Source organism: Scleropages formosus, chromosome 15 (genome assembly GCF_900964775.1).
Source record: "Scleropages formosus chromosome 15, fSclFor1.1, whole genome shotgun sequence".
Taxonomy (NCBI): domain Eukaryota; kingdom Metazoa; phylum Chordata; class Actinopteri; order Osteoglossiformes; family Osteoglossidae; genus Scleropages; species Scleropages formosus.
In genome coordinates, this window is record NC_041820.1 from 18,454,481 (window position 1) to 18,566,298 (window position 111,818).

Sequence of the window (111,818 nt, forward strand, 5' to 3'; positions counted from 1 at the left end):
AGGGTTTGCCCCCAGCATAGCTGGAAAGCTGGCAGAGCTGGGGTGTAACTATGGCAACGGGGTCTACCGTGGGAAGACGTTTGACTCTTTGGAACTAATCCAATGTTGGTATGATTCTACGCATCAATTGGGCCTTGAGTGGACTTACCTGCAGATCACCCTTTCATCGAACCCCGTGAAACAGTAAAAGCCCAGCGCTCTCTCCTGACGCTTCCTCACTTTAAGGAACGTGCATGGAGAAATACACGCACCCCCGCTTGGCGGAATACGATTCCATTTCAGTTCACATCGAGGCCCTAGAGCCCCGGAGAGATTATGCGCTTGCTCCATTGAAACGCACATCTGCCCTGGGTTTAACGGAGTTATTTTAAGAAACAATTCAATTCGATTCCGAGCTAAGTGATCTATTTTCTGACGAAAGCAAGCAAGGAACTGTTCGTTTCCGCTCGAAAAGAATGGCTTCTCGCTAGACGAGCACACGTGCAGACGTGCAGACGTGCACGCGCGCACACGTAATGAAATCATTAACTAGCGCCGGCAGAAAGCCCCGCTTGGAGGAAGTTTTCCCGAAACGTATCAAATATCAGCCATGGTGTTGTAAAACAGGAATAATAAAAAAAAAAAAAAAAACAGCAGACTTGAGCTGGCCACGGACTTACTCTCCCTTTGACCTTGCTCGCGCCCATAGGGAAACAGACAACGCACAACCTATCAACGTGCTTTGGGTACTTTTACTGCATTCACTTGTGCCAAACGCAATAAACGCGAATACAAAAGAAGTTTCTAAATCAATCCTCAAAAAACAAATGGTTTCAAACTAGTAAAAAAAAAAAAAAGGTTAAATCGGGTTACGTAAGGGACCGTATGGCGTGTCCTCAAAACAAGACACTAAGACAGATCATTAGAGCTGCACATCTCCGACATTATGAGAGTATATGATTAAGTCCCTCTATCTTTAAATGCCTGCACACTCCTCGCTTCGCAGCTTCTGGGCATGTCACGCTTAGTTTGTAAACCACAGTACTCCAGCACGCGGCGACTATTTACAGCATTCACCTCAACTCGAGCGTACGGCCGTGTCTAAGAGCGTACGTAAGCCATCATCACCTTGCGTCGTTTTCTAAGCAGACGCCTACAGCGGTTTCTGACCTCCTGCAGATATACTGGGGATACTGAGCGCCAGAGCACATCAGATGTGTCGCAGAAGTTAGAACAACGTGCTCCCAGCCTTAGTGAGGATGTCCCGTTCTCCCGAGGTCAAGCCCTACACCAGGCTCTTGGACGCGAATGTCAGGTATCCAGTGTGGCCAGCCATTTCTCTGGGGGCGATGGCTGTCCTGCAGGTGACTGCCGTATTGGTAGGAACCGAAGGACCCGCACGATCCGGAACGCCAGGGTCGGTCCGGGAAGGGTCATCGGGCCCAAAGTCGGGCAGCGGCAGACTGACGGCGCGCACGTCGTAGAGTCGCAGCAGGACCTCCAGGGTGCAGATTTCCCCGAAGCCGTGCTCCGCTAGCGCCGCACACGTCCTCTGGACCTGCTCGATGCACGGAGAGAAGGAGCACAATCGACCCCCTGCGGAGAGAGATCAGAGTGCGGCAGTGAACAGAGGGCAGGCACCATCTCAAGCCGCAGAGAACATCCTGCACCAAATGCGACAGGACGCTACTCGAGATCCCTGCAAGAACATCCGCAGACATGGCGTCGAACTCTATTTTAAACTCCCGTAAAAATCCAGACGTTTGGGGCCGGCGAAAACAAAACGCTGAAAAACAAGCTAGAAATAATTTGTTGAAGTTACTGAAAATATGTTGATGTTATCATCGTCAAGCATACAAATACCTTTTATTGTGGTGTCTTAATTAATCTTATGTGGCACATTTTTCCGGGAACCAACTTTTCCTGAAGAAACAAGGGTGAAGAGGGTGAATTAACCCCGTTATATGAGGAATGGGTGTACGAGCAGCTCCCTCCTGGGCTTACGTCACAGCCGAACCAAAGCAGAGAGGAGAGAGAAAGATCCTCAAACAACACAGCACTGCTGACTCTCACATGTATTCGTCCGTCTCGAGATGCGCGGTGCCGCAGATGCGCCGTTTGCCGCGTGAGCCCAGGCCGAGCGCACAGACGTTCCATTGACAAATAAGGCCAGCCAGCCACTCCAGACTGCAGGCGTAAACAGTGTTCGCGAGTCGCCAGGCAACCGGAACGGGAGGGTCTAGCCCTCGCAGGATCCGGGGCCTTCCGAACTGTTTTTCCGAATAAGACTCGGCCTCAAGCCAAAAACGCGAGGAATTGGAGAGCGGGGAGGAAAAAAGCGGAAAAGAAGAGAAATCCTCCAGCAGACACTCCTTACGGAGCCATGAGGAGCATGCGGGGGCACACGTGCACGCTCAAGTACGCGCCTACGCGCAAACCTACGATACGTGAATTACTGCGTAGATTCACCGCTCTGTATTTTAGCTCTTTGGCGGGACAAAACGGGGTGCCCTTGCCGAAGGAACAAACGAAGAAACGTTCGGCCGCAAACTGGAGGACGCTTCCTTTCGGTTTTGCTTTTAAGAGCTCAGCGCGGCTTCGCTCCGAACTCGATGGCCCCTTCGAGTGGGATTCGGGGCAGCCCGGCTAACAAGGCGCTTTCACACAGGACCTCTCTACGTCCGACCTCCTCTCTGCCGCGCTGCGATGGGGGGAGGGATCCCGCTGCTCCCTTCCTCCAGCGTTGCCCTTTAAGGCCAAACCGCTGTCTGTGGAAGAACACAGAGGGACGGGACTCTGCGTGTGACCTGGGTGAGGACGGGGAGTGGCCCAGGGAACGTCAGGCTCGCAGATGAAGCGTCGAGCGGAGGTGATCGAGACCTTAGAAGGGAGTGCGACGGACCCCGTTTCAGCCTGACAAGATGAGCGGATGCAGATGCGCTCGCTCACGGAGCGCACGCTCTCCCTCCGTACTTAGCAGGAGAAACGGCATTTTCTTTGCTATTCTTTCCCCCCAGGATGCCCCTTTCCAGCCTGTTCGGAGCACATTCCGAACCGCGCCGAGGGTGCGGATCAGTCCACGTGTCTTGTACCCAGCTATTAGCATCGAGTGCCAAGCAAGCGAGCTCACTTACAGTCTGCAGTCAAGGGTATAGCGGCTGTTAGAAAAAGGCCCTCGTCGCTCAGCGATTCAATTGAGATGCAATCAATCGATGCCCGAAAGACCACACAACAGCAATATGCAAATGGATGGTAATTGGGTACCCGCACAAGTAGCTCCTAATGTACCCCCCCCGCAGCATCACCATTTCCTGTTTCTCAGGGCTCTCCTCCTTTCGAACCGAAGAAAAACTGTGGCTGCAAAGTGTGGCGGAGCTCTGATCTACACGGCCATGCAGCGTGGCTTTTCTTTCCAGGGCGCCAGTTTCCAGGGCTACAGACTCTTGGCAGCTAAGAATGCGAAAGCAGATTAATGTTAAATCTTTCAAACCCTCCCGACTCTTCGAGGGGGACGTCCCAACTTCCTATTAACTGTTCGGGTGCGCGCGCTTCTTGCAAGAATACTTTAAAATCAAGTTTTGCTTCTTAAACATTTCCAAGACTGAAGAACAGCTAACAAAATCCATCTGTTTTAAATTCCAAGATCTGGAAAACCGACTAGAGGCTTCATTCGCTAAAGCACCTAATGTTCAACAAGAAGGATTTTTGGCTTTCGTGTGAACATTTCTAATGAACAGGGTGGTGTGCTTGATGAACTGTTATTCCTCGAGAACACTACCCTCTCCTTTAGAAATTGGTACTTCTGCTCAAGCTGCTCATTTTGGGTCTCTCTGGGATAGCGAAGGTCATCATTTTGAGGACGATTCGCAGCCTTGTTCTCCTCGGTAGAGAACAACAGACTGCGTCACTATGTGGGGTACCAGGAGTTGCATAACATGTTCCAGGGAGATGAATGAGCTCTGTTTTCTCTCCAGATGTCACAGGCTTGCGGACAATTCACTAACTGATTTCAATATCAGGAACTCGGCATGCAGAGTACTGGAAAAAAAAAATATGAAAACCAACAGGAGGACATTTCTTACATTCCTGCTTACAGTACCACACTGCAATAAAGGGTTAAGAATGGAAGTATGTCAAGTTTTATTTTACACATCGTGGTGAAGAGACATTTGTGTGTCAGCTGTTCCGGGGGAGACGATGACTTCCTCCCTGGCGGTTTGGCAGGGAGAGTAAGTTTTACACAAGCCAGATTTGGTCCATATATACGCAGGGCACAGGAGATGTGCCGTGGTGATTATAAGGGGTCGGCAAGGGGGCGAGAGTTCTGTACCGTGCAATATAATGACCCTCTAAACCCCCCACGGGACTGACGTGCCCAGACTTGATCACCGAGGTGCAGGGCATTCTGGTCACCGTGGAAACAAGAGCACCGGCCAAAGAATACCGGGTCTCCAAGAGCACCGGGACAAAACCTTCCAACGTTTCCCTGCTAAGGCCTAACGAAATGCAGAATCTAATACAGCAAGTATTCTGCAAAACTTGAGGAGAAGGAGACAAAGCTTCTGGACAGCAAGAGTCAAGCAAGAGCTAAAACACACCTGCCTAAAACAGTGCAAAGCACCAGTCAAAAAAAAACCGACTACGCCGCTGTCTTCCCAGCTCTTCCGCAGCTATGTCCAGGGAAGTAGGGCACCTGGGAGTTACTTTGTCTACACTCTACTTTATCCCATATCCCAGGAGCACTCATACTTTTGAATCGCATTGCACCTAATCCCACAAAACTTGCAGAGATTATCGCTGCCGGACATTTCCGACACTTTCATTATGTTTTCGCCAAAATTTTTTTTTACCTTGCCTCTTCATGGCACTCTTAGCATGGCCCACAGCTTCCCACGGGGAAGGGATGTCCAGGAAAACAGCATCAGCCACACCAGTCACCCCAAAGCCATCCTTGCAGACGTCCTGGTTGAGCACGGTGACCAGGTGATCCACCTTGTGTTCTCGGAACTCCTCGGTGGCCTTTTCGGCACGCTGTTGGTGAAACTCCACAGTGTACAGGTGTCCCGTGGGCGCGATGGTCCGCAGCATGGCATGCGAGAGCGAGCCGCTGCCCGTGCCTGCCGCGAAAAGAGATGGCGCCGGTTAGAACTCCACTTACAGTCCGTGGACCACTCCACGACATCCCACCGAGCAAAGCTCCGGCAAACACGCACTTCCAAAGCCGGCCCTAGCGCATTCGGGCATGATTTCAGAACTACTTCCCAGTTCAGATGGTATCGAGTGAAACCACTCGGCCGGTCCTTACGCGACACGGCTCGGCAGCAACTGCAAGAAACCAGAAGCAACCCGCACAACCCAAGGCCAAGGTCCTCTCTCAGTGCTTTCTTGTCTCATGTCTTGCAAAACCAACAAAGCCAACAGCTAATAACCTGCATTCAGTCATCAGTCATCCGCTTGATGCGCACATCAGACTGTCAGTCTATGGGTTTTAAAGATACAGAACTATGAAGACAAAACAAAAAGTGACTGCTCACATTACTATATTAATTTGTTCCACTACCGTATGATGAAAATATCATATTGCGAGAGCATTAATGCATTAAATACCGTTAATTCATTCCCAAGCCATTGCAGATGCAGCCGGAGTAAATTTCCCCAGGGGGAAACTAAATTCCTCCCATGCACCTAAGACAGGCAAGTTGTTCATTCTCCGAGGAACCAGAATATCCATTCTTATCGCTGACTGGCTGTCATTACGCCCACGCCGTCACATCGCAGGTTCCAAAGAACACCGTCATATTTGCATCATTTTATAACGGGAAGGGCCATCACGTAGTGAAATAAACGTAGTGCGATGTCATCGTAACGTGTGGGTTTGCTACACGTAAATGTTCACTAAGCACTAAAACCCTTTCGCACACAGTCATAGCTCATCCGTCGGGACTAATCGGTCTTATTCCTACAGCCGTCGACCGACCGAGGATCTAGCGGGGGACAGTTTGCTTCTAAAAAATGTTAAGAAACCAGCAGCATGCTGGGTAACCCACTGGGAAATCACAAGTGTGCTGGCATGTTCACACGGCTGGCGACAACACGCACCGTCGTGCGCATCAAGACCGACAATGTAACTCGCCCATCATTTTAATGAGGCGGAACGGGTCGCTAGGAAGGGCGGGGGGCGAAAAGGGCATGTAGAGGGCTGCGGCCAGGCTCCTGACACGAATTACGTCACTGTTGTCTTTGTTCTCATGGCAACAATGAGGGCAATGTTTACCCAACACTTCGCATTCGCAGGCAAACCCGGCTGGATGACTGAAGCGATGGACGAAAGGCACATGGACATATCTATCATATCACCTGTAGCTCCACCGCAGAGAGATGTCTGCGAAAGCGTAAAGAAGGGCCATGCTTACATTTCACCCTAAACCTCCTGCAGTTTTACCCCTAAGATGCTCGCTTAACCCAAACTGAACCTGTAAACACTAACCTATAAATAATGTGTTAAGCTGCATCACAACTTGGGATTGGGGACCGCCAAACATCTGCAAAACATGTGTCCACAAATCAAACAGTCTAGCGGTGCAACAAATACAGAGAGGTGACTTGGAGGAAGGCAGCAACGGTGAACCCTAGGAGGGCAAAACTCATTTTGGCCGCTTGTATCCGCGATCTTATTCTTTCGGTCATTACCCAAAGTTCACGACCATAGGCGAGGGTAGAGGCGTAGATCGACCGGTAAATGGAGAGCTTTGCCTTATGGCTTTATTTCTGAAGTGTTATCTATTTATAGGGCTTAAGAGTTTAAAATTGTCGGGATAATAACTAGCAGTGAACGAACACGAAGAGTGGGACCAGAAGCAATGTTTGACGATCCTTTTTCAAGATTTTACTTTTAGCTGTGATGCGGAGGGGAGGTTGGGTGGCACGGGGGTTTGAGTCCCTTTTTCCACTATGTGCAACACTAAATGAGACACAAAGTCCGGACTAAAGAGATGTAGCCGAGTGGCTGTTCGGTCTCGTGGGAGTTTTATCCTGCCACACCGATAAAGCTGTGGCTGCATCGCAAAGGCAAATACATTTAGAGCTGACTCTGTAGTGCTGTGAATGTCAAGTGCCCGATGTGTTACACTTATCTACCCGTGACTGATGCCCTCCTAGGGTTCACCGTTGCTGCCTTCCTCCAAGTCACCTCTCTGTATTTGCTGCACCGCTAGACTGTTTGATTTGTGGACACATGTTTTGCAGATGTTTGGCGGTCCCCAATCCCAAGTTGTGATGCAGCTTAACACATTATTTATAGGTTAGTGTTTACAGGTTCAGTTCGGGTTAAGCGAGCATCTTAGGGGTAAAGCTCATGAGACTCAGAAAGAAAGGCAAATTTCTACATTACTCTTTACGCAGCCTTGTCAAGCATGCATCGGGTCAGTGCGCACCGAATTCACTGTTTTGCAGGTTTAAAAAAAAAAAAAGAAAAAGAATCATTTTAAAAACATATTTCACCGGCTTTGCTCTGAATGCGAACGGAAATTCAGAAGGCACAGACAATGCCATGCCACACCATACATTTGTGCGCGTGCATGTTTGTGTGTTCTTCCCTGTCCAGCAGTCAAAAGGGTTCATTCAGCTCCCACTGTTCTGCAAGTTGGCCGGGGAAAGAGAGAGTCATCAAGCAAGCGCCATCTGGGCCCGGCTGGTCATATGACCGCGCTAAACATTGCTGGGATATGAAAAGGGAGGGGAAAAAAAGAGGCTTATGTCACACAATCAGTTCCCTAAATATAAAACCTACACTCTTGGGCCGAAGAGCTCGTAACGCGCAGTCTAAAGGGAGAGAAGGTGGGTAAGTTAATGAGTAGTTTTTAAAATAACTTCTACACACCACAGCTTTATGCTTTTCTGCAGAGCAGTTCTATTTAGGGAAACCAATCCTGTTAAAGCACAAGGCGGGAATGCACACGCTACACCTGCTTATCTACACCTACAAAGCACGTGACTGGCAGCGCCACGGGGCGCCGTGCGGCACCATGGGGCTCCTTCAGCCCCAAAACACTCCACGGCACATATTGAGGAGTAGAGCATTCTCATCCTGGAGGAATGAGAGCTGTTTGCCGCACAGCTGCAGCGCGTTTCAGAATCAGCTGTTCACGAAGGGGCAGCAGGCAGAAGCATTAGTCGGCATCATGGGAATGTGATTCACTCTCTGGTTGGTCAGAGCGCACGCCTTCCTCCGCAGCGTTGACCTGACTGATTGCACGTCGCTGCACAACATAATCTGACTTCCTTCAGCTCCACTAGACCTTAGTCTGACTTGTCCCAGCCAGACAGAAAAGGCCCAAGAAAGTACCTCCCCATGTATGCCACCAGCCCCCGGTTCCTGGGCTCTCTCATTATTCATGACAAAGGAACATCGACCACTAGCCAATGACCCCCTTTCACCATGTTCATTAAGAATGACAAAGACGGTACTATTATCCACAAAGTAATCACTGTCACGAGTGCTTTAAAACCATGGGTCTCTGGGGCTTAGTGACAATGTCGCACGCCTGTTTCCCCCAGCAATACGCTATCAATTTACTTAGCGTACCTTCTTCATAAGTGAATGTTCATAACTTGAACTTCGTCGTCGAGATGGTGGAAGAAATGGGATGAAAAAGTTCTCCAATATGAACACGATGACGTTTGCCGGTTTAATGCACCAAGAAAGCTCTTAAGGGAGCTCACTTGCTGGTCAAGCTGACAGCAGAAATATTGTGGTCATGGCGTACCGGCACTGAAGCTGCATTGCAGGGTTCTCTAGTATGATAGTATAATGACTAACGTGGTCCAGGTGTTCTTGAACTATTTCACTGACTAGCGATTCCTCCTGGAAATCACTGCTCGTGACAAGTCCGTCTCCTTGACAATGCTGGACAACTCTTCGAACATCTGTCTTAAGAAAACTACTGGGCAGCAGGACAGTTTATCAATGAGGCCAAAGGATCTAGTACTGGCCTGAGAGTCATTCATTTAAAAGGATGACATAATCATGGATTTTTAACCTATTTAGCAATTCGTAGTAAATGCGTCAAGGTACGGCATGGTACTTGAAGTTACAAATCCATATCCACAACCGGCATGGTACATGTTGCTTCAGACTGGTCTCTCACATGCCCTCTGTTATCAGTGGCATACCTTGAAATCACATTTACACGTAAAGGAGGGACACTGGATCGAGCAGAATGGCTAACTGGCATTTCTGGCTAGTCCCAACTTCTACTTGCATAAATCTCATTTGCACAGGAGCAGTGTCAATAAAAGCTGTCAAGTCCCTATCAAGATATTTAATCTACCCTTGGATTAGCCCTTGAGTTGGGTTAGCAGACTGGAGAGGAAAATTCTGGAGAGCTTGAAGGTAACAGATGACCTTGGCTGAAACCGAGCTGCAAGGTAATCTCTGCTTTCGTGTCTCTGCCAAACACAAAAGACTATGCTATCCGCCTCGATGAAAATGAACGATAACGTCAATGTTCAGCCCTCAGGAAGGTTTCTTAGAATAGAACACCAAAACCCACACGGCCACCTTACAGCCCTAAAGGCCTGAGATGTTCTGTCAAATGATAAAGACAAAGAGAACAGAACTCAACAACGCCGCTACGACCTGCAACACCTTTTCAGAATGCAGTTTATGATTTTACATTTTGTATCTATTTACACAGCTGAATTATTTCAAAATGAAATAAAAAGAGGCATTTAAATCTGTATTATTTCATTTATAAAGTCCAGTGTACCATCTATGGACCTGCTGCAGTTTTGCAAGCCTTGTCATGATGAAGTCCCTCAGCAGTCTAAACACACCGCCTTGTACCGGAGACCACGGTCCAGTCCAAACCACAAACCATACAGCCCACGGTACCAACAGCCAAAACCAAGTGCCATCACCTGGCCCCATCCAGACACTACAGCATGAGAAACACTTTTAGCAGTGCCAAAATGATTCCTGAAAAGCAGAGCAGTGCAAAAGAAACGCGTTTAATCAAATCCCTCGTGTGAGGAGACAACGAATGCTGTCGGTGACACAACAGGAATGGGTTGATGAGCACCCACGCTATATGGGAAGGGCTGAAAAGAGGGTCATCCAAGAGCAACGGACTGAATAAGACAGTGCGACAACAAGGGTGAAAGAAGAACTGCCAAGGAACCCACCAACACGGAAACAACAGTGACTGACCAGTCGTAAGACGTTTTTAAGGCAGCAAGATCCTTTATATCTCCCTTCTGCACTCGTGATATTTCAGCCTTAAAACATTTTCCCCGAAGTACTTTACAGGTCAGCACTGTATACCTTTATAGGGTTTAACTGCTGGGTGACCTTGCTACAGAATTCAAGCTGCTGCTGCTGCCCATTCAGTCCCCCGAGGCTCACCTGACTCACAGACCACAGAGCCTGGTTTCAGCTCCAGCATCATGGTGATGTTGGCGATGTCAGTGGCATAGAGGATCTGTGTACGATGTGGAAGATTGAGGGTCCACAGCTCTGGGGTGGGGTGCAGCACATACACCCAGCCACCCTTGCTGCATGTGACTTTTGACCCATAGCGTCGACCAATCAGGTCCGTAGAATGGCGGATCACCCCATAGCGTGTTTGGGTTTGTGCCCCCGACTGCACCATGAGTGGGAACATAGAGTCATGGCCCAGGAAGATGATGGCCACATCGCCTTCCTGGATCAACTCTGAATACTCCACAAAACTCATGAGCAATGGGCGGTTGATGCACAACTGACGAGTGGAGGACCAGAAGACCTTCTATCTTCTAGTTCAAAGCAACGCAGCAGACTCTTGCTGTCTGCTACAATGGCAGCTGAAAGACAAGGAGAAAGACACTTTCGTGAATCGTGAGGTTTCCGTAAAAATTTTTCAAATATTTGGAAAAATTTTGCTCGACTCCAATCTAAAACCGATCAAATCCAATTTTTCGTCATATGTTTCTTCAGCTTTTTTTTTTTGCATTAAATGTAAACAAATCTGTCAGTTCTAGCAGTACATGAATGGAGTCTGAGAGATTAAAAAAAAAAAAAAAAAACATGACACTACCATTGTGGTCTCTGTGGTTGTTGCTTCCATGTATATATGCCTGATATTGCTTTCTTACTTTGTGTGTGCTGAACCTATTTAAAAACGTGTATATTAGAATTGTGTGGCAGCTATATATGACACACAACAGTTCCATGCACTGCCCATCATAATTTACATAACAGCAGAAGCCCTTATAAGTTGTTCTTCTCATATCAGTCATTAATGACAGTTGACCATTATCATCTGAGAGTTCCTCAACGATAGAAATTACTTGGACTAAACTCATCCATCCATCCATCCATCCATCCATCCATCCATCCATCTTCTGTCCCACTTGTCCTAGTAGGGTCACAGTGGCAGCAGGGAGAGCAGAGAGGCCCAGCCGCCCCTGTCCCCCGCAACTTCCTCCAGCTCAGCCTGGGGGATCCCCAGCCGTTCCCAGGCCAACTGTGAGATATAATCCCTCCAGCGGGTCCTGGGCCGACCTCTGGGCCTCGTCCCAGTTGGCCGTGCCCGGTATACCTCCAAAGGGAGGCGCCCAGGGGCATCCTTATTAGATACCTGAACCACCTCAACTGGCTCCTCTCAGGAAGGAGTAGCGGCTCTACTCCGAGTTCCTCCCGGATGTCCGAACTCCTCACCCTGTCACGGAGAGTGAGTCCCAGCACCCTGCGGCGAAAACTCATTTCGGCCGCTTGTATCCGCAATCTTATTCTTTCGGTCATCACCCAGAGCTGATGACCATAGGTGAGGGTAGGGACGTAGATCGACCGGTAAATGGAGAGCTGAGCCGTAAGGCTCAGCTCCCTCTTTACCACTACAGTCCGGTACAGCGACCGCATTACTGCTGCCGATCTCACCCCAAGATACTTAAACTCCTCCACCTGGGGCAAAATTCTCCCCCCTTACCTGGACTAAAAGCAATATAAACTAATCTTATAGTGAGTTCATCCAACATGACTTATGGTTTCCTGTCTGGTTGAGTACAATGGAGAAAGTATGAGGAATTTGTTTTTCAAAAAGAACAATGCACATAGTACATATGAAATGATGTCCTGTATGTCCGGAAGAAATGTAATCCCCTGTAAAAAGCTGTGATTTTAACCAAAATATACAGTTATGTCACATTGGAAAATGTCATTTTCTGGGAAAAACCTGAAAAAAAGACTTCTCATAGAGGACACTGACAATCGAGTTGAGCAGTAAGAGAGAGTTGAGTCCAGATTTCAAAAATTGACTTCTTAGAAAAACACTAATTTACCAAAACTAACAAAATTTCCAAGTAAAACAGCAACCATTTAAGCTCAGGAATACAGCTTAATTTTCTTTATTAACAGGAATATGTGGTTTACTTTTAATATACTGTTCATAGGTGACATACTTTGGGGGGAATTGGTCAAACAACAGAGAAACCATTACAAACAAGAACTAGACTTTAGCTTGAGAAAACATCTGAATTTTCCTCACGGTCAGGTCACGTGTGGCTTTTTTTTTTTATTATTATTAATGTGTGACTAACATGTTCCCCCTCAAAGTCCTCAACACGAGAAGAAATTTTGTAAATCTCTGTTTTTATCTTTATAGAGATGGGGGCTCAACATACATTTTTGAGAGAGAGACAAAAACAAACCTTTTTATGAAATATGGCAAAGTATAAACATTTCCATCTTCCGTCAGTTTATGTATTTCATTATTTTAAGAGATTTTTTTTTTTTTGTTTTTACCCTAGGACAGTGCCATTTTAGGCACTCTCTTTAAGTTCTGTCTATTATTAAACTTAAAAATACCCCATAAAATAATAAAGAACATAGATGGTTACAAGATCATCAAAATATTAAAACAACATTTATTTAACTGCTTTTCAGCCGCATTAGTTGACTTATTGGTATGACATTTTGTTCAAATTCTCAAGAATGTCTGATTTACGTTCGTTTCATTTTGCTGTCACTGTTCTCCAAAGGGGGGGGTGTGGTGGCGCAGTGGGTTGGACCACGGTCCTGCTCTCCAGTAGGTCGGGGGTTCGAGTCCCGCTTGGGGTGCCTTGCGACGGGCTGGCATCCCGTCCTGGGTGTGTCCCCTCCCCCTCCAGCCTTACGCCCTGTGTTACCGGGTTGGCTCCGGTTCCCCGCGACCCTGTATGGGACAAGCGGTTCCGAAAACGCGTGTGTGTGTGTGTTCTCCAAAGGGACTAATACGATTGGGACATTTTTACTTGAAGGTACGAAGCCTGCTGAAGGGTGTAGGAGCAGGAAGCGACTGAAGCGCGAGACCTCTGAGTCCAAAGGAAGCTGTTCTAACCACAATGGTACCAGTTCTTCGTAACAGATCTGTTGAAGCGCAACGCGACCCAAACACGAGATGTCGGAGAATCTCGGACATCTGAGAACCATCCATAGAGCGGCACAGCGGCTGGGTGGTGCGAGAGGTCGTGGGTTCGATCCCCACTGGGTCCGTGGGGAGTTTTCATGTTCTCCCCGTGTCTGGGTGGGTGTCCTCTGGGTGCTCTGGTTTCCTCCCACAGTCCAAAGACATGCTGTTCAGGTTCCCCCATAGTGTGTGAGTGACACAGAGAGAGAGAGAGAGAGTGTGTGTGTGTTCCACTGGCAGTGATGTATTGATGAGTGACCCAGTGTACCATGTAGGAGTGTAAGTCACCACGGTGAAGGTGTGTGTGGGCTGATAACAACACTACATAGAGTTCATTGGAAGTCGCTGGAGAAAAAGTGCCTGTAAATGAAGTGACAAACCTGAAACTAAGAGTATTTCTATAGTCCTGGACCTGTTTTTCTATTGCAGTGAGTCAACTCTAAAAATTGACTCAGGAGGCCTAACTCATCGAATGCAACTGCAAACACAATGTAATTTCTACCTGTACAACAATGTTTGAAACATTTGCTTAAAATTATGTAAGGACACCTAAAATCTGTCTATATATCTTCAACTTAACGAATACCTTCTCTAAACAACTATAAGTTGAGCACACGTACCTTCGCGTCGAACTGCTCACTTGTCCGCATGCGCTTATGAAAACGCCGAGGCAACGTGTTGCAGTCTGTCGCGCATTGATGACGTAACACCGAGTCTTAAAGAGACAGGCAACCACGAACGATGCAATGACTCCAAAATCATCAGCAGTCACAGAAAATTATCCAACTGAGACAAAACATAAGATACTCGGCAAACATTAAGTGATACGAAAATCCGACTTCAATAAAATTTTTAAAAGCAGTTTTGACATATTTTAGTGGCAAAAGAAATATTAAAATAACGGCGAAATGATGTTACCAGGAACCAGGACGATGCTTTAGAAATTAGATAAAATAAAAATCCGAGGTCGTGACCAACGCAAGTAATTAAGTCTTTAAAGTTGGCGAAAAATGTAATTACTTAATACTACGTGTTGTTATATAATATATAATAAGGCCGAATATGTGTCACCATTCTCTCGATTTAACGAACGCCAAAAGAAAGGTTATCTAGTCTATTCGCATGATCGGGGGGCTTTTAACCTTCGCATCGGTCATGGAAAGAATAGGAAATACTGGAGAGACGAACGCCCAGCGTGCGCTGGCTTTAATCCTCCAATAAAATGAATGGGTCACTTTTAGCAGCCAATCACATTCCCCCCCTTCTTCCCTATATAATATAAAATCCAAGAGCGGAGTCGCCGGAAAGCGGGATTGTCGTCTGTGAGCGCGCGCAGCGGACGGAACCATAGGGATCTTTGTATCTTCAGCGAAGGAGCAACAGCCTCGGCAGCCGCAGGTAGGAGCGCTGCGCTCTTGTGGAAGCTCCTTTCTGTGCGTTTCAGCGCCTCTTAATGCAAAAGTCAAACGATTAAATATGGCTCGGCTTGTTTCTTTTTTTTTTTTTTTCCCCACCCCATTATACTCGCAGAGATTTTTTGATAAACAGAAAAAACCGAGTTATGACCGAGACAAAGGAAAAAATGTCCGAGCAACAGACAGTCCGACGGTCGGTGGGTGATAAAGCGGGATTATTCAGGGACTGCGACTGGCATGCATTTTTATGGGCATTTCCATGAAAAACTAGTTATTGGAACAGATGGGAGTACTTGAGTCGCGAATAAAAGCGACCGCAGTCTCAGTCTGAGCTGCTCGTCGCTTTGGATTAAGCATCTGCTTTTTTTGTGAGGATCTGGACCGTTATGGCTTTTATAAGAAACTTTACCCCCCTAGTGCATTTCCTTTTATTTCTGTATATCACATTTAAATGGGGGTGGGGAAAAATTTGGCAGGTTGTGGAAATGACTATAAAACTGATCTAGATTTACTCTAAAAAAATAGAATCTGTTGAAAAATCAGGTCTTTCTTTGTATCTCGATCCCTCCACGTTGAGTCCAGATTAAGGAGACCATGCCGTTCGGTAACACCCACAACCAGTTGAAGATGAAGTACTCGGCAGCGCAGGAGTTTCCTGATCTCAGCAAACACAACAACCACATGGCCAAGGTGCTCACCATGGAAATGTACGAGCGCCTGCGCGACAAACAGACCCCCAGTGGCTTCACACTGGACGATGTCATTCAGACTGGGGTTGACAACCCAGGTAAAGGCTTGTTCTGCTCGGCCAGGTCATCTGTCCTGGGTGAAGGGTGATGACAAGGGCATCAAAAGCAACTGGGCACCAGAGATTTAAAATGTCACAGGTTGATTGAAATGCATCAAACTGAACCCTAGTCCTTAAGAGTAAATTCTTTACCATAGCAACACCCAACTATAGTAGCTCACCTGTTTTGCTCAGTTTCATATTGAAGGTATGCATGAAGACCTTACTTTGGTTCTTGACTTGGTTCATTCTTCTTGGCCCATCTTAACCAGGCCACCCTTTCATCATGACTGTGGGCTGCGTGGCTGGGGATGAAGAAACCTATGTGGTCTTCAAGGACCTTCTGGATCCTGTCATTGAGGACAGACATGGAGGATACAAGCCTACAGACAAACACAAGACTGATCTCAACCCAGACCACCTGAAGGTGCTTAAACTCAGCAGTTTACCGGTTTGCCACCCTGAAGTACAAATGCCTGCTTTGCCCACAGAAGGTCTTCTGATAATCCTGGCCATTCATCTGCGCAGGGTGGCGATGATCTGGACCCCAACTATGTCCTGAGTTCCCGAGTGCGCACGGGCCGCAGCATCCGCGGCTTCTGCCTGCCACCACACTGCAGCCGTGGAGAGAGACGCACCATTGAGAAACTCTCTATAGATGGTAAGCAAGCCTCCATTAGTAATGACCTTCTCTTTCGTTGGTAGTCATGTGGAAATGGCTCCCCCTTGTAGTCTAAAGGGGAACTGTAACTTTGTCTTTCCTTTCTTGATTGAAGAATGCTAAGGAGTCAGTTTTGCTACAATTGTTTTTTTTATAAAAATGTCCCTTATTTGCATAATAACCCTTTTTTTAATGGGGGGGGAATAAGAGCAAAATATGTAAAGTGCAGCAATGACCTACAAAACCTTAGCATACATTGCATAAGACAAGGCAAAGCCTGCTGCAAATGAAAATTAGAGTATGCAATTTGACAAAAATGCTTTGAATAAAAGAACAAGGAATAATGCCCAACTTTTTTAGCTTTATAGCTTTTCTTCTAAATTCTCAATCCCTCTTCAGTTTTGTTTTTGGCCAACCATGTTTAACTGCTACAAAGTGGAATGCAGTTGCATTAAATATAAAATATGGTGAGTTGGAATTTCCAGAAATGAGTCATTTCACTTGTAAAAGTTTGCATGAATTCTTTTCCCTTAACTGCATTACATCCTAATTGCATAATTAAAATGCTTTATAGCATAGCTGTCTGTACATTGGGATGTTCTTCAAAAGACCCTTTTAAAACATTCTTTCCCCAAAGCTTTAAGCTCCTTAGGCAGTGATCTGAAAGGGAAATATTATGCGCTGAAGAACATGACGGAGGAAGAGCAGCAGCGGTTGATTGATGACCACTTCCTGTTTGACAAGCCTGTCTCTCCCTTGCTGCTGGCTTCTGGGATGGCTCGTGACTGGCCTGATGCCAGGGGGATCTGGTGAGAAAGCTGACCTTCTTTCCCGGTTAACGGGTTTCAATATAGTCAAACGCTGACAGTTTGCCAACTTCACTCTGAAGAGATGATTCACCAGTAGAAGACTGAGGGAATGTTCAAACTACTGAACTTGGATGCTTTTCTCAAGGTGTCAAAATGTTCCCTAACCTAAAGGTCACTGAATTATTGTGTGAGACTACATGGAAAAGCAAAAAACTTGCTCTGATCGCTATCCCACCTCCTCCTGTTTCACTTAACCAGGCATAATGACAGTAAGACCTTCCTGGTCTGGGTGAATGAGGAAGACCACTTGCGTGTCATCTCCATGCAGAAGGGGGGCAACATGAAGGAGGTTTTCACTCGCTTCTGCACTGGACTCACCAAGGTATCTTGGACATCTTTTGTCCCCATCCCCCTGGATGGACATTTGCGGGTCACGCTGGTAGGACTGTCCTGATCACGATGCCTTCTTCCACAGATTGAGGCCCTGTTCAAGCAGAAGGGTCACGAGTTCATGTGGAATGAACACCTGGGCTACGTGTTAACGTGCCCATCTAACTTGGGCACTGGTCTCCGAGGGGGTGTCCATGTGAAGCTGCCCAACCTCAGCAAGCATGAGAAGTTTGGCGATATCCTCAAGAAGCTGAGGCTTCAGAAACGTGGAACAGGTAGACTTCTCATTCCAACTTTACCTCAATTCAGCAGAGTATATGGAAATTTTTTTTCCCTCTTCAAGTTCTGTGTTGCCCCATTGATCCAAAGTAAATATTTTCCTTTCTTCTTGGGAAGGTGGCTCTCTGTTCTGTACTTGGACTGTCCTGCATCTAACACACTTTCTCTCTCAGGTGGTGTGGACACAGCAGCTGTGGGAGGGGTTTTTGACATCTCCAATGCTGACCGGCTAGGATTCTCAGAAGTTGAGTTGGTTCAGATGGTTGTTGATGGTGTTAAGCTGCTCGTGGAGATGGAGAAGCGGCTGGAGAAAGGCCAATCCATTGATGACCTCATGCCCTCCCAGAAGTGATCTCTCAATATATGAAGCCCCAAACCCAATGTTAACCACTTCAAGGAAAACACTCCTACTGAGTGTTAGGGACATTAAATTTAGACTTGTCGTCCACCTGTATGATTGAACTTTTAAATGTCTTGAAATGCTGAAATGACTCTTCACGTTTCATTTGAAATAAACCTTTAACCCAGAATTTTTCCACATTTCCTTGTTATAAATTTAATGCATTCAACTAATCTAAACCTTTGGCCAAAAATCCTAATATAGGATTGTTTAATTACTCTTAGTCTACCATGTTTTGCTAATGCTATAGCTGTCTGACCCTCCATCAGCAGGATAGAACCTAGCATAGCACACAATAACATTCAAACCTCAATGTGAAGGTGTATAGCTTCAGTTGTTACAGAAAGGACAGGTCCATCTGTTATCCCAGGATCAAAAATCCAGAAAGGTCAGAAAATATTTCTGTAAGTTTTGCACCAAACCTGTAGAGTCATCAGTCTATCTATCCCATCATTCAATTTACCAGCTTAATACATAATACTATTTCTAGTCTTTATTCTGCCCACTTAAGGTGACCATAAGTTTTACTGCAGGATATTAACTGAACAGTTTTCCAAAACAAGTCAGGCTCCAAGGATTTGGATAAAGCATTGTGGACTTGTTTCCTGCATGCCTGGTTCTTTGCCTAGCTGGCTAGATAAATATAGAGAATGACCACTAGCTGATATCAGTATAATTATGTGATAAAATGGGTATCTGTATCACAATGAGAAATGTGTCCCCATAATTTCAGACTTTCAATGAGTGTTGCATGCACCACTTTGACTTTCTGTAATCAATGGGTCTACAGATGTCTATGACTATTAGTTCTATTCCCTGTTGGCAACAGAGATGCTACGAGTGCAGAGCCGGGCTGGCAAACTGGAAGAAAGTTCTGGAACTTCTGGGCAATAATTAAAAAAAAAAAAAAATGCCTACTGCCTTTATCCTACCAGTACTGAATTGGACTGACTTGTAATGGAACAGAAGACAGAGGAATGACCATTAGTCATTCATACGGCTGTGTGACAACAGGAAACGGCAGCCTCCTCCCAGGCCGTGCCGCAAGATTTCCGGAACGATTATGCATGTAAACAGAATGGTATGTGGCTGGAATTACCGAACATCAATTGTCGTATAACACGCCACCCAAAAGAAAATGTAGAATTAATTGAACCTTCTTTAAAAATTCATATGTAGAAAACCCCTTATGAATAAATACGTAAGTACCTTATTTACCTTTCACTAATTCTATGCAGGGGAAATAACTGTTTCCTCATAGGGATGTCAAAAAAGTTTCAAGTGGATGGTAGCAGTGTGTGAATCTGCCAACAGAGCTTCTGTAAGCAGCATAATGGTTCAAAATATACTATTATTAATTGGAATAAAAATATTTCTAAAGTAGAATATTTTAACAAGCTGGGCACAGAGGTTACTAAGCACAAAATTAAATGAAAAATGAAGACAAACTAAGAGCTCGATCAGGGATACACAAGATGATCACAGGAACAAATGCTGAGTTCGCTGTTGGCAGTACTCTGCAAAGACTGATTTACCATATTTTTAAGGCTAAGCAGGTTAGATGATGAGTTGCAGGCAAGAAGAGTGTTTCCAAGCATTCTGCAAAAGGGACTCTTTAGCTTGAATCAGTGTGCAGGATGCCTGGGAATGTGATATTTAATCTGATCTTCAAGATTATTTTTACGTATTATTTATAAAATATTTGTCATTCAATATTATCATTTTTGCAAGCACACATTACATGAGTATCTGCATATGGAACTGATGGAAAGCCCCTAGACTGCTCCATGTCACAGCTGATTTATGATCATTTCAAGTAACAAAAAAACTCCTGGTCCCACTTAAGATCATAAATAGTGGACCCACTCTAGTGTAGTATGTTGCTGAAATGAGCGATTGTTTCTGTCGCTCTGTGGGTGTGTTGGGGGTCTGCAGGCTGGAGGACACTGGAATGTGCCTTTGCAGACACTCACAGTCATGTTTTCTACTTCTGGTGGCCACTGGAGTGCTTTCAAAGATAGAAAACAGCTCAAGTTTAATTTCGATCAAACCTAAACCGCAGAATATAAAATCAGCTAAATTGTAATAACTAATTATAGTAAAACAACATTTAAAGCGTATCATCCCCAGCCATCCTAATAAATGGCATTATTTTATGAGAAATGTCCCTGCGCCAGCAGTGTTGCAGAAAATCAGTCAAGAATAATCTCTGCGTTCACTTAACCGACTTTTCATTGCAACATATAAAATAAAATGAAGTAACCAGTCTCCTCGGTTTATGAATTTCAAAGTGCTTTCCAAGCTATTTCTAAAAAGTATTATGAATATAACACATTCAGCGAGTAATCAGGATTGAACTGGGAAAAAGATCCTCGAGACGTTCTTGAAGACCATACCAAAGTCTTGAATTTGATATGGACAGGTACCAGGAAGTCAGTGAAATAAAACAAGAAGGGGAGATACATGGGACACTTGGGCAGCTCAAACACAACTTTGCCATAACTTTCCGGATCAGCTGAAAAGGTTTGACGGCAGAAGCTGGGAGATGAGACAAGAGGGAGCTGCAGTAGTCCAGGCAAGATACAATTTTATCGCAAGGTTTTGTAAGAAAGGTAATAACTAAATAAACATTCAGTTGAATCCATAAAACCACTGAAATCTGTTGGTCATTTGTCATACATGCATCTATGCTATTTTTGGATGCATTAATATTTTTCAGTACACTATTTTGTTCAGTACAGTACCGGCTATTTGTTCGCAAGCACTGCAGCGAGGCCAATGCGGGACAAATCTGCCGTGCCACTGCGCCCCCCCTCATTACACTTAATAATAATAATAATAATGAGGGGGGCACAGTGGCGCAGCGGGTTCAGTCAGTGCCCATTGTGTGGCACATCTGGAGTTTGAGCCCTGCTTGGGGTGCCTTGTGATGCCTTGCGATGGACTGGCATCCCATCCTGGGTGTGTCCCCTCCCTTCACGGTGCCTCCTTGGCCTTGCGCCCTGTGTTGCCGGGTAAGGCTCTGGCTCACCGCGACCCCCTTGGGATAAGCAGTTGTTGACAATGGACGGATAATAATAAGTACGTATAATTATATATAATTTATAGTAATAATAATAATGTAATCCTTTGTGTTATAATTTCCCATCATTTAAAGCTGTATTCAAGTGCTTACAGATGTTACCAAATAAACCTTCTAGGACCTGATGAAAAAATTCCTTGGGGGGAAAAAAAAAAAAAATCAACAAACTTGATTTAAATCAACGATTTAAAACCAACCATTTTGATTTAAATCATGATTTAAAAATCGTCCAACCATTTTATGTATTTTGATGTATCTCAACTCCTTAGTGGAATGTTTCTGCCTCTTGCGTTGCTGTGACCCAGTGCTCTGCTGCTGCTAGTAAACAAACACATAGGAACATTGGGAGCTATGGCAACTAGAAGTTTGTTTACTGTTACTAGGTGAATGTGTTTAAAGAGGCACAACGTGGCAACCAGATGCAAGTTCAACACTTCCGAACTTCAATTGATCCAATTTCCTTTCCTTCTATTCATATCTTCCATTTTTAAAATGTCTTCTTTCATCAGTAATATCCATCCATCCATCCATTTTCAGTAACTGCTTTACCTGTACAGGGCTACAGGGGTCTAAAGCCTACTCTAGAATCACTGGGCTAAACGTAGAGGAGGGATACACTTTGGGAAGGATGCCAGTCCATTGCAGGGTAACCACAGATGCACACACATCCACCCATTCATAAACTACGAATAATTTAACATTACCAGTTCACCTGAACAGCATGTCTTTCTACTACGGGAGGGAGCCAGAGCGCCCAGAGGAAACTCTCAGAGGCATGGGGAGAGCATGCAAACTCTACGCGGGCTGAGCCGGACTCGAGCCTACACTCGAACAGCCCATCGGTGCGGTGGCAGCGCAACTTGCTGCAGCACTGTACTACTCATCAATAAGCTATGCTATTTATCAATTTTTCCTTCCATCTCCATCATCCCGGGGCACCATTACACCCACTTTTAGCTGTCACATGAATCATCCACGCAACGGGCTCAGCCAGTGCCCGCTGTGTGGCGGGTCTGAGTTTCGAGCCCTGCTCGGGGTGCCTTGCGACAGACCGGCGTCCCGTCCTGGGTGTGTCCCCTCCCCCTTCGGCCTTGCTGCCTCTGTTGCGGGGTAAGACTCCGGCTCACCGCGACCCCACTCGGGACAAACTGTTGTTGACAAAGGATGGATGGATGAATCAATCATCCAGGAGGTCCCTGGTTTCAACTGGACTCTAATGCTTACTGGTTTGCTTGGATCATGGTTTCTGGTTCCTGTGTATGTTGACTCTACTTCTGCTTTGGCCAATGAAACTACACGTCTCAGTAAGAGACACACCCCACAGAGGCCAACTTTATTATACTATAATTGAAGGGTGAGTTGCCACAGGTACTTGAACCCCTGGAGGCTTATTTTTGTCTGAGTCCCTTTTGTCCAAATTCCCAATTCATGGTATTGTTTTGGGTGGATCAGTGGTGCAGCAGGCAATGCTGCTGCCTCACAATACCTGGGCTGTTCAAGCATAGATTCAAATCCAGCTCAGTCTGAACAGAGTTTGTATGTTCTCCCTGTGTCTCCATTGGTTTCCCATGGGTCCACCAGTTTCATCCCAAAGACATGAGTGTTAGCTTAACTGTTCACTCTAAAGAGTGTGTGTGCGCGTGTGTGTCTGGCTTCCCTGCAATGGCCTAGTATTCCATATTGACTATACGCTTCCTAGCCTACGGCCCAGTCATTCCAGGACGAGCTGTGAACCTCCACAACCCTAACAAGCAGTTAACAAAAATGAGCGATTGCTATTTTACCGCAGTCTTGATGAAAATGTAAGAAACGGTACAGCCGCGTACGCTCCACACAACCGACCTACATGTCAAAGCAAGCACTGAAAAAACCCAAGCTTTCAGAAAATCACAGAACACATTACGTTTCCCGGGCGATGAACAAAAGAGTTTAAACGGGGATGGCGCCAGCCACCACAGCAGAACATATTTACACTCTGCTCAGTACCACTGCGATACTTTATTACGTGAAAATGGGGAATAAAAATTCAGACTCTGTCGGGAGTTCTTGAGCGCATTCAACCGTGTGAGGTGACATTTTAATCTAACAGTTTTATGTTAAATGACATGGAAAAAAAAAGACTGCAGTGATGGGGAATGTCAATGCTTGCATAAAAGGAAAAAAATCTTTAAAAGAGTACAAATAACCTGTATATTAAATTATAAGGGCCTTTACGATGCATACATTTAAGAAAAAAAAATACTTTTTAATATAATGTTGGCTCTTTGTTGATCAGTGGTTACTATGGTAGCAAATACACATGCTGTGTTTTATTGCCCTATAAGATGAATGAACCACCTTCAACAGCCAATCACCATCAGCCACCCTTTCCTATATAACACAACATTCAAGAGCCAAGAAAGCAGACACTGGGATCCTCATCAGTGAAGCTACTTCGTTTGCAAATTCACAGGAATCAACTTTGTTTCTTCAGCAAAGGAGCAGCAGCCAAGAAGCAGGTTTTCAGTAAATAAATATATATATATGTATTTGAAAAAACCAAATTTCAGCAATTCTTGCACTGGTAGAATTCTCCTATTTATGTGTATAAATTTCAGTAAATTATTATTGTCAAGGCAACTAGGTTATGGACATAAACAAAACTCAAGTTAAAGAGCCTATTACAGAATCTGTTGAAAAATCAGGTCTTTGTATCTCGGTCCCTCCACGTTGAGTCCAGATTAAGGAGACCATGCCGTTCGGTAACACCCACAACCAGTTGAAGATGAAGTACTCGGCAGCGCAGGAGTTTCCTGACCTCAGCAAACACAACAACCACATGGCCAAGGTGCTCACCATGGAAATGTACGAGCGCCTGCGCGACAAACAGACCCCCAGTGGCTTCACACTGGACGATGTCATTCAGACTGGGGTTGACAACCCAGGTAAAGACACGCGTATGCATCTCAAGCGCATTTAAAAAAGACATTTACTTAAGAAGTCGCCCACGTAAATTATATTTCCTATCATTGTAAATCGGACAACCTGTATTTCAATGATGCGCATCAACAGAAAAATTTGACATAAAAAGTTTGTGCCCAGCAAGATTAACAGATCAGAAACACGTTTAAATACTACATTCATAATTCTTTAAAGCATATAAATGCATAACGTGGCTATTATAACATGAGCTGCTGCATTTGTTAAGGGGTAATTTTATTAAATAAAATTTGACCCAAAGGCCTTTACTGCTAACATTCGTATTGCAACAGTAGCAACACTAAATAGTCATATGCCCAGTGCCGCTGTCTAAAGAATTTCAGCTTCCATGTAAATTATGTAGACTGAATTTGCTGAATTCTACCATTCATTCTATGGCCCAATATATCCATACTGTTTTTACAGAGGGAACATTGAATATCAAAGGGGAAATAAACCAAGTTTCAAGTACAATGTTAAAACTAATCTACCATTTAAGCTCATTAGAACATATTTAATCCTCACAACTTCTAATTATGTTAAGATCCCAGGTAATAAATTTAAACAGGAAGTGAAAATAAACCTTTCCCCAGTAACACCCTGTCAGATTATAAAGGCTAGAATACGTCAAGTAGAAAGCGGAGAAACCAACAACTTGGTTTTAATTCCTGGTGGTTCATTCTCATTTGCACATTTCAACCAGGCCACCCTTTCATCATGACTGTGGGCTGCGTGGCTGGGGATGAAGAAAGCTATGAACTCTTCAAGGACCTCCTGGACCCCATCATTAAGGACAGACATGGAGGATACAAGCCTACAGACAAACACAAGACTGATCTCAACCCAGACCACCTGAAGGTGCCTAAACTCAGCAGTTTACCGGTTTGCCACCCTGAAGTACAAATGCCTGCTTTGCCCACAGAAGGTCTTCTGATAATCCTGGCCATTCATCCGCGCAGGGTGGCGATGATCTGGACCCCAACTATGTCCTGAGTTCCCGAGTGCGCACGGGGCGCAGCATCCGTGGCTTCTGCCTGCCACCACACTGCAGCCGTGGAGAGAGACGCACCATTGAGAAACTCTCTATAGATGGGAAGCTAGCCTCCATTTTACAATTGCCCTTGATTTTTGAAACTTGTAGTCATGTGGAAATGGCTCCCCCTCGTAGTCTAAAGGGGAACTGTAACATTGTCTTTTACCATCATGTTTTCAGAACAGTGGAATTTAAATGATAATGAAAGACCTATTTAAATTTAAAATTTTCTCCCAAAGCTTTAAGCTCCTTGGACGGTGATCTGAAAGGGAAATATTATGCGCTGAAGAACATGACGGAGGAAGAGCAGCAGCGGTTGATTGATGACCACTTCCTGTTTGACAAGCCTGTCTCTCCCTTGCTGCTGGCTTCTGGGATGGCTCGTGACTGGCCTGATGCCAGGGGGATCTGGTGAGAAAGCTGACCTTTCCCGGTTAACGGGTTTCAATATAGTCAAACGCTGACAGTTTGCCAACCTCACTCTGAAGAGATGATTCAGCAGTAGAAGACTGAGGGAATGTTCAAACTACTGAACTTGGATGCTTTTCTCAAGGTGTCAAAATGTTCCCTAACCTAAAGGTCACTGAATTATTGTGTGAGACTACATGGAAAAGCAAAAAACTTGCTCTGATCGCTATCCCACCTCCTCCTGTTTCACTTAACCAGGCATAATGACAGTAAGACCTTCCTGGTCTGGGTGAATGAGGAAGACCACTTGCGTGTCATCTCCATGCAGAAGGGGGGCAACATGAAGGAGGTTTTCACTCGCTTCTGCACTGGACTCACCAAGGTATCTTGGACATCTTTTGTCCCCATCCCCCTGGATGGACTTTTGCGGGTCACGCTGGTAGGACTGTCCTGATCCCGATTCCTTCTTCCACAGATTGAGGCCCTGTTCAAGCAGAAGGGTCACGAGTTCATGTGGAATGAACACCTGGGCTACGTGTTAACGTGCCCATCTAACTTGGGCACTGGTCTCCGAGGGGGTGTCCATGTGAAGCTGCCCAACCTCAGCAAGCATGAGAAGTTTGGTGATATCCTCAAGAAGCTGAGGCTTCAGAAACGTGGAACAGGTAGACTTCTCATTCCAACTTTACCTCAATTCAGCAAGGGTACATGGAATGTATTTTTAGTTGCTATCCCTGTTCTGTACTTGGACTGTCCTGCATCTAACTCTCTCTCTCTCTCTCAGGTGGTGTGGACACAGCAGCTGTGGGAGGAGTTTTTGATGTCTCCAATGCTGACCGGCTAGGTTTCTCAGAAGTGGAGTTGGTTCAGATGGTCATTGATGGAGTTAAGCTGCTCGTGGAGATGGAGAAGAAGCTGGAGAAAGGCCAGCCTATTGACGACCTCATGCCCTCCCAGAAGTGAACATTTAACATTTGAACCCACACCTCCAAACCAATGTTAACCATTTGGAATTCACTCCCACTAGTGTTAAGAGGCAGTACATTTACACTTCTATCTGTACAACTTAATTTTACTATCTGTACAACGTAATTTTAAAATCTCTAGAAATGTTCAAATGGATTGTTAAACTTCAAAAAAAATATTTTCCCTCTTCAATGTTTATTAGTACCAGTGTTCTGTTTATTGCATGCCACTGCAATAAAGAATACTCCAGAATTCCGTAAAAATAAAGTGCCTGGTAGATGATCGGGGGGCACGGTGGCGCAGCGGGTTTGGCTGGTGTCTGCTCTGATGGGTCTGCGGTTTGAGTCCTGCTCAGGGTCCTTGCGTAAAAGATGTGCTGAAGCGGGTATCTATTACCTGATTGTTTCATGACGTAAGCTGACATAACTTAGATGTGCAGTATAAATGCTGTAGAAATGTGTGTAGTCATTCCAGACAACTCCACCTACAATTAACTTGCAGACTTTTCCCACAAGCACTAATGGCTTGTCACCTCTTGACCTAAAACTGCTTTTGGATGGTGGGAAGATACCCCCAGGGGGATCGAACTCATCTACGCGCTGTGATGGCCAAACAAAAGAACCCTTAAGGAGTATTGATTCTTCCTATTGCGAGTCAGCAAATCGCAGCCACTAAAGGAACTCTTTAATATTTCACCTAGAGTACTACTGCTTCACTTGGCAATGTTTCCAATGTAAAGACATGTCTTCAAATATTTCTGGGTGTTTCTAGTTCCAGTCTTCAGCTCCACAAGGTGCTTCAGTCAAGTCTTTCACTTTAAAGACGTGTTTCTCCTGTCCCATCGCTTCACTTACCACATCTAATAGTGACCCTACTCTTCTTTGGCATCCCTACAAATGGGTATTGGTTTATAGTGCAACTCTTGCTGACATACACATTTTATCAGCTTCTTGAAATCTTTTTTTGAGTGATAAAAGTTTGCTTTTGTTCTTGTGCAAACAGCCACTCAACCTGTTTGTGTTGTCTGGATTCTGGGATCCCAGCTAATCGTTTTCTAGCATCTTCCATCGCTTGTGCGGACACTGCACGCGCGTGCGCCTTCTCCGAAGCTTCCATCTTCGAGAAACATTTTTGCAAAGTCATTTTTCCCCACTGCTTAACTGGGTGTTTATTTCCACAACGTTTACAGTCATCTTGTTCAACAGAATCCTTCTCCATTTTCCTGTTCTTTCCTTGACACACGGGGCATATGGATGCTTCAGCCAGGCGCCCGCGACTCGGCTTCAAGCGGATCTTTCGAATGTTCGGACATGTTTCTCAGTTCTGCTCACTAGCTTTGCAAATTCATGTTTCACGGTCTGCTGTGAGATGTGCTTCGTCAGCAGTGTTTCACGCAGCTTTTTACTGTGCACCAAACATTATCTGCTATCTAGTCACATAAGCATACATGTTGACATGGCCTGCACCTTTCGCCTCAAATCCGTGCATGTGAATCTAAGGAAGGATTCGGCAGGATTATTGAATTCTTTGTCATTGTTACTGTCGTGCAGTACAACAAAATTATACGTACAACAAATATATAGTTATGCCCCAAGATTCTTGGCGAACATAACTATTAACTATTTACTCCTACTTTGATTTACAGTTACTGAACCAGTGAACCGTTCAGTAAACTAACATTTGAAAGGCTTCTATTTCCCACTATTATGAATAAGTGTCTTTTCGTTCACTCGATTTATTTCCAGCTTCCACCGCTTAGTTTCGGGTAAAGGGAAAATGCTTGTTTGAAATTTCCCCACTCGCCGTTTTAGCAGTGAACTTCAGCGACTCTGGGAACTATCGTGTTCACGTTGACGCAGCAGGCTTTCCAGCTCTGCTTTCACTCTTCGTATTTTTGCCTTTTCTAAAAACGTGAGACTACTCCTGGTACCTTGTTGTATCACATTATTTTGTGGCTACTAATTGTTATCCCAAATGACAAGCTTCGTCTAACAACACGTTTATTAAATACAACTAAAACTTCACATCTTTTCCCTCGTTCTGCTGATCACTCCTTACTTACGCATATACTGCACCCTACTGTGTAGTACGGCAACCCATGAGGAACATACTTAAATATCATTACAGTACGTCCTTTTCAAGTGTACAGTTTCAAAAACAAGTATCATTTAACGCGATATAGCGCCTCTAACAGCATCGTTTGAGTGCTTTTCAGGGTGAAAGAAAGACACAGGCAGTGATCTGAACTTTCTTTACATCAACATCCAAGACACAAATGATCAAAATGCCTCAGAGCTCAGGACGCACCCTGCCTCACAGACTTGACTTTCAAATCCCTGCATTGGACGGTTATTGATCAGGAATTGAGTGAAAATGTAGCAATGGACCAGCTCAATATAGTATTTTTTTTAATGTGCTGGATTCAATGGTCATATAAAAATACGTATTTCTGGAATTTTACTTTTAAATGATATTTTTGGTCTGGGAACCATCCCCCCAAGAAATTAAGGTAATATGATACCATTACAAAGAGAATTGCAAAATGAAGTGATTTTATAGAACAAATTAACCACTATGTAAGGAATGGGTATATATATATATGAACTTCAGTGTACAGGAAATCTAACTTCTAGGTATTTAAAGATTACAGTATATTATTTGCAATTACCCAAAAAAAGTACTTCTACAGAAACTAGAAAAACACATAAGACACTGGGAAGCGAACATTTTACGATGTTTTAATGGAGACACTGGTGAACCTTACCTGATGACAAGATACATTAATTCCACAGTTCCTGACTCACAGCAGGAATTATAAAAGAAAAGTATAACAATATGCAGCTGTTGCAAAACTAAGTTACATTATTTACATTCAAAAACAGTGCTGACATTATTGAGGGTTTGGGGGCAGACAGGAACAAAAAATAAAATAAATAATACCAAAGCCTGAAAAATGGCATTTTACTCAACTTTGTTCCATATTGGCAAATCAAACCTGATTGGGCCGAGGGGCCTAGTTCCAACTGCAGCTGACTGTTACACTTGGAGGTCACATAACAAAAGTGGGCAAGGACATCTGAAAACATCTGTGAAGACGAAGTCCTCCTGACCTCCACGAGTCCTCAGAAAAATTAAATAACCACAAGTACAAGTTCCACAATGCATTGCATACAGCAGTCTTCAGAGAGCCAAACACGAGACCACAGCCAGCCCATGTGTGTTTGCATTGCCCTTTACAGTAAGGTTTGCCATCATTGAAAGAACTGCTCATTGAATGCAGAAGAACCAAATTATAAACTGAAACAAAGGTATAATTAGAACCTATGCAACCCCTATATGACCAGCGATATATTCAGGAGGCCATTGTTTGCAAAGTCCCAAACCCTATTCTGGTCTGTAAGGGTGCCCTGTACTCTGATTCAGCTCAATATGGATTACTACAGAACCTCTGCCTCTTTCTTGCTTATCCTGCTCATAAAGATTCTTGCTTTTCTATGTCATACTATTGGACGTTAAGGGGCAGGTGAAAGTGGGGGGTGGAACTGGCTATTTAATGCTGTAGTGCACTTACCGGCATATAAGGGTCAACTCTTCAATACAACTTCCCATAATTTCTTCCGCAGCAGTTTATACTCTTGCCATATCCAGAATAATACATTTCAAAGATGCAGGAAATTATTGCCTAAAGCATTATTCTATACAATATATTCAATACATAGTTGGTGAGTGTTTTGAAAAAAATTTCTGAAACTGCTACTTTAAAGAACGTAAGCTTAACAACGTACTTTTTTGCTTAATGTTTCTTTTTGTACGTTTTACAGCTTTAATTCGTTGGCAATTTTGGAAGCTATGTTCTTGAAAGCAATGGAGGTTCCTGATATCCGCTTGAAACGCACACCGTTGAGTGAGAGGCGTGGCAGCTTGCACACCTCCATCTCCCACTGAACCAGGCTGTCAGCATGGGCATGACCATCTCCATGGACACAAAGTAGCAAAAAGCGCTCACGCTGCTCATAGTCGCAGTTGTTGGCATCAAGCACCTTGCGGATCTCACGCATCATGTCGTTAGGGTCCATGGAGCTGGTTGTCTTCATGCTCCAGGTGAAGCGGAGGGAACGGGGCTTGGCATCTTTGTTCTCATCCTTCTGATCTCCAGCCACGTTGCGACTGCCAGGGAAAGAAGGGGAGAGGTTCAGTGTGTGTGTGTGTGTGTGTGTGTGTGTGTGTGTGTGTGTGAGTGTGAGTGTGAGTGTATGTGTGTGTGAGAGAAAGAGTGAGTGTGAGAGAGAATAAACAATGTGTCGCCTTGGTCTGGTGTTGTGTGGATGGCTTATTGTTTCGGTAGTAACTCCGTTTGCTGATCACTCAAAATAGACTGCAACAAGGCAATTAATTGCACTGCTGTAATGAGACTTTCAACATTCCAAGGTACCACAGAGGCCTTGTTGGTGAGACCATGCAAAAAAATACTTGTCCTACATAAATATATCCATGGTTAAGAACGAGACTAGACATGCTGTGCCTAGGTGAACATGCAATGGACATAGACAGCAGGATGCAGATAAGGAATTTCATCAAGGCCAACCAATTTGACCATTTCTAAGGCAAAAGTAACAACATAGGCACAGACTTGTGTCACTGATGAGCAATTAAAAGGTATGCAACGACTGAAGGCTACGGCTGCAGAACCAATGGCCCATGAAGCTAATTCCCTAAAAGGCAACACAAGTCACGAAGCAGAGTAATAACAGCATTTGATAACGTGAAATTCCTTACTTTGGAGAAAGGAGGGAGGTGGTATTCATGATAATGCATGAATTCAAATACTTCCCCCAGAAAATAATGTTCTTTCATATAAAGATAAAAAGACTGATTTCCTTGCAAATAGAAACTTGTATAAAATTAATGATTTGGACACAGCGATTTAATAAATATTGGCCACCAGATGTCAGGATAGTTCAACATCTTGACATCAACTTCCTGATGCGCTGCACTTTCCCTTAGTGACTTGACAGTGACACTGAAGCAAACAGAAAATTAACATCTCTGTTACAAATGGTCTGAAGAACTGTTTTGATTGCTAAGTGGTTTTGTTAATCTCAAATCAACTTCTTCAAATGTACAAAAAAAAGTCACACATCATCAATGGGGAAAAAAGGAGCCAAGAGACTGAATGGTGTAGTGAAGGTAAGCATTAGGTGGGTCTATAATTCTGATAGTGGCAAGTCCTGAATAATGGAGGTCACTGGTCCTTACATAGAGGAGAAAAGGTGGAGTAAACAATGATGGGAAATAATGTAGGAGTGGGGTGTGACATGTGAGGGGCAAAGAGACAAAACTGGACTGTTTCCTCCTCACCTTGAGCCCTCAAATCTCCCATTTCTCTCAAACTCTGCCGGGACCCTTTACCAGTCAAAGGACACAGGGGGGTAGAATATGAAGGAGAGAAAGAGAGAGAGAAAGACAGAGAGGGGAGAAAAAGAGTGATTCTGAGGACAGGGAAAAAAAACCTTCATTTGAAAATCGACAGCTGTCAGTTGAAGTGATAGTACAGGAAAAGTTTAGAAAGAACGCAGAACAGAGGACGCTAGGAAAAACAAAGAAGCCATCAGCCAGGCAACTGTCACCCAATGGATACAACATAGGTTACACGCAGTGTGGTATTTGTTCCAAGCTTCAACTCCAAATGCATTCACCGGGACTAACTTGAAGACAGATGGTAAAACCGCCTCAGTTCTCTTGACTACACTTGCACTTGACCATCTTAGTCAAGTTTGAAGGTCTCAAGATGAATGTACAGATCTAATTTAACATCTTGCTTCTCAGACCAAGAACAAGTGTTCACTGATTATTGTACACGTAGTCAAGACATTGTCATGCATTTACCAAGTATGCTGAAAGGGTTTTGGTACTCAGTTTTAAATGATTGAAGGGCAGTCAATGGCTTAGACTGAACAAGAAAGTGTGTTGCATGGAGAGTAGGGGGGAACAAAAAAAAAAAAAAGCAATGCAGTCTGCACAGCCGCCCTAAATCTACAGAAATCTTGTTGAACTGGTTTGCAGTAAGCAGGAGGAACTTTGCCAGTGAAGATATACACTTGTTATATTCATAGGTACACCTTTAATAAGATATAACCTATCACACAATCAATGTCACATAGAGTGCCAAGGTTCAAAAGCAAGACTACCTCCTTCTAGTACATGAGTAGTTTGTCTGGGACCAATGCCACCATTAGAAACTTACTAAGGAGGAATGTTTACAGGAGGATTTCACATTAGGTGGCAAAGGTTTGGCTGAAAGCTGAGTTAAGGATCAACAGCTCAGAGAGCCAAAGATGAGATGACAGAGCTTCAGGAAATCAGACCCATGGCCAGACACTCACTCTAGGCAGACAATGCCCAAAATGCCTCCAGATGACAAGCAATTACCCAACTCATTATAGCAGTGCTGTGGTGGGAGTGCCACGTGTTATGCTTAAGATGTATATATTTGAGAGTCTCTGCAGCCATTTTTTCTGACCATCATTCTCTATCATGGCAGGGTCATGTTTGGTGAAAAATGCAGCTAATTCACTGACAGGAAAAACACCAATAACAACAACTTACAACAATCAAAATATTGAACAGAAAAAGCTCTGAACACAACACAGGATCACAGAAATACAGAAGTCAAGCAGAGTGAGGGTTGTGGACTGAGGACTTACTAATGGTCTTTGCCATGTGGGCAGGGGGGGGCGGCAGGCCCTGATTTGTTTGTAGTCTGCTGTATGGGGGGGTCAATATTGACCCTAGGGAGAGGAAGAGCGGAGAGTTAAACTGCACACAGGGGCCAGAGAGGGATGGCAGGGCACACGGCATCACTATAGCACATTGTGCCTGGGCCAAAGGTATGGGAGTTGGCTCTTCCCTTAGCGCAAAGAATAAGTTTATCTCCTCGACACAGTTCCGCAGGCTGACAGAGCCTCCACATTTTGCTGGATGTGACAGCCTGGTGGGGAAACCTGTTTAACCTTTGACCTACTCCTCAGTTCCAGCAGATACTTTTCTCACAGCAGGGGAAGAAAGGGAGGGGGGGGATCAGGAACAGACAAGCAAGGAGTGATGCCACAACCCATGTGCCACAGCCTTTTGTGGTGCCATTTCCTTGGAACCACCAAGTGGCAAAAACGCTGAAGAGAATTTTTTTTTAAGAAAAAAAAAAGAAACCCAGCCACACAGTCTGCACTGCCAATGGTCTTTGAAAGCAGCTGCTACTGATTTCCACTGATGGTTACCATCTTTTTAAGCAGACTATACTCAGTATTGAATAGCTGCATGTAGCAACTTGTACCACTCTGAATCAACTCTCTGGGTTCTACAATGCAGATATAGAACCATGGTGAGAAGATCATTGCTGCTGGTATACAGCTTGAGACCAGCAGTCCATATCATCTTCCCTCTATGTTGTGTATGTACCCTGTAATGGAACTATGATTCTGCTGGGAAACCATAAAAATGAAGCAACATGGAGACATTAGAACCCTCAGCTTCTTTTCCAACGGAAAACTGTTCAAAGACCTGTCTTATTTGTTTTTTTTTAATAATAATAAAAAAAAAAAAAACCACTTCCATCTAGAACCAACGAGACATAACACAGTCGGGCGAATTTGTTTGTGACTACCACACGCAAACTTACTTACCTGTAATAAAAAGCTTTTGTCAAATCAGCCTTGAAGAAAGGAAAAAGTACCTGCACAAACCACAGCCCCGTGGAAAGGCATGCATGTAAGATTGATTAGTAGAGTGAGTCACTCGGCTGTTGAGAGGTTCTGCCCGATCAACAGCGAAAGCTTGTGTCACAGGCATGCTAACTCGCACCCCATTCAAGTGTCAGACTCTGGAGGCAACAGCAACTTACGGGGAAAGGCAAGTTACAAGCAGTAACCACAGCAGTTAAAAGAACAAGATTTCCTTTTCCTCTGCTTGAAAAAAGTATAAAGTTTTTGGTTAATTATACAAGAAAGCCAACAGAGTCCTACCTTTTGGTAAACCTGAATGACATGTTTCTATAGAACAAAAATAAAAAGAAACAGAGCAAGTGTCAAGGATAAAAGTTTAGCAGAGCAAAAATCTATTTCTAAAATTAAGGAAACAAACCATGACTGAAAAAAACAGTTTTCTTCCAGTAAAAATGTAGTTCTGAGCATTTGGTAAACCCCAGCAAAGTGGGGAGTATCCACATAATTCATAACAGGCAGGAGTTTTTGTTAGAAGGGGATGGAGTCAATTTAGGTAATGGAAAAGTGTCTGTAGATGTCACAAGACTAAGTCGTTATGTTAAATGTAAAAGTATAGTGGTAACAAGAGGGACGGGCCAGTTTATATAGTGGATGTTTTCTCCAATGCAATTTACTATCTTAGGTCTTTCATGAGAAACATTTGAGTTTTTTTTTTTTTTTCCTACCCATTTGCAAAGACTGGTTATTTGTGGAGCAATTCAGGTTAATAACCCTTCTCATAGTTACAATATGAGTGGGGATACAAACCTGGGTCTTTCTACTGCAAGACAATGGCTCTTGTGACCTCAACTGTGCAAGGCATTAGGTAGTGTATCAAGTGGAGACATAATGGCAGAGAGGCCCTACCTGCGTGTAAGCTTTGAGGTGAGCTTGCTGAAAAGGTTGGACGAGCCACGGCTGCGGGACTGGGACAGGGGAGTGGCATCATGTGACAGGGTGGGTGAGGCAGGTGGTCCATTGTAGGTGGCGGTGCGGCGCTCCCGCAGCTGTCCTCCATGGAAGGTGCTGCGACTGGCTGTGCCTCGTGGGAAGCGCAGCCGGTCTGGCGGTGTGGCACTGCTGATGCTGTGGGAGGATGCCACTGGGTTCCGCTGACCAGCTGTCGCTGCAGAGCTGTGCAGAGGCCATCCAATGGTCAGACAGATAACTAAGACAAACATTATTCTTCACAACACAGCTATCAGTTGTTCTCCTCTGGGACATTTACAAAACAATCATTTGAAAGAGGGAAAAAAAAATTAAAAAAACACACACACACAAAATGTGGTTCTAAGCACTACCTCCAGGGAAAACAAACAGAGCAGATGAAAAGAGGTGGCCCAACATCAGGCTCTAGTTCCCAGACCATGGGACACAGTTCCGGGCAATCTGCTGGAATCTTGCTTCCTCCCTTCCTTCACTCTCATTTAATATTCAAATTCAACAGGCCCACTTCTCAGCTCTGTGAGAAGTGCCCCAATTTCTATGTATAGTTGCCGCATCCAATCTGCCTTTCATCTGCCATGAGTGTTTTGCAGAGCCCTTTTAAAGAGGGCAAAAATATACCTGTTTCACTGCTAATAACCCAAAGTACATTTTTTGACATGGTTAAGACAAATATTCCCATTTCACTAACTTGCAAACACATTCAGAGAAATCACATTTTCTCAACATATAACTGACAGCAAAGTTAAATGTTTAAAATTAAAATGTCTACAGCAACAGTGTCCATCAACAATTCATATTTGTACAACCTATGTCAAGGCAGACTAATCCAAAACGAGAAAACGGAACGAACAGTTTCAGGACAGCCATGTGGGATTATTAGTTAGGAAACCAAGTGCTGGAATTTCTTCGTGAATACAAAGTGCCTGTTAGATTGAACACTTCAGGATGGACCAACCCACTGCTGAGATGAGAGGTGGAGCCTTCAGAATGACGGTCAAGTGGCAGGTGTGGAGGCGGGGCTGGGGTGAAGGGTGGGCAGCACCAGGAGGTCAGACATAAGACGGACGGCACAGTGGTTAGGAACGCAGAGAGGCTAACAGCAGAAGGGGGTTAGCGGGATAGACACTTCCCAGTGCCTTACTTGGGCCTGAAGACATGGGTGCAGCTGTCGGCAGGTGGTGGCACGGCACGGCTGGAGGGGGCTGGGGCCGACAAAGACGCAGCCCTCTGGCGCCGTAGCCGCATAGAGACCGAGGAAGCAGCAGTGCCGGAATCAGGAGTGTACGCGTGCGCATGGGGGCTAGTGTTGCAAGCCGACATTTCAGTCAGGCTGCAAATCAAGGGTACGGCCAAGACAGAGGTAGAAGCAGGAGCAGAAGCAAGTAAATATCAATATAAATTGAACAGAGAAGTAAGGGCAATGAAATAACTGAAGGCAAAGGGTGGAATATGGAACCAGGAAAAGGTTACACAAAAAAAAAAAAAAAAAAGTGGTCTGCACAGCTGCCCTAAATCCTATACCCTGAAAGTTATTTAAAAAAAAAAAAAAAAAAAAAAGGATAAAGTATAGTTCCTGCTCCTGACTTTCTCCCTCTGTTCTCTCTACCACAATTCAGACAGCTAAATGGTTACAACAGAGTAACTTTTGTTACAGGTCTAGTATGAGTGCCCATTCACTCAGCCTGCCAGTCGCAGAGCTCTTCACATTCTATCCAAAACCAGTTTCACAAAGAAAACAGTCTGCTGGACCCACTCAAAGTAAGTGAGAACGAAGCACTTCCCTTGAAATCTCAAGCAAAAACAAAGCTGCTTTTGTAGGCAAGCTGAGCATTTCTTCAAGCTTTAGGGTTGCAAAGGAATAGACGCGCGTGCTTTTAATGTGGACAATGCATAGAAGTTTCGGACACGTCAAGAGAAGAATTTTGTTTTTAACCTCACTGTCTAGATTTGAAGAAGCCGAAGGGGGTCTGACGATATGGGAAGAGACCAGCCCTTACCTGTTCTCCTTCCCGTTTTGAACAACGGCAAGGCGGTCTGTGGCATTCCTCTCACTGCACACATAGGTATTCCTTCTGGTCATCCCCCCAGATACAGAGTTACTCTACAGAACCGAGAAAAAACCATTTACATTTAAAGGAACCGAGCTGACTAGCACTACAAATGCCTATATATGCTAATCAACAGATGTTCTAAAAACTACTGTTTCATGTTCTGTTTTAGCACAACGTCATTTTCCAGATAAATCATGACATTCATTCTAAGAAAACAGGTAAGTGTAAGCTAAAAATTTCTCCAAAACTATAATAAAGTCATCCACATACTTCACCTACTATGGAGACTGAATAGGCAATGATTATCACTTACATTTGGAGTGGAAGAGCCCTTTTTGCGTTCCGGAATGTCTGCCTTGTTAGGGTTGCTGGCATTGCCCAACATGGGGCTTGGTGGAGCCACGGGCCGGACTCCCACTGTGCTGGACTTGCGTGGCTGTGCCCCACCTTCCTCCTTGAGGTCACTGTCAGCTGTGCTGGTCTGGCTCCTCTTGGGGTAGCCTACTGATGGAGGAATGGTTGGGCCCGCTTTAAAAAGTGTAGTGGTGTGGGATATAGAGGAAGGGTACGGGAAAAAAAGAAAAAAAAAAAAAAAAAAAGGAGAAAAGACAGTCAACTCCCCTGTGGACAATTGGGCTCGTCTGAAATCTTAAGAGGCTACACAGGGAACTCCCAAGCCCCCAAACTCAGTCTTTACAAACTCTTGTTTTAGTGCACTTTTCACAGTACAGTGCTATAGCCAGGCAGCTCACTGCACTCCACTTCACCCTTACCCTGGTCACTGTACCGCCTCTGCTTCTGGCTTGAGACACTCCTCTGCACCTTGTGGTGGGAAGGCGACTGGCCATTGTTGAGCTCACTGCTAGGTCTGGCCTTTGCCAGTGACAGATTACTACTAGAGCTGGAGTCACTGGCCTCCAGCTGATGGTGAGGGGAGGAAACACAAGCACAGAAAAGTTAAGCGCAAGCTGCCTTATTTATTCATCTAATATCAGGGCCACTGGCCACAAATCAGATACTGCTATTGTTGTTTTCTTGTCACTGAAGTCACCAAGTGTAATTCTTGATATTACTGGTATTATTACTGAGTGAAACCATCAATACTATGTGAATTAGTAACAATGTAACAAAGTTCAGAGACCGTGTTTGTTGGTAATGGTAAACGGGAGATAAGAAACCCCTCCCTTCCAGGAAATCCCTCCCACTGTGTGCTGCCCACACCTCAGTTGATTTCCTGCCCAGCAGCAAGTAGGTGGCTGTGATCTCGTCGTACTTCATTCGAGCCAGAGACTCTTGAATCTCTTCCCGTGAGTAGCCCATACCCACAATTATGTCTGTATTGAGAAACACATACAGTCAGGTAAGCATGGATTGTCTATTCAAGACATGCCTCTATACCACTGTTCCATAGCCCCACCACCCTCATTCAATCTTCAACACTGGCACTATGGCACCAACAACTTGGGGTTCATACTTTTGTATCGGCCCTAATGAACCCCATCACCAAGAAGAAAACCACCTAACTCCAATAGCACATCAAACGCTATGTAGGACAAAAGACCAACAAATTCCAAATACACATTTTAATCCAACGATTCTCAACGTGGGGCCTATAGACCCTTGGTACCCTGTGGATGGGTTTCAGGGGTCCATGAAGCACAGGCTTCCTTTGAAAAACAACATTAATCAAAAGTTAAAGATAAAATATTCTGTTTCTATCTGATATAAATCCATGCGATACATTTCTGTGCAATAAACTTAACTTCCCCAGAATTTTTTTTTTTCCCCTAGGAGGGGATTCTTTGTTTTCATCAGATTCTTAAAGGGGTCTATGGCCTAGAAAAGGTTAAGAACCTCTAATTTCAACAATTTCTGCTCTGGTTCTTTATCTGGGCCACTGCTCAAAGAATCTTGGAGAGAGGCACCATTTATTCTATACCCTTTTACAGTGATTCTGGGACAGGGCTAAAGTAGCCAAGTGCTCTGCACCAGAAGGTTTTACAGTAAATTTAAATGAACCTCTGACAGAAAGCAATTATGTTTTCAATAAACAAGTTGAGAGTTGTGATGGAAATGTAAAATTAGCAAGCAAGATAACCCGTTTACTCCCATACTGTGCAGAGTGCTTTAGTTTTTTTGTCATGTTTTCACTTGATGAACCACAAAACTCAGCCTCCACAGCTCAGTACCTATTCTCTTCTGGTCCGTAATGTCCAGTTCAGGTTCTACGAAGGGCTTGAGCTCATCATCCTCGCAGCCAGCATTGATCCAGCGGTCCTTCATGATTTGCTAAAATGGACCAAGTCCACAAGCATCATTCATTCTGTCTATTGAGTGTATAATTCATTTCCAAAATCAGCACCCAAGGAAAGGTCTTTGCAGTAACAAAAATATGTCTGAAAAGCCTTAGGGGCACAGAAGAGGTGTGGAAACTAACTTAAGGAAAGTTATCACCTGACATTTTCACTACTACTTCTCACCTCAAGTGTACCCCGTTTGGTTGGGTTGAGCACCAGGAAGCGCTTAAGCAGGTTCTCACAGTCAGTGGACATGTAGAAGGGGATTCTGTATTTCCCCCTCAGCACCCGCTCGCGCAGCTCCTGAAGGGGCAGAAAAAAGCAGCAGCTTAAGTCTGAGCCCTCACCACACCCAAGATACATGACTAATTACTGAAACAATTAGAGATTATCTTAATTGTGATGAAAACTGTTACTGATGGTCTACTTTTGTTTGTTCAGAGTCTGCTGTACACTAGTGACCAGTGGTGGCCACCGAGTAAGAGGTCACACATTAAAACTACATTGAACTGTGGGTATCATATTCCAGATTGCCTTAACCAGTAGCATCATTATGCCATTTGCACTTGCAAAAGTAATTACTTTCAGCAATGCAGAACACGCATCATCTAAAGAGGGGAAGAAATGCATTATAGCTACCAGTGAGGGGGAAAACAATGCAGATCCAAGCCCAGTATTGTGAAAGACACCTTTGCACACAACTGTATCACAATCTAATTCACGCTCCTGAACACTCTACAAAATCTCCAGTATTATTAGTAGCTTTTGCATAGCTCTCTCTTCATTACTATATTCAGAAAAGCCAGATATAAATCAAAGCAGAAATAAGGAAAGGTAGGTAGTAGGGTAGAAATTCTGACCTTGAGATTCTGGCCATCAAAGGGCAGTGAACCACTGACCAGAGTGTAGAGGATGACCCCCAGACTCCACACATCTACCTCAGGACCATCATACTTCTTGCCCTGGAAGAGTTCTGGTGCGGCATAGGGGGGGCTGCCACAGAAAGTGTCCAGTTTGTTGCCCAGTGTGAACTCGTTGCTGAAGCCAAAGTCTGCAATCTTGATGTTCATGTCCGCATCTAGGAGCAGGTTCTCAGCCTATTTAAGAGGGAGTAAGGATGGGCAAAAAAGCATAATATGGTACTTTTACAAAATATCTACTGAAATTTTCACATAAACATATGCATAATTCCATATATTTTTCAAATTAACACACAAGTGACTGTATATTGGATGGTGTACATGAAAGAAAACCTGCAATCATTAACATGTTTAAAATTTGGTCTTACAAATTGTTTTTTTTTTTTTTCCAGTTGTTACCCTCCCATCTCATATACTCAGCAAGTTAACTATGTAAGAAAGAAAACAATGATGCAAAACATCTGTCAGGTGAAAAATAAAGCAAAGAGCTCAGAGATCCTCTCTGTAGCCTCCCTCTGTGGACTCGGAGTGGTCCAGACCACCCCTCTTCCAACTTGATATTCACCAATAATTCATAACCCATGTGTGGAAACCAAGACTCTGGTGGCCAATGTTAGCACCACAGGACTCTAATGAACCAGGTCCCATTAATTAATAGATATGTGAGGAAACAAGTAGCTGATTATCTGGGGGGGGGAGAGAAGAGACCCAGAGGAGAAAGGCATGTGAGTTAAAATTGCAAGTTGCAGGTGATTGAAGGGTCAGTGGATTTTCTTACCTTTAGATCCCGGTGGACTATGTGCTTCTGATGGCAGTATTGCACAGCTGACACAATCTGCCCAAAAGAAACAGACATCTGCATTACATACCATAGCCTATAAGTCAGGGTACTGAGATGTGCTACAGGGACAAAGTAGAAAATATAAATTGAAAACATAAGCCCGTCAGCAACAAAACAAGCTTCAAGCCAATTCTCTTCAGGGGCTTCACCTCATTTTCATATTTTGGTTTCTGCACTGGCCCAAATGAGCCACTCTCAAAGCTTCTGCTTGGGCTCCTGGTCCCTTGTCTAGATACCAATGCCAAAGGTGAAAGCTTCTGATCAGGCAAAGGGGGCCTCCACCCTATCATATCAAAGGCAATAAGGTGGGAAACGGCATCAATGATGGGCCCCATCAATAGGTAAAAGACGGCATATGTCCAGTCAGATGAGCTGCACTCAAGTCAACAAAGCCCCTAGAGGCAAGGGGAACAATCAAGAGATCATGTTCTTTTTATATTAGATAAGCAGTCTGGTTTCTGTTCTTCTCTATGGGTGATGGACTGTATGTAACCCTAACCCAGTCCTACTCATTCTGCAGCCCATTTATACAGATTTGTGGCATTGCGGTTGGCAGAAATCAGACTCAAGCTTCTGATTCAACAGTTCCCTATATCTTGACATCATTTCAGGACAGAAATCCTCTGCTGTCACCTTTTCCCAAGGTAAAACGTATACCGTATATGCCACATTCATGGGTGGTAACGGGTGTGAACACAGAAAACACTATAACACTGAGGAATGACACTGGCTTCAATGTGTGGAAGTGATTAGATCAACATTTTTTGTATTCTTTTGAGAAAATATCAAGAATAAGTTGTAAAGTTGCAAGTTTTTGAGAAAGGCAGGAAGCTCTACATGATTATTAATTCAGCACCAATAACTGCTTGTCTAGTGCAGAGTCAAGGTGGTCAGGATCCTATCCTGGGACACAGGACTTGAGACAGGGTATACCCTGGACAAGACACTAGTCCATCACAGGGCAACAACACATTCATTTACTTACACATACACATGGATTGCATGAGAAAAACAGAGGAATCCCTCACAAACACTCTGCGAACCTGAAAACTCTCTACAAAATGACTTGGAACTTAAATTTATCTCCAAACCCACAGCCCAGGAGCACTGTGCCACCATAGCACACATCTGCAGGATCAACTCCCTACCATACCAGACGCATTTACGACCTATGCAACATCATCTTAAAGGAAAAAAATTAATAAATATTTAGCTAACTGGAATTCCCCCCACTTAATGCTGGTGGAATTCAGTATGTGTGTGGGCTATGGAGAGGCATCACAGAGCTCTCTGGAAAAGATATACCTGTGCATCCATGTAAACGCATCTAAATATGCATGCCTATTGTTTGCCACGTTTTTGTAATAATGAATAGCCAGTAATCATGGGGAGTGTGGGTCAGGCAGGGTGCTGACATATGGTGGGTGTGAGCATTGCAGTACCTGTCTAAATTTAGCCCTGGCCTCCTTTTCCTTCATCCTTCCATGTGCTACAAGGTAGTCGAAGACCTCCCCTGCAAGGAAGCATAGGAGCTGAGCTGAAACAGAAGCAACAGCTGGCAAGTTTCAAGTTCTTGCAGCATTTACACACATACCCCCCAGAGCTCATGATACACACAGATAATGATCATAATCACACACAGATAAAGAAAAGCTGTCAAAAGTAACACCAGCTTCCTAGAAGACAAAACAAAGCAATCTTTATAAGGATGACAGCAGAAATAATTACTTTGTCATCTAGTAAATTATGTCTCATGGTCAGTTTTGGTGTTTATGTATAAAATTACATGGATGCATAAAACACAAAGCACAGACACACCAGCTCATATGACCCCCAGGAAGAGACATGGAGAACCCCAACTCATGAAACAGATAATACTGTTACCACCTCATTAGAATATAATGACCCTGAATTCTTACAAATACAACTGGAACAGAGACTTACATTAATACAAATTTACTTGCACCACTAAGTCCTGATTATTAAAAGCTCAATACAGATGTTCCACAACATACCACAAGTGAGAATACTGAAGTACTTCTCACCCTGTCACACTCCCCTCAATGACCCATCTCTCCTGACTCAGATCTCTCAAAACTGGTGGGGACCTCACTTGTGGTGGTGGTGAAATAGTGCTCCAATTTACAAGAAGCAAATAAAAATCCATGCCAATCCACCCAAAAGTCCACACTGTTGTGTAATAATACAGAAACCGTATACTAGCCTCGCACAGTCCAAAAAGTGTTGTGTGCTAGCAATCAGCTTAATTATGGTCTGAGGAGAGTCCTGGTTACGACCCATGTGGGCACACTCACCTCCACTTGCATATTCCATCACCAAGTACAGAGTCTTCTCTGTCTCGATGACCTCAAACAGCTTGACTGCAGGAGGTGTGGAAGAACAAATCAGGTTACTTCACATTAGTACAGCCTACCGTATGCAGCATAGTCCTTCTGTTTCTCAGAGATACACAGTAACAGAACAGACAAATTAACATCAAAGTACCTAACCACTTGGGAAGAGGAAAAACAGGACTGAAGCATTAAAGTTGCAAGAGAAAAAGTTTACGAACCCCTCAGAATTCTCTTGATGTCTATATGAATAGTTACTAAAATGCGATCTGACTTTTAAAAAAAATCTGGGTTAACACAATTAGAAAGGCACATAGGATTACAATAACTTGGGAGTGCAAAGAAGGGTACTATCAGAACCATTTCTCATATCGTGCCAACATGTTTCTCAAAACCCAGATCTGTCAACAAAATTCAGTGACAGGAACATCCTGACTGACCAGGAAGAAGGGTGGAAGTTAGTTTGCAGCTGAAAGCTCTTGGTGGTTGAGGAGAAAAATGGTGGCCAAGACCACTCAAGATACGCTTTATGAAATGAGACCCAGGCTGTGACCTTCAGGGAAAGGCTCCCTGTACTACTAAAATATACTCATCCCCTTATTTTTCCAATCCTCCAACCCTCACTCTCAGCCCCTGTCAAGAACTATAGACAAAACCCAGCTGGGATGAACTCAGTAGGAAGGGGCCCACAGCCCTTTCTGTTCACAATACAGCCCACTCAACTCTGCTGCATTACTGTGCAAATTCTGGGGTAAATCCTGACAGGGCTACACAGACACTGAGATTTTTTGACAGCACAGAACATGCAACTAGTGTCCAGAGTGACACCGTGTGTGTGTGTGTGTGTGTGTGTGTGTGTGTGTGTGCATGCACACTTTATATATGTACAAAATTGTAATTGTACACAAATTGTATGTACAGTAATTTCTTGCTTTGTGACAATCAGTTTTTCGGAATTCCCTTGCTGAGCCTACTTACATTGTGAGGGAACTAAATTATTTTCTCATGGAAGAAAAACATAATGGGAAGCTGGATGAAATGTGCAACAAAAATTATTTAAAAATGAAAATAAAAGTAAATTCTATACATGACAACACAAACGCTTGATAACATTTTAAACGGAACATTTCTGTTTTATGCCTTCATTTGATTTATCATCAATAACTGTTTCCCCAGTGCAGGGTCATATTGGTCTGGAGTCTACCTCACAAGCACAGGGTATGCAATACAGTACACTGGATGGAGACATTTTGATAATTTGGCTCAAAGGTGTCTGTGATATAAAGAAATAAAATTCACAAGATCATTATTTACTTTACTCTGCAAAACATGTGGACAATATACTGCTAGAGGTGATGTGTAGGATTCTGCACATTTTTCACTGCAGATGATCCTCTGATCATGAAAGATTAAGGCTTTATTTAGGCTAGAGCAAGGATCTTCATATTATGAAAGCTGTTTGCGGCACATGTGGTTGTGTGCACAAGACAAAGGCAACACACAGGAAGGAGGGACATCACTGTTTATTTATACCTTCCCTGCCAGTAGGAGGGTGCACACCCCAAGGATTAGGACAGAGAAAAAGTCCCTCTCAGAGGAAAAACTGCAAATATGTTAGAAACTGTTCAGTAGATTAGAAATTGTGAGAAGCAAAAAGACATTGGAACAAGTACTAATTTAGTTGGGTCAGCAATTTATACAATTTTTTAAAATAAAGAAAAAACAGACAAGTTCCCTTGTTCACTGAATGACTGCTCCGAACAGATATCAGGCACAGAAGTTGCGCTGTCAGGAATCACCTGTGCGGGGTTGACTCCCAACTGTGTAGTTGTACTGTCTGTTGCATTTGTGAGGATTGCACGAAGGACAAGTCTTATGACCAAGTACTGGGAAAAAAAAATGCCATTATGTTGAATAATAAGGCTGTTCTGTTCTGTATTTTCATAAGCTTCCAGTCACAACACAAATGTGTGTCCGAGGTGCCAATAGAGTTATACCCAAGATAAAAGGAAGGGCTTGGACTGATTAAGTTAAATGAAACCGCTTACATTTGCACACCATCCAGTCATCATTTCTATATCACCCAGTTTCATAGCCCATGTAGTGTGCTGTATAACTGTCCCATACACATCTCCATGTACAGGTGCTAGAGATGAACCCTGGCCAAACAGTTGTAACAGACCTGTGTGACTAAGACTGCAGACTTCATCTTGACAATCAACGTAAAAGCCCTCTGGCGGTAAAAGCCCTCCACCATTCGAAGACATCACAAAAAATGGCATGGCACACTTCTGCTTGGATGGAAGAGAACATTGTTTGGAGGCTAGAGGGAAGAGCCAAGCACCAGAGGAATAAGCGAGGCATAGAAACACAGAGGTTTGTTGTTCTGTCATTGTGAGGATTTGAGATCGTTTCTCAAAATTCCTAACTCAGTTAAGTGAAATTCAAAACAAGAAAGCTGGGGGGGAAAAAGAAAAAAAAAAAAAAAAAAAAAACCTTTACCATCAGTTTTGTGTTAAAGTTGACTAACCCTAAAAAAAAAAAAAAAAAAAAAAACTCTAGAAATGCCCCTATACAGACATACACTCAACTAGCTTTGTGCTCTAAAGCCAGGAGCACAGAGCAAAAGGGTTTAAGAATTTTAGAATAGGGATGAGAAGGGATACCAGCAAATAGTTATGGGAACAGTGGGTGAAAGGATGATGACAAATAAGTTCACTCACCAATATTTGGGTGGTTTAGAATTTTCATAATTCTCACTTCCCTGAAGAGCTGCAAAGGAAAAATAATGCAATATTATAACATTGGTTACATTATAATATCATTACAACAAAATCATATTTAGGCCATCCCTGTTATCGTACAGGATGTCAATTCTAGAAGCCCTAAAAGCCTTTATAAAATTGATCACATGTAGAACTGATGGAAACCTATCTGAAGCCAAAAGCATGAAATTTTGCATTTTTATTGTAGGGAGAAAGTCAACAGTCTCCACTGACACCTCACAAGAACTGCAGATCTGAGAAACTACCCACACTGAGAAAAAGAAAACATTAGGGGGATACCCAGGCTATAGCACAGTATAACTGATGTTACAAAAAACAATTTGCTGGAGAAATCCATTCCAGAAGAATACATTTCAATACAAACAGAGGGAACTTGACATCTGCAAAACTGTCAAATAGTTGCTTGTGAGCATTAACTGGTACCCTCGCACTCTTGCCCATCACTGAAATCTACACACAGTCAAACCATGTATCATTCATTAATGCTTTTCTGAGACCAGTAGGTAGGGAATAAAATCTAAGTCTTTGTTGACATTCACTAGCATAATTTGGCTGTGCTGCCCTTTCCAGGACATTGCAGCATAGGAATGCCTCTAACACAAGCGGCAACATAGTGGACGTTGAGCGTAAACTTCCTCCATTTAAGCCAATAATGATCTGAAAGGATTCAAATTTATGGATAGACAGACAGGCCTTCCAAAATTTCACCTCTCTAAGTCAGTTTCAAGAAATCGATGGATATCCACACCAGATTTAATAGTGTGCTAATTTCCTGAGAGGCAAGCAGGATATGATGGAGTTTTCTTTAGCTCTGGAGAGGCAGCATAGAAGCAAAAGCCCTGCTCATGAATTACTTCTGATGGCTTGGTTGGCTTTCAGAGTAAGAAGATGAACTGTTGAAAAACAGCAGAACAGACATCTTTATATTTGATCTCACTGGGCATGAAAACTAAGTGCTATTCATAATTGATTTTTCCTTCTAAGAGAACCTCTTTTCCCTCTGATGGCACAGGCATCCATCTTCGGATAAGCATGAGTGGTTAGGCCTTCCTGACGCCTCGCCTTGGGCAGTTTTAACAGCACTCATGGCTCCCCCAAGGGAAGTACTAAGGTAAACAGTCAGCAGTAGTACTAAGGGCTAGCAGTAATGCTCTCTTTATGGGAATCAAATTACAGTATATAGCTTGTTCTTTGACACCTATACTGTACAAGAATATGACAGTACTAACTTTACATTGCTAAGAAGCTATTCATTCAAGCCAGAAATAGGATATATACCTGCAAATTTTCCTACAGTGGTGAACTAAAATTGCTCTACAATGACACATTAAGGACAGAGATGAACCACAGAACCTTAAGGCAACTGAAGAACAACAAAGACCTGCACTCATTGAAATAACAGTGTTAAGTATTGTGATGAGCACAGCAAAGGGACACCATGTGTCAACAACCCCCTGGCTGTGGCCCTATTGACACAGATCACCTGGATAACATGTCATCAACAGAGAGATGAAATCCAAAGTACTATAGAAGGAAGGTCATGGAAAAACAAGAAGGTGCCATTTGGCTTTGATCCAAGGGCTGAGCTTTTTCTCTCACAAACATGTATACAGAGCAAATAAGAGGCTTAGCTACACTGATGCAGTCTCCCAGTGACCGACAGCTCGGACTACTCCTATGTTCATGTACAAACTTGTGTTTGTTCTTAATGTCAGCTGGTCAGTTAAAGGTTTGGGTTAGCAACGGATGTGAAAACAATGACTTGCATTATATTGAAAGCGCAGCACAGGGTGGATTCAGTGTTGGTGCTCCCATGAGTATGACCTTTCCCTGCATCCCCTAAATCAGCCATTCCCACACCTGCCTGTGGTCTGTTCCCTGCAACTTGGCAGTACCACAGATGCATGTCCACAAAGGGCTTATGATGTGGTGTTGTTTTCATACAAAAACAGAGACGTTTATTTATACTGCCAAAAGAAAAAAGAGGACCAAATAGATAAGCAGTAACCTAATCTACACAAACAACAAGCACCTCTTCCACTTAACTGTGTCGAAATTTATCGTACATAACAAAACACGTGACTTGCAGCCCTAATAGTAGCTGTCCTGATAGATGCCATTGTCTGTAGAAGCACCCACCCCTTCCCCTGGCAACCGAGCCCTGGATTGGCCAGCTGTCTTCAAAACTCTCACAGGAAGTGAGCCTCAGTTGAAGACTCAGCACAGGCTTCTAATGAACTAGCACTAATTACACACCCGAGCCTCATGTAGCAGGAGAACCCAGCCCACCGCAAACAGACCCACATGTGCCTATCTGGCTCAATGTGGTTTCAGCAAGTCTGCGCCTCTAACTGTGCCTGCGTGGCAGCTGGAATCTCACAGAATGATGCAGGACCCTGGAGGCACATGTACATGGATACCAAGAAAGCCAAACAGGCAAAAGGATTGAATAAGCTACCAAACGCAGAGTAGACCTTTATGAAAATGCCATCATGGGTTCTGAGGCTGTATAGGAACATGTGATTGTCCAATACTAAACAAAGCCAAGTGGTAAGAGGGTCAAGGGGTCCAAGGGGGGGGGGGGGGGGAGAAGAAGAAGAAGAAAAAAAAAAAAAAAAAAAAAGGGGTGGATGTGCAGAGACATACTGCTAATTAATGTGTGGGATGGATTGTTTTCATGTAGAGGAATTACCCAGCATGCATATGTGTGAGCATTCTGTTTCCGCACACAAGGGAGATGCGGGAGGGAATGCTCTAACAGTTTGGGAAAACAAGATGCTCTTACCCGTAAAAGATTTTATGGATCATCAGGACATTCCACCCACACTCAAGTGCAACTGCTGCAATCTAAGGATGGAGGTTTGAGAGTGCTGATGCATGTGTCTGCGTATTCATGTACGTGTGTCTAAGGCAGTGTGCACCATCTGCGTCACATGCTCACCGACACTGTAAATACACATCCTCTCAACTAGGAAGAGAAGGTGGCCTAATGAATAATTCAGTTTAAGTGTAGTTTAAAAGCTTCCATCATCCCTGTTTTTGCTCCCATTTCAGCATTCCCTCCCTATATCGACAGAAGAATAATGTTCGTATCTGAACATGCTGAATTATGATGACCTGTTTAGACTTCAGATCATCTTATACCCCTTGAAATGCAGAAAACTCAAGAAGCAGGAAAATACAGGAAACCACAACAGTGTGGTGAAGAGGCATGTCACTGCTGAAGGGCACACAGCCACAAACGATCTCCTTTATTCAAACTGAACCCTAAAGGTAAAGGATGAATTTTGAAGGTGACTGATCCGTTACTCATTGCCAGATGTACTGCACTAGAAGAACATAAACTGTTCTCTGTGCCACGGAAATTAGATCATCTGGGTAGCGCCATGTGATTCAAAGGACAAGAGAGAGTACACAAGGGGGGCTGGGTCACATCACAGAAGCACACAGGTGGAGTTTACAAACATAAAAGATAAATGCGGATGTGCATTTGTACGGCGATGCACAAAAATATTCACCTTTGCCAAATATGGGCAATTTAAACACTAGTACAGTACTGTTTTTAGAAAAACTGGTTGCTCTTGAAATAGTACGGCTGTTGTATTCCTGAGCAGAGAAGCTAAACCACTTCAGTACCAATACATATTGTCATTAAAAGTGATTTAAAATGGTTTTGCTCAACTGCTAAGTAATGGTACATAATGCAGTGGTACATAGCTCTGGAACAGCAGACAGCTTTCTTTCTTTGCAACAAAGAACTTGCTACAAGCATCGCAGAAAAAATACACAGTTTTACACCTCACAAGTGCCCCAAAAAGATTATTTTGAGGCAGCACGGCTAGTGTGATATGTGGGTAGCACATACACCAATTTAACTGAGATAAGAGCACCACCTCCAGATTGTGCTGCAACTGCACACCTGAGGCCGGGGTCCACACACTACAATACTGGGTATTCAATGCTGCCACCAACAATTTTAAGAAATTAATACAGGCTTTCAAGTCCAGTGGGTACTGAGTAATAAACTTTCAACCATTATAAACTTTCTCATGAACAGAGCTGGCATCAATTTAAATTGCTTGTTAAAAGCTCCACCGATGCACCCACAGATAGCGATCACGAATATTTAGTGCTGGCTTTGCGTTTATCAAAGGAGCGGAAAAGAGAAGGTGAACCGGCTGTAGATAAACCTATGGTTTCTGCATCTACCAATTCTGAGCCTGTTAGGGAAGCATCCTCTGCCATGTGACACCTCTGGCACTGAGTTGATGACATTTGACACTTCAAGGTAAATTCACAACTTGCTTTTTAAATCTCTAACGATGTCTTTATTTCTTATTATTATGTCCGAAATAGGTATCAGTTAATTTCATGTGATTTGTTGGAAAAAATAAGGGATCGTGGTGCTGCAAATGAGCAGAAACACCCTGGTCTAACTCTGGACACAGCTCTTCATTGTGCTTTCTTGTTGACGACAGTTCATAAAAACCTCTGCCAGGGATTCAAATTATCCTGGAGGAAAAAGCCACCCACCCCACAGAGCTGTCAGGGTTGCTGAAATTTACATCTACTCACTTAACAGATGCTTTTCTCTAAAGCAATGGACAACACAGCCAAAAAACAAAAATAAAAAAAGTGCATTCTAAGGGAAGATACAGACATGAGATTCATAAGTAGTATCACTTAGTCCTTTTGCCGAGTACCCGCCTATGGATCTGATAATGAGCTGACGATTGGTACTTGCTGTGTGTACTATTTAAGGAAGCAGCCAATTGAGGACCTGTAAAGTGTCCGTCAAACTACAGACTCTGATATACTTATCCTCTTGTGCAGTTGTGCATCTGGGCATTCAGTTTTTTTCCCCCCCTATCCTGGTTAGATCCAGTTTGCCCTCTTCTCTCAAAACAATAGATAACTTTATGTGAAATTTTCACTTTCTTGGCAATCTGAAGCATGGAATAACCTTCATTCTGCAAAACAATATACTGACGTGTTTCTTGAGAAAGAAGTTTCATTTAGGCTACTTTTGAGCCCCAAAATAAACTTAGGAATGCAGATACCTTGCAACCCAAGGAAAGACAATTTACTTGCTTTCTTGAACAGAATAGCAGGTCTCAGCTACGCTAACCCAATTACAGGTTTCTTCATCATTGGAGTTTACCATTAGGACACTGGAGTAAAGACTACTGAAAATTTCACAGTCTTAAGAGAATAATACATAAGTCATTTCAAATAATGATAGCCATTTGCAACATTAGTAAAGATATCCTGACTATATTTTCAAATCAATTCAATGTTTCTTGATTAAAGTAGTATCAATTCTTCCAAAAACATTAAAATTTCTGGGCGATTAGAACTTTTGAACGCTAGTGTACATGTCTCAGCAACACAGTTATAATCTATGCACACTGAGTTCTTAACTTGGAAGACAACTGGGTCCAGAAGTATGACTAACTTTGTTCCTAAATCCAACCACTACAACACAATCAAACCTTAATACAGCTATATCTTGATATATTCACAGGCTAGGTTCTGTTAAAATAAAAACAAAGCCCCCCAACAACAAAGCTACAATGAATTAACTTTCTGTACGGCTTTACACAATTTTCCTCAGCTACTTGTTCTGTGCAGGGTCTGAGTGTTTTGGAGGCTCTCTTTTAAACAGGGAACACCAGGGATGTTTACTTTCTCTTTTACTAACTTCAAGAAACATTAAGTCTATTTTAAAATGATTGATTATAAAAAAATGTCAGCGCCATAAACAATGTGTTATGTACAGCTTTATAGGTGCAACACAGTCTTGCTTACCAGGTGGTATGGGAGAACGTGTAAGTGGACTACACTTCTGATTTATGACTGACCGTGCAAAAACTGGCAAAATATTCATCCTGTAAGCATGTGCAATATTCGTCAGCATCCAGTTACCTTCACTCTGCTTTACCATCCATACAAAGCATAATACAAAAATATCTTTATTCAGAGGGTATGGTCTATAAACAAGTCTCTGATACAGCACAAATATTTTAATAAATTTTAATAAATATTAAAAATGTCATAAGGCTTTAAGTTTAATATCTTAATTTCAAGACGCATTAAAATTTAAACCAAAATGACATGAAAACAATTTCCTCCACATACTCTTGATCAATGCCAATTGTTGACCATAGACATATGCATCATCACATACTTTGTTCATTGCGTATTTTAGTTTAGTGTTAACCAGTGCTGTGGAATCAGAAGAAATTATTGGGTTACCAGAGTCAGAGAAAATGCACCGACTGCGACTAAATGTGTCATATATGCCGGCATATAAATCAACCCTCAAAACTCAGAGGTGTAATATAGGTTTTGGGCCTATATTTGCCGGATAAGTCAACCTCCAAAATAACGTGCAACTTTTGGGCCCAGGCCAGGCCCGTGGACTCGTACACTTACAATATGGACCTAGGCTAGGCAGCAGAAGTCAACAAATAGTCCCATTTTATATAAAATGATAGATGTTTTACTTATTGTATCCTGTTATATGGCAAAAGGAGTTTTAACAAAGTCTGCAGTTTTTGAACACTTTACAGTCACAACAAATGGGCAATATCTGTGTGTCTTGTAGAACATGTGAAAGCACATGCTGCAAAAACAAATAGTTTTACTGGTTCCGAAAAAAACGCACCTACAAGAGTAATGCGGTGGAGTCGGAGTCATAAGCAATTATTGGGTTACTGGAGTCGGAGGTATCATAAATTGAGGAGTCTGAGTCGAAGGTTTTGTGTACCAACTCAACAGCCCTGGTGTTAACGTAACAAAAGCAAGCTAAACAAAAGCTGTAGCCTTGGGCAATTTCTTCAAATTAAATTCTTCTGTCTCTAAGAGTAGGAGCAGAAGGATACACACATGGTGTATAAAGACCTGAGTTTAACACTCAGGGTGTAAACTTTGTGCTGCATAGTAAGACACAACACAAACCTGCAAGTACCAGCAAACAACTGACCAACATCTACAACCACATGTCCCAAGCGGGGTCGTGGCAAGCTGGAGCATACCTAGCAACACAGAGCGCAAGGCCCAAGGTGGAAGGGACACACCCAGGATGGGACACCAGCCCGTCGCAAGGCACCCCAAGCAGGGCTCAAACCTCAGACCCGCCACACAGCAGAGACTGGTCAAACCTGCCACGCCACCATGCCCACACGTACCAGCAAACATAAAAGTACAATAAAGGAAAGAAAATTTGGCAAACTTCAAACTCCCTAAACTACTGGATAACAGAGTGCTAAGTTTGTTTAATGCCCAAAATTCATTTAATTTTGCCATTAAATAACTTTGTTAGTCACGACAAAAGAGGTGAGCCCTGACATGAAGCAGCTGCAAAAATCTAGTCTCAATCAATATAATGGAAAAGTTAATGATTCCCATTATTCATGCTTTCACCTTGTGGTAACTCAAAGATATCATACTTCCCAAGAAGCATTTTCCAAAAAAAAAAAAAAAAAAATGCTGCACGCTTTAACATGACATTTATGCTGCTTTCTAAACTACTCTAAACTACTGTGCAGTAATGGTGGTACAGTGAATAATAGTGTAAATTATTTCAGGTTAAAGGAAAAAAAAAAATGTTTCACTGTGATATGACTATCATTACTCTCTCACCCCTTCAACTCATCCGAAATCATTTACTCAGATCCTTTGGACGCATTTTAGCACCAGGCATTAGTCTCCAATACGTCCAGAAATCCAACCTCATGGTCACTGTCACAGAGGAGCAAGAATCCAAGGTTGTGTGAAAACAAAGTTTGAGAATTTTAACCATGGTTCATGACGTGTGAAACCATCATACTTAGTCAAGTGAGGGGCAAGTCACCTTGTGCTGACTGCATGAAGAGAATGTGTAAGTTTCTGACTTCCTGTGAGCCTAGGGCTAAGAGTCCTGCGGTCTGCACTGGTTGGCTCTCACACTGCGATGCAGCACCATCCCTTGCACACTTAATCTTGCATGCTTTGCTGGGTGTAAGCAGCTGACAGGGCCTTAATGACAATTCCAATTCTGGGTAGCAAAAGAGAACTCTGATGTCAAACTTAAAAGGGAGGACGTAAAAGAATAGAGAGAAACAGAGCAGAGAAATGCTTGCCACGGCCCCACGGGTCTCAGAACTCACCAAGTATTAGGTTCAGCTGCACAAGGGGCAACACCTGTGACACAGGCTACTGCACACAAATGTTCCGAACAGGAACAAACCTCCACGGGGTGTGGAAACAGAACGGCCAAAACAAGAAAGCAAGACAGTGATCTTGTAACCACCAGGGCTGTCCAGGAGGTTGTCCAGAGCTGCCTTGACCAGAACAGCTAGCTACATTCTACTCAAATTGTGCACTTAACTTTCTCCACAGGAAACTGTTACTTCCTTCAACACAGACCCAACAAGTGAAAAATGTCTGTTCTAAAAAAAGGCTGATGCAGCAATGTGTATCTGTTGAAAAGGGGGAAAAATACAGAGGCAACAAAGGCTGTAGAGATTGATTCGTTTGGATCCCCTTGATGTTGTCCTGCTTTTCAAATCTAGAACATTTTTGCTGCAGCTAAAAGGAGTCAAAAAACAACAAATGCTGGGCATCCCTAACTGATGGGGCAGGGACAGGAAGCAGGAAGCTGCCCCCCTGCAGCAGGAGTCAAAGGGCATTGCAGGGGAAAGCAAGCAACCCTAAACCCCCTACACATCAGAAACATTACCAGGTAGGCCTCAACTCAGAACCTGCTCACAATGGAGTAACTCCCATCTACACAATCTATCAGAGCTTCTTTCCTCACACAAACAATAGCCACATAATGAGCCCTCCAACAGCTCAAATGCTGCTGACTAATCCTGTTGTAAATAGAAGTGTGGGGGGACAAGTTGTTCACTGACAGCAACTTGCTTGTACCACAGAAAGGGCAGTGAGAGTAGAGCATGGGGGAGAACTAAAGGAAATTGTAAGAGAGCAAAACCTGCTGTCAGAGAAAAAAAAACCTATCTCCTGTAGTAATAGGAAATGACCATAGAATATCAGATGTTAGTGCCACTGGGCCTGGAGTAGTTGGAAGGGTTCAGCAGTAAACTACCACTCACAAGATTGCTTAGTGAGCTTCGGGTTTTTGGCCACACAGAGGCCCACCTTCCTGCTGAAAATCCACAGCAAGTGAGCACAAATGCCAAAGCCATATGAGCCGAACAAAACCAACAAGCACACAGCAAACATAGGGAAACTGAATATTACTTCTTGATGACAATGACGTCATGTTCAAAATCTAAAAAAAGTAAGAGGGAATAAGAACCTTCAATGACTAAAGCTGAGAAATTATTTCCCAGCTACAGGCCAAGCAGTGCGCAAAAAAAAAAAAAAAAAAAAAAATCCAGTTCTTCCCTCCCATCCCTTTGTGTCTGACCTGGTGGAATTTCACCACAGTGCTGGCTTGCAGCTGCTGCCCACACAATGGGGCTTGGTGACTCAGAACACCTCAGACGTGGTTTACAGGGGGATCAGAGTGAGGATTATGGGCCACAGCAACAGGCCATGTAAATAAACATGCAAGATGAGAAACGGTCAGAAACTACAGAAACTGTCATGACTAACCTAAACAAGGCCAGTGTGACTCACTTAAGGGAAAAAAAAACATACAAAACAAGTACACAAACATTCACTACAAAGGCTCCAGGTGTGCCCTAGGAAGAATTTATAATAATAATAATAATAATAATAAAACAAATGGATACATAAGACAGGCTAGAACAGTGCAGGTGCAAAAAAATCCTGTGAGCACAGAGATCTCAATGAATGCACCTTACACCAGCTTATGCCCTCGAAGTCAAGAGAGCGAAATGAAATTGCTGCACCAGCCATCAGGCCTAACTGTTAAGACCACCTACCCATCAAGTTATTTAACTAGAGGACCAGAATGATGGGGACAAGGCAACTCTGCAGAAAGAGCAGTGGAAAGCTTAAAAACAGCACAGCCCCACCATAACACTGGTCCAAATTGATTCTCTTTGTGTACTTAGCTTCAGATTGTACCCTGCTGCCAAGGCCATGGCTGATGCTTTCCAGCCATTTGATTTGTAGAAGATCTATCAGAATCCAGTTATTATTTCCGAAGAGTAAAAGTAGTGTAGTTCGTGTGTGTTCACATCTGGAGTAATCTGCTGAAGTAAGGAGACCTGGTTTCAGAGTGAACGCTCACGGTCACATGGTTACACAACAAGCAACACTGGGAGCGATCCACTTACGTAACCAGAAACACACACTGGTACACAAACACCAAAAACTCCACCTAACTAAAGTTCAATGAGACCAGCCCTTCACCGACTCAAAATGTAAAAATAAGTTTGGAATTAAAACATGATGATGTCAAAGGAGATAAACACATTTAATTCAGTGAATATACAGACCTTCCAACACTTTCCACCTAGGGTTAGGAAATTCAATCCTTAACTCTCAGCCCATTTTAGACCAAAAGGTGCAAATAGAGCATGGTGCTAATAAGTGCTTTTATGACCAAACAGTAAGGCCAGAGTGTTTTGAAAATAGCCTACTCAAAAATGAGAATAAGAACTCCATCAACCGATGCTGATTAATGACAACCAGACAGCTGACAGCATTGCTGCCTTTGGTTCCAAAGGTTACCGGTTCAAATCTCACCTCCAGCTGTTGTACCTTGTGCAAGGTACTTACCCTAAAAAACTGCTCTAGTAAAAATTACCCAACCACACAAATCTGTAAATAATTGCAAGGTATCAACATAACATTGTAAGCTGCTTTGGAGAAAAGCATTAGATAAATGTAAAATGTAATAACTTTACTGCTAAGCTAATATGATCAGCAGTCATACTTTCTAAAGACAGCATGAGAGTGGGAGTTCTGCCTCTTGCAGAGATGGGAGAGTAGTTTGTGTAGATTGAATTCTGAATATTGCCCAACACAAACCACTGGTGATGGTGGTGGGGCACTAATGCCATGTCAGTAACAGCTGAACTTGCCAGTGTGCTTCTTCCTAAAGGACATTAAAGAGTGAGAAACACCAGGAATTTAGCACAAGTCCAACAGAAATATTTGGAGTCAAATGTGACCCATTCTACATCAGCCACAACAAAAACAAAGTAATTTAGTGAAAAAACTTGTTCACAAGTCACACCCTCAGGTACTAAATGCAGGCCATGTCTAACAGAGGGTGGAAAGCTGTGTGTGCCGTGGCTTTCCTAACTGTCCTTCCCAACATGTATGCCAGATTTCCTGTTAGCATTATACAACACCAAACAAAAGAATTCAATAGGCCATCAGAAAAAGTAACTGCAGATAATTAACAGGTTAGAGCAATACAGGTCTACGGACAGTGTGTGACAATGTGGCCGGTGCTTCAAAGATTCCATTGCACTATGGTGGCAGTTAATCTGCCCCTGAAGACAACAGTACAAAATCTGGCAACTGCTAATAAAGCACTAAACCCCCCACAAAAATTGAACATCTCAAGCCAGATCACTGTCATCATAATACAGGTCTGCACTGTTGCATAAGCTGCTCATTCTCACTTCTACGCTGACGATATAATTAGCAACAGCCGAAATCCAACTCCATGGAGGGTTCCTAGCCTTGGATCTACGCTTCCCATGATGTACGGCAGCTGGTGGAATATTATCAGAGAACAAGAGCTGCAATGGCACCACACGTAGGAGCTGCAGTTAGTCACAGAACATGAGAGAGAGAGAGGGCTGTCATGGCCATCACAGACCAACAGCATACAAGGTTCTCCTTCGTACACTCCCACAGGAACTGTGGACAAGAGGCTCACGAATACCAGACGACACACAGTCGTCGAACCGCAGCGAAAGCCCTTAACTCAAATGGCTTTACTAAATACCCAGCTGTAAAACTGACATCTATATAGGTCACATTAAAACTTCCTTCAGACTGCCCACCTGCAGACACAAGAATAGCAAGTGAATCTTTGCACAGAATTCAGAAGGTCTACATAGTTTTCTACAGAGAAGAGTAGCCATTATAACCCCAATGTGCTCACCTTCTGAAGACTGGTGGGGTTCAGCTGGGTCTTATCAATTATTTTTATTGCAACCTAGAAGAAAAGAAAAATTCTTTTAAGCTCAAAGATTGCATCTAACTGCTATATACGTGTACTAAACATACAAAAGTCAAACATAGAATAGGCAATACTTAGATTAAAACAACTATAACGTATTATAACAGCTGAATAAATGGATACTGAAATATTGTGATTATCAAGCACCTGCTACTCTCACCTCTCGGCCAGTGAGGATGTGCCGTGCCAGCTTGACTTTGGCGAAATTGCCCTTGCCGATGGTCTTGAGCAACCGGTAGTTGCCGATGTGCGGCTGTTCATCTGTGCAGGAGGCGATGGAGTTACGGCAACGGGCACCAGAGCGGCTAGGCCGCGTGGTAATCTCTGTGCGTCCATCACCGTGTGAAGTGTGCTAGAGGGAAGAAAGAATGCATATGGATAAAAGTCAAAGGTCACAGGCCAAACCCCCAAAAGTCCACAAGCAAGCAGCAAAGGAAGATTAATATGCATCCCTTAGAACACCATTACCATTCAGGAAACAAGCTGTTATTCACCCAGGGCACCCTATATCAAAACCAGATCCATACACTTCCGCAAAACAGCCAAAGAAAATGGTTCAGTGAAGAAAGAACAGTAGTGTACATTCCAGTTAAATAAGCAGAGGGTAAATTCAAAGTTCACCTTTGTGTTTGAGTTTTTTTCATAATTTTAGAGCCTTGTGTCAGAGTGCATGCATTTCACATTAAAAACATATCTAAGCACAAGAAATTGGAAAGCAAAAAAAAAAAAAAAAAAAAAAAAACTACACTTCCTAGATGTGAACTATTACATTTTTTAAATGTGATTAATCTTTTGGCTTTACCAAAACCATACTGTTTACATCCTACAGCTGGGAGAATAAAAGTAACAATCCAACTGAACCAGTTGATGGGATTTTCATTCACATTCAATTAGTCTGCAAGAATTCTGCACAAACAGTAGAGAAGATCAAACACAGCTTTGCAATAACACTGCCATTCAATTTAGGAAATGTAAACAGCTATTTTTGTATAATTAATACTCAATTACTGATCACTGGTGAGATCATAAGAAACCAATAGAAACTACACAACATTAGCCAAGTAAGACTTCTACAAGAGACCTGAGGTCACTTCTGATAATGGCTATTAGTCTATATAATTAGTTCTAATGGCAAGAGGGCAGTAAATGTAGGTGGTACCAAACAATTTGGACCAAAAACAAGTTACAAGCTTTTTGTTACTAACATGCACTCAGTGTCAAAACAGTTCATGCCCCAAATCCTTCGTTCCAAGATGATGCTCCTAGCCATTTCAAAATACCAGGCGACTGAAAACATTCTGCATTTTGTGAGTGAAATCATCAGTCAAAGCAGAGGAAATATTAACATTAAGTTACTAAATGCATTAATAATCACAAGAAACTGTTCAGATCTGTCCTTACAACATAGCAGCAAACCAACCCAGAATAGCTTTTAAAAAAAGCACTCCAAAAGATCAAAAGGGGGCACAACTTCTTGCCTATAAATTGCCGCACTTTCAAAATCAGTATAAGTGATCTCAATCACGAGCAGTTAACAAGGTATTCTAAAATAGCCCAATGCATAGCTCCAACACTAGTTATTATAAGTCCAGAGTGAGGCAAGTCCCATATGGCTCAACTCAGTTATAAATGGAATAGCTATTATAGAAGCTTTCACTTACAGTACTCATTTGATGCACGTTCCACGAGCGGGTGAATGTCATTTTTGTTCTGGTATAGGAGATATCAAATCAAATGGGCCTCTTGGTTTTGTGCAGGTTGTTCACTGATCTGCTAGTCAGACAAAAGACTGGACAATCCACCAGGGCGCAGGGTGGACCCCAGGACAGGGACATTTCTAACTGAAAAATCGAGCACCTGGACCTTGAAAGTCCCTGCACCAGAAGCTCCTGGATTACAGACAACCACCTTGATCGCAGGTAAGTGTGCTTCACCATAAATTACCCAGGCGTTCAAGAAGTCGAAAAAATGTTCTGTTAGACTCGGTTGTGCATCAAACCTGCAAGTGCTATTTTAGAAGCATCTGATGTTTCATTATGTTACAAGAGAACCACACAAAGAGAATGTAAGAAAAAAAAAAGTTTATTTCCCAGAGTGTCTGGCTAATGAAAAGGGAAGCAGTGTTGCAGTAATAGTTAAATGACACCCCTCCGTGGGTCCTATGTATGGATGCAGCTTTCACCCATGCATACACTCACTGCTGTACTAACTCAACTGTCCTCACCCCGTGCATCTGCTTTCCTGCTTATCCATTTGGTACATATTCGGATGAGAACCTTGATACACACTAACTCATCAGATCTGCTGGGATAATGACAAGAAGAAAATCGCCCAGACTAAAACACGCACGATCGACACGATGATGTAGAAGAACAATGATGCGATGCTTAATTGAAGAACACCACGTACGAAGGAAACCTCAAGAAGGCGATCATGCGCTGCGATCGCGTTGGACACGGACCCGTGGGCTGAAGTCAAGCCTAACCGGTGACAGCCCCCGGCCGGGACGAACGCGCTCGTCCACGGACACCGTGACCGCGCACGAAGCTGAAGCAGCACGCGCGCTACGATGCGTCACCGTCTCGCGTCCAGGCACGCGGTGACCTCCCTTCAGCCACGCTCACTGTGCCATAGTCTCCACATACACCACTGCACCGTCGTAAAAGGTGCAAGTAAAAATAAAATGTTTCGAACAGGATCGACCCTCTCTGCATTCACGATTACGTTTGCCACAAAGGCCGATCAGAATTCAGATTCATCACATGTGGCATGAGAAAAAATGGCTTCATGATGTGGAACTGACGAGATACTCACGTTCTCTGTGTCTCTTTCGTTGACTGTGGGTAGCGGTGTTCTGGTGGACATCGTCTTCGTGAACGCGCACCGTCACAGCGCGCTCCTCGAAACGGACTACAGCTCGCTTTTCGGGGTTAACGTCAGTCTCAAAACGCATACATGGATCCGCAGGGGGATTTCAGCCACGGTCCGCAGGCAAACTTTCATAAAACTTGTCTTATATTATTAAATAAGATGAGCTGAGCACTGAAGACCAAACTACCCGGCTGACTTAGCAAAGCGGAGTCACACAGGACAGGGCGGCATTATTCCCTCGGAACGCACCTGTGGAGAAATAAAAAAAAAAAAAAAAAACCGTCTCCGGCTACTAAGGAGCCACGAAATAAAAGAGCTGACACGGGGGAGAACAGCGGGTGGTCCGCCGTCAGGCCTCCAGGTCCTCTGCGATTAAAAGCGATGTGAACATAGAAACACTAACGCCGGCGATGAACAGGCCCCCGACAGCCGCACCGCATCCACACAAGGAGAAGGGGACGGGGTTCGCCCAACCGCTCTCAAATATCCCTGCCAGCTTGTTCTTTATCTGAGCCTGTTTCACGTTCAGTTATCATTCGGTTTCCGGCGCCCCCTGTCCCAGTTCTCAGAAGCAACGCTTCTCTATAAAACACCCGAGCGCGTCGCTTTCGCCCATCTCCAAAAAGTACAGTTCGCTTGATAACTAGATCCAAGATGGCTGCCCGGTGACTGAGGAGTTCCAAGCCAAGCCCTGGACGCCCGGAGGAAGTGACGACATTAGCGGCCACCGGAGCTCATTGGTGCGAGAGCCCAAGAAGCGCTTTTGTTGTTGCTAGGGTGATTACTGGTGAGGAACGAGTCGTTCTCGTCAGGCATCAGGAGAAGCAATGGCTAACGGCAGCGCTTCCGACACCCCGACCGAATCTTCTATCACCTTGCTGTTTCACAACCGAATACTTAAACACCAATAATGTTTCTGTTTTAATTTTGACGTAATTTTTTTTTCTTTCAGTAGGGCTGCCTTGTGGGGAAACAGTTTGTCAGCTATAGTTGAGAGTCAAAATTATCACTGTGAACAGAGCTAACTGGAGTTACACAAATTTGGGGCACTCGATATATTTGCCTGAAGATTAGGGGAGATACATCCACCCTGCCCCTCTAGCCTTGTTATACCTGTGGGTTTGCCACTTCACGTTTTTTTTTTTTTTGGACTTCCCAGTGAACAATGCTAGTTGTCTACTCAGTCCTTCTTTGACGAAGTCCTGTGCAGGATTTTGTCAAATGGGGACAAAATAGTGGAAGATTGGACACAATTATTGAACACAAAGCCACTACATTTTACTTCTATTTCCTAAAGACAAGGGCCCCTTGGTAGTTAACATGGGGTACTTTCACCAGTTCAAAAAAAAAAAAAAAAAACTTAATATCCCAGTTTCCGTCCCTTATGTGTTTTTTACCAGATACGCGCACTATCAAACCTTCCCATAAGTGAATGATCCAAACTGCTTTTCTGCACATTTAAGAATCCCGTGCCCTCATGACATAGGTGGTGTCACAGCTGTCTTTGTGTGTAATGCTGATGTAATCTGGGTGTGTGTTCAATTGTGTCAGGATGGCTGCCTGGGGGCTTCATTCCAGAAGCTTCCCACCCCATCCCTGAGGAGTGTCTCCGAGGAGGCAGAAAGGAAGCATGGTCAGGGGTGAATGTGGAGATCACACATGATGAACGTCTGCTTCTCCTTAAAGTATCACACTTATATCATCACAGAAACCGCAGCAAATTTGGGGATTTTTTTTTTGGGGGGGAAATTTCTATCTTTATTGCCTACAGTGTGGTGTTTCTCACTCCGCTCCAATCAAGAGCTTTATTTCTAAACAGATGAAAACAGTCTTTAAACCCTCCTTCCTTCAGAACTTTCAATGGGCCCCTATGTCTCTGTCCGTTCCTCTTGTTGGATCATTAATGGACCATATTTACATGTTATTATTTATGTCCTAGTAATTGTTATCCAGCCTAGATTCTTGCATCGAGGTTGCAAGACCAGTTCAACTTGTCATTGATATGGAGCCCCAATGACCTGTAAGACTGAAAATCACCTCAGTGGTAATTAGGCTCAAAAACTCTTTAGCACAGCAAAAATTGACCACCAGCCCCTTCATCTTGTCAATCTTGAGCTGCAGATGTTTACTTAACACCAGGAAGCAAAGTCCTCAATTAGACATCTGTACTACAGTACATCACCTTTCTCTTCACACCTCACTAATCTTCAAGAAACTCAGACACACACACACACACACACACACAGAGTCTGAAACCACTTATCCCAAGCGGAGTCGCATCGAGCTGGAGCCTAACTCAGCAACATAGGGCGCAAGGCTGGAGGGGGAGGGGACACACCCAGGACGGGACGCCAGTCCATTGCAAGGCACCTCGAGTGGGACTCGAACCCTAGACCTTACTGGAGAGCAGGCCCTGGCCAAATCTGCTGTGCTGCTGCACTTCCGCATCCCACCCCTTCAATAAACTGCAAAGTTTTTTTTTCTCAGCATCAGCAAAAAGTCTGTGTTGTGGAGGTGCATCTCAGATGATTGTCGATCCACAGAGGAGGAAGGAGCAGCACTCAATATTGCATATTGGTGATATAGAGGTGGAGAGAGTGAGCAGCTTCAGATTCCTGGGTGCTCACATTACTGAGGATCTCACCTGCTCTCACAACACTATACATCTGGTCAAGAAATCACGTCAGCGTCTGCACTTCTTGAAAAGGCTGAGGAAATTTGGCACGCCAAGCCAAATCCTCAGAAGTTTCTATAGGTGTGCAATCGAGAGCGTCCTCACCAGCTCCATCACAGTCTGGTTTGGAAGCTGCAACGTACAGGATCGTAAGGCGCTACAGCGAGTGGTGAAAGCTGCTCAAACCATCTCTGAACGTCCTTACCAACACTGGAGAGCTTCTACCAGGCCAGAACCATCAGGAGAGCCATCAGCATCATCAAGAACATTAGTCACCCCCAGCACAGCCTTTTCACACCCTTACTATCAGGCAGATGCTACAGAAGTGTTAAAGCCAGAACTTGAAGGCTGAAAAACAGTTTTTACCCACAGGCCATCAGGCTTGTGAACGACACCCATCACACCAGACCCAGATTACCCTCTGAGCCTGAGAGGTGTGAACTACCCCATCCTTCCTACACACGCATACACATCCACAACACCAATAACATCAGAGACCACAGACTACGCCGCATACCTTGCGCACACAAATATACACCCCCTTTCAACTGCGAATAGACCCAGTCTACTTCTGCAGGACTTTGCATATGTACGTCTTCCATGTGTACATTGCGCAGTGCACACTTTATGTACGTATATAACTTAGTTTCTTGGATTTTTTCACCAATAGTAATTTTTGTAAATTTGTCATTTTGCACTAATAGTAATTTTTGTAATGTATGATTTACGCCTTGTGTTTTTCTTTCCTTATGCCCTTACAATTTATGTCATAGGCTGCTGAGAGGATTCACAGAGTAAGAATTTCATTGTATGGTGTAACGAACTGTTTACTGTACACATGACAATAAACTCTTGAATTGAATTGAATATATCTGTGCCTTTGCTAAGACTAAGATAGGGGAAGGAACTTGGAGTTGACAAGGGCTTTGGAGGTCCCCCTGCTATACCTCAGCCTTCCCCCAGTCCTCTTAACACACAAATACAACCTTTCTGTGCACTTCTGAAGGAGCCCTCTTGCAGTGGTCATTGCTGGCTAGACTGGAATTTGAATCCCTGCTCTCCCAAAGTGACAATGAGGCTGTTGATTACTCTTCTAAGCTGGTCAATAACCTCTAGGTAGTGTAATAATTAATGTAAACATTGTTGCATCATATACAGTACTCGTGACACACTCCAGCAACACATCAGTCCAACAGATAAACTCATGTCTAATGTAGGATGTTTCTTGGACAAGGATTCTGCTGATAGCATTATTATATGAACTTTCATTATATATGTATAACTTTACTCTAAATTATTGAGACAGCTGGTGGAGTGGTTAGAGCTACTACCTTTGGACCCAAAGATCGCAAGTTTCACCCCCACCTCCGGCTGTAGTACCCTTGAGCAAGGTACTTACCCTAAATTGCTCCAGTAAAATTACCCAGCTGTTTAAATGGGTAAATAATTGTAAGCTTGTAACTGTAATAATTGTAACCTTAACACTGTATGTCCTTTGTAATGTAAACTTTCACATGTATCTTCAAAAAAAAAGAAATTGCTGGGAAGGTGATCAGGAATCGTTGATATTCTGATTAAGTTTTATGCATCTACACACGTGATGAACATCTGTGCATAAAGTGGAAAGTTACTTAAGAATCACACGTCTCTTTTATGCTAATGTAATGCACACATTGTATTTTCTATGAGATGTACATCGCTTTGGAGAAAAGCATCTGCTAAATGACTAAATGTAAATGTAAATTATGATTTCATTGTCTCTTCATGAGTTTCTTAAACCCATAACCATGACTTACTAGGAATTCGGTATGTTCACCAGCTGTAGATTACATGTGTGTAGCTCTACATTAAAACTAGTATTATATGTGCATGTAGGGTGTCTATGAAGCTGCTGTGGAATTTAAGTAGTTGATGACTTCTGTATAATATTTAAACAATCTGTAAAATGCTTCAGAGAGGGCATTTATTTCAAATTTAATTAAAACTATCAATGTTTTCTATTCTCCTCTCTTTCCTTTAGTTTCTAGGTAATATTCCCTGCACTTCACTGAATGGCTTCAACTGTAGAAAAGGTCTATCCTCTTCTTTGGCTACATTTACATTTACATTTACTCATTTAGCAAACGTTTTTGTCCAAAGTGACGTACATCTGAGCAAAAAGTACAATTTCTGCATTACATTAAGAGAAGGAGACATAGCTGCAGACATGAAAGTCTCAAGCAAACCTGGTTTGTTCCCTACCACTTGCTGCCCAATGGTTCATCGTTCGAGTAGGTGCATAAGACACAGGACAGACACATCCCGATACCCACACCAGTTTTTTTTTTTAAATATTATAAGATACACAAATAAGCAAGTACAATGCCAGAGTAGTGGCTGAATAAACATTGTATCTGGAGATGCTTATGGAGTTACGATGCGTGAACAGTTACACCATAAATGAGCTGGAGAGATCTTGGGCGAAATGGATTCGGAAAAGGTGAGTTTTCAGACCCTTCTTGAACGTAGACAGAGTTTCCGCAGTTCTGAGTGAGAGGGGAAGGTCGTTCCACCACAACGGAGCCAGAACCAAGAACCTCCGTGCCACCAAGCGAGCAGAAGTAGACGAGCGAAGGGGCCTGGCTGGGGTGTACCGGTTGATTAAGTCTTGTAAATAGCTGGGAGCAGTTCTATTGATGCATTTGTACACAGTAACCAGGGTTCACTTACGCTGAAGTGTGTATCAGGCATCAGAAGAAAATCATCATCTTAGGTTTTTTTCTACAATAGATTTTTTCCATTGGGCACATGTTAAAATTAAAGTTTACACAACAAGGCCTCGTTCTCTGAACAATCTTTGTGCTGGGGCCACAAAAGTGATCAGAGTCATAACGCCAATCCAACTGCAGATCACGTTTGAGGAACTTCAAAATCATGTCATGTTTCGCATCCAGAATAATAGTGGATATGCTGAAAGTTAACATTCCTACAATTATATATGGTAGAAGTTGAATACATTCCCTATGTTGTATTTTACAGATTATTTAAATCTCATATACTATAGAAGTGAAGTTATTGAAAATTCAAACAGCACAGGGGCTTTATAGACACCCTGTATAATAATTTATATAGGCAATCCAGTGCAGGGTGCAAGATCAGGCTCACATTAAACACAACACTTAATTTTCAAGTTCAGATTTCCTTCTAAGTGATTGTAAGAGTTGTGAAATGAACAAAAGAAAAAAGGTTTGATGGAATTCACACACACACACACACACACACACACACACACACATTTTCAGAACCGCTTGTCCCATACGGGGTTGCGGGGAACCGGAGCCTACCCGGTAACACAGGGCGTAAGGCCGGAGGGGGAGGGGACACACCCAGGACGGGACGCCAGTCCGTCACAAGGCACCCCAAGCAGGACCCGAACCCCAGACCCACCGGAAAGCAGGACCGTGGTCCAACCCACTGCGCCACCGCATCCCCTGATGGAATTCAACTCTTGCTATTTCCACACCATCATGCAATTCCACCGCCAGCCAACTGCAGATGTCTGGGGTCCTTCAACTCCACGCCACTCTAACCAATGCTTACAGATTAGTGTAAGAGCAACGACTTCTCTAAAGAGGCTCAGCCCTCCGAAAAAGCTAAACCTCTGAGTCGAACCTGTTTCCAGGCTGACCGCTTCTCTCATACCACCTTTATGTTTCTCATCAGGCCAGAAGGGAGCATTGTGGTTAGAGCTACTGCCTGGTACTCAAAAGACTAAAAGGTTGAATCCCACCTCCTGCTGCAGTACCCTTGATGAAAATACTTAACCTTAATGGATACAGTGAACAATCACGCTGCTGCATAAATGGGTGAATAATTGTAAGTTGCTTTGGAGTTAAGCGTCAACCAAATAACTGAGTTTGTTGGGGAGCGAATGGGGGAGTGGGCATGAGATGTACCTTCTCACGTTATATTTACATTTATTCACTTAGCAGATGCTTTTCTCCAAAGCAATGTACATCTCGAAGAGAAGAATAGAAAATATAATGTGTGCATTATAATAGGAGAAAGACATAGTTGCAGACATGATGCTTAAGTAGAGTTTCTTTCACCATGCGCACTAATGTTCATGACACAAATAGCTGCATAAAACTTTATCAGAATATCGACGATTCCTGATCACCTTCCCAGCAAACTTTTTTTTTTTAAAATCCATATAAACATTTCCGTTACATTACAGGAGTAGCTGAGTAAAGGATTGATCGGGGCATGATCATAAAGTTATAGTGTGTATGAACATTTATACCTCACATGAGCTTAAGAGATCATGGGCAAAGCGAGTCTGGAAGAGGTGAGTTTTCAGACCCTTTTCAAATGCAGACAGAGTTTCAGCAGTTCCGAGTGAGAGGGGGAGGTTGTTCCACCACAACGGAGCCAGAACTGAGAACCTTCCTGCTTTACCTTTCATGTGTGGGACCACCCAGCAGGCAGATGTGGAAGAGCATAGCAGTCTGGTTGGGGTGTAGTGGATTATTAGGTCCTGTAGATACAGTAGCTGGGAGCAGTTCTAGTGATGCATTTGTAAGCCATAACAAAGGAAAGTCATGCAACCTAAATATGATTTACATTTATTTATTTAACTGATACTTGTCTCCAAAGTGACTTACAGCTGGGTATTTTTTTTTTTTTTACTGGAACAATTTAGTGTAAGTACCTTGCTCAAGGGTAGTACAACCAGAGGTATGGATCAAGCCTGCAACCTGTGGATCCCAAGGTAGTAGCTCTAACCACTCTGCTACCAGCTGTCCTACTGCACTCTGTCTGAAACCTCCATCAAAGACAGACAATAACCACTTGACCACAGCAGGAGGATCACCAATGAGTCACCTTGCAGGATATCTGTACTTTCAGCATCACAACAAGCAACACTGGTGACATACCCCTGGAATGGCCACAATCTTCCCTGTAACGAAGGCTGCAGTAAAAAAAAAAAAAAAAAATAGTGTCTTATGGTGACCTCATTTTACTGGTAAAAATTTGTCTGATCTTTACTGTACACATGCAAACTACAGCTGCTCTGACATAACAGAAGCAGTTTCAGCCGTTTCAAGAATTAGTGTAACATAGATGCTGTATGTACTTATGAGCAGCTTGTTTCAGACCTCATTTTTATTTTTAACAAAAAAAATTCAAGGTCAGAATCACAGTGATCTGAAGGACTTTGAATCATGTGAGGAAACCTGTGTGAAGCAACTGGTTTACCTTTCGAGCAAACATCCCGTGCTGCATTTTACTTTGTGTATGAAAATCGGTTACACATTTTCCAAACGTATTTTGATTTGCATTTGTCTTCCATGTTCCACTGCCTTCATTTATGATGAACACTCCCATGGGGTACCTGTCAGGCGTTTTCCACACATTTACCCTATCGTAAACTCTTAAGTGATAAAGCAGAACAGCACCATCAAGTGGTTTTACTCAATTTAAAAGTTTGTTTCAACCATTTATATCAAGTTGGGGTTCTTGAAGCACATCAATTTTCCCAGAGAAACAGCAGCAGTGCAACTCATTTAGATGAACTTCCACCGTGTAAGTTCTCAGCTATGATCCTCATGTAAAATTGTGTATGCTGCTTTTTTGTTACAGCCAACCTTAGTGAGCTGTTGATTCAATTCAGAACCAAGCCTAGTTCCATGAACTTATACAGAAATTAGAAACATATCAGTAGGTTTCATTTGATCTTCATTGAAATTTGCAGACCTTATTGAGTAACCAGGCACTTAATTGTTGCTAATCCAGTACACTTTTGAGAAATGTACATATTAACAAAATCCAAAATCTAAACATCTTTTCAGCACCAGATATTCCTTAATTAGCTGAAAATTTAAAATTCCTATCACCTGAATCATACCTCAACTCAGTAAATTGTCTGGCTGCATCAAAAGCATAAACAGGAGTAAGAGGACCAGGAATCCTTTAGCCACATCATTGGTCTGGAGAGACTGACCCAAATAAACATTTACACAGAGAAAACTGGTTTTGTTTCAGATCAGCAGAGAACAATATGATCTTGCTTGACCTGTATAAGGTTTCTAGCTACAGGGTTTCTCCTTTGAAAGTCATCCAAGTTTCATAGCTAATTTAATTTCAGACCTGCAAAAGCAGTTTTCCCCCCTAAAGAGAGCTCAGAAGCTGAACAACTTCAGCCCCAGAGAGACTTGTACATTAACCGTTTTAGTTAGTACTTGCTTTTATACATAAACCATGAGAAGCACATTGTGGGCCAAATAATTTCTTGGAAGAATCAAAGCTAAAGGACAAAACAATGCCAGCATGTTACGCAGCTCGAGGACTGGTGTCTGACCCACATCCTACTTACAGACCAGTATATTCAGGTCAAGGCAAAGACTAAAACCAGAAATTAAGGAGATCAGTAATGAGTGAAGACTGCCCATTTCTCAGGATTCTGTCCACTGACCAGAGGTTTTAAAATAAATACCAAGGACATGAAGCTTGCATTAATTGTTTTTAATTTGATTAAACAAGACAAAAATAGCAAAATATTCTTTCAAACTCAAGAAGGAAAAGTCACATGCAATTAACAGCCCATAAACCAATAATTAAGCTGCAAGACTGCAAACCCTTTACCATGTGATTAAGTAGTTAACTCATGACAGTCAAAGCAATAGCAACCTGCTGCAACAGATACAGATGGAAGCATAGGTGGATGCAAGCCCCTAGGAACTACACTGCAGATAGAAGCCTTTCAAAGCACAAAACAGCAGCTTTTTTAAATGGCATCAATATCAATGTCTTCTTCCTTGTTGTCAGGATTCTCCTGTTTCACAGTTTCCACCTTCAGTTCACGAGCCGAGGAAGAGTAGACCACCTGGGTAAGAGCATGGAAGAAGTTTAAACAAAGTGGCTATATAACACAGCACCAGCTCAGATGTATGCCAATGCCAGCCAAGCCAATTAAGTATTTGCAAATTCTAGAAATGCAGTTTTATTTAGTCAATTACATGTGACTTTAGTTGCAGCTGTAAAATCAAGACCAAAGTTTATTCCTGAAGATGACCTTCAAAAGAATTACCTCCACATTTTCATCATTGTCATCCTCCTCTTCATCACTCCCTTCACTCTCCTCCTCTGCCTCTTTCAACCACTTGACAAAGGGAGCTGCCTTGGCATGGATCTCTTTGGCAAGCTCCTTAGAAACATATTTCTTTGACACCTGGGAAGGAATAAACCATTTAACCAGCATCAATGTTTAACTCTAGAAACCTTGTGATATTCCAAACCCCCAAGAATAGTGCTTTACCTATAACGCAAAAATGTTAAGACATTAAACTGCATCCACTTATCACCAGTTTGTTTCTTGGACGCACACACACACACACACACACACACACACACACACCTTTTCGGATGTTCAAGAGCAAAAATCTTTTTGGTAAAGAACTTCTGTCCTACCTGTCAGGTTCCGGAACGCAGAATCAGAAGTCAATACACGGATGAATGGATACACCAAATCGTAAATAGTGGCACTCACTTTCTCAGCCCAGGCCAGGATAACATCTTCTTCTAGCAGATCAGCATCATAAAGATCCTTCAGCACGATGGGAACGCGTGGCAGCAGCTGGGCCTGATGCAGCTTGACCAAGCACTCAAAGCCTCCCAATAGATACTTTTGAGCCTTCTTGTTGTTGTGACAGAACTAAGGACATTAAAGACACGACCATACATTCAATTGCTCCTTGTATTTCACAAAAAGTAACATTTATAACAAACTGAAAACTAAAGTGTTTTGTTAGGCTGAACATGTACAGCAAGACTGGGTCTGAAGGGTACTCACACGGAGGAAGTGGCGCTTGTACTTCTTGATCTGGTCACGGATGTTCTCATCAAAAAGCAGCTCACTCAAGATCAGCGGGCCCATAGCTTTTACATCCAGTCGCTCTGCCTCTGCCAGGATCTCCTTGTCTGCTGTGTCAATTGTGCCATTCTCTTTCTTTTGCTGTTAAAAAAAAAATCATGTCACAATGCTACATAATACCAAAATACCACTGTTTACATCAGCTGCCTTTGATGCAAGAGGCTACACTTGAATGTACTTTAGTACCACTTTATACAGTTACCATAGCTCCACAATCTTAAACTTTCAATTACAGACTAGCAAGGTATCTGCTACACAAACACAGGTAAACTGCAGGGATCATAAACGTAGAAGCATACTGTAACAATGACAAACTGCTCCTCCCACCTTGACAAAGTTGTAGAACATGTTGACCCGTTCCTCTAGGGTCTTCTCAAGGTCCTCACTGAGCGTAAGGTTCTTGGCGTGCTCGCTAATCTCTTCCATGCGGCGCCTCTGTGCCTCCTCCGTGGTCTCTTCTGCCCAGTCATCGTCCTCGTCCTCACGGTCCTGCGATTGCGCAAAATCGCAGCTTCAGCAAACATCACTGTCACAGCCTATCAGCCCCGCAACTACTTAGATATATGCTTCCAGGGAGAAAAAATAACATTTCTAGCTAGAAGTGAGCTGAACAGCTTTGACAGCACCTCAAAACATTTTTGGATCATTTCTTATGTCACATTCCAGCTGGATTTTGTGATGTTGCAAATAGCACCACATGTGATAGGCTAGCAGCTTTTTTTGCAAGGGAAGCACTCACCACAGCTTCAGGTGCATCAATTTCACCATGGTTCACAGTGTCCCCTGCGGTCGAACCATTTTCTTTGTCCTTCTTTCGGTTCTTCTTCTCTTTCTCCTTTTTGACACATCCACTATCATTCTCTGCATTTTGAAGCAATACCCATGGAGAGAGGAAAACAATGAGTGTTGGGGGGAGAGGTCCCAACAGAAATGTATGCATGCAAAACAAACTAGTAAAATAGAGTACCAATAACCCATAGGACAACAAAATGCAATTAGCATTGAAACTTCTGGAATGCAAAACTGCTGATGCCAACCCTTTACAGAAGGACCTCCCCCATACAGCTACATGAAACAAGGCAGTCAACATAAGTTGTTTAACCATTACCAGGCCCTCAAAACAAGCCATTAAATATTCATTATAGACCTCCCTCTACTCACTCACCTGGTGGGTTTTTAAGAATGAACGTGCAGAGCTTGTGTCGTGTGTCAAGCATGCCACGGTAACCACAGGCCTTGCAGGAGTTACCAATGGTTTGCTTCTTGGGGTTGACATGCTGGAACAAATCAAATTAAAAAATTAAATGTGAATTAAACACTACATGCTTTTTCATGTCCACTATATTAGGGATATGTTCAACTTCACTTGCATACATCATTTGCTTTTTGGCTACTAGTAAAATGATGGCACAGATGGTGGGTATGCGTTCAAGTTCGCATGGATTTCCTCCAGTTCCCTTCCACAGCCCAAAAAACATTTCAGTTGAGGCATGCGATTGCCCTCCAGTGGACTGATGCCCAGTGTGCATCCTGCCTTACACCATATGTTTTCTGCTATAGGCTCTGTACCAATATGATCCTAAATTTGAGCAGCAGTTACTGACAGATTTGCGATTTGTAATGTTGCTATAAGCTGTGAAGTCCAAAGCAATGGGTTGTAGCAGTTTACACCTTATCTCTAGGGACGATTAAAAATGTACCAAACTACACAACTATATTGAGCCAGCATGAGATCAAAATTAAAACTTATTAGGTTCACCTTCTATAGGGAACCCCATCTTAACCGAAGTGACCCTTGGATTTGACTAAACAGAGAAAGCACATAGACTTGAAAGACAGAAGGGCAGATATAACATTTGAAAAGGAGAAACCCTGGGTTCCATTTGTGTGTGACCATGAGTTTAAAAACTGGAAATCCTGTGCAAGTGACTTCAGAAGAGGTATACAAAAAATTGCTGGCGATACCTCTGGAGTAACTTTCGGTCAGTCACAAACAAACACTGCATTGATGATAATCTGGATTGAAATAAAGTGTGTCTGTTCAACATAACAGGGAGGAGAAATGTGTGCAGATAGAAATCCTGAGTTAAGCATCTGTTTCCTACAAGTTATGCTGTAGAGATTCAATAACCCTTTAGATGCTGGCAATCAGCAGTGACCTCAAATATTCCAAGACCCTTTCCAAATAATATTGCAGGTTACTGGTAACCATGTACACACTGTGCTGGTAAAACTGCAATTAAACCAAACACTTCCAAACATGCAGGAAAAAAAAAAAAAGCTGTGTTCCTGAAAGAAACCACATCAACATGTGGTTCTGATCATGGCACCAACAGGTGAGTCAGAGACCTAGCTGGTATAGCCATTTGTCAACATTTTACTTAAATTTTCCTTCAGTAAGCTGCCCTTAGCAGCACAGACTTCTCCACAAGCGTGTTTTATGGAGTTATTTACCAGGTCAGTTTCAGGATTTTCACACTCAGGACACAGGACAAATTTTCTAATGAATCCATCCAGCATGTCTTGCAGCTTGTTCGCCTCGTGAGATCCGTTGACAATGTAGCGGTCATTCTTGGCATCAAACTGGGTCTGAGCGCCCAGCTCACAGCCAAAATACTTGGTGGGATCTAGAAAGAAAATTATGTTCAGACCATAGTGGAATCATGCGAACAAAGTCGGGGGGGACTACAAACTGACTGAATACTTACACGTCGGAGGCCTGTTCAATGCCTTTGCAACGTCAACCATGTTGACTATAACTGTCTTAATTCCATTTCCTTTACCTTCCACCTGTCAAAAAGAGCAAGACATTACAGAACACCAATCTCATTTTTAGAATTCAAACACTCTTGACAATGAAGACAATCTGAATTGCCCAATGTTTCCTTTCTGATTGGGTGGTGGTTTTCTTGCTCATCACTGTACAAGAAATAAGCCCATTTTTATGGACTCTAAACTGGGACAAGGCATGAGCAACTAGTATTCCACAGAGACTGACATGAACTAGAAACTATTTCCAATAACCACTCTTGAAAGGGAAGCTATCTGTCCCTTGTTGATCACGATCACAACTAAGAATTAAGGTAATACTCAAGAGCGTGGTCATCCCTCCACACTACCTGGATCCCTGCAATGCTTACCCACCTTAGCAATCAGACGGGGCATCTTGTAGCGATAGAACTGGTCTGACACGCTGCGGTTAACGTTGACAGACATTTTGGCTCTGTGTCAGATTTGTCAGTAAGGTAAAAAGATCTTTGATGGAGATTTTTTGGTATCTTCTGTCTGGAGAAGAGTGGATGACATAAACGGCTGCAAGAGTACTCGGTCTCTGACATGAAAAAGATTTTGCCCCCGAGGCTGTGGTTTCCTTGCTTGCAGATTACGTGTGTCCCACACAGGTTCCAACAGCTGCGCAACAGCTCTGAAATTAACAGGAAAGAGGGGGGGAAATAGATGTTAACCTTAGTCACAATAAACATCTCTCCCCACATTAGGAACTGGTGCTCACTCACATTCAAACACCACAACACTGGTACAAAGACAATCACAATGTACCCTCTAGTGTAGAATTCAGCAGCAATTAGAATTACTGAGTTATGTCATCTATGATAACTAATGTATTACTAATCCATTGTTGATAGAAAGAAAGCAGATGCAAGACAATTTGAAACTGAAGATACTTACTGCAACTTAAAAACCGGTGACGTTGCAAGATAAGCAAGGCTCAAATAACCAAACATACAATTAGTTTATTCAAAACGTCATGATTAAATTATTCAGAATGTTAGATTAATTTATTCAAAACGTGCACCGTAAATTAATGTTTAACTGTTGATATAACAAGAATTAATTCTAGCAAGGTGTTGCCTATCTTCTCCGCTGAGCGATAACGACAACAGGACGTAATACGACGTGGCTAAATAAGGATTAAAAAAGGAAAAAAAAATAAAAAACAATGCAAATCTTACCAAAAGAAAATAAACTGATAACGAAGGGGCTCAAACAAAAAGATGACCGTGATGCAAGAGGGCAACTCGCGCACGAGGCCCCGCCGGGTGCGCAGTGGCGCAGAGTGCGTCACCGCTCACCACGCGGAACTGCGCGCGAGACCATGGAGAGAGGCGCCATTTTGACCAGCATTTTTTCACACAGCTGACTTTCAAGCGAAGTCACGCAAACACACTACGCCAGCATTTAAAATACAAGGCCCTTTCCCTCTCGACCCTAAATTTTCCTGTCCGTGTACTCACCGTTTTCGTACAATAAAGACATAAACACACCGCTGGTCGCCCTGAGACGCAAATGAAGTATGCAGCAGCAGGGGAGAGCTGTTTTGGTCGTACTCAAGAAGAATCGCAGGCAGCCAGCAGCTGCGACGTATAGCGTAGTAGTCAAGCCTTTACGAATGAGGAGTAATAAATCCTCTGGGGAAATATGAGACGCCCTCGAAACAGGGTATCTGTAAATCAAAACGAGAGAAAAAGATTGATTCGTCAGTTGAGTTAGTAAAGCTACCGTACATGCCAGCATTAATTTTTAAATATACATATGCTATAAAAAAAAATAACGTGTTACTATAAAAATTATATCAAATATCAGCAATTCGTCGTCGGAACTAGGTGATATTTCATTAAATAGAGGGGGGGAAAAAAGTCACCTTGCAGCCCGAACTGCTACGTACTTACCTCTAGAACCTTCTCGCTCAATGCAAAGATAGAATGAAGACCTGGTTAACAACGTGTCTGTCAATCTTAGGACGGTCCTCTTTTAGCCCCACCATCTTGCCGTGAGCTATTGGACAGTCTCTAGTTTTCTGTGACGAAACGAACAACTATTGGCTGTTTTTAATGACTATCAGGATGAAGCTGCGTGGCCCTGACAAAGAAGCAATTATTTTAACATAGTGTCGCGATATTTCTCTCGTAGACGACTGAGCACGTGATGTACAAATTGGGAGGCGTGATCGTATACTGAAAAAAATAAAGTTGCTTTCATATTATTTTATTTATATTGTCCCTTAAACTAAAATTAAGGTATGTCATTTCGTTACGACGGCAATGTAACAATGTAACTGTAATGTATGTTAGAAAAAAGTAAGGATAGGTTAACGTAAATTTCATTTTCATACTAGCTCCTTGTTTTTTTTTTTCCCCGTTAGCTGCGCAAAAATGGTCCGAGCAAAGGCTATTTTGCTCAATTGTTTGCCCCCCTTCAGTCCAATAAGTGAAAGGTTACTTTCTGTCAGACTATAAAAAGCAGCTGTAAGGCTTAATGGAAAATTCCAGAATCCCTTGTGACATCATGGATGTGGATTAGACAGAGGGGAGTTCGGTTATTTCCTGCACGTAATTCATGTGGTTGTCCGCGAGAAAGTGGAAAATGTATTATTAATATTGCGAAATTGGGATAAGGCTAGGAAGATCTGCATGGGCCAGGTCTGGAGAGAAGAAGAGTCCCACCCGTGGAGAGAGATGGATGGCGGTGGGGTCGAATGCTCTCTCCTCGTAAAAAAAAAAAAAAGTGAAAAAAGACCCAAAAAACACTTGACTCATCATGATCATGCTGTGCCTCCGGTTATCTGATCATCTAAACTTAAATAATGGTCCTAAATTAATATGAACTAGGAAATGTTCAGACTTCAAAACAAACATCGTTGGTCACCTGTATAATGTTTCAAAGCAAAAAAAAAAAAAAAAATTTGAACTCGTGACCTCTTCGTTGGGAACCTCTATGAATCACTGCTTTGTTCATTGCAGTGTGTAAATCCTGGAATGAAAAACACTCAAGAATGGTGCCACCTTTCAGATCTAAACCTCTTCGGTTACATGAGCCCGTTTTAAGATTGCATCTTGATCACCTTAAACTTTTCATCTGGTAGCTTAAGAACTTAACATTTTAGTGACTTGGTTTGGAAGTTACAGGGCTATGTACAGTTTTTGTCTCTTATTACTGACTTGATGGGGGCAGAAATTAAAGCTGTTCACTCATTTACTTGTGAACAATTGTTCATGTGCCAGTATCTCACAGATTCCTTACGTTTATTTAGCAGACACTTTTCTCCAAAGCAACTTACAACAAACACTATGTAGTGTTACTAGCCCACACACTTTATTCACCGCAGTGATTTACACTGCTAGATACACTACTTACAATGGGTAACTCATCCATACATCAGTGGAACACACACACTCTGTCACTGACACACTATGGGGGAACCTGAACAGCCTGTCTTTGGAGTGTGGGAGGAAACCAGAGCACTCGGAGGAAACCCACACAGACAAGGGGAGAACATGCAAACTCCCCACAGACTGAATGGTGATCAAACCCACGTCTCTTGACACCACCCAGGCCCTGCGAGGCAGCAACGCTACTTGCTGTGCCACCACGCTTCTCCACAGAGGTGACACGTGGAGATATCTGACACCGGGAACTACTTTTACTTTCAGCTCCCTTGCATTGATAACTCCTCAGCAGTTCTCATTAGCTGCATTTGGGCTTTAAATGTAAAAATATTACAGTGATATTCAAATGCCATTATTTGAATAATACTTAAACTAAAAAAGTAGAAACTTATCGGTGAAATCTGTTTGCTTGGGAGTGTGTGCTGCTTCAATATTTTAAAATCTACACCCTCTAGTTTTGAAAATGACCTTTTCCTCAAATGAATCCTACTGGTTGTCATTTAATATTTGATGCAATAGCATCATGTTGTGCATAAGTAAGGAACTGATAGTGCTTTTTTCCCTTCTGATTGAAGTTCTTATTCTAATTTTTTTTCTACTTCAAACATTCTGTATCAGTTCTCCATCAGACAAAATGTCATGCTGCTAGCAATGAACGCTCACGGCCATATCTTTGTAAATATGCTAAGAAACAAAGCAAATATTGTTGGTTTAAGATTAAGGAAAAGCCATGTGAAAAATCCCGTAAGTACTTGTGACTGCTCAGAGCTGTGTCCCGGCACAGATTGACCGCTTGGCGGAAAGCGGTATGCCGATTCCTTTCTTCCCAGGCTTTTTGGAAGAAAAAATGAGTGGCACGAAGGTTAAGTTGGGGATTTCTCTACATTTGTTGTCCTGGGTCTACATTTTCAGTGCTTCTGAGCTGTCAGTCTACCAGGAAGGACTTTCATCCAGAAGTAGATGTTGGATATTGTCCTTAAAGGTGGCAAAAGGGAAGTCCCCAGTTCAAGGAGTTCCCCCAATTCAGTGGCAGTGATTGGCTGGATGCTGGGGAGTTCCGTGAGGGGGATAATAAATAGATTTACATCTGTAGCAGTCACAGCTGTTTCAGGGTGGTGAAGTCTAAGGTAAGACTACATCTTTAATGCTCTTTTACACCAAAGCCACCAGCTTTACTGTACTATATGATCCAGGTTGTTCTGGGTCTTTCAGCTCAGATTTTGCAAAAAAATAAAAAATTTGTTCCTTGGTTGTCTAAAGTGGAAGTTAGATGCCTTTGTTGCGGATTAGTTGATTTTACCCTATTCCTGTTTCCTGTAATTTCATCAGTAGGTCAAGAGAACAGTGCAGTGTTTTCCCCCCTGGGAAACAATAAGTTGTTATAGCTGATTATTTACATGTTAACTGGATGTGAGTTGAATGCATGGAATAAACACATCTGAAAGGCATGTTGATTTTTAGCGATCGTTTAGTAACTGATCTTTTTCAAAGCATAAGACTTTCACATCTGATTGCTGTTTTGTAAGACTCATTTAATGTGTGTGTGAGTTACTTGGTGATGTGCAGCCTAACTCTAAAAAAATAAATCAGCACACTGTTATTCCTTCGTTGGGGCTTGTGCTTTGTTCTCTGAGTAGAGAGAAATGAATTTTGTATTTGAGACATATGCTGTATCATGTTGCATATCTTCTCTTAGTGGGATTGCTTGAAAACATTAGTTAAATGCACAGAAAAATATTAGACATGTTTACAGAAAATCATGTAGAAAATAATGATACTTCAAGTAATTTGTATGAAATGCTGCTGTCAAAGAAATGAGTTTACCTTTCCTTCTAGTATGAACCTGGTAAGTAGTCATAGCTGTGTAAAATGTCACTACAAGTAAATATTGTTCTTTGATTTAATCTCAGACTTTTGCAAAACTATTTTGTTGACCAGATATGATTCTCTGACAATTTTTCAGATGGCAAAAGGGCTGATGAACAGTGCTCCTCTGGGCACCAGTAAAGTGAAGCAATTTATAAAGAAGACAGGAGGGAAATTTGGGAAGCAAAATGAAAGTCAAGGAAAAGAAGATTCTGAACACCTTCTTAAAGACCCTGTGGGTAAGCTCATGATCAGTGTCTGCTTTTCACTTTCTTCACACTTTATTTTAGTGGTCCGACAAATATTCAGTGTACCCTTCAGCTCTTATTTTCAATTGCATCAGTAAATCAGCTGTATAAACGCATGGATTCTGAGCTGCTTCTCAACAATCTTCAGCCAAGACAAGGATGTGGTCAATAGCAATTTAACGGGTATGATCAGGAGCAGACAATGCATGTGTGTGAGGAAAGACCCTCAAGGATCCTTCCTGGGAAAGCAGTAAAAGTACACAGTTGGGGTCAGTTCTTCTAACCAACAGGACTGTTTTAATACCATATATGCTATAATTTAGCCACATAGCAAAAGCTTGTATAATACATACATTCATTAAAAAAAAAAAAAAAAAAAAAACAGGGTGTTGAGTGGAATTAGAACTATGGCTCTCATAGAGTCCAGGTGCAGTAACTAAAATGGACACAAAGCATAACAAAAAACTGTGTGGACTGCTGTCAATATGCAGAAATGTCAAAACTTCTTTCACACCACAGATGTGAATTTTAAATAAGTGCATAAATAGTGTGTGTTTTAGTGGCTATTACATGGGATTGAAAGTTATGTTACTCTTGCATTTCGCTGGCATCCTGGAGGGCTGCTTTGACTATTTTACAATTTTTCAAATTACAGCAACCTGGTGTGGGTAGAGGTGACCACAAAGGTGGGTTTTTATGTGCAAAATGGGTTTTCTTTACCATTCTATGATACGACTGCTTTAAAGCAGAACATGAAAGCAAATACGAACTCGGGTACCAGAATAGGCAATCGGTTAATCAGAATGAGAACGAGCTTTATTGCCAAGTATGTTCACACATACAGGGAATTTGTCTTGGTCACAAAAACTTCCACAGCACAGACAGAAGGACAACGAAAAGACGCAGATGAGAAAATAGAATGTGAATAAAGGGTGAAAATATTTAAAAAAAAAAAAATATATAAAGTACACAAAATACAAAAAATAGTCACTAGTCATTATATAACTTAATTATTGTATATTAATAGTTAATAATTAACTTTCCAGTTACGCATTAAGCAGCATGGTATTGAAACCCCTGACCTTGTTCAGCAAGCCTTCCTGCTGCCTGCCAACTCTCCCCAAGTCCTCAGGCCAGCTGCCTTAAATGTCTTTGCTGATTGTTGTCAAGCGGTGGCAGCCGGTTGCCTTCAACTAGGCTTGGAAGGGGGTGGGCAGCGGAGAGCTGTCTGTCAAGGGCTTCCCGTTCCCTGGTTTGGAATCACTGACAACCAACTCAGATTACATAAATTATATAGTGCAAAAGAAACAGTTTCAGGTTTGTGCTAGTTATAATGATGATTCATAAATATTTTGTTTGCTGCTCTGTATGCTTTGTGAGGGTAGACGCTCATGTCAGGATACCGGGAGGCATCAGCGAGGAGGCATGGCACAAGATGGATCGGGAAGTGCTCGGAATCAAGGCCTGCCTAGAAGACCCCGGCTGCCTGGAGAGTGGGCCAGACAGCGATCTCCTGAAAAAGATCTATCCTCTGGTGGAGGAGGTTATGAGCAAGTGCTTTCCCTGGCTAGGGGGGCAGCCTGTGCACGAAGGGGCATATTTCTGCTTGGAGGCTTTCCTTGATGCGGTGCTGGAGACGGTGCGGGGGAAGAGTGCTCGGCTGCAGAGTGCAGTGATAGAGACCTTTCATGGCTGTGTGTTTTCTCAGCTGAATCAGGCCTTGCAGCGTAACATCAAGGAAGATGAGATACTGAAGCTACTGCAAAAAGTGTCAGAGGTTTACTTAAGGTAGGTTGAGACGTGCCGTCACAGTGGGCAAAAGGCATTGTCCTTAAGTCAGTGCTTCATTGCCGTGCGCTGACATTATTGTTGCCACGTATGTACTTCAGGTAAAGCTTATATCAAAGGTGATTTGCAGAATGTGAAATTTTATACACTGCCCATGAGTTGCCAACTGAAAATTCTTTTTTGTTAAAAGCTGATCGGAATCAAAGTTTCCATTTCGGTTTTATATGACCGATGATGGACATTCCTGCAGACACTTGTGGCAGACAAATAATGTAAAACCATCCAGGCTTCCTTCGTTCATCTGTGCGCTAGAACAAAGACCGGCGTGTTTATGGGAAACCTTTGAAGATCTTACAAAACCACTTCTTCTTGCTGGTCAGATTGGCAGTGTTTTTTTTTAAAAAAAACTTCCGCTTATTCCACATTTCTGACTAGAAATGAAAAAGCAAAGTTCCTTCTATATTCCGTGGTCCACCTCACTCTGTTTTTTTTTTTTTTTCCCCGATAGCAACAAATAGATCACAGAAAAAATATGTATTCCTTTCTGTCATTGCCGTATTGTGCACTATATGGAAAGCAATTTGTAAATTAGGTCTGTATGCTCTGCAATGGTTCTGGATAGGCTCCGGACCACCATGACCCTGCATTAATACAAGCGGTTACTGAAAATGAATGAATACTGAAATGAATACTAGCTCTTTCTCATCAGAGTCAATGAGCTGAATTGTTCTGACAATTTTTTTTTTTTCAGAAAAATTTGCATAAGTTTCTCAGTCATGCATGTCTTTTCCTCAACCAGCAACCCTGTGGGGTGTCCTAACGCTCAACATCAGACCTCCAAAGCAGTTGACCTGCTCCTCCTGTCAGACTGGGTGCAGAGTGCACAAAAGAAATATTTGGACACCGCTCAGGTACTTAATATTTTGATTTCCTTAAAATGTAGGTCCGGTGTCCGTGGCCAACGTGTGTCAGAAAACCGGAGTAATTGTGGTGGATGTTCCTTGATCTTCTTGACCTTAACTGTAACCTGATGTCATTCAATGAAACGTGTGCCTCAATGAAGATTTGCCCCAGTAAAGACATTCCGCTGTAGTGAAAAGAGTTAAGAAAAATGCACTGAATAAAAAGCTTTGGATTTTGGTGTCTTACAAGCAACTGAACAGTTAAAAGGATGCATTCACATCAAGAATGACCGACTTTATTTCGTGTCCTTTCTAGAATGTACTCTCAGAGAGGTTGGAGAGGATCCTTGTTTGTGAGGAGAAATACCGGCGCTCGCACACTCCGAAGGAAGAGGAGGACTTCTTAAGACTGCAGCTGGATGTTGAGCAGGTGCCCCCAGCAACCTGAGAAGATAAACTCTTCTCTTGGTTGTTTGTTTGTTGGTATACTTATGATACATTGTAGTTAAGGAAATCAAGTGAGTGTCATCAAATTATTGTCCATTTTTTGGGCCAGAACAAAAAAAAAAAAAATGATGGTTCAGTGTTTAGGTGGCTAATATAATAAAAGACTTTTTTTTTTCCAGAAAAACCTTGTGCATGATATCATACTGATAGCATGATACCTCTATTAAATCTTTCTGTATTGCTTAAAAAAAGACTCATACACTCACTTTACTTGCTGCCAGTCACAGAAGACCATACAGGTCATGTCCTTCATGCTTGATTTCTCTTGTTTCTGTTATTTAGCTTCTTACTGGTTTCATCAACCGGGCAAAGACTGTCAGCAAAGTCTTAGGGAAAAGGGTTCAAAAAGTCTGCTACCAGGAACTCTGCAACTTTCTAGAGAGGTGAGTGTGACTGGCATTGTTGCTGCTCATTTTGTTAGGCTACTTGTTCAAATTTTACACACACACACACACACTAGCTGAAGCCACTTGTCCCGAGTGGGGTTGCGGCGAGCCGGAGCTTAGCCCGGCAACACAGAGCATAAGGCTGGAGGGGGAGGGGACACACCCAGGACGGGACGCCAGTCCATTGCAAGGCACCCCAAGCGGGACTCGAACCCCAGACCCGCCAGAGAGCAGGACCCGGCCAAACCCGCTACGCCAACTGCGCCCCCGCACCCAAATTTTACAGCCCACCTCAAATACCAAAGCATAGCAGACAGTGGGAAATATATCCTAAGATCCACAGTCGATAGTATAGAATCAGTACAGTGCAGAATAGCTGACTGCATTTTGAAACTTAAAAAATGGCCTTTTGGGAGAATGTGTGAATATGTGATCTGCCTTCTGAAGCAAATCAATGCAATTGTGTCAGTTTTCCAAGTCTGTCAGTTGATAATTTTCCGAGTCTATTGATTTGTGGAGTCTCCACAACCCTAGTTGCCCCAGATAGGGGAAAAGAGTCACAACCATTAAATCCTAAGCTGTGACCCAAGAGTGGGTGGGAGCGTCAGCCTTGCGTTTGCAGACAAACCAGCCCAAGCTGTCCATCAGTAGAAATCTCATTAAGATGTGAAGGTCGCTGTCACCTATGTCCCTGTTTGATTAATTAGCAGCGGCTGTAATGACTTCAATCCCCTCGTAGGTATGTTAAGAGCGAAATGAAGCAATTGAAAGCGCCAGTGAAATCGGACACCTACAGTCGAATGCACCGATTCAGGACGTTCAACACCTGCATGGCCCTCAAGTGAGTCTCGTGAACCCGCTTTTGTTTTTGATTTGTGTGCTTATTTCTTTTTTTGTTTATCACCAAACTCAATGATGCTAACATGTGTTCCAGGGGGTGTGTGGAAATCATGGCTGGGGAGGGGGATGGTGTTCATGCCCATCCTGTCTTGCTCCTAGAAGAAATGCAGGCTGTGGCCCTAGAGCTACTACTGCAGGAACCTTCGCGGTTGGCGGAGGTTTGTGCAATTCCCATGGGTCTCTGATCATTAGGAAAACTTACTTGGCTTGGTTCTAGATGTTAACTCTCTCATCTGATCTACTCGGCTCAAAACAGAACTCGATATTGGTTTACCTAGAGATCAGCATTCCAAAATCATCTTCTCATCCTACCCTCTCATTACAGGCCTCCATAAAGAAGCATTTCAAGAAGGGGGACATGGCCATTGAAGATGTGATGAAAGAAGTCAGCGTGCATTTAGAAAACTTACCTCGACAGGAGGGGCAGAAGGCATACAAGGTGAATGCCCCCTTTCAGCTAAATCGTCTTCTTAACACAAAATCTTCCTGTACACAGAACAGTCGGATGGATGATTCTGAGGGACCGATGTTGGGTGTCCTCGTGCTCAGCAGTAACCACTCCAAGTAAAGTGTCCTCTCCTATCAGTACAGATTCTTGTGGACAAGGCCTATCAGCAAGTTGCCTCTATGTACCTCAGACACATGATGCTCCAGAAGCACAAGACTCTGCAGAAAAGGTGGGGTGACCTGGGGCAGAGAGTGATGCAGGATGTAGAGTGTCTGCAGAGGACCTTCTCCCAGCTGGTAAGACCCACCTGTCTGACATGGGGAATTATGTGTGTGATATGTCCACATTGTGGGTGACAGGGGGTTGTATTGTAACAGTGTAAAAATTTAAAGGAAATTTTACATGCATTTTTAATGTGGGACAGCTGGTAGTGTAGTGGTTAGAGCTGCTGCCTTTGGACCCAAAGGTTGCAGGTTTGAACCTTGCCTCTGGCTGTAGTACCCTTGAGCAAGGTACTTATCCTAAATTGATTTAATGATTTAATTATACTGCAGCAGGGGGCGCAGTGGTGCAGCGGGCTTGGCTGAGTCCTGCTGTCTGGTGGGTCTGGGGTTTGAGTCCCGCTAGGGGTGCCTTGCAATGGACTGGCGTCCTGTCCTGGGTGTGCACCCTGTGTTGCTGGGTTAGGCTCTGGTTTGCTGCAACCCCGCTTGGGACAAGTGATTTCAGACTGCGCGTGTCTGTGTGTCTGTACGTACTTATAGTGCAAGGTGTTCTTTTAATTTTAATTCCTTCCAAGAATTTTGATGTATGTTTTTGAAAGTATGACTGCATGAGCCATTTGAATGTATGACCTCGCGTGGCTCTCACTTTCCCGATCCTTGTGATCCTTGGCAGAATCCAGGGAAACCCAGCTTGAACGACAAGCTGCTGCTGAAGGTTGCTGAGATCCTGCAGCTAAGTGATGTGGACGCTTTAAAGATAACGGGCTGTGAACTGCTGAAGGACGGGAGGTGGGTGCGGCGGAGTTCGGGAGGGCCTCTGGTCTGTGCAGCTCCCTGTGAATTCACCGACTGTGCAGATGGCTATAACACCATACTTTGGTAATATTATCGACTTCAAGTATGTAGGAGGCAGTATAACGCCTAAGGCCATGCAATTGCAACCTGAAGGTTGCTGGTTCATGCCCCACTCCCTTCCACCACTATCTTTCCCTTGAGCATTGTACTTACCCAGAATTCCTCTGATTTAGATTCCCAGCTGTGTAAAGGAGATGAGCAAACTGAAATAGTAATAGTGAGGCCATCTCTTTCAGTAATTTTGATCATGAGTCAGTTCATTTCTGCATTCCATCTGCATTGCAGTCCGGAGCTGCTGCATGCTCTCCTCCGCTGGAAGGGGGGGCTTTCGCGGAGACAGGTGACGGAGGTGCTGCGGGCCAGCCGGAGGGAGTCGGCCTCCCCAGAGCAGTCGGGAACCAAGGCTCGATCGAGCCACCGTTGGATTGTCTGTTGCTGTTGGTGAGAGAACACCCTCTGGACGCAGCCTCCCTCGGCAGTAAGAGGGACGTGACGACGTGAAGGGACTGAGCTTCGCTCAAAACTCAGAGACAGGTTTTGTCATGGTCTGCTTGATAAACAGTGCGTGGAAATATGGTGTGCATTGCACAGGGAGAAATGGTTCATTTACATAGTGTAGAGCAATGTGGTAAGAACTTAAAAGACAGTAACTGGACTCAAAACTGCCTACTCATGGAGAAGGATGTTATTCAGCTTTTTTCCTCCAGGGGGCAGTAAAATACTGTCTGTCCTTGTGGGGTATTTATAGAACTAGGTCACCAAGTTTATTGTTAGCCATAATTGTTTATAAAGAGGAAGGAGCTTTGGGGAAACATTCAGGAATGTCTGGAAGGGGGTGGAACTGCAACATCAAAAAGGTTATCTGAGAATTTGGGATAATTTTGCACTTGTATTAAACCAAACAGTTTTTTAAGGACTGAACGGAACCCTGCCGTGTGCCTTGCGCTTTCAGCAGAGCTTCCGGATCGAATGGATCAATATTACAGGTGTATAATTTGTCTGACTCAGGAATGATGAGTCTGAGTGAAGAATATGTGATGGGTCCGGGGTTCGAGTCCCGCTTTGGGGTGCCTTGCGATGGACTGGCGTCCCATCCTGGGTGTGTCAATTTTTCAATTAACACTGATTCACTTTAGGATACTTCATTGTCACTGTATACAATACAATGAAATTTTGTGTGACAACCCTCAGAAAACAGCAGCAGAAAGAACACTTAAAAGAAAAAAGAATTGTATTAAATACATGCTAGCTCTTGCAATCAGTTTTCTGGTTGGGTAAGGAGTGGTGTGATGGAGGCCACGGCTCTGGGAAAGCAGCTCTTTCTCAGACTACTGGTGCGGGATCTTATTGTCCTGAACCGTTTCCCGGACGACAGCTGGTCAAACGAAGGGACCGGGGTGTGTGGTGTCCTTTACGCAACTGAAATTATATTATGGAGTCCTTGACGAATGGGTTCCGTTTAATATGGCTTGAAGTACTTTCTGTGCATCGGAATCATGCGTCTGCATCCAAGTGTCTTTCTGCTGCTGTAACGCACTCGTTGTATTTCTCTGTGAGATGTATGTTGCTTTGGAGAAAAGCGTCCGCTAAACGAACGAGTGTAAATGTAAATGTTCAGGCCTCTAGTCAATGAATAATTAAGAGGTCACATGGAACAAAGGTACACATATACTGTACTTCGGACCCGCGATACTTGAATTTGAGCATCCCTTCAAAAGGGCCGCTTTATTATCAAAAAAGATTTTTTTTTTTTTTGTTAATTTCAACCTCTTTGGTTTGCATTTCCACAGACCACAACTGTACTGTTTTTGCTGTAATGCAAAGCTTTGATTTTATTTATTTTGTGTACAAATTTATACTTAGTGGTCAGTAGTGTGTGTGCCTCGCTGATGTGACAAAGGTAGCCTCGCAATCGGCTTCGATGTCAAAGGGTGAATGCAACGAAACAGTCATTTACATTCTACAGTTATGTTACATAATTCTTTATTTATAGACGCTTAAATTTATAGAGGAGGCCTATTTTATTGTCTTTTTTTTTCCCGAACATGATACTGTGGTTATCTTTTTTTCTTTAAATTTTATGCTTTTGATACAAGTGTTTACACAACTGTTCTCTTTATTGTAAATACATGTATTTTTGTGAAGACAGAGGAACATTTATTATTCTCCGAAATGTTTCCATTCACGTTGTTAATATGCTGATGTCGAAAGCTGTTTGTCAAGTCTTGTAATACTCAGTTAACGGAAATCTTACTATATTCGGCTTTATATTTGAAATTATGCAGGTTGCGTGGTAACTCGCTGCATATACCGTTGTAAAGGATGCGCCGGGACAGGTAAGAATTTGGTCTTAAAGGGGGGTGTTTATTCAGGGTCGTGCGGGGAAGGGGACAAAGGGGGGAATGCGGAGATGGGGAACGGCTAGATCATCAGCGGGTTGCGATCGGGGTCGTGGCTCTGGTCGTCTCGGGTCGTTTTGTCCTGGCGGCTCCTCCGTCTTACTCTCTCCTTCGCTGGCGGGTCCGGGGGAAGAAGCAGAGGTTGTAATCAGTCCCAACTGCTGCTGGCCCGTCCCAGACTCCGCCCCCTCTTCCAGCCGCCCCGGCGTGCTACACCTGTATGTTAGGTCTGTGCTGGGTTTGGGTTCAGGTGCAAATCCAAAATCTGTCAATTTGTTTTTCGAATGTGCCAGGCTCAAGTTAGGGTTAGGTGCGTTTTTGAGTTTTTTTTTTTTTTTGGTCTCCGAAGATCTCTACCCAAAGATCCATACTTTCAAAGAAGAACAGCGGCAATGGAAAGTTGATTATAAATGCATGTCACGGACACCACCCCAAGGCCTGGCTCTTGATGAGGGCGCCGGTAACCCTTGTCTGTGCAGGGTACACCGTTTCTAAATGCACCCGTTGGGGATTTAATGGAGTTCTTGGCTCTCCACCAGGAATGACGTGCCTGGGCACACACAGGGGAGATTGCATCACGCGGCTGGTCGGGAAATGATCGAGGATCAAGCGACAGGAGCTACGAGTGTAGCTGCAGATTGAAAGACTTCTGCTAGCCCTGTGACCTTCACCAGGACGAGTGGAAAAAACTGAACTGAAAACATCTCAATTTCCTTCAGTCTGATTTTCTGTTGCCTTTTTTTCTTTTTTTTAATAAATTGCATGTGTGCGGGGGTGCGGTGGCGCAGTGGGTTGGACCACGGTCCTGCTTTCCGGTGGGTCTGGGGTTCGAGTCCCGCTTGGGGTGCCTTCTGACGGACTGGCATCCCGTCCTGGGTGTGTCCCCTCCCCCTCTGACCTTACGGCCTGTGTTGCCGGGTAGGCTCCGGTTCCCTGCGACCCCGTATGGGACAAGCGGTTCTGAAAATGTGTGTGTGTGTGTGTACATGTGCGCGCTGATTGTTATGTTAAAAGGGAAATTGATTGTGTTATCACATAAACAAATAATTTTTGACCTCCGGATTTTGAAGCATAATGCAACAAGACTCGCACACAAAAGAAAAAACAAACGAGAATCTACGCTCGTTCCTGTATGTTGTTTAAAGAGCCATGTCTGACAAAAGGGGGGAAATCTCAGTGACCTCATTGCGTTTCCTGAGATTGTAGGAAAAACACCCATTAATCACTTATCTCCTGTGGTTAAATGGTGTATATGGACGAACGCAACAATGCGTGATTGTTAGGATTGACACCTTTTACAGCAATCCCTTCTGTGATTCTTGGAAGCCAGCTTTCCTGAGCCACGTTGCTGAGTCGTAAACGACTGCAGATGCAGGGGTCTCCAAAAAATCATGCGAGGTTCTGCTGGCTGGTCCTTTCCTGATGATGTCCATTAGTGTCCACAGTGATTCACGAGTTTTAAGTAACCCTGCTCCAGAATTACAGAATGCAACAAAATTTTCAGTCAATTTTTTTATTTATTTTTTTTTTCTCTCATTTATTTTTGTTAGATTAGGCATACTTCTTGGTGTTAGTTCATAATATATGTCCATTTTTAGAGAAATAGTCCCCATTCTTAAAATTAGCAAATTTTGGCACTGGGATCCAAGTACCAAATATTCCAATACCTTTTAGAATCAAAAACTGACACTCTAGTAGACCTAGTGGTATTTTTTTAAAAATAATTTACATTTATTTATTTAGCAGACACTTTTATCCAAAGCAACTTCCAATGAACTCTATGTAGTGTTATCAGCCCACAAACCTTACTCACCAAGGTGACTTACACTAGGTCAGTCTCCATACATCAGTGGAACACACTCTCTCTGTCACTCACACACCATGGGGGAACCTGAACAGCATGTCTTTGGACTGTGGGAGGAAACCAGAGCACTTAGAGGAAACCCATGCAAAAATTGACATGAGAACCTTGAAAAATTTTGTTGCGTTGTGTTATTTTCAGAAACACTGCTTTTTCATCACAGAAATATATCCTGCATATTATAAAGGGTACTTTATTATAAAGTATTATATTATATATTTATAAGGCTGACCTCCACTTCTGGCTGTGCCATCGTATCATTATGACTGCAGCTTCCTTTCCAGAATTTTACAGGGTAGATCATTATTGCTGCAGCAATGGTAAATGATTAATCAATGATTAAACTTCCCCTCAGCTATTCACCGGACTCTGTTTTCTTTCGGACTGCCAAATTGTTTAATTTTTACCTAAAACAACTAGACTAGATAAACTAGCCTAATTTTCTATACACAGATGAGAGTTCTGTCCTGTTGAAAATTTAACCTATTAGCCAAAAACACTCCATCCATGCTTGTTTTCGTGGTATCCCCTTTTTTTTTTTAATTACTTCAATGTCAGTGCTGTGTATGGTGCTGCAGAATGTACTTCTGCTACCTCACAGCACCTTAACTGTTTCGGTGAAGGTTTAAATCCCGCTTAGTCCGTGTGAAGTTCACACGTTGTCCCTGTGTTCGAGTGGGTGCTCTCCAGATGCTCTGGTTTCCTCTCACAGTCCAAAGACATGTATTTCAGTTGCAGGTTCAGAGCAGTATCTCTGTCCTGGACCTGTGAAGACAAATAATCTATTATGCTACGCCTGCAGCATGTGAGATTCTTGTATGATTCAGAGCGGAACATTAACATGTACGAGATACTTTGTAAAAGGAGGGGTAACATGTAGGAAGCAGTACAACAAACTTCCAACATTAACAATATTTAGCAGATGCTTTTCTCCAAAGCATCTTCCAGTGAACTCTATGTAGTACTACCAGCCCATACACCTTATTCACCAAGGTGATTTACACTGCTAGATACCCTACTTACAATGGGTCACTCATCCATACATCAGTGTAGAACACTCTCTCTGCATCACTCACATTATGAGTGAACCTGAACAGCATGTCTTTGGACTGTGGGAGGAAACCAGAGCACCCGGAAGAAACCCACACAGACACGGGGAGAACATGCAAGCTCCACACAGACCGAGGGGGATCAAACCCGGGCGCTGTGAGACAGCAGCTCTACTCACTGTGCCACCAGGTCACCCTTCAGGTCAAGTACCAGTGTCTGATCATTATCTAGCTCCGAAGAACTTTGCTTTACCACCACAGACAAACACATCCAACAGCTTATGACACACTGCACTCGTCAGCATCAGAGCTATTAAACTACAGGTTGTTGGAGGAAACCTCGTGGCACGATCTACAAGCGCCCGAGGAAACATCAGCACCGCACGGCTATAAATATACGGCTTCAGTGCTACCTCCTTCCACAGCCGGTATTATTCAGGAAGAGAAGACCTGCTAGGATCTCGAGGCAGCATTACATCAGTCACGCTGGGGCAGCTGAATGGCCATCCATGGAGCAAGGCTTTTGCAGGGTTATTGAATTAAATCTGCACGGTGACACGGTAAAAACTACATGGTGGCAGCAAATAGCTGCAGGGTAAGAAAGTGAAAGCCACAAGGTGGTAAAGTGACACCTGCACAGTGACAAAGTTTTCAGAATTTGCTTTTCACAGGTTCAGGCATGGGTAAGATTTGGGAAAGCTCACCTACCAACACATGCGCGTTATTCTCCGAAACCTTATGGCAATAAATGACAAAATACACAAGAGTCGCGCTCATTGCTGAGAAGAAACTGTAATCCTTTATTGTAAAGTTTGCATTAGTTCAACACAAATATTGCAAGTTAAAAAAAAAAAAAATCACTTTAATATGAAGTAACAGTAATAACGTATTTACATACATTTGGGGGGAAAAAAAATGAGGACGTGCTTGTTATTGTGCAAAAACATCTTGTTTTAGCGCGGCATGGTGGCGGCGGTGTGAGAGAACGCGGCTTTGCTCCCTGTTCAGTCTGTATGGAGTGTGCATGTTTTCCCTGCGTCTGTGTGGGTTTCCTCCCAAAAAGATGCAGTGCAGGTAGACTGACGACTCGAAAATTGTCCCTCGCGTGTGTGTGGGGCTACCTTGCGACGGACTGGTACAGCCCTCAGTCTTGTTCTCAATGCTCCCGCGGCAGGTTCTGAATCACGCTGACCTTGCTCGGGGCGAGCGGTTATTGAAATTGGATGGATGCGTTTTATTTACGTAAAAACTGAATTTTTCTTTAGCCCGTTTGGGTGACCCCTCTAATCAGAGGGTTACGCTTACAGCAAACCACAGCGAAAACCACCTGAAAGCAGTTAAAGCAATGTCTTGCGCAATAGCTACGTAAAGAATGGTAATCTCGTCAAAGATGTAAAAAGGGTATTTACAGAATGGCGGTATTTGTTTCACAAGCTGTTACGCAACTTTTAACTTCCCAGATCCAACTTTCAATACACACATGCAGATTGGCTGAAGATGCTTGTCCCAATTGCGATCGCGGTGGGCTGGGGCCTAGCCTGGTGGCGCAGGGTGCAGGGGAGGGGACACACCCAGGACGGGACGCCAGTCCATTGCAAGGCACCCCAAGCGGGACTCGAACCCCAGACCCACCAGAGAGCAGGCACGGGCCAAACCTGCTACACCCCCCCCCCCCCCCCCCAACTTTCAACACTGGAATTAAATACATACTGTACACATACACACATCTACCTACTGTCTCTGGATGTGAGTAGTACAGCTGAGAATTACAGATTAAATTTCTGTTTAACAGACACCATGGAGAAGAAGGATCTGCTGCTGCTGGAGTCGACCGCGCTTCGATTCACCTTCACACCGTGCTTGATTCTGTATATGTCGTCGCTGGAGAGGTTGCGCTTGAGGCTCAGCAGAGCCTTGATGTGAAGAGAGCTGAAAGGTAGGAAGGAGATCCCAAAGACTGTAAATAACTATCGTACCAGCGGTAGGCAAGCATGCTGTGTTGAGGCCTTGCCAATCGAGAATATAGTAAATAAAGTGAAAGATGCTGAAGATCAGCGTTGTTGTATGTTTAAGGAAAAAGCAGCACACTATAACTAGAACGAGAGCCTACGTTAGATTCTCCTGTACGCGGAACATTATTTTTGTCTGGCACTGCGACACATCACATGAGCAGATGGATTCTTGGCTTCTGCACGGCAGTAAAGCCACTGCACAAGCCTGGGATGTTCTCCAGGCATCTTCCATTTGCTTTTATACCAGAACTGATTACACGGATACGTTGCTTTTTTATTCCAATAATTTGCCCGATCATAGCGGCAGTCGGTGCCCCAGCCAGGGCAGTAAGTTAACTTGCGCCGTGGACTTCAAACACCTGGACTTGAACGAAAACAGGTTCCATCAAGGTAAAAATACTTAATGATAAATTATTAACAGTGTTCGTAATCTGTGACACTATAATAATTTACTAAAACTGACAGCATTGTCTTTGGGTAGCTTCTCCAAGCTTTTACTAGACATGGAGGGCCACGTGACTGAATTCCGCAGCTGTGTAGGGAGCCAGGCTCACCTGATATCGGGGAAGTCTCGGACCAAGGTGGCCACCTCCAGCTGGATGAATCCTACATCCTGGATTCTGAGCACTTCAGATATTTTGGAGAGAACATCCCTGAGCCATTCCTCCTTTGAGCCCTGCAGCAAAAAAATCCAAGGGATTTAGCAGATCACATTTTTTTTTTAATCCACAAAGTGATTTGCGTTCTCCGTTTGCATAGAGCCTTTCATCATAGGAAGAGCGTGCGCATCTTTGCGCGCTTTCGTTTGGCGTGAGGTCGACGAGCGCTCACCGCCTCCGTGAAGAGTGCGTGCAGTCTCTCGTTGTCCTCGCTGACCAGCGTGGCGGCAGTCCTTTGCTGATCCTCGTCCGCCAACTTTAGGTTCCTCTTCATCAGTCTGCTCACGTATTCTGCCAGCACCTCCTTATGCAACTGACCGAGCAGTTCCTTCATAGACATACACGCAAAGGCATCAAGGGCTGTTTTAAATCGGTTGCTGTTGACATGACAACGCTTGACACTCATGACAACCCTCAACCATCATGTATATTTTTCAAAAAATAACAAGACAGAGATTAGACCCTTAGAATACACCTTGACCTCTAACTCGCCGGTCATCATACCGCAAACAGTAATGAATCCCTTGGACAATGGCTTTCTTTATGTGAAAGATTCCTATTTTTGTCAGTAAAGCTTTTCAAAGACGCCGTTATCATCGTGCTTCCTATACTATAGAGGAGTTGACGAACAGCAAGATGACGCACTGTACCTCACAACAGCCCTTGTTCAACGCTGTCTTTATGTTTTCTATGTTTTTCTGCAGCCCCTCCAAGACCCCCACGGGAGCCCCGGAGAACCAGGTCCCTGTACCCAGCTTGCTGTATGCTGGCTGGAGAAAGCACAAAAAGACTTGGTTAGTATAGTAAATTTTGGTAGGAAGGTATCAGGATTTGTCTCTCCTGTGTTTTATGCACCTACTTGAACGATGAACCTCAGTGCAGCAAATGGTAGGTAACAAACTAGGTTTACTTGAGTCACGTGCCTGCAGCTATGTCTCTTTCCCTTAAAATAATGCATAAATTGTACTTTTGCTGAGACGTACATTGCTTTGGACAAAAGCATTTGCTAAATGAATAAATGTAAATGTAAGTATAGCCTGGATACCCCAAAGACTGAATCAAACATTATTGATTTAATTTGTATTAAGTGGTGTTAATGGTTTAATCATCTAAAATGATCAAAAATCAAAGTTACCAGTTATAATGGTGTATTGCATTTGCCTGGATCTTTATGGACGGTATTCATATTCAATTTTGGAAAGTCAGCCAGCATCAGATTTTTCCACCTAGTCCCCCTTGCTTTCTATTTTTAATCTGACCACATAGGAGTGTCACTGTATAATAAAATCAACACAGTAGTGTACCTGGCAGGGACTTTATGATCAATAGAAAACTGTGAATATGTACAAATAGATAATATTACCTTGAGGTCTTTGTGTACGCTGGAAGTGATGTAAGAGTGACACAAGCATTTTAGCTCTGCTACTGTTGAAAGGCAGCCTGCTCTCACATCATCAGTGAAGAGGTCAGCGTTATTCATAATGTAGCCCCTACAAAAAGAGAAGCAGTAGTGAGGATTTGTTATACAATCACATGTTCTAGAAAAACAAATCTGTGTTCAGTTTTAGCCATAAAAAGGGCCCATTGCTTCAGTGGTATCTTTTTCATGTGACCTCTACAATACAGAGGCTTATGTGTACGATTTTTCTTCTGCCTGTTATTGCTTATTTTATAAATTACAGGATAATAGTCATGTTTTCTATTATAAGATACACACATCACACACACACACACATCATCATCTGAAGCCACTTGTCTTGTACAGGGTCGCGGGGAGCCGGAGCCTAACCCGGCAACACAGGGCGCAAGGCTGGAGGGGGGGACACACCCAGGACGGGACGCCAGTCCATCGCAAGGCACCCCAAGCGGGACTCGAACCCCAGACCCACCAGAGAGCGGGACCCTGTCAAACCCACTGCACCACCGTGCCCCCCTATTATAAGATAATGGTTGATAAATAATTTCTGTAATTTTTTCCTACACTACATTAAGCAGCAGGTCTTACAGTGAACTAAGGAAATAGATGTAGAATTCTAGTATCATTGCAGAAGTAAGCAACAGGACCAATGCTGAATTATTAAAGTGCTCCAAATATGATAGCTTCAAAATTACCACACATATTGCTTATGTAAACAGCAACTTACCTAAATGTTTCCAGGCTGGCCAGGTGCGCCTTTACTGTGGGTAGAATATTTCCATATCTTCCTTTTAAAACTGCCTCCAGAAAAGATTTATAGCTGAAAAATAGAACACACTAAATTTGTACCAATTTTATCTTCATTTCTCACAGAGGTATTTTTAACTCCACGCAGAAAAAAAAGAAAATTCTTTCTATTAGAAGCAGATATTACTAAATATAAATAAGCAATTACATATAAACACATACACTGTCTGAAACCGCTTGTCCCGAGCGGGGTTGCGGTGAACCACAGCCTAGCCCGGCATCACAGGGCACAGGGCTGGAGGGGGAGGGGACACACCCAGGGCAGGACGCCAGTCCATTGCAAGGCACCCCAAGCAGGACTCGAACCCCAAACCCACCAGAGAGTGGGACCCGGTCAAGCCCGCTGCGCCACCATACCCCCCCCCCTATTAATTACAAACCTCACCACAAATTTAAGTGCAATATATTGTGGTTCGTCTTCAACATTCTCAGTTTTATAAACTTTAACGACAGCTACAGAACAAATGTTCTGCGAAAACAAAACGTTCCGACGTTACTCACCACATTAAGACACAGTACAAAAGACATTATTAAAATAAGCCACAATACCTGGCTAGAAAGATATTCAGCTGGCCTGCAATACTCTTGGCTTTGTTCAGGTCACCCAAAACAGATCTGGCCTCCTTTGCAGCCTCATCAAAAATCTGCTCAAATTGAAGGATAGCCAGTTAGTACATATATCCTTAGCCACAAACCACTGCTGTTAAAATCAAATGCCCAGCTTTGATGAAGAGAGCAACTACAACCTCAGATACATAAAACATTTCCAGTACGAATAATGTCAAATATGGGTTTGTAAAAATTTCTACCTTCTATGGTCAATGCAGACTGACATATTTTCTACTACTCTTTGTCATATATTACAGGTCCCGTCACGTGGATACTGGTAGTATGTAATAACATAACCCTTACAAAATGTGTGCTGCACTGGGATGCGCTTTTAGGGGTACTGGGGGAGTGACATGTCCCACCTCAACGACATCAATAGCGATGTTTGTGAAGTAGCATCCGTCAAACACATCAGGGAGATTCCCCTTCAGGCAACTATCCTCCTCATTCTTCAAGGCATTACTAGTCCACGTATTCAAGATACCCTGAAACAGACAATATATAGTGAATAATAAGGAACACAAAATAAAACTTGTGCACGGTGACTGCCATGCCCAAAGTAATTTACAATACTATGTTAAATAGAAGCAACAGCTACCATCGCTCAGTAAAGACACAGAATATGCAGCAATACAAAGTAATATTCTGTATTTATAAAAAAAAAAAAAATAGCTGACAGCAACAGATGTCATACTTTACCTCCTTGTGTGAGAGGTATTGATCCTCCAGTGGTCTCAACACATCTGCAGGCAGCAGACATCCTAGATGTTCACTGTTGATGTCGTCTTTCAGCTCGGTGGATTGCAGCACATCACTGAAACAAAAGCAATGGCATCACAGGCATAAGGTTCCTCATTGCAAGTCTAATATCTCCACTGCTACCTGGTGCTATGTTTCAGACTCTGCAAAGAAACTCATCTGTGAAAAAGCTTTTAAGCTATGCATATTCCACTTACTTAGGGTAGAGACTGTGCACCCAGTACAGGACGTAAATCAAGTCTTGTAAATCCAGACCGAATTCTGTGATTGCCAGTAAACGTGCTGAGAAGGTCTGGTGGTACAGCCTGGCGTACAGGTTGCATATGTCAAACTCTTCTGGATATCGACGCTTGACGTCCCGTACCACCTTCTTCATGTCATCCTTCAGGCACTTTCCCATCTTAAAGATGTCCTTCTTGAGGGAGGAGGACAAGTTGTCCCCTCCACTTAAATTCTCTGTGTCATCCAAGCGCTTCTTCACCATCTTGGAGAGCAGGTCGTCATGGGTGGACCTGCAGTTGAAGGGCCTCCAATCTGGGACTGGCCCCGTCCCGCTCTCTTTAGCCTTCTGCCACTGCTTATCCCGCTCTTCCTCTAGCTGGATGACCTTCGCCACCTCCTCCAGGATCTCCAGGTCTTCTTCCCCCGAGTTGAGGGAAGCTTCTACCACCAGCCATACTTGGTTGAGGAGCACCTCATGCTGTGTCTCCAGCTGCTCCCTCTCTGCGGGCAAAGCGCAGCTGTTCTCCCCGAACAAGCGGTCCTCCAGGGCGATGAGCTGCTGGCAAGCTGCTAACAGATTCCGCTGCTTCAGGTTCTCCTCAAAAGTCAAGACTGCTGTAGGGAAAAAAAAATGCACATGACTGAAACCACCCACGGGAGGAGCAACTGGAGGGGTGTGCAAAGCCTGGCCTTTGGAATCAATAGCTTGTGGAGCCAAAGATATGAATGGACAGTACCTGGTGGGGAGTCCAGCTCCACCGCAGGACTGTTTGTGCTGGAAGCGCTCGAACTGGACCTTATTTTTAAAATGTTAGGCATCTTGATCTTGCGGTTCCCGAACAGACTTGTCATTTTCGACCCGTCGGTTCCGAACGTCCTCATGTTGTCTGCAGGGGGGAGGGGACAGAAAAAGAAGCGCATCTTGTAATTCGGGGATCTTTAAGGAAAACCTTTCCTTCACGTCGCCGCATGCGATGTGATGGACCGAATTCTGCGCGTTTTCTATGTTGTATCTCACACAGATACGCAGCAACCAAGTAATTCAGTTCCGACGTCGTTCGCGTTTTCAGCATCATCATCATCGTCATGATTCGATTCTTGCGGATCGAAGCGCAAGAAATGAAAGAAGCTTCGCTGGACGATCTTCAACAGCGGACCTCTGCTGACATTCATGTTATTAATAAATAGTATTAACTGACTGGGAAGAATCCTATATCGCCTCGGAGTGGACACTTACCAGAAATAACGAAAAAAAAAACTATTATTAAAAATAGGAGCCTCAAAGAAAGAAAAATACAACAATGGCAGATCTAGAATATACGAGTAAAGCGCTGGAGTTTTACACACTAACACACTTCGGGTATACGTTTAAAAAAGAAATAAAATTAAATGGAATTACAGCTTGCGGTTTAATTTGAAACATTTTTTTCAAATCGCACGCTCTAAAATAATAAAAACATACGTGAAATGCATGAAGGTCAAACAACGAAGCTGCAGAAAACAAGACGAAGAAATCTACTCACGGTTAGTGTTAAACGCAGGAAAGCCGCTACGGAGATATTTTGGCCGCTAATGTTTACACGCGTTCTAGCGACTTATATTGGGGAGCTGTCGTGTGACGTCACTGGGCGTGCTTTGGGGGGAATGGATGACCGCTTGCGGTCTTCTCACCGCCCCCCTCCAAGAGCGACTCGAGGAGCTCGTCCAAGCAGCAGAGTGCTCGGAATGAGGTGATTTCCAATAATCCCCCGACTTGTTGATGCGACTGAAATGTTACAAATATCCTGTGACGCGAAGCGCAACAAACGATTTGTTAGAGCAGCAGCCCCAAGAAAATAATGCTTTTGATCTGAGGACCCTGTTTTCTCGAGCCTTCCTAGTCTCTTTAGCACCTACAGACTCTCTCCAGACAGTGGCAAACACATTCACCCCATTATTTTCCCCTTAAGTGCCCCCAGTGGTTGCACACCCGCCTTTCACATTATTCCCCATAATGCAACTGTTTAAATTTAGGAGTTTCCGGCCTAAAACAGTAACGTGGGGTCGTTACAATACTGTATGACTCTTGATCCAGGATACAAGCTTTTCTGATTAATGTAGAGCTGGTTCCTTGCATCACTGGCGATCACACACACACACACATTTTCTGAACCGCTTATCCCATACGAGGTTGCGGGGAACCGGAGCCTTCCTGGCAACACAGGGCGTAAGGCCAGAGGGGGAGGGGACGCACCCAGGACGGAACGCCAGTCCGCCGCAAGGCACCCCAAGCGGGACTCGAACCCCAGACCCACTGGAGAGCAGGACCCGGTCCAATCCACTGCGCCACCGCACCCCCCTTCACTGGCAATCAGTTCAATACAATTTTAACATGTCGTTTCCAATTTAGGCTCTTGGACTATGATTTCTTTAACTTTTTTTTTCTGTTTCCAGTTAATTCCAGCTGTATTTTCTATTACTTATGTACTATCGTCTCCTGCATCCAAATTCAATACATTTACATTTATTCACTTAGCAGGTGCTTTTCTCCAAAGCGACTTCCAAAGAACTCTATGTAGTGTTAACAGCACACATACCTTATTCACCAAGATGACTTACACTGCTAGATACACTGTTTACACTGGGTCACTCATCCATACATCAGTAGAGCACGCTCTATCTGTCACTCACACACACTATGGGTGAACCTGAACAGCACGTCTTTGGACTGTGAGAGGAAACCAGAGCACCTAGAGGAAACCCACGCAGACACGGGGTGAACATGCAAACTCCACACATGCTGAGCGGGGATCGAACCCACATCCTCTCACACCACCCAGGCGCTGTGAGACAATACAAAGTGATAGCCCTCCGTCATGTCATTACATGTCTTTTGTCAACATTCAGATTAAACACTAATATTACTTCATTATTAATAATTTGTTGGTTGTTTTCTCGGATTTTGTTTTATTCTAACAGCTGCGTCTAGACACAGGTTCACCTTGCCTGAGCGGCAGTACTGTATTTCATCCAGAATTATCATCATATACAGTACTGTGCAGAAGTCTTATGCACTTAGATGTTTTCTGAAAATATTTGTTTTATACGGTTATTTAATGTCTTCTGCAGTAGTATCAGTGGGAAAGAGCATATTTTACATTTCCAAGCATTCCTTTTGCAAAAAGTTACAGTATTACAGTAAGGTTATTGTATGTCATTGAAGAAAGAAAGTAAAATTGTAATAAACCACTTTCAAACAGAGAACTTGAGGTCTTTCTATGGCTCACGGAATAACTAAAACAGGAACAGCTCTACAGAAGCAATGAAACTGGACGAGGGACAACCATACTGAAATTGTGAGGTTCTGTCAGATGTGGCGGTTTAACTTTCAGATCTCACACCATGGCAAGAGTGAGTATGGCAAGGGAGAAGCGCTTGTTGACAATGGATGCATTGTTACTGAGCTTTGTCAGAAGTTTATTAATTAAGAGCATTATTTCTGTAATCATTCTCACTTTACAGCTTTTTTCCCCAAGTGCCTAAAACTTTTGCACTGTACTGTAATCGCCGTGCTGTAATCTCGTAAATGCTTTTGTCTTATGCAAGTTTAACACTGTAAGTTGCCCTCCTCAAAGGCATCTGCTGAATAAACAAATCCTGTCCTCGGCAAATACTGCAAATTGAAATACTGAAATAATACTGAAATTTTTGACAGTGAGGTTTCAGTTTCTTTTTTTATTCGGTTCACATGAATAGCTGTTATTATGCCTTACCTTGCGATGTTCTCGGTCCAGAGCACCACAGAAAGCACCTGAAGAACTTCATGGTCTAGGGACAGCGAAGTGAACTGAGCAGCACCTTACTGGAAAGCAACAGTCCATGAGAATCAGGACTTCTCTGAATGACCAACGAACATAGGTCACTCATGTGACTATATAGGCATGCCCAGCCCTCTTCCTCCTCCTGTTAAAATTATACACTTTCAGCACTTTGTGCTTTCCCTTTCACACCCATACACTGCTGTTGCATCACCGTCAAAGATAAACGACAAAAAACTGACTAGTTTCTCCAAAGATTCTTGAAAGATTTATACCACTATGATCAACTACTACAAAATTATGTACATTTTCCAAAAAAAAAAAAAAATACTGCTTCTCTCACAAAGAGGTGAGACAGCTTGCTTGCAGTGTGTGTGTTTGATTGCCTTGCGATACGCTGGTGGACCGATGCACCTTATGTGACACCCCGTACTTTTAGTATAGCCTCCAGACCAGCCTGACCTTCACCTGGAGAAACAGTTACCAATAAAAATTGAATTACTGAATATATTATTATCAATAATAACTAAATGAGTAAATAGTAGGGGGTGCGGTGGCGCAGTGGGTTGGACCACAGTCCTGCTCTCCGGTGGGTCTGGGGTTCGAGTCCCCCTTGGGGTGCCTTGCGACGGACTGGCGTCCCGTCCTGGGTGTGTCCCCTCCCCCTCCGGCCTTACGCCCTGTGTTGCCGGGTAGGCTCCGGTTCCCCGTGACCCCGTATGGGACAAGCGGTTCTGAAAATGTGTGTGTGAGTAAATAGTGAAGAAATATTTGAAAGCTGACTTTTAACAAGATCCTGCCTTCAAGCAATTTATCTACACACAGCAGGACCCCAAAATATCCTACAGTAACAGGATAACATTATAAGCTATGTAAACAAATTGATCTTCGAGGGAAAACTTCTTGCGAGATTGCTGAAGCCTCACATATTTCACCACTGACTAAAGACCCAGGACTTGTATTCTTGTGTTATACGTCATAAACGGGCAGTCTGTCTGCGTGTCTGATTGCACAAATGTATTGCAGCATAATGTCAAGACTTTCCGTGGTTTTTCCTCTTGTTTTTTGTTTCCAGGTCCCAATATTGCAGTACTGTACTTCCCCAGCTTGTCTTCTCTATTGAGTAGTTTCTCAAAGCAGCAAACTAAATCAATGCTGCAGTGATAACATACAGCTCACAATCTTATCGTGCTTATTCAGCTTGATATTACATGATCTAGTTGCTTAAGATGCGTTTTTATGCCGTAATAACATTTGATTTGTTTCCTTCCTGTGAATACCTCACCATCAGAGCATAAAAAAAGAAGACATTTGGCTATAAGAGTATATTGTAATATGCAGATCTGAAATTGTGCAAAATGGTGTCAGTAGGCCACAGAGGATTGTTTGTCACAGAATGTGCCATAATGGGCTAGCCTTGATCCTTCAATCACCATATGTACAGAATATAATAGATGACCAGTTATTCACTGTAAAAAGACACCCTAGACAATACATAATGTGATACACAGTGCTCCAGGTTCAGATGCAGCAAAGAAGGACACACAAGCAACATTCATTGGAACACCAGCACACACACCAAAATAATGCTCTTGATCTAAGGACCCCTTTCTTCCAGGGCATATACATCAACCCTACCTTCCCCCATCTACTTAGCACCCACGCACTCTCATTAGCAAACACGGTCACCCCCCTGATTTCCCCGTAAGTCCCCCCAACGGTTGAACACTTAATTACATTTTTCCCATAATTCAACTATTTACAATAGCCCTGTTTCCCACCCAAACTCTTGCTAACATGGGTTGTTAGAATATAGAATAGAAGTGCATGCTCACCTATAGCGTGATTAACACGTGAGATGGAACAATAGTAATATCTAGTGGATGCCTGGAAAAAATATGCTCATAGAAACCATTTTTCCCCACAGGAAGAAAAACCATAATAATGAGGGAAACAAGCAAACCATACAAAGAACTATTCAGGCTAACAAGATCTGAGGTGGGTGCAGTAATGGCTTTTCTTTGTGTGGGATGTTGGACAAATCTTAAATCTTATTGGCAACTTCCCAGTCAATAACTGAATAAAAATTGAAAGCACAATGTATGAATAATACATTCTTGTATCTACCAAGGAAGCGGAGGAAACAACATAGGCAGAAATGAGTTTGTGCAAATCTTTTTTTAGAAACATTGGAAGGAACACAAGTAAAAGATGATTCAAAATCATGTCAAATAAAGGACTGAAAACAAAGAGCTGTGTGGCCCTGTCTATGCAGAGACTGACTTGATCTTTTCCAAGAAATTCAGAGGTAAGAAATCTGTAAAACTGTGTTATGAATTGTGCTAATCAAAAATGATAAATGATCATGAAAAAGAGAGTTTAAGAAAAGGCTAGTGCTATGAAAAAAATTACAAAATTACAGGCACAAAGAGCACCCAAATTAATTCTGAGTGCTACATTATTCATTTCACAGAGTATATTTACATTTATTCATTTAGCGGATGCTTTTCTCCAAGGAGACGAACATCTCATAGGAAATACAATGTGTTCAATATGTTAGCAGGTAGAGACTTTGATGCAGACGTGTGATTCTTAAGTGCAGTTAGTTTCTTTCCACCATGTGAACCAAATGGAAAAGGTTTATTATTTGCTATTACTCAACAAAGTCAGGGACTGGAGGAGTTTAATGGCTTCACGTAACCAGCCACTTTTTCTAGTCTGAGAAAGAGCACCCAGGCGTACATCTCCAGAGGCTGTCCATGAGGAGACAGGGTGCTCACTTGCTCCGCTGCTGTGCTTCTCCAGTCTTTTTGGCTCACATGTGGACACATATTAGCTGACTGAATGTGAAAAAGGACAGAAACAAAGGGGTAGGGGTTAAAGTCAAAATAACAGTGGTGACCATTAGTTTAAGAATATGAAAGTTTTCTGCTCTTTCCATCAAGCCACCTCCCATTTGCACAAGTTTGGAGAGAAATGATGATGAACAAATGCAGATTAAATGTTCTGCATGTACCTGAATGCATTATGATCAGAAGTCTGGTAGATTTAAGATTCAAGATTCAAGAGTTTATTGTCATATGTACAGTAAACAGTCTGTTACACCATACAATGAAATTACTATTAGCGCAAATGCAAGAAACAAAATTATGTGCATGTATGAAGTGTACAGTGTGCAATGAAAACATGGAAGACATGCATGTGCAAAATCCTGCAGAGGTAGATTGGGTCCATGTTGTTATTCGCATTTGAAAAGGGGTGTGTGTGTGTGTGTGTGTGTGTGTGTGTGTGTGTGTGTGTGCGCGCGCGCGCGCGCAAAGTATGCACAGGTAGTTTGAAGTCTCTGATGCTATTTGCATTGTGGGTGTGTGTGTGTAGGAAAGATGGGGTAGTTGACATCTTGCAGGATCAGAGGGTCATCTGTGTCTGCAGTGATGGGGAGAGAGGCAATGGATGGGTGTCATTCACAAGCCTGATGGCCTGTGGGTAAAAACTGTTTTTCAGCCTTGAAGTTCTGGCTTTAACACTCCTGTAGCGTCTGTCTGACGGTAAGTGTGTGAAAAGGCTGTGCTGGGGGTGACTAATTTCCTTGATGTTGCTCATGGCTCTCCTGGTGGCTTGGCCTGGTAGAGGCTCCCCAGTGTTGCTAAGGCCATTCCAGAGATGGTCTAGGCTGCTCTCACCACCTGCTGTGGAGGCTTATGATTCTCTGCTGTTCAGCTTCCAAACCAGACTGTGATGGAGCTGGTGAGGACGCTCTCGATTGCACACCTACAGAAGCTTCTGAGGATTCGGCTTGGCGTGCCAAATTTCCTCAGGCTTCTCAAGAAGTGCAGACGCTGACGTGATTTCTCGACCAGATGTGTAGTGTTGTGAGAGCAGGTGAGATCCTCAGTAATGTGAACACCCAGGAATCTGAAGCTGCTCACTCTCTCCACCTCTATATCACCAATATGCAATACTGAGCGCTGCTCCCTCTTCCTTTGTGGATCCACAATCATCTCCTTTGTTTTGTTGACATTCAGGGAAAGATTGTTGTCCTGGCACCACTTCACTAGGTCAGCACTTCCCTCCTATATGCTGATTCATTGCCTCCCGTTATCAGTCCAATGACTGTCATGTCATCAGCAAATTTGATGGTGCTGGTGTTGTTCTGGGAGGCCACACAATCATGGATGAAGAATGCGTAGAGCATGGGGCTCAGTAAGCAGCCCTCCGAAGTTCCTATGTTGATGGTTATTGACCTGGATGTGTGGTTCCCAATTCTAACAGACTGGGGTCTGCCCATTAGAAAGTCCAGAACCCAGTTGCAGAGAGTGGGTGGCACACCAAGATTGTAAAGCTTGTTGATGAGCTTTGAAGGTATCATTGTGTTGAATGCTGAGCTGTAATCAATAAACAGCATTCGAACATAGCTGTCCTTGTTCTCCAAGTGGGTTGGGGAAGTATGTATTGTTGTGCTGATGGCATTCTCTATGGATCTGTTCGGTCTGTATGCGAACTGGAGAGGGTCCAGAGTGTCTGGAATGATGGTCTGGACATACCTCATGATGATTCTCTCGAAGCACTTCATCACTATTGGGGTCAGTGCAACGGGTCGGTAATCATTGAGGCAGGATGCTTTGTTGTTTTTTGGCAGCGGTAGGATAGTGGTCCTCTTTAATCAGGTGGGGATTGCGGCTTGTGCGAAGGACGAATTGAATATATCCGTAAAGACATCAGCTAGCACCGATGAGCAGGTTCTGAGTACCCGTCCAGGGATGTTGTCGGGTAGCTATATACACATAGAGCTAGAAAGATGGAACGACACAATAGCTGGATAGACTTTAAAGAAACCTTCCAGGGTTTGAGAAAGGGACTGGTACTGTAATTCAAATTAATGTATTTTCTCTAGCTTGTTAAAAAGTGAACTGAGCAAAGACAGACCGAGGGAGAGAAAGCAAAACTGCTCACTTCAGTAAAGACACAAAAACTGTTCAGTTCCCACACGCCTGTGCCTTTCATCACTAAAAATAAAACAATAAAATTTAGTTCTGGTATCAGTGTGTGAAATAGGAGAGGAAGGGAAGTTGAAGAAATATCAGCCACTCGGCAAAAACCAGATACCTTAAATGATTACAGTTTTGAAAAGGTTTAGGAACCCAGCTGATCTGTTGCCTTATATTCATGGTAAGTAGCTGGTATCAGTCTATATTCATGAAGTTTGAGTATCAGTCTGTATCTATGCAGATTTAGCATCATTGTCCATGCTCTCCAGTGGGTCTGGGGTTCAAGTCCCGCTTGGGGTGCCTTGCGATGGACTGGCGTCCCGTCCTGGGTGTGTCCCCTACCCCTCCGGGCTTACGCCCTCTGTTGCCAGGTCGGCTCTGGTTCCCCGCGACCCCATATGGTACAGGCGGTTCAGAAAATGTGTGTGTGTGTGTCCGTGTCCATGCAGACTTAGTGTCAGTCTATGTCCACACGTAGCTCGTGTCAGCTTTTGTCCATGCAGATTTTGTGGTAGGCTATGTCATTACACAACGAATGAATGTTAGTACAGGCCCCCTATTTACGATGGTTCGACTTGCCATTTTTTCCACTTTACCACGGTGAGCTGGCAATAGACATTCAGTAGAACCCATACTTCGAACTTTGAATTTTGATTTGTTCCCAGGGAAATGATACGTGGTGCGATACTCTCTCGCGATGCTAGGCAGCGGCAGCGATCCGCATCTCGAAGGGTGCCACGCAGAGGTGTGCATTATGTGTATTAAAAGCATTTTTTACTTACAATATTTTTGACCTATGATGGGTTTCGGGGAACGTAACTCCATCGTAAATCGGGCACCACCTGTATACGTATGTGAATGCAAACTTCTCTTCACACTTAAACATTTCTCGTCTTTTAAAACAGCCCAAACTTTAGCATTTGCTTTAACACTTTAAGTATGTTTGCTTAACAGTTATGACTGGGTCAGTGACATTTCATCTTCTTCCTCCGCTTTTATCCGGGGCTGGGTCGCGGGGGCAGCAGTCCGAGCAGAGTCCTCCAGACTTCCCTCTCCCCACACACCTCCTCCAGTTCCTCTGGAGGAACCCCAAGGCGTTCCCAGGCCAGCCGGGAGACATAGTCTCTCCAACGTGTCCTGGGTCTGCCCCGAGGCCTCTTCCCAGTGAGACAAGCCCGGAACACCTCCCCAGGGAGGCGTCCAGGAGGCATCCGGAACAGATGCCCGAGCCACCTCAACTGGCTCCTCTCGATGCGGAGGAGCAGCGGCTCTACTCCGAGCTCCTCCCGGGTGACTGAGCTCCTCACCCTATCCCTAAGGGTGCGCCCAGCCACTCTGCGGAGGAAACTCATTTCTGCCGCTTGTATCCGCGATCTCATTCTTTCGGTCATGATCCAGAGTTCATGACCATAGGTGAGGGTAGGAACGTAGATCGACCGGTAAATTGAGAGCTTCGCCTTACGACTCAGCTCCCTCTTCACCACAACAGACCAGTACAATGACCGCATTACTGCGGATGCCGCACCGATCCGTCCGTCAACCTGCCGCTCCATTTTCCCCTCACTCGTGAACAAGACCCCGAGATACTTAAACTCCTCCACTTGAGGGAGCAACTCCCCTCTAACCCGGAGGGGACAATCCACCTTTTTCCGACTGCGAACCATGGCCTCGGATTTGGAGGTGCTGATTCTCATCCCCGCCGCTTCGCACTCGGCTGCAAACCTCCCCAGTGCAAGCTGCAAGTCTTGACTTGATGAAGCCAACAGGACCACATCGTCCGCAAAAAGCAGAGACGAGATCTCGCGGCCACCAAAACAGACACCCTCCGTTCCCTGGCTGCGCCTAGAAATTCTGTCCATGAAGAAAAGGAACAGAATCGGTGACAAAGGGCAGCCCTGGCGGAATCCAACATGCACCGGGAACAGGTCTGACTTACTGCCGGCAATGCGAACCAAGATCCTGCTCCGGTCATACAGGGAACGAACAGCTCGTAGCAGCGAGCCCCGAACCCCATAATCCCGAAGTACCTCCCACAGGATGCCACGAGGGACACGGTCGGATGCCTTCTCCAGGTCCACAAAACACATATGGACTGGTTGGGCAAACTCCCACGAACCCTCCAGCACCCTAGTGAGGGTATAGAGCTGGTCCAGTGTTCCACGGCCAGGGCAAAAACCGCATTGCTCCTCCTGAATCCGAGGTTCGACTGTCGGTCGGATTCTCCTTTCCAGTACCCTGGCATAGACTTTCCCAGGGAGGCTAAGGAGTGTGATCCCCCTATAGTTGGAACACAATCTTCGGTCCCCCTTCTTGAAAAGAGGGACCATTACCCCGGTCTGCACCATTCCCGAACTCCACGCGATGCTGCAGAGGAGTGTCAACCAAGACAGCCCCACAACATCCAAAGACTTGAGAAACTCGGGGCGGATCTCATCCACCCCCGGAGCCTTGCCACCGAGGAGTTTTTTGACTACCTCAGCAACTTCAGCCAGGGTAATGGATGAGTCCCCCTCCAAGTCCCCGGCCTCAGCTTCCTCTACGGAAGGCGTGTCGGAGGGATTGAGGAGATCCTCAAAGTACTCCTTCCACCGCCCGAGGACATCCTCAGCTGAGGTCAGCAACGCACCACTTCCACTGTAAACAGTGTTTGTGGAACACCGCTTCCCCTCTCTGAGTCGCCGGACGGTTTGCCAGAATCTCTTTGAGGCCGACCGAAAGTATTCCTCCATGGCCTCGCCGAACTCCTCCCATGCCCGAGTTTTTGCCGCGGCGACTGCCAGAGCCACGCTCCGTTTGTCCCGTCGGTACCCGTCAGCTGCTTCAGGAGTCCCATGAGCCAGCCAGGCCCGATAGAACTCCTTCTTCAGCTTGACGGCATCCCTTACCTCCGGTGTCCACCACCGTGTTCGGGGATTGCCGCCGCGACAGGCGCTGGAGACCTTACGGCCGCAGCTCCGAACCGCCGCCCCGACAATGGAGGCGTGGAACATAGTCCATTCAGACTTGATGTCCCCCACCTCCCTCGGGACCTGGTTGAAGCTCTGTCGGAGGTGGGAGTTGAAGACCTCTCTGACAGGGGCCTCCGCCAAAAATTCCCAACAGACCCTCACTATGCGTTTGGGCCTGCCAGGTCTGTCCAGCTTTTTTGCCTGCCATCGAATCCAACTCACCACCAGGTGGTGATCAGTTGACAGCTCAGCCCCTCTCTTCACCCGAGTGTCCAAGACATATGGCCGAAGGTCAGAAGAAACGACTACAAAGTCGATCATCGACCTCCGACCTAGGGTGTCCTGGTACCAAGTGCACTGATGGACACCCTTATGCATGAACATGGTGTTCGTTATGGATAAACCGTGACTAGCACAGAAATCCAATAACAACTCACCGCTCGGGTTCAGATCAGGGAGGCCGTTCCTCCCAATCACGCCCCTCCAGGTGTCACTGTCGCTACCCACGTGGGCGTTAAAGTCCCCCAGTGAACGACAGAGTCCCCAGTGGGAGCGCTTTCCAGCACGCCCTCCAGGGACTCCAAGAAGGCCGGGTACTCTACACTGCCACTAGGCGCATAAGCACAAACAACAGTGAGAGACCGTTCCCTGACCCGAAGGCGCAGGGAGATGACCCTCTCATTCACCGGGGTAGACTCCAACACATGGCGGCTAAACTGGGGGGCTATTAATAAGCCAAGACCCGCCCGCCGCCTCTCACCCTGGGCAACGCCAGAATAGTGGAGAGTCCACCCTTGGTCGAGAAGAGTGGTTCCGGAACCCAAGCTGTGAGTGGAAGTGAGCCCGACTATATCTAGACGGTATCTCTCAACTTCCCGCACCAGCTCAGGCTCCTTCCCCGCCAGTGAGGTGACATTCCAAGTCCCAAAAACCAGAGTTGGCACCCGAGGTTTGGGTCGGCCGGGCACTCAGCCCCGACCACCGCCCAAATCACAATGCACCGGCCCCTTACGGTCTCTCCGGCAGGTGGTGAGCCCACCGAAGAGCAGCTCCACGTCATGGCTTCGGGCTGAGCCCGGCCAGGCCCCGTGGGCATAGACCTGGCCACCAGGCGCTCGCATGCAAGCCCCCCCCCAAGGCCTGGCTCCAGGGTGGAGCCCTGGTGACCCCATACCGGGCGGGGTAAACGAAAGCCTTGATTTTATTTTCTTCATAAGGGGTTTTTGAACCGCACTTTGTCTTATCTGTCATCCAGGACCTGTTTGCTATGGGAGACCCTACCAGGGGGATATAGCCCCAGGCAACATAGCTCCTGGACTCATTCAGGCACTTAAACCCCTCCACCACGGTAAGGTGGCGGTTCTGAAAATAAATTAAAATGAGTTTCCAGGCCTCCGAAAGTCCGGGAAAAATCCATAAGTATCCCACAAAGTAAGTGTAAAACCCATTGCAAGCAATGTCTGTGTATGAGGAATGATGGAACTGCAACTATTTTTGCATGTGTGTCAACAAGATCAAAGAACAACAGAAACAGGGAACTATCTTGAATTTATTGGTATAACTTATTCAGCTCACAGATCTATCCAAGGCAACTGTGAACCCATTTATACAGCAGGAGCAGTTCAAGGTAAGTACCTTGCTCAAGGGTACCACAGCATGAGATTCAAAGTGGAAGGTTCGTAGATGACAGCTGGTAGCATAGTGCTACTGCCTTTAGACTCAAAGGTTACAGGTTTGATCCCACCTCTGGCTGTAGTACTCTTGAGCCAGGTACTTATCCTAAAATTGTGCTAGTAAGATTATCCAGCTGTATAAATGAGGTGAATAATTGTGATCTTAACATTGTAAGTTGATCCTTTTGGAGAAAA

General features: G+C 43.7%; 6 protein-coding genes and 1 long non-coding RNA gene across 20 annotated transcripts; 3 read left to right on the top strand and 4 right to left on the bottom strand.

The window, feature by feature from the left end:
• Positions 1–711: 711 nt before the first annotated feature.
• trmt61a (tRNA methyltransferase 61A) lies at positions 712–14,112 on the bottom strand. The gene is made up of 4 exons (XM_018727346.2): positions 14,021–14,112; positions 10,382–10,818; positions 4,830–5,096; positions 712–1,575 (listed from the first exon to the last, which is right to left on the bottom strand). The coding sequence occupies exons 2-4, from the start codon at positions 10,710–10,712 to the stop codon at positions 1,265–1,267; spliced, it is 909 nt and encodes a 302-aa protein (XP_018582862.1). The 5' UTR covers positions 10,713–10,818; positions 14,021–14,112; the 3' UTR covers positions 712–1,264.
• Positions 14,113–14,686: 574 nt separating this feature from the next.
• LOC114912339 (creatine kinase B-type) lies at positions 14,687–18,278 on the top strand. Its single transcript, XM_029258768.1, has 8 exons — positions 14,687–14,798; positions 15,398–15,602; positions 15,875–16,029; positions 16,131–16,263; positions 16,901–17,072; positions 17,331–17,454; positions 17,548–17,737; positions 17,915–18,278. The coding sequence occupies exons 2-8, from the start codon at positions 15,410–15,412 to the stop codon at positions 18,091–18,093; spliced, it is 1,146 nt and encodes a 381-aa protein (XP_029114601.1). The 5' UTR covers positions 14,687–14,798; positions 15,398–15,409; the 3' UTR covers positions 18,094–18,278.
• Positions 18,279–23,588: 5,310 nt separating this feature from the next.
• On the top strand, positions 23,589–26,824 carry LOC108919626 (creatine kinase B-type-like). Of its 5 annotated transcripts, none has more exons than XM_029258766.1 (8): positions 23,589–23,728; positions 23,908–24,147; positions 24,885–25,039; positions 25,141–25,273; positions 25,454–25,625; positions 25,881–26,004; positions 26,098–26,287; positions 26,407–26,824. In XM_029258766.1, the coding sequence occupies exons 2-8, from the start codon at positions 23,955–23,957 to the stop codon at positions 26,583–26,585; spliced, it is 1,146 nt and encodes a 381-aa protein (XP_029114599.1). In that variant the 5' UTR covers positions 23,589–23,728; positions 23,908–23,954; the 3' UTR covers positions 26,586–26,824. The 5 variants fall into 5 exon arrangements, with proteins under 5 accessions (XP_029114599.1, XP_029114600.1, XP_029114598.1 ...); XM_029258767.1 differs by having other exon boundaries at positions 23,922–24,147; XM_029258765.1 differs by having other exon boundaries at positions 23,938–24,147.
• A 2,731-nt stretch (positions 26,825–29,555) lies between these two features.
• mark3a (MAP/microtubule affinity-regulating kinase 3a) lies at positions 29,556–62,218 on the bottom strand. Of its 6 annotated transcripts, none has more exons than XM_018727662.2 (18): positions 61,472–62,218; positions 58,818–59,009; positions 58,580–58,633; positions 46,477–46,525; positions 43,718–43,783; positions 42,845–42,915; positions 41,340–41,396; positions 40,502–40,738; positions 39,825–39,944; positions 39,534–39,633; positions 38,566–38,678; positions 38,118–38,265; positions 37,658–37,872; positions 37,291–37,394; positions 35,213–35,479; positions 34,607–34,633; positions 31,947–31,991; positions 29,556–30,755 (listed from the first exon to the last, which is right to left on the bottom strand). In XM_018727662.2, the coding sequence occupies exons 1-18, from the start codon at positions 61,520–61,522 to the stop codon at positions 30,404–30,406; spliced, it is 2,268 nt and encodes a 755-aa protein (XP_018583178.1). In that variant the 5' UTR covers positions 61,523–62,218; the 3' UTR covers positions 29,556–30,403. The 6 variants fall into 6 exon arrangements, 5 of the variants coding, with proteins under 5 accessions (XP_018583178.1, XP_018583174.1, XP_018583175.1 ...); XM_018727658.2 differs by lacking the exon at positions 31,947–31,991 and adding an exon at positions 33,293–33,376; XR_001964931.2 differs by having other exon boundaries at positions 30,682–30,755; positions 31,947–33,376.
• An 8,473-nt stretch (positions 62,219–70,691) lies between these two features.
• On the bottom strand, positions 70,692–76,896 carry eif5 (eukaryotic translation initiation factor 5). 3 transcript variants are annotated; one of them, XM_018727854.2, is made up of 12 exons: positions 76,803–76,896; positions 76,368–76,576; positions 75,259–75,538; positions 74,823–74,904; positions 74,569–74,741; positions 73,280–73,391; positions 72,854–72,975; positions 72,442–72,603; positions 72,034–72,195; positions 71,731–71,895; positions 71,272–71,412; positions 70,692–71,067 (listed from the first exon to the last, which is right to left on the bottom strand). In XM_018727854.2, the coding sequence occupies exons 3-12, from the start codon at positions 75,328–75,330 to the stop codon at positions 70,969–70,971; spliced, it is 1,290 nt and encodes a 429-aa protein (XP_018583370.1). In that variant the 5' UTR covers positions 75,331–75,538; positions 76,368–76,576; positions 76,803–76,896; the 3' UTR covers positions 70,692–70,968. The 3 variants fall into 3 exon arrangements, with proteins under 3 accessions (XP_018583370.1, XP_018583371.1, XP_018583373.1); XM_018727855.2 differs by lacking the exon at positions 76,803–76,896 and adding an exon at positions 76,775–76,793; XM_018727857.2 differs by lacking the exons at positions 76,368–76,576; positions 76,803–76,896 and adding an exon at positions 75,802–75,820.
• Positions 76,897–82,117: 5,221 nt separating this feature from the next.
• On the top strand, positions 82,118–83,972 carry LOC108919661 (uncharacterized). The gene is made up of 4 exons (XR_001964943.1): positions 82,118–82,201; positions 83,001–83,112; positions 83,420–83,533; positions 83,893–83,972. It is a non-coding gene; the product is annotated as an uncharacterized LOC108919661 (long non-coding RNA).
• A 4,907-nt stretch (positions 83,973–88,879) lies between these two features.
• Positions 88,880–99,810, bottom strand: LOC108919381 (tumor necrosis factor alpha-induced protein 2-like). 3 transcript variants are annotated; one of them, XM_018727342.1, is made up of 13 exons: positions 99,741–99,810; positions 98,955–99,104; positions 98,193–98,832; positions 97,936–98,050; positions 97,599–97,721; positions 97,177–97,271; positions 96,548–96,640; positions 95,767–95,893; positions 95,054–95,173; positions 94,576–94,731; positions 94,299–94,420; positions 93,580–93,661; positions 88,880–88,936 (listed from the first exon to the last, which is right to left on the bottom strand). In XM_018727342.1, the coding sequence occupies exons 2-13, from the start codon at positions 99,097–99,099 to the stop codon at positions 88,922–88,924; spliced, it is 1,833 nt and encodes a 610-aa protein (XP_018582858.1). In that variant the 5' UTR covers positions 99,100–99,104; positions 99,741–99,810; the 3' UTR covers positions 88,880–88,921. The 3 variants fall into 3 exon arrangements, with proteins under 3 accessions (XP_018582858.1, XP_018582857.1, XP_018582856.1); XM_018727341.2 differs by lacking the exon at positions 88,880–88,936 and having other exon boundaries at positions 93,386–93,661; positions 98,193–98,829; XM_018727340.2 differs by lacking the exon at positions 88,880–88,936 and having other exon boundaries at positions 93,386–93,661.
• Positions 99,811–111,818: the final 12,008 nt, after the last annotated feature.

Excerpts from the sequence above, each read along its gene's own strand:
- trmt61a (XM_018727346.2), bottom strand. The coding sequence starts at position 10,712 with ATGAGTTTTGTGGAGTATTCAGAGTTGATCCAGGAAGGCGATGTGGCC. Across the intron at positions 5,097-10,381 it reads CTCTGTGGTCTGTGAGTCAG|GCACGGGCAGCGGCTCGCTC; the intron begins GTGAGCCTCGGG and ends TTTTCGCGGCAG. Across the intron at positions 1,576-4,829 it reads GAGTGCCATGAAGAGGCAAG|GGGGTCGATTGTGCTCCTTC; the intron begins GTAAAAAAAAAT and ends CTCTCTCCGCAG.
- LOC114912339 (XM_029258768.1), top strand. The coding sequence starts at position 15,410 with ATGCCGTTCGGTAACACCCACAACCAGTTGAAGATGAAGTACTCGGCA. Across the intron at positions 17,073-17,330 it reads CCTGATGCCAGGGGGATCTG|GCATAATGACAGTAAGACCT; the intron begins GTGAGAAAGCTG and ends TCACTTAACCAG. Across the intron at positions 17,738-17,914 it reads GCTTCAGAAACGTGGAACAG|GTGGTGTGGACACAGCAGCT; the intron begins GTAGACTTCTCA and ends TTTCTCTCTCAG.
- LOC108919626 (XM_029258766.1), top strand. The coding sequence starts at position 23,955 with ATGCCGTTCGGTAACACCCACAACCAGTTGAAGATGAAGTACTCGGCA. Across the intron at positions 25,626-25,880 it reads CCTGATGCCAGGGGGATCTG|GCATAATGACAGTAAGACCT; the intron begins GTGAGAAAGCTG and ends TCACTTAACCAG. Across the intron at positions 26,005-26,097 it reads TCTGCACTGGACTCACCAAG|ATTGAGGCCCTGTTCAAGCA; the intron begins GTATCTTGGACA and ends CTTCTTCCACAG.
- mark3a (XM_018727658.2), bottom strand. The coding sequence starts at position 61,522 with ATGTCCACCAGAACACCGCTACCCACAGTCAACGAAAGAGACACAGAG. Across the intron at positions 58,634-58,817 it reads ACATCCTCACTGGCCGAGAG|GTTGCAATAAAAATAATTGA; the intron begins GTGAGAGTAGCA and ends CTTTTCTTCTAG. Across the intron at positions 40,739-41,339 it reads TAGTCCACCGGGATCTAAAG|GCTGAGAACCTGCTCCTAGA; the intron begins GTAAGAAAATCC and ends CCTCTTAAATAG.
- eif5 (XM_018727854.2), bottom strand. The coding sequence starts at position 75,330 with ATGTCTGTCAACGTTAACCGCAGCGTGTCAGACCAGTTCTATCGCTAC. Across the intron at positions 72,604-72,853 it reads TTGATGCACCTGAAGCTGTG|GACCGTGAGGACGAGGACGA; the intron begins GTGAGTGCTTCC and ends GCGCAATCGCAG. Across the intron at positions 71,896-72,033 it reads ACAAGCGCCACTTCCTCCGT|TTCTGTCACAACAACAAGAA; the intron begins GTGAGTACCCTT and ends TAATGTCCTTAG.
- LOC108919381 (XM_018727340.2), bottom strand. The coding sequence starts at position 99,099 with ATGAGGACGTTCGGAACCGACGGGTCGAAAATGACAAGTCTGTTCGGG. Across the intron at positions 97,272-97,598 it reads TCGCTATTGATGTCGTTGAG|ATTTTTGATGAGGCTGCAAA; the intron begins GTGGGACATGTC and ends CAATTTGAGCAG. Across the intron at positions 94,732-95,053 it reads TGAACAAGGGCTGTTGTGAG|GAACTGCTCGGTCAGTTGCA; the intron begins GTACAGTGCGTC and ends ATGTCTATGAAG.